The sequence below is a fragment of the Puma concolor genome, chromosome F2 (genome assembly GCF_028749965.1).
Source record: "Puma concolor isolate L17-30 chromosome F2, mPumCon1.1.hap2, whole genome shotgun sequence".
Taxonomy (NCBI): Eukaryota; Metazoa; Chordata; class Mammalia; order Carnivora; family Felidae; genus Puma; species Puma concolor.
In genome coordinates, this window is record NC_141684.1 from 2,597,740 (window position 1) to 2,735,683 (window position 137,944).

Sequence of the window (137,944 nt, forward strand, 5' to 3'; positions counted from 1 at the left end):
TGTTGTCCCCAAAGCCTGCCTGTAGCCGCTGCCACCCCAGCGAACACCATGCCCCGTGTCACAGCAGTAGGCCGCTGACACAACAACCACAGCATTCCAGCACAGACCCCCGGCTTGATTCTCAGAAGGGGGCAGTGTCTCCTGGCAAATCAGTGGGAGGAAGGTGGGGTGACACGTTGCCACCCGGATCCAGGATCTGGAACCAAAAAGGCGTTTCCTTCCAATTGACAAAAATGACTAAGAGTGTCATTCTTAGAATTTAGCCCCAGCTCCTACGACTTGAAAGCCAGCCAACTGAGGAGGACAATAAAGCCACACAGGAGAGGCACACTGACCCAGAGGATCGTGCCTAAGGACAGTTAGAGCAATCGGGCCACAAATGTGCTCTGAGCATCCCAGCAGCCAGAGCAAAAAGGGCAAGTTGAGGGCTCCATGGCTTTCCCTGTGCAATGAAAAGAGGCAGGAGAAGCTGAGTCCCCAGAGCAGCTCTCATCTAAGGGACAATGGGCAGGGCGTTGTCCTGACGTCCTCCCAACCCCCAATCCCTGAGCTCCTTGATGCAGGCAGTGTCTTCCCTCCCTGAACACTCAGCCCCAGAACTGGACCCAGCACTGAGCAGGTGCTCAAAAAACAAATTAGATTCTCAACCCTGCTTTACACTAACGGGCAAACGTTCATTTTTCTGGCCGTGCTTCTCCATGGGAGCAGCATTTCTAACCGGAAGAGAAAAGGTGTGATTTGGCAGAAAATGTCAGCCCTGGTGCTCACACCTCCTGACTGAGTGGACACGGTGGTCGTTCCCCATCTTCCCTGACATCCTCCCCCTACCTAGGCCACCACAGTGTTCGGGCCTTAATTCTTACAATCCAGCCAGGGTAACCCCACGTGCTGGCCACGGGGATTGGTTCAGGTAATGCAGGTCTGAGCCACTTAACGCATGGATCAAACCTTGAGACCTTGATCCAACCTTACCTGAAGCTCAGTTTATTTCTGGGCCCTCCAGATACATAAGCCAGTTTTGAACCTTTTGTAGTTTTTAAGCCTGTTGGAGCCAGGCCATGGTTTTAACACAGAGCTCTAATAACACATGGGCTTGTGTCCTTGGGCAAGCCCTGTCCCCTCTCTAGACCTCAGTGTCCTCATCTGTCTGCTGACCTCAAGGAAGCGCAGAGAGGATGAGGTGACACTGTGCCTGTAAAAGGGACCCGAGAACCCTGTGGCCATGTAGAGACGATGGCTCTTCGTCCGTCCCTGTGGCTCCCTTCCAGCGCACGCGGCTCTGGTCTCGCAGCCCCTTCCTGCAGCCCTTAGACCCTTGAAGCTCTTTTTTCTTGCCCAGCCTTCGCCCACACTGTTCCCTCTTCCTGGATGGCCCTTCCCCAGACTGCGCAGGCCTGGCTCCTCCCCCAGAGTCCACGTGCCTGGCTCCTCCCCCAGAGTGCGCATGAGCATGCCTGGCTCCTCCCCATTCTTCCAATCTCCGATCTCCCTTAAATGCCACCTCCTCCAGGAGGCCCTTCCTGACCACCCTGTTTTAAATACCATGTGTCCTATTCATTTTCATCCTAGTACTTCTTGAACGTTTTACTTTTTTTTCTTTTCCAACATGTTTGTTTCTTCACTAGGGGACTCATTTGGAGGTCTTTGTCCCCTAGGGCAATGCCCCTCACACCAGTGGTGGTAAAGGACCAGCGTTTTTATTCCCAATCTGTCCTTGACTAGTACTTTCATAAACTATATGGAAAGTACACTTCTAGGAGATTTTCTACTTGAAACACTAGATAGAAACCTCGCTTTCTTGTTACTACACTCTACCGTCATAAAATCTCTCTGTCGACTTGTTTCAAGAGTTTTTAAATGGTAACTCCATCTCTGCGGTTTAGGGAGAGGGGCAAGCTCACACCCCCCCCCCCAGGGCAGGCTGAACCCCCAGAGTTACCGCCCCAGGAGGCAGTGACACATCCCTGGTTTTCTTGCCCCTGGGGCGGGACAGTGCTGATGCCCCAGCGGGATCCCCAGTCGCCCAGAGTGTTAACTTGCTGGGTATCACGCCTCTTAACCGCTTCTTTCCCTTCTCTGTCACCTCCTCGCTCCCCTCCCTGTGTGTCACCTCTCAAGTAAGCTGCATGCGACCCCATGATTCGGGACAGCTTCTGGGTGAACCTAAACAATCAATACATAACATAGGAGATCCAATACCTAATGTCATAATTGCTGTCGCCCTATTGTGAGCCAAATGCATAAATATTACAAAGTAAGTGTTGTGCATCTCAATGAAATGGAAAAGACAAAATCCACAGGCGGAAGGAGGCTGGGGGGGCGGGGGGCGGCAGGGATCTAACAGAACCACCAGTGGAGGAGAGTGAAGCTGGACGCCCCTCTTCCAGAGCCCAGAGACCTCCTTCTCCTCCAGAGGTGAGCATTTCCTGGGAAGCTAAAAATAACTCCCAGATCAGAAGAAAGGAGAAAAGAACTCTGATTCCATTGCACTGGAGTAAGAACGCACCCTCCCAGCACACCTGGACTATGCCAACCCCCACAGGAAGAGACCCAGGCCGACCGTCCGTCTGGGCCCCCGTGCAGTGGCTGTGCCCAGCTAACAGCCGGCCCGCAGTAGACAGGCCTCTGCCAGGGCTTGTCACCCACACAGGGACATGCCCCTGGGATGGAGGCCTGCTCACCAGTGGTTGCTCTGGCTCCCAAGAGGCACTGGGGGACATAGTAAGAGGCACCCCCTCTGCCCAGAGCCAATAGGAGAGGACAACAGGGGTGCAGCAGTGGGGACTGTGCCCCCAACCTTCCTGTTTTGGCATCCCTCGGGCCTCTCCCCCACCCGCTCTGTACTCTCTCCACTGCTGGTGGGGTGGGGGCTTTGTCTCTGCCCTGCTAACCTGCTGCCCTTCCCCTCTCCCAGCTCCCCAGTAGCCGCTCTATCTTGGAAAACAGAAACACGGCTGAACTGGACGTCGGATATATGGGGAACAAGATCCCAGATGCTACTTGGGACAGCCAGGACCTCGGTGTCCTGATCTGTGGGATGGGCACGCGACTCCCCACCACGGGGCCGGGGCTAGGATCCCAGAGTGTAGGCGCTGTGAGTGGAGGGCCGGCCGCCAGCATCGCCATCCCAGGTCCCGTTCCTTAGCCTGCCCCGATGTCATCTCGATCTCACTCCTTCACTCACTCCCCTGGAGACGCGTGTGGCTCCCCAGCAGCATGGCTGACCAAGCCTGGCCTGGGGGCAGGGCCCAGCCCCTCGTCCTGCTCCCGGGGTCCAGCTGCGACCGTGTGTCCAGCAAAGAGCGTGGGCTGGCGAAGCAGAGAAACTCTTTATTGGCCTGGGGGCGCGGCCTAGCCCAGCCTGGGGGCGCCGCCAGGGGTGCCAGGGGTGCCGGGCTCGGGCCCCGCGGGCCCCGGGAAGGCGGCGCCAGGCCCAGGCGGGAGCAGCATCAGGCCCCGCCCGGGCGCACCCGCGCTGGCGTAGCTCAGGGCCAGGCGCTCCAGGCGCCGCTTGCGCACCGCAGCCTGGGCCGTGGCGTGCAGGGGCCGCAGCAGCGCGGGGGGCGGCGCGCCCGGGCCTCGCAGCAGGAAGTCGAAGCCCGCGCGGTCGTGCGGGTCGTAGAAGAGCGGCCCGCGGGCCGGGTCGGGCCCCGGAGGCCAGGCGAACGGGAAGGGCAGCGTGAAGTCCTCGGTGAGCACACGGATGGCGAAGTCGTCCTCCTTGCCCAGCGCGCGGTAGGCGCGCCCGATGCCGCGGAAGTGCGCCTCCCAGAGCTGAGCGTCCCCGCCGTAGATGTCCGGGAAGGGCGGCTCCGGGGCCGCAGCGGGACCTACGGGCCGCGGCCGCGGGAGTGACAGAGGGCAAGTGGCCACGTGTGCGGGCGAGGAGAGAGCGAGGGACCCCGAGAACCTGCCTGGGGGCGAGGAGGGCCTGGAGGGCAGAGGTGGGGTCCCGGGACTGACACGGGAGGCGTGAGACAAATCCCTGAGGGGACAGTGCCCAGACAGCTAGGAGGGCAGAAAGGCACCGAAGGGTGCAGATAAGAGAAGGCCACTCAATACTGCTTGGGCGGAACCTTCCAGGCAGGGAGGAGGCTGGGGAGTTTGGCAGGGCCTCCTGAACGGGCTCCGGAGGCTGGGCTGGGCTCACAGACTGCAGCGGATGGGGCAGGGGGTGATGTGGTCACTCCCAGTGCAGAGTGGACTGTGGGAGCCCAGCCTGGAGGTCAGATCTGGGCCCGGTGAGGACAAAGTAAGGACACTGCCAGCAGAAGCAGTTAGCTGGGAGGAAACAGAGGGGCAAATGCCAGACCTTGCAGATGGAGGTGGGGAGGAGCTGGGGGCGACAGCCGGTTCCCAGCCTGACACCGTGACCCTGGACCCAGGGGGACGAGCAGCCCCAGGGGATGGAGGGATCAGGTTGGAAGGTGAAATGGTTCTCTGTCTGTCGGAAAGCCTCTGCTGGGAGCACAACTTTCCTGGGCTTCAGCTTCCCCTTCTAAAAATTGGGAACAATCAAACCCGTTGTGCCACCCTCACAAATGAGATGGCATTGATGAACCTAGGGTGACACCTATGGTGTCACTGGGCAGTGACTTCCAAGCTCAGCCCCAGAGATGCCCCAGAGCCACCAGCACCGGGTGATAGTGGGAGTGGGCCTGGGCTGTGGGCGAGGCCAGAGGGGACCCAAGTGGTCAGCACCGCGGACAGCTCCCGGGCCGCCTGGTGGGGTAAGGTAAGTGAAAGGTACTGAAAGGTAAGTGTCTCAGCCCCCCAGCCGGCCTCCCGGGCAGACTTCTTGGGAGAGCCGCTGGGGTTCAGTGCCAGTGGCTGTGGGGTGTTGCTGTGAGTCGGGGTGAGAAACAGCTGCAGGGGAGGGGGGAGTTGGGACGCAGCCCCTTGGAGAGGAGCGGGGAGGGCCCTGGCACACACAGACGGATGCCACTCTCTGACTGGCACTTGGCCCGGTGAGCCTGGTTGTTGCGTGCGAACAGGTGAGGTGGTAAGGGCAGCAGCAAGGGGACCATGTGGCGGCCAGGGCAGCCATGCAGGTGAGGGGCTGTGCCCGCCCAGGGCAGTGGTGGGAAGTGCTCAGGCCGCGAATGTGGCTTGAGGAAGGAAGGGCGGGCTTTGCTGATGGAGACAGTGGGGGGGGGGGGGTGGGAGGCGAGAAAGGGAGAACACGCCGGGCCCAAGCAACCAGAGGAAAGGAGGTGAGGTGGGGTGACTAAGAGGAGCAGTTTGGGGCAAGGGGCCCCGTCTGGGGCAGCTGGTTGCCTTTGGACGGGCCAGGAAGAAGAGGAGGGGAGGACAGTTGGCTTTGAGTCTGGAGTCGGGGCAGGGGCTCCAGGCTGGAGCTAGACCCCCGGGACATGGAGCTGGGGCAGGGCGCGGGAAGGGATAAGGGCCTGGGGCCCCCTCCTGTCAGCAGGGCCAGGGAGAGGAGGAAGGGCAGGCAGTGGTGCAGGAGGAAATGCGTGGGGCTCCAGAGGGCAAGGAGGAGGGGAGCTCCTGAGCCCAGAGCTGCCGACGACAGGTCCCATCAGATGAGGCCTCAGAGCTGCCCCCGGAGTCTGGCAGCGTGGAGGTCACGGTTGACCTTGAGCAGAGCTGCTTAATGAAGGGCGGGTTCCAGTGGGCTCGTGAGGAAAGACTAGGAAGCAGCGAGCATGAGGAGTCTTGCTGTAAACAGGGATCAGAGAAATAGGGCGATAGCCGAAAGGGACGTGGGGCCAAGAGATAGGACACGACAGCAAGCTTTTGCGTTGCTGGAAAGATCTAGCAAGGAGAGAAGATGCCGCGCTACTGGAGAGGAAGGGTGGGGGTGGCCGTGAGTAGGCAGGAACGTTGGCCTTGCCGGGAGCAGGGATGGGGCGTCACAGGAGCCGACAGGGCAGACAGAGCCGTGGACACAGGTGCAGGTGGGCGGGTGCCCGTGGTGCTGGGGACCCGTAGGAGTCCTCTTCCCATGGCTTTGGGTTCTTGAAAGAGGGAGCAGGGCCAGCAGCTGAGTGTGAGGAGGAAGGGGGGAGGTGGGGGCCTGGAGCGAGGGAGACATGGACAGAGGGAGGAGTGCAATGTGAAGACCAAGGCCCCTTAGGCTCGCAGTCAGGAATTTGAAGAGCATTAGTGGTTGAGTTTATCCCCAGCTCGGCTCAGCTGTATGGGTGCAGGCGGGGCGGGGGCGGGGAGTTGGGGGTTTGCCAGGCTGGTACAATAAAACAACAGAGGGCCCAGGGAAGGGGGTGTGTGTGCGGGTGTGACAATCACGGCAGAGCTGGATGAGCAGAGGAAGGGAGGGAGGGAGGCAGGGCAGGTGGGAGGAGGAAGAATGTTCTGGAAACAGTGGACAGCGGCTCGCCCCTCAGCTCCCGAGATTCCCGGGAAGGGGGTCAGGGCCAGGCTGCAGTTTGGATGCTGGCAAGGCCAAGGGCATGACCAGGGCAAAGGTGGGTGTGGGGGAAAGGGGACAAGTGCTCGAGGGGAGTCTGGGGAACCGAGAGGCCAGGGTGAGGGAAGGAATCACCAAAGCGATGGCCACAGAGATGGAGAGAGGGTCAGGGCCGGAGTCCAGAATTCAAGGGGGCAGATGACTGCCCTCTCTAGTAGGGGTAGGAGGTGTGTACCCCTGAGGAGTGGGGGTCCAGCACTGGGGTTTTAAGAAGGTGGGGGGGGCAGAGAATGATCTGGAAGGGGCCCTGAAGAGTGAGGAGAACCCTGGCCCACCTCCAGGTTCAGGGGTCCAAGGGTGGCAGGACCCCTGGGATGGCTGCAGGGCAGTGGTCCTAGAGGAAGAAGGGGCTGTTAAGGGTGAGGTCAGTGCCCCCACTCTGGCCCTGTCCTTCTGTGTGACCTTGGCAGAGCCCCCACCCAGGAAGAGGGGGGTGGGATGGCTGCTTCCTCTCCCACGTTCTCAGAGCCCCAAATGCCAGGGACACCCCTTCTCTTCCGACCTTCCCCCCGCCATGTGACTCACCTGGAGGAGCTACAGGAGGAGGGGCCAGACCAGCAGGGCTGGGGTCCCCGGAATGAGGGGAAGCCATGCCCGCAACCTGGGGGTCAGGCTCGTTTACCTGGCTGCCCAGGACACCAGGGGAGGGGCCTTCTGAGGGGGAGAGAACCTTGCATTTAAAGGGGCCACACCTGGAAGTGGGCTGGGGCTAGGAGGGAGAAGGGTCAAGGAGGGTTGGCGGCCCCCTCCCCCTACACCCCTGCGGCTCACCCCTTCCTGCTCAGGAACAATCCGACCCCGCCCTGGCACTCAGACACCTCTCAGCCCCTCCCAACCAACCCACCCGGCTCAGGGCCCCCACGCCCCTTCTACCCCTGTTGCACAGCGCAGCCTGCCGTCCACGGCCCCCACCCTGCATGCTCACGGGGCCACAGAGGCCGTAATCCAGCCGGGACGAGCCTGGCCAGTCCGCAGGCAGCCCGCGAGTATTCCCAGGGTCCAAGGGCTTGTGGATCAGTGGCAGCTCCAGCATCCCCCCTGAAATGGGTCCAACCAGGCCCCTGGCCTCAAGGGACCTGATGAGTTCAAGTTCCCTCAAAATGGACCCAGGCACCGGTAGGGGAGTGGGGACATGAGCCATCATAGGGCAGGTAGCCCGTGGCACGTGCATGGTGTATGCCGAGGGCCTCGGGCCCGCCTCACAGCCCCCTCCCCCCCCGCTCTTGGAAGGTTCACCCTGGGGATGCGTCACCCCCAGCGCTGAGGCCCTTCTCAGGGAGACCGGAAAGCGCCAGACCCCCAGCCTCAGACTGTTACGTGAGCAGGAAATGAACTCCGTCAGCACCGAATGTTGCACGTGCCGAGGCCCGTGTGTCATAATGCTCAGCCCACTGTTGGGAGAGCACAGCGACAGGGGGAGGAAAGGGGGCCTTCTGGAAACCTGGCCCCTTGGCCACTCTCAGGTTCACTCCTGCATCTCCATACCTCCGCACCACCCTCCTCTACAATGCAAACCCATCCTTCAGGCCCTCGCTCACGCTGCCTCCTCCGGGAAGTCCTCTCTGCCTGTTCCATACGCCTCAGAGCCCCCCAAGGCCCGGCTGGCCCTCCCTCTGGAAGTCACCAGGGACTCTCCCTTCCTTGCTTAGAGACCTTGGGTCCAGCGCCACCCTCCGGCCCAGGAAGGTGCATGAGTGAGAGGTTGGGGAGGCCACGGTTGTCTCGGCGAGCGCCTGTTCCGTCTCGTCGCCTCCTGGGAGCCCCCCCCCCCCGCCAGCGGGCCTGGACACCTCCTCTGGCCCAGAGCCCTGGCGAGGTCAGCCCAGCCCCAGCGGGAGGGCCTTGAGCGCCCCTCCCCCAAATGAACTGTACCTCACTCGTTGCCACCACTCTCAGAAAAACAGCTGAGGAGGGGGCAGGGCGGGGACAGGGTTCAGGAGCGGAAGCCGGCCTCGCTCACCGCAGGCTGGGCCAACTACACTACCTCCCTGGGCCTCAGTTTCCCCATCTGTAAGACGGCTGAAACCGCCTGCCTGCACGTCAGTGAAGAGTTAGGGTGCGGCACAGGAGGGGGTGTAATGTGGCAAAGCGGGAACGCGACGGGTCACAAAGAACTGCCCCCTCCCTGAGGACCGGCTTCCTGACCGCCTCGTGACAGGATCGTGGGGTTGAAGCACCTCCAGTCTGTCAGCCGACGGGACTGAGGCTGGAACCCTCTCCAGATCTTTCCTGCAAGCCCTCGTGTGCGTGTGCCACTCACTAACGTAAAATGACAGAAGTGCCCGTACTCCAGCCGGCAGGAGTTGGAATCACGCTGTTCCGCCCCGGGGACCCTCCAGTGTGGGCCCAGAGCACAGCCGTCCCCCCCGACGGTGGCTCAGTGCCAGGACGCCCCATCGCGTGTTTCCGGGGTCTAGGCCCTGAGTGCCCCTGCGGGGTCCTGAGGAGCAGCGACCGGGTGCCCGGTCGGCCCCCACACGGCACAGTACCCTCCTGGGGGGCACACCCTGCCTCCCGCCCGCCAGCGCCTCCTGAGCCCCCCGCCAGGCCAGGCCCCGCCGGACAGGGCGGCTGAGGGCCTGGCGCTCACGGCACCCGTGGGGTAGGAGCACAGCCGGTCGTAGGCCTCCGAGTCCGCGCTGGGCGAGTGGGTGCCCGGACGTCGCTCGACAGGTCACGTTTCCCATCATCCTGTGCTCCAGCCACTGGGGCCGCTGAACGCCGGCTCTCGGGGCAGACGGTGGCTCTGGCTGGCGGCTCAGCCATCCGTCTCACGGGGTTAGTACAGGAGAAACAAATACCGTTGCTGCTGACGTTCTCGTTGTGTGGACCTTCACGGGGCGCCTCTGTGGGCCAGGACCCCACGGTGTACTAGTCAGGGTGACATGTGAGCCGTGGTAACAAAGAGCCCCCGACACAGCAGTTTCGATGAGACGGAGCGTCGTGTCCCAGGCCTGCAGACAGCTCAGCTCCACAGGGCGCCCCCCCACCCCCGCGGCTCCCCCCGGCCGTGGCTGCGCCCCCTCGGTGGTGTCCCTGGGAGGGACATCACACCCCATCGTGTCCCAGCCGGGGGAGAGGGTGAGGGGCGGTCCAGGGCTCCGGCCTCCTTGTGAGAACAGGAGGGGAAACTGCCCTCGCTTCTCTCATTCCAGGCTGAGACTTAGTCACGCGGCCCCTCTTGGCCACAGGAGAGGCTGGGAAATGTCGTCCTCACCTGAGCCATCAGGTGCCAGCATCTGGAGTGACAGCGTCCAGTTTGCCACAATAATTAAGACAAGACCGGGTGTGTCTTAGCTGGGGCTTCCCAGAAGCACCCTGTATTCCTTCCGAGGCCCATTCTAACCAGTTGCCCCCAGACAGTGTCACTGGGACGGAATCAACGTGTCCTCAGAGCCGCACTCCCTCCAAAGGCTCCAGGAGAGAATCTGTTCCTCGCCTCTCCCAGCTTTGCGGGGGGGGGGGGGGGGGGCCTCTGGCATTCCCTGTTTGTGGCCACGTCACCCCAATCTCTGCTCTGTGGCCCCGCGGCTTCCTCTTCTTTCTGTGTATCTCAACTCCCTCTGCCTCTCTCTTAGAAGGATTCGTGTGATTGCACTTAGGGACCACCCAGAAAATCTGGGATAATCTCCCCATCTGAAGATCTCTAACTGGATCACAGCCACAGAGTCCTGTTCTGCTGTATAAGATAACAATTTCCGGTTCCAGGGATTTGAGCGTTGACATCTTTGGGGAAGGGGTGGGGGGCGTTATTCAGCCTGCCACTGGACGTTAAGGCAAATGATTTGAGGACGCGAGGTCACTTGAGACGCAATCCCAGGGCACACTGGAGGGGATGGGAGGAGGCTGATCGGGCGTGTTATCAGGCAAGTGGTTCTCTCGGGGAGCCACCAAGGCTCGATCCCACCGGCTGATGACCTGGCACCTGCAGCCAGCGGCCACGGAGCCCCTCAAAGAAGATAGGCTGGGACTGACACACAGAAATAGTGAGTGCCCAGGTGCTGTGGGAGGGGAACAGTCATCTGCAGTCCCCGCCTTCAGGAAGCTTGCAGTCTAGTTGGAGAGATAGATAAAAGACACGGTAAGTCAATAAATAAAGAGAATTATCAATTATGATAAGGCTAGAGAAGGAAATTGTCAGGGAGCTGGGGCGGGGGCAGGAGGTGTGGGGACACCCTGTGTACTATTCTGTGGACAGAGAGAGTCTCTTGGGGGAAATAACATTGAAGCTGAGGGTAAGGGCAGTATAGCACGTGAAGGGAGAGGAAAGAGAGTCTGAGAAACCCTTTGCCTAGGCAAAGGCCCTGTGGCAGGAAAGACACAATGTTTGAGGAACAAGAAATAGTCCAGGAGGCCATGGGGCTGGTGAGCCGTGAGCTCACCAGAGAAGGGAGAGAACCAAGGAGACTGGCAAGACCAATAGGGACTCTCAGTCCCTTCTCCAGCTGAGAGTCACGGCCCACATGTTCCTTGCCCCACCACCTGGACCACCTCCCTTCTCAGCAGACCCCCCCCCAACTGCTGTCTCCCCATCACTAGAGATGGAGATGCCCACCTCCTTGAGGAGGGGCCGGCCAGGGGGCCAGGCAGAGAGAGCAGCACGTCGGGAGAGGCCCGGGGTGGGGAGAGCCGAGGGGGAGGGGCGAGCAGGCCTTGCTGACCTGCCCGGTGTGGCTCGAACCCCCACATAATCCCCTCCTGTCTCCGCCACTGCCTCTGAGTTATTTTTAAAATCTCATTTTCAGAAAGTGGAGGAGAAAACCCTTCTCTGTTTTTTTCTGTGGAAGATTCAGAGAGGAGTCTGGAAAGAGGAACGGACCCTGGAGGACGGTGGGGGGGGGGGGAGGGTGTCCTGGGTCGTGCACCCACAGGGACCCAGGGTGTCTGCGGACCCTGGGCCGGCTCCGTCACATGCGCCAGAGACAGGGAGCAGGACCCCTCCTGGGGCAGCCTCCACCAAGCACATTTGGCGCTTTCACCCATATAATGGGCACCTATCCCGGGCTGGAGCTCGGCAGGGACACAGGGTCCCTGGGGACCCTCCTGGGGCAGAGGGTCCAGCGAGAGACCATGGCTAGGAACCCACAGGGGGATCCCCAGGACTAGGAGGCTGGGGAGAGACACGAGCCTGTCCAGGGCCATCAGCAAAAGGCGTTGGGAGCAGTGACAGGTGATGGGGGACAGGAAGGGTCCCAGCAGGCGGAGGGCTGCATGTGTGGGCAGAGCAGAGTGGGCCTGGTGTGGTGGCAGCACCGACTGACCCCAGGGACCAGGGTCCACAGGGGCCTGTGGGCGGGTCCTCTCACTGGCACCCACAGGAGGCTCAGCGAGGGGGTAACTCCCTGATCCAAGAAATGCTGGGGCCAGAATTGGACGCACAGGGTCCAAGGCCCAGAGGAAGGGAAGCCTGGAGTCCCAGCCTGCACTTGAGGCCATTGGAGGCCGGGCTCGCTGGGCTCCGTGGGTTTAGACATCATGGGAGGAGTTCCGAGGCTCAGATGGGGCCATTATGCTCCTGGGGGAGGGTCCTCTGGAGAGAAACTTGTCTGCCTGGCACCTTCTGTCAACACCCCCGCCTCGCAGAGGGGCCCAGCATGAGCTGGCACTCCAAGAGTTGATGTTGAAGCAACCTGAGCAGGGAGGATGAATGCTATGGGAGCCCAGGGAAAGCAGGGGTGGCCTCACAGAGGAGGTGACCTGGGCTGGGGTCTCTGAGGGCAAATAGGACAGCGCAAGGAGCTTCTTTAGGAAAGCAGGTGTGTGGTGGGGAGGGATTGGGTGTTAAGGAAAAACAAATATTCATGACACTTGTTGAAGACCCTGATTTGTTCTAGGGAGCACTATCACAGCAGGTGCAGGGACCCGGGCGCTGGGGTTGCGCGTGGGAGGGGAAGACTGTCTCCATCAGAATGAAGCAGGGGCCGTGGGACGTCCAGGCACCAGCGGCTATGGGTCGGCGGATGGACAGGAGGAGACGTCCGGGGCGGAGGCGTTCAGGCCGAACCCACCTGCCAGGATCCTTGCTGAAGCCAGGCCAGGTGGTCAGACCTCCACTGGAGAGGTGGGGGTGGGGGGCAGGATGAGGAAACCGGTCAGATGTGGAGGGCGGCCAGATGTCGGCAGCGGAGGATGGGGGCTCCCTGCTGAAACTGGAGGGCGCAGGAGGGCGCAGATGGGCCCAGGAGAAGGTTCTGGAGCCTGATCAAGCAGAGAATCTTGTCAAGGGCATTCCAGGGGCCAGGGGAGGGCACTGCACAAAGCCTCAGAGGCGGACCTGGCTGCAGCTGGGAGCAGGCAGGAGGTGGGAGGAGGGGCCTGGGTAGCAGAGCAGGGGCTGGGCTGCTGGCCCCGGGTGGGCCCCAGCAGAAGTGGAGCCGGAGGGAGCCTGTGCAGGGGCGTGGGGGTGGGAGAGAGCTGGCGCTCTCCCACAGCTGCCGGGCCCCCGGTGGGTAGCACCCCTAGGTTGCCCAGCCGCCTGGAATGCCACGGTCCCCTCCCCAGACGCCTTCTGGGCTGGGAGAGCTGCGGGGACGCTGCCTGAGGCCTGCCTGGGCCCGCAGCGCCACCTGCCGGCCGCGTGGGGAGGCACAGGCGGGCGCCTCTTGGGGCCTGCTCCCTACTGTCCACAGGCCTCATCCGCACCCCCAGCTGGAGCTCCGTGGGGTGGGGGTGGGGGGGGGGGCCCGTGGTTGAACTCGGCTCCACCACTGCCTGCTGGGTGACCTCCAGCCAGGTTCTCACCCTCTCTGAGCTTCATCCCAATGCAGGGGTGTGAGCACGCCCAGCTATGAAGAGCAGGCAGCAGGCTGGGAGCCCACATCCAGCCACGGCGCTGCTCCCTAATTCCTGGCAGGTTCCAGGGGACACAGGCACGTGGCACGGCCCAGCCAGCGGCACTGGACCCCTGACATCTTGCCGTATTCACGGTGAGGGGTGAGGGGAGGCGGACAAGGGTCAGATCTCAGCAGGTGACCCTCCCTGTGTCCCCTGGGCCGAGGTCCAGCCACAGAGGCTCAACTTCTGCCATCTGCCCCGATGTGACGCTTGAATTCCCCAGACATCCAGCCTCCCCCAAACCCTGCAGAGGCGGGAGTGCGCGACCTCTGAAGCAGCTCCTTCAGCTTACCTGGGCCGGACTTGCCGGAAAGTTCTCCCTCGGAAACGAGTTTGCAGAAAACCTGCCTCAGCAGGTTGGCCGGGGGCAACTTAGTCTACAGTGTCGCAGGAACCCAAAAGGCCCACTGGGGCCTTGGGAAGGTCAAGGCCAGAACCTGCAAAGCCCCCAGGGCTCGTACCCTCCTCTGTCCCTTCCCTTCTGCCAGGACCCCTGAGCGGGGGATGGGCGGCCCTAAGGGGGCCCCACTCCCAGCCCCGAGGTCTCACTCTCGGCCCCAATTCCAAGTTCCCGAGTGGAGGGGAGACTGGTCGGGCCATCTTGCCCAATCAGCCTGGCAAATATCTAAAAAGGAGCTCTCCAAAGGGCTCTGCCCGTGGCTTCGTTGGTGTCCATGGAGAAAGTATCCCCCCACCCCGTGGCTGATGGTGGCAGTGTTCACGGAGTCGCTCAGGTGCTTGGTGGCTCACAGTAGCTAGACCCGTAGCTGTAAATCACCCCTAGGACACAGTGAGATCTGGTCCAGTGACCAGGAAGTGATGAGTTTGGGGTATTTATTACCTGTTGTTCATAAAATGCATTTAATTGTGAGCTGCTGTGGCTGTATTCAACAACCAACTCTCGAAATTGCTGCGTATTTAGGAACAGTCATGCAAGCCGTTTTGGGGGTGGCTGGGGCACATCCCCGGCCAAGGCCACCAGCCACAAAGGTGCCCGGGACACAGCCCCGGGGCCTGTGGAGGACAATTCTCCCAGACGGGGCTCTTACAAACACCCAGTCTGGCAGCTTCGCACAATCGGGCTCAGCAGGGCCCCTCGGTCACGAAGGAGTTTACGGGCCTGGTTCTCAGCGGTCCGCTTCAGGGTGCTGGAGGGGAGGAACTCGAGCTCAGGGCTCCAGGTAAACCCGGATACGTGCCGACCTTTTCCATTTCAGAGCGACCCGAGGCGCAGCTTCCTGTCTGGGCCTCGGAGGGAACCCCAGCTCCCAGCTCCTGGGCCTGCAGGAAGGTTTAAGGCTCCAGGTGACATTGTCAGAAGGGTGCCGGGGACCCGGTGAGGCCCCGATAAACATAGCACGCTCCCTCCTCACCTGGCCCCTGCCAGCCAGTTTCCTCCCTCCACCTGGTGGGGACCGAAACACCCGGCCCACAGGACCCCAGTTAGACCTGGGGATGCCGCCCCCAAAGCCCAGCCTCCGTGCCGCGGGGGCACCTGTCCCGCACCAGGCACCTCTCACGGAAAAGCAGTCTGAACGTCAGAACCAGCTGGGGGAGGGTGGGCATTGTCGCCCTGTTTGAAAGCAGTCACGGCCTCAGAGCAGTCATCCAGCCGGCAGTACCAGAGCTGGAGTTTGAACCCCAGGGGCCAGTGCTGAGGCCCCCGTGGCCTCAGGGGTGAGCCCTGGCTGGCTGTCGTCTCTGAGACTCCCCAGCAGGGCCCTGGTCCCGGGGACAGACTGTTCCCAGAAGGCAGGGGCTGAGTGCACTGTGTGGCTTCAAGGACCCCTTGAGGGAGATGGTTATGGGGGTGCAGGTCGCTGGCCCAGCAGCAGGTCCTGGCCCACAAGAGCCCCTTACCCCTGCCGCGTCCTGGCTCTTAGCCCTCCACTCACCAGCCCCACCCGCAGGGCCTCCAACAGCCGGATATGGTGACAAGGGGCCATGCTGGGTGTCCCCGGCCAGCCTTCTGGACCACGCTTGCCCTGCAGCCTTGCGACTGGACTGTGGCCCAGTGCTATGGGCGGTCACGAAGAAGCCTAATCCTGCCACGTCTCCCCAGTGCAGAGCATGGGTGACTTATCTATTGCTGTGCAACTAATGACCCCAAAACTTAGGGGCTTACAACACACATTCACTATCTCACCAGTGTCTCGGGTCAGGAATCCAGGATTAGCTGGGTCTTCGGTCTCAGGGTTCCTCACAAGCCGAGGTGTCAGCCGGGGCGGGCTCCGGGGATCTTACAGGGGACAGTTCAGGACCGGAGACAGGAGGGCTGAGCCCAGGGCCACGCCAGGAGCACAGGTGCACACACATGCGCGTGCCGTGCCCAAGCGCTGGCCCTGGGAAAGTGCCTTGAGCACTAGAGCCATTGTGACCTCAGGGGTGAGGTCAGGGCTGGCTGGGGTGGGGAGGGGGTACCCAGAGATAAGGCTGCCCCGCTGGGCATGAGGACAGAGCTGGAAGCTGGGGCCTGTGGTTTCTCCGGACCGCACCCCAACACGGACAAGCAGAATTCGGAACAGTCACGCAGCCACGCCTCAGCCGATAGGACGTCGTCGGCCGTGTCCCAGAACCCCAGGTCAGCGCAGCACCAGGCTGGGACATGTAGGAGGGGACGTGTCCCCAGAAGGGACACCCTATGTCCTGCTTCCCCACAGGCGCCCCGGCCCCTCCATCTTTCGGGACAGTGCCTCCCTGCGGGGCAGCAAGGGGCACCCTGGGGGGCATCTGGCGCCGAGCCCCAGGCCTTGAGCCAAGAAAAGAGGGGTCCCTGCAGCCAGGAGCAGCCGGGGAGAGGGTAGGATTGGGACCGAGCCCCCCCGGCAGCTCCTGACTTAGTGGAGAGGAGGATGGGAGGGGGGATATTGGATCCAAGTGCTGGCTTTGCCGTCGCCCTGCGGGGTGGTGGTTGACAGCTTGTGGGGACCAGAGGTGTGGCTGGAAGCGTGTCACTGTCCCCGTCCACACGTGCCTACTGCATGAGTGAACGCAGGGACCGACGGACTGTCCGCCTGCTTCCCTGAGCCTCGGCTTCTTACCCACACAGCGGACGGTGGTACAACGGCCAGCGTCCCAGCAAAGACAAGGCGCGTCCTAGGGAAGGCTCCTCCCGGCCTCCAGGCGGGTGCTCCGGGGCGGCTCCACCTCCCGTGCCCGGGGCCCGGCGGGCTCCCTCCCCTGCCTCCCCAGACCCCGGGGTGCCCGCCTTGGGGGCCCTGGGCGCCCAGACCATCCCTGGGCGGGTTCCCGAGCAGGAGTCCTGCGTGCGATGCCCGTGGTGGGGAGCTGTTCCAGAAGGAGCAGCTTTGTGCTTGTTTGGAACTCACTTATTTTTGTGTGCGCGCAGTCGTCTCCACGTGTGTGTTGTCAGGCCTGTCTTCTCCTCTGCCGCATCTTGGATCACTTCTAAGGCGAGAAAACGCTCCCCTCTGCAGCTGTTTGCCTGACTACACTTCTGTCGCCTTCTGTATTTAAAAATATATTCCACTTTGGCCGTCACAGGGCGAGGATGCCGTTTCAGGGCAAGATACGGGCCAAGTGCTTGTGGGTGACACCGAGCCGTCCGGGTGCGGAGGGGCGCCGGGGACTCCAGCCCTTCGTGAGACGCCCCCAGAGGTGGCACCAGCCGGCCTCGGTCTGAAAGACCGCACTTTCTGGGAGTGGCAGGGAAGCGGCTGGTTTTCTGGCCGGTGGTAGGAAGAAAGGGTCGTCCAGGAAGGTTCAAGTGTGCGCTGAGCTCTGCTGGCCACGGTCCCCAGGCTGCAGGCTTCAGGCTCGGGCTGGGTCTGAACCAGTGTCGTTCTGCAGAGGCTGCGTGTGCGGGGACAGGTCACTGAACCTCTCTGTGTCTCGGCACCTCGTGGGGTTGGCATAGGCGGACGGCACGGACGTGATGGGGGTGGGGGGGCGGAGGGGCGGAGGTGAGGTGAGGTGACCAGGTGCAGCGGGGCGGGTGGCCGTCCCCCCAGAATGTCTCACTTATCCACCACTCAGTCCTTCGGCTACCCCACACCCTTGCACCAGGCACCTGTCGGACACCTGCACCCCAGCGGTCTCCCTGTCCCCAGCCGGCACGGCACCCAGCTTCCTGTCCGCCCGTCGCCTCTCCCCCAGGACACAAGCTCTCCAAGGGAAGGGGTTTCCGTGTGTCCTGTTCAGACGAACCCCCAGGCCCTGCAGCATCTCCTGGTATGCAGTAAGCACGTAATAAATCCTCCCTGAAGGAACGAGGCCGCCCCCGGGGAGGGCTCAGGAACCGTGAAGGTGGCCAGCCACTGCAGGCCGAGGGCCTCACCCCGTCTCTGTCCCCGGCACCTCGGAAAACGCTTTCATCCTGAGGATGGGCTGGCTGCATCCCGTGTCACCCACACTCCGACATGCAGAAATGCAACATCTCTGGCAGCCCCAGGAGTGTCCCCTGCGTGGCCACCTGGCTCCCAGAGGCAGATGGCGGGGCGGGGGCATGGCTATGGGGTGGAGTGACCATGAATGCCCTCTGGGAAGGCGGCTGGAGGAGGCCGGGCTGCCGGGAACAGCCCCAGGAGGACGGGAGGAGGAGGAAGCCACTGTGTGGGGAAGGCCCTCCTGGCAGCCCACCCTCGGACTCAGCCTCTCATTCATTCGTTCAGTGGACCTTCAAGGACAGCCTTCCCTGGGACGTGCTGGGGACCCAAGAACGGCCAGCACGTCCCCAGGGACACTGGGGAAGGAGAAGGGCCAGGGGCTAGTCAGCAGTAAGGGAGGCACCCCCACCCCAGGATGCTCTCCACAAGCCAAGAAGGCTGAAGGGGGGCATCTGTGCCTTGCTCTGAAGGGGACAGGAGAGAGGAGGAGGAGGAAGGAGGCAGGAAGGACGCATGCTCCGGGCAATGGGCCCAGGGTCCTGGGGAGCTGGGGGCTGTCACAGGGCTTCTCCAGAAATCAGGATGGGCCTGACCACAAATGTTACTGAGAACCTGTTGAGGTACCAGACCCTGCTCCCACGCGTTAAGGGATAGACTTGGAGACAAGATGTAAAGATCCCTGCCCTGGTGGCTACATTCCCGTGGGGGAAACAGTCAATACACCACCCGTGTAATACAGTAAATTATATAATGTTACAAGGTTAAAAGTGACGTGGAAGAAAGTTGAGAGGGTAGGGGGTAGAGAGGGCAGGGTGAGGGGTACGTTGCAATTTTAAATAAGTTCATCAAGGAGGTAACAACTGAGCTGGGACTCAAGGGAGGTGAGAAACTGACCCAAGCAGCTAGCTACCTGGAGGAAGGATGTTCCCCAGCCTGAAGGGACGGCCAGTGTAAAGGTCCTGGGGTAGAAACGTGCCTGCTGGTTTAAGGAGCAGCGGGAGCTCACTGTGACCGGGGTGGAGTAAAGCAGAAAGAAATGAGATGGGAGAGGGGGTGAAATCATTTTTGTTCTTAGAGATCTTGCTTTCTTTTTTATTGCGCTATAATTCATGCACAGTAAGATTCACCGTCCTCAGTGGGTCGCTTTGCAAGTTTTGACAAAGTCACACAGACGTGAAACCACCACCACAAGCAAGAGAGGAAACAGCTTTGTCTCCCCAGAATCCACCAGGCCCCTTAGGCAGTCAAGCCTCCTCCAGCTTCCCATCCCCGGAAACCACTAAGCTGTTTTCTGTTTAGTTGGACCTTCTTCAGGAAGTCATAAGAAGGGGACAATACAGTGCGCAGCCCTCAGGGGCCGGTCCCTGTCACATGGCATGATACAGGCAAGAGCCACCCGTGTTGTTTCTCCGCAATGCATTCCTTTTCATGGCTGGTGAGTTTTTCCGCGGATGTAATACAGTTTCTTTAGGCACTCACCAGGCAGAGGACGTGCATTTCTTCTGGCTGGGGCTATGACAGGTAGTGCCGTGAGAAACACTCGTGTACAGCTTCTGTGGGAAAGGGAGTTGTTATTTTATCGGAGTGAATGCCTAGGAGTGGGGCAGCAGAGTGCGCGGGGAACCTCCTAAGAAAACACCAAGCCCCTCTCTCCACACGGCCGTGCAGTTTTGTGTCCTCACCAGCACTGCACGAAAGGGCCAGTTACCCCCCAACCTCACCAGCACTTGGTATTTTCAGGCCTTTCTCCCCCAATCTTAGCCATTCGAGTAGACGTGTAGCAATATTCCCCTTTGACTTGTTTCCCTCATGAGGAATGACGTCGAGCACCTGTCATGTGGATCTCCTTGGGTGGGGTGTCTATTCAGATCTTTTGTCTGTATTTCATCAGATGGCTTGCGCTGGGGTTTGAGTTTCTGTTTCGTGAGTGATGTGTATGTAGTCCGGATATGGATCTTTATCGGATACGTGATTTGCAAATATTCCCCCCAAATCCACAGCTTCCCTTTTCGGTTTTTTCTAGATGTCTTTCAAAACGCAGAAGTTCTTACTTTGGACGACATCCAATTTAACGTTCATTTTTTTTTTCTTCTATGGATGGTGCTTTTGGAGGCACATCTAAGAAATCTTTGTCTAGCCCAAGATCACAAAGCTTTTCTCCTGTATTTTCTGCTAGAAGTTTGGAACTCTGGGTTTTACTTTCAGGTCCACGATCTAGAGTTCATTTTCGTACACAGTGTGAAGTATAGGGTGGGGCCCATTTTTTGCATGTGTATGTCCAATCATTGCACACCATGTGTCGAATACACTTCTTAACTGAATTACTTTTGCGCCTTTATCAAAAATCAGTTGGCTTTGTACGCGTGAGTCTTTTTCTGGCCTCTGTTTTGCATTGACTATTTAGATAAATTTAGACAAAATTGCATCTTCACGGTATTGAGTCTGCTTTTTGGGGTTCTTTTTAATGTTTTTATTTATTTTTGAGACAGAGAGAGACAGAGCATGAGCAGGGGAGGGGCAGAGAGAGGGGGAGACACAGAATCCGGAGCGGGCTCCAGGCTCTGAGCTGTCAGCACAGAGCCCGACGCGGGGCTCAAACCCATGAACCGCGAGATCATGACCTGAGCCAAAGTCAGTCGCTGGACTGACTGACCACCCAGGCGCACCCGCCCCCCCATTGAGTCTTCTGATCCATGAAGATGGTGTATCTCTCCACTTATTAAAGTCTTCTTGATTTCTTCTATTGCTATTTTATATTTTACAGCCCATAAACCTTGCAATTATTTGTTACCTAAATATCTCATGTCTTTAATGCTACTATATATGGTAACTTTTTTTTAACTTTATTTATTTACTTAGAGAGAGAGAGATAATGAGAATGAGTGGGGGAGGGACAGAAAGAGAGTGAGAGAGAGAATTCCAAGTAGGCTCCACCCTGCCAGGGAAGAGCCCTATGAGGGGCTCGATCCCATGAACTGTGAGACCCTAACTTGAGCCAAGATCAAGAGTCAGACACTTAGCCAACTGAGCTACCTATACAGCACCTTTTTAATTTCAATTCCCAACTGCTTATTGCTAGTATAGAGAAATATGGCTGATTTTTGTACACTGACTTTATTTTTGCAAATTTCCTAAAGTCCCGGGTCAGTTTTGATAGTTTTTTTATAGAGTCTTTGGAATTTTCTAATTAGGTGATAACATCCTCTATATGTAGAGATCATTTGTTTCTTCCTCTGCAGTCTGTACACTCTTCATTTCTTTTCTTACCTGTTTGTATGGACTAAGCCCTCAGTACCCTGTCAAATAGAAGTGGTAAGAACAAACACCCTTTCCTCATTCCCAATTATGTGGGGAAAACATTCAGTCTTTCACCATTAAGTATGACATTAACTATAGGATTCGTGTAGGTATTCTTTATTGGGTTGAGGAAGTTCCTTTAATTCCTATTTTTATTGGGAATGGATGTTGAATTTTCTCAAACGCTTTCTCTGCTTCTGTTGAGATGATAATATGGTTTTCTCCCTTCGTCTACCAATATTGGGAGTTACATTGATTTTCTTTTTTTTTTTTTTTTTTTTTAATTTTTTTTTCAACGTTTATTTATTTTTGGGACAGAGAGAGACAGAGCATGAACGGGGGAGGGGCAGAGAGAGAGGGAGACACAGAATCGGAAACAGGCTCCAGGCTCCGAGCCATCAGCCCAGAGCCCGACGCGGGGCTCGAACTCACGGACCGCGAGATCGTGACCTGGCTGAAGTCGGACGCTTAACCGACTGCGCCACCCAGGCGCCCCTGATTTTCAAATGTTCAACAAGCTTTGCATGCCCAGGATAAGGCCCACTTGGTCATGGTAGACGAATGAACGTGTCCATATATTTTGGATTCTTACGTGAAGAAAGTTTGCAGGGCCTTTATTCGGTTTGGGTATCGGGATATTAAGGCTCACCTCACTGAATGAGTTAAGAAGTAGTCTCTCATCTTTCATTTTCTGAAAGAGTTTTATAGTATTGGTATCATTTCTTCCCTAAATGCTTGGTAGAGTTTAAGAGTAAAGCCATCGGACCTAAAGTTTTCCTTGTGGGAGAACGTTCAACTACAAATTCAATGTTTATAATAGATGGGCTATTTTGGTTATTTAGTTCTTCTTGATTGAGCTTTGGCATTTAGTCCTTTTATGACGAAGGAATTCATCCATTTCATCTGGGTTGTCAAATTTATTGGCATGAAGTTGTTCATAATATTCCCTCATTGTCCTTTTAATGTCTGTAGGATCTTTAATGGTGTATCTGTTCTTAATCTTGATATTAATAATTTGTGTCTTCTTTCTTTTTGCCCTAATAAAGCCTGCTGGAGGTTTATCAGATGCATTCACTCCTCTTTTCCAAGAGCCAGCTTTTGGTTTTACTGATTTTCTCTATTGCTTTTCTGTTTTCTACTTCATTGATTTCTGCTCTTTTATTATTTTCTTTCTTTGGGTTTAATCTTCCCTTTTTTTCCCTAGTTTTTTAGGTGGAAACTTAGGTCACTGATTTCAGACCCCTATTCTTCTCTAATACTATAAATTTTCATGATGTAAATTTCCCTCAAAGTACTGCTTTAGCTGCACCCCATGCATTTTTGTATGTTGTGTTTTCACTTTCATTCAGTTCAAAGTAGTTTTTACTTTGTTTCAGTTTCTTCTTGACCTAAGCAGTATTTACAATTGTTACTTGGTTTCAAAATACTTGGGAATTTCCCACACATCTTTCTGCTATTGATTTCTAATTTAATTTTATTGTGGCCAAAGAGTATGCTTTGTTTGATCTGAATCCTTCTAAACTTATTGAGACTATTTTATGGCCCAGAATATGATCTATCTTGGTAGGTGTTCCACATGCACTCGAAAAGAATACTTGTTCTTCTGCTTTTAGATGGAGAGTTTTGTAAATGCTAATTAGATCACATTAGCTAAGAGTATTGTCCAACTCTTTCATATCTTTAATGATTTTCTGTCTTCTTGCTCTATCAATTATTGACAGAGGGGTGGTGAAATCTTCAACTATGATTCTACTATCCTTCAACTATTTCTCCTTTCAGTTCTATCTCTTTTGCTTTATGTATTTTGATGTTCTGTTATTAGGTGCATGAACAATTAAAATTGCCAAGTCATCTTGATGAACAACCCCTTTGTAATTATGAACTGATTCTTTTATTTTCTTTTTTTTTATTTGAGAGAGGGAGAGAGAGAGAGTGAGAGCGAGAGCTCATGTGCATGAGCAGGGTAGGGGCAGAGGGAGAGAGAGAATGTTAAGCAAGTTCCAAGCTGAGCATCCAGCCCAATGTAGGGCTGGATCCCATGACCTTAGAATCATGACCTGAGCTAAAATCAAGAGTCGGATGCTTAACCGACAGAGCCAGCCAGGTGCCCCTGAGGTGATTCTCTTTATCCATGGCTATATTATTATATACTTTAAAATATACTGTGTCTGATATTAATATAGCCACTCCAGTTTTATTCAGATTATTATTAGTGTGGTTTCTCTTTTTCCATCCTTTATTTTTCATTGATTTGTGTCTATTATACTTCAAGTGTATTTCTTATAGGCAGCATATACTTGGGTCTTGATTTTTTATTCAACTTGACAGTCTCCACTATTTGATTTAGATATTTAAACCATTTGTATTTAATGTGATTATTGATATGATTTCATTTTAGTCTACTATCTTGCAATTTGTTTTTGCTTTGTTTCTTCTCTTCTTTGCTCTATTTTTCCTCTTCTGCCTTCATTTGCATTAACTGAGTATTTTTTATGATTCCATTCTATGTCTTTTGTTGGCTTATTACTACATATATTTTGGTTTACTCTCTCTTTGATTTTTTAGTGATTGCTTTCGTGCTTATAGTTTACAATTTTACAATATCTCAGTCTACCTTTAAGTGATAATGTGCCACTCAGCGTATAAGAATCTTACAACATTTTATTTCCATTTCCCTCTCCTGGCCTTTATGGTATTGTTGACATATATTTTACTTCTACATTTGTTATAGGCCCCACAAGGCGTTATTATTTTTACTTTGAACTTGAACAATAAGAAAGAATATTTTATACTCACTTACATATTTACCCTTTCCGCTTTTTTTTTTTTTTTTTTGGTCCATATTTCCATCTGGTATTATTTTCCTTCTGTCTGAAAGACATCCTCAAACATTTCTTATGGCACAGGTCTGCTAGTTATAAATTCTTTCAGTTTTAGTGCATATGATAAAGGCTTGGTTTTACCATCCGTTGTTAAAATGTTTTTCTCTGACTAGCTTGCCAGGTTTGTTTCTCTTAGTGTTTTGAAATGTTGTTCCATGTCTGCTGGCTTGCGTTGTTTCTGACTAGAACCACACTCTTGCTCATATCGTTGTACCTTTGCATATAATGCATCCTTTATATCTGGCTTTCTTTCTTAAGATTTCCTCTTAGCATTGGTTTTAGGCAATTATATTTCAATGCCATTTGGTATGGTTTTCTTTATGTTTGTTTCAGTTGAGGTTCGTTGTGTTTTCTGGATCTGTGGGATTTTTAGTTTTTATTAATTTGGAAACTTCAGATATTATTTCTTCAAATATTGTTTTCTGTCTCCCTTTCTTCTCCTACGAGAACTCACATTACACACACATGCCATGGCTTTTGAGGTTGTTCTACAATTCACTGAAGCTCTGTTCCATTTTTTCCAGTCTTTTTTTCTATTTCTGTTTCATTTTTAGATAGTTGCTGGTGCAGTGTCTTCAAGTTCACTACTCTTTGTTTCTACTGTGTCTAATCTGCTATTAAACTCATCCAGTGTATTCTTAACCTCAAACGTTGTATTCTTCATCTTGCTTATGTTTTCCATATCTCTCCTTAGCATGCTTATGTTTTAATCGACCATGTTGAACATGTGTAATATTGTTACGATAACATTTGATGTCCTTGTCTACTAATTCTATCATTTGTGTCATTTCTGTGTTGCTTTTGGTAAGTTAATTTTTTTCTCCTACTTAGGGGTCATACTTTCTTGCTGCCATGCATGCCTGGTAGTTTTTTATTAAATGTCAGGCATTGTGAACTTTACCTTGTTGGGTGCTGGATATTTCTGTGCTTTTCAAATGTTCCTGAGTTTTGTTCTATAACACAATTCATTTAAAAACAATTTGGTCTTTTTGAGGCTTGCTTTTAAGCTTTGTTAGGCAGCACCAAAGCATTCTTGTCTAAGGATGATTGTTTTTTCCTTCATCACCAAGATAATACCACTTGGAGTACCCTGCCCGGTGCCCTATGAATTACGAAGTTTTCCACTGTGGCTGTTAAAAAAAAAAAAAAAAGGAATTATTCTCAGCCTGGGTGAGCTCTGAGGAGCGTTTCTTCTGCTCCTGTTGGGTGGCCCTTTTCCCACATGCACTAACCAGCACTCAGAGGCGGACTTGGGGTGGGGGGGAGTCTTCAAACCTCCAGTGCTCACTTTCTCTCACTGTGCAGTTGTCTCCTAGTACTCTTCCCTGCAAACACAAGCCACTTTGGCCTCCCCAAACTTCCACCTCCATTTTCTCCACTTGAGTGGCCCACAGAGCTTCCTGGGCTCCCTCATTCTGCAAATCAGAAACTTCCAGAGAGCAAGTTGTGACAATTTGGGGGCCAACCCTGCAGATTTTCCACCTCTCTGGGATACTTATCTTGCATTTCTTGTTGCCTAATGTCTGATATTAGTGGGTTTGTATATGTTTTTCCAATTTTTGAGTTGTTCAAGGCAGGAGGGGGAATCTGGTTTCTGTTGCTCTATCTTGAAGGGAAGTACGGGTGTCGTCTTTACCATCTTCAGGACTTTGAGCTTTTTGCTGAGTGCAATGGGGAACCACAAGAGGGTTTCGAGCTACATGATCTGACATACATTTCTCACATAGTAGAATAAATTAATGGGTACATGTTAAGAGATGAACCACCTCCTAATATATCATATAATGTACCCTTTGAATTTGTTGACAGTCTGTTGTCTTGCTCACTGTTACATCCTCAGTGGGTAGAAAGAATGTGACTTGCCTGTGGTCGGTATTTGGGAACCAGGAACTGAGAGTGAAGGAGAAATGGGATCCCAGAGCAGGTGGAGCAGAGACCCACTCCTGCCATGAGGGTTCAAGAGGAAGTCGTGAGACAAACAGCTTGGGCACCACCCCCAAAATGAAGGATACCTCCTTTTTTGGCCCCTCTGGCAATGAGCACAATCTGAGGGAATCCTGTCCCCACATTTGCAAAAGGAGAGAAGGGGAAAAGGAAGGAGGAAGGAACCAGCTTCAAGGGGTCGATGTCCTTCCTTGCCCATGCCACACGTTTTTTCTCAGTATCTCTGTCATGCAAACATAATTGTTCTCAAGCACCAGGAGACGGGGAGGCGGGAAGGTCTGGAGCACAGACGGTGTTGTAGTCCAGCACACCCATCTTCATGGCTCCTGTTCCCACCTGCCCTGTAGCCCTTGGACCCCCACCAAAGACCCCCTCGGTGATATCTGGGTAGCCAGGACAGTCTTGTGTGTGACCCTGAGAAGACTGGCTCCCCCAAGTCAGTGCAAGAGCTAGAGTTGGGGATGCCATACCCTGAGCCCTCCAGGTCCTGTCAGTCACATCTGTGCCACCAGCACTTGCTGGGAAGTCAGGCCTCTCCAGACCCACAGTAAATGCTGCCTACTTAATCAGGATGTTGCCAAGCCTGATCCTGACCAACATGGCTCTCAGTGTCTGCTGGCCTTGCATTCATGAATGCACATGAGGATGCCTACATACATCCTGGACCTCTTTTCTATTTCAGAACGTCCTCCCATGTCTCCAAATCCATGAAGGAGTTGTCTTACCTGAAGGTACCTCAGGACCCTTCCTGCAAAGACAGACAGGGACACCCAACCACCATCATTCTCTGCAAGTCACAGAGTAGCCAGGTTGTCGTGGGGCCCAAGGAGCACAACATGTTCATGGAAGAAACCTACAGTGCGGGTGATCACCAGCCCTGGGACTCCAGCAGGGCAGGAGATGGGGTGGTCAGGTTCCAGCAGACCCTATCATGTTCCTGCACCAAAAATGTTAGGGATGAGAGCCAGAGGGAATCCACCCACCCGGGGACCTTGGGGATGTCAAGGATCTTGTGGACATAGTGAGACCTTCAGGAGAGAGCTCTACACACCCTCCTTGGCCTCTTCATGCCTCCTCAAGCTCCATCCTAAGCCCAAAACTTCCCTCCCTCACACCTCACCTTCCATTTTTCTCCCACACCGTTTCACAACTTAGGACCTCAGCTTAGGCCTGATCCTTTCACAAGAATGCTTCTCCCTTCATTCAAAGGGTAACATGACTTCATCATTCTAGGCAAAGTTAAATTGCCACCTCCTCCAAGTGGCCAGTCCTGAATGTCCCTCCATCTTTTTGGGGATGTATTATCCCTGCCCTCTCTGTGTGCCCAGGGCCTTTTATACAACTACAGAACCAGAGTCCACTGATATTGAGTAGGGTTCCCATGGGCTGGGGACTCCTTCAGAACTGAGCTGGGTCCTGACTCCTCTTTGAGCCCACACACACAGTCCTACGACCACACAGAGTGAACAACATTGAATGTTGAATGACAACATGGAAGGTGAGGGAGTTAAGGGATGAATAGATGGAGGGGTGGAGGGGTGGGTGGGTGGGTGGATGCGTGATGGGTGGATGGATAAACTTATGAATGGATTAGTGGGTAGACAGGTGGATAGATGAATTTGTGATCAGATGGGTGATGGATGGATAGATGGATATATTTACTAATGCATGGACTGGTAAGTTAGTGTAAAGATGGACAGACAGGTGGATGAATTGATGGACAAATAGGCATATACATGAATGTGTGGGTGGATGGACAGATGAATTGATGGACAGGTAGATGATAGATGAATGGATAAGTGGATGGATGAAAAAGTGGTTGAATCAATGAATGGATGGAAATATGCATGGGTGTTTATACAGGGTGTGAAAACCTGCCTGTCTTCCTGCTTCTTATCCTATCTCAAACTCCAGGAGGACTCTTTGGACAGTCAAGAGGCCCAGGAATTCCCAATATATTCAGTTCTTTAGTCTTCATTTTCAAGTCACTCTTTCCCATTCCCAGCCCTACCACTTCCCTGCCTATGCATCCCAGCTAGCACAGTGTAACCTCCCCACAGCCTATCCACCCTCACACCTTTTTCTATCTCCTTTAGCCATTTGCTTCAAGATGCTCCAGGACCTGAATGGTTCAGACCCTCGCAGCCTGAAGTACATCATTAAGAAGATCAAGAACATGGCTCATGAGGCCCCCAACCTGGTGCTGGAAACTATCCATGACTACTTTGTGAACAACCCAGAGGTGGGAGCTGCTTGAGCCATTGGAGGGAATGCATGGAAGCAGAGGGAGGGCTGGACCCCAAGGCAGGTTCAAATCTTGGCTCTTTGGTACAGCTGCTTGATTTGGGGCAAGTCAGTACTCCTCATATGTCTAATGGGTTAAGCAGGGAGGGAAGAAGGTGGACCATGTGTTGACCACCCTCAGAATAGTCTCATGATATAGATATTATGACCCCCAGAGATGAGGAAACAGGCTTAGGAAAGGAAAGTGATTTGCCTAAAGTCACAGAGAAATTAAGTAGCAGAGATGGATGAATGGATGGATGGATGGATGGATGGTTGGATGGATGGATGGGTGGGTGGATGGATGGGTGGGCGGATGGATGGGTGGGCGGATGGATGGGTGGATGGGTGGATGGATGGTTGGATGGATGGAAGGTTGGCTGAATGGATGGATGGATGGATGGGTGGGCGGATGGATGGGTGGATGGGTGGATGGATGGTTGGATGGATGGAAGGTTGGCTGAATGGATGGGTGGCTGTATGGATGGTTGGCTGGATGGATGGTTGGCTGGCTGTATGGGTGGACAGATGGATGGATGGATGGGTTGGTGAGTGGGTGGATGGATGGATGGATGGTTGGCTGGCTGGATGGGTGGATGGATGGATGGATGGATGGGTGGGTTTGTAGTTGGCAGATAGATGGATGGATAACTAGGGGGAAGATCTGATTGAGTTTTAACAAATGAGTGAATGAATGAATGAACTGACTTTAGAGGTGGAATGCTTTTAAAATCCCATAGCTGTTCTTGAGATAGCGAAAAACTTTTATTTGTCTGTCTCTGCAGAACCTCGTTCGAGGCCTGCCTATAGTGTGTGTTCACTAAATAGTTATTAGATGAATGGCCAAGTGCATCCACTGTGACCCTCTCCCTCTGGCCTCCTCAGCCCCCTCGGCACCCCCACACCCAGGCTTTCCCCGGTGGCCACTCCCTGTGTGACCGGACCCCACCTGTCCCTGAGCCTCTGCCCACTCTGCCCCCACAGATGTCCTGCCGGCACAAGTTCTGGCTGTTCCAGGTCCTGGAGGCAGCCATCGAAGCCAGCGACTCCCTGGAGGAGGCCTGGGAGAAGACGTTCATGAAGCTGGCCCTGGAGAACATGACTAAGTCCACGGTAAGCCTCCCATGCCAGCAGATAGGCCACTTCTGGGAATGCAAGCTGCTGCCCCCGGCCCCCAAATAATAATGGAGATGTCCCGCCCTGTGGTTGACCAAGTGATTTCTGTCCATTTTCATTTTCTTAACACCAGTCCCTTCAGAGGGACAAACTCAGGCACCCATTTTACAGTTGAGAAAAGTGAGATTCAGAGAGCTCATGGCCTGAGTCTAAGGGCCCATAAGTGGAAGAACCAAATGTCAGCTGCCCCTTAACACCCCTTCCTGACAGCCCCCGCCCTGGGGTGGGTTCTGGGACCACCCCTCCACCACCGGTTTCATGATTCCCATGGCTGCCCCCCCACCAACCTCTGGGAGGCCTCCTGCAAGGAGGCCTACCCATACTCCGGGTGTAACACAGCCTCCACGACCACCTCCTGAGTCCTGCCTGGCGGACACTTCCAGGTTTGGTTCTGAACTGCGCCTACCCCAGGATGTTGCCCAGGGACCTGGCCCAGACCTGCCCACCGCCTCGGCTGGCTTCGACTCCAGAGACTTGTGGGCCGGTGGCTCTCAGACAGACCAGCCCAGGGTTGCCCACAGTGGACTAGTCAGCAAATTAGTGACTAGTCACCAAGGCCCATCACCACGTTCCAAGCCTCGGCACTCCACGGGGCGGGAAAAGGTATAATTGAACACTCCCACCAGGTATTTATGACCCCCGTTTACGGAAGGAGGGACCGAGGCTCAGGCGGTAATATAAGAGATGCTAAATGGCCATCTCCATGCTCCCAACAAAGAAGTCTTCCTTCCTGGTGTGGGTAGCAGACAGAGGCAGGGAACGAAGTCCAAAGCCACTGTATTCTCTTCCCAAAAGAATTTTAATTCTAAATTCGGACTCTAAATTCTTTATTAAATTTTTTCAACGTTTATTCATTTTTGAGAGAGAGACAGAGACAGAGAGACAGAGTGCAAGCGGGGGAGGGGCAGAGAGCGAGGGAGACACAGAATCCGAAACAGGTCCAGGCTCCGAGCTGTCAGCACAGAGCCCCACGCGGGGCTCGAACTCACGAACCGCGAGATCATGACCTGAGCCGAAGCCGGACGCTTAACCCACTGAGCCCAGGGGTCCCTGTGATTTCTTTTTAACCTGAGTCATCATGTGAAATGTCTCACCTGTGTATAGTTTACAAACCAGTAATAATAGAGCGGGGGAGGGCAGCGGTGACCCAGGCTGCTGCAGGCTTTGGGACACACAGGGCCCACCAGTGTCTGGGTGGTGGCCTGACCCAGCCTCCCTGGGGGTGGACAAGAGCACCTCTGAGGCAGGTCCGCGGCAGGGCCCTTCGGCACTTCCTGCTTCTACACACACCGCGGCCCACCGCCAGCTCTCCAGCGCGGGCCAGTGCGGGCCCCCCTGTAGGTGCCAGGATGTGGTCCAGGACTCACAGAGGAGCACAGGCACATCATCCCCCGGGTCCCAGCCGGCCGAGCGCGTCTGGGCGTCCAAAGCCCGGTCTGGGACCCCCGCAGCCCATCCCCACCGGGGACGGTGTCTCCGGTCCCCCAAGCCTTCCTCCTTCCTGGCTTGATCTCTTGCTTTGGAGACACACATCCACCGGCAGCTTCTTGAGAAAGTGTGCGTTTGGGAAGTGCAGTGTTGAGACCACGTGTTTCTGGAAATCTCTCCCTTCTGTTTCGCCCCGGACTCTGCATTGGAGACCGTGGACAGAAACATCTGAAACGAAGTCAGGAAGGCCAGGGTGGAGACAGTGGCCACCAGGGAGGTTGGTCTGACGCACGTGCTCACCTGGATCGGCTTGGACTTCAGGCCGCATTGACCACAAACGGCCACACCGTGTTGCGTTTTTCCCAGAATGAGGCTGATGCTGCTGAGCTCCGACCTGGCGACCGGCACAGCGACCTATCCTGTGTAGACCAACGTTATTTTTCCTACACCAATCACACTTCTTTCAAAACAGCTTCTGCGGGGTTTTCCTACACCAATCATACTTCTTCCAAAACCCCTGCGGGGTTTGGCCTCGTAAGCTCTTTCTTCCAGCTCCAGGCACATCTCGGTTTCCTCCTGAATCTGTGTCTCCCGGATTGGAATTCCTAAAGGCCCCAAATAAACTGCTGGTTTGCTCTGCCGCTCAGTTCCTTCCTGCTCGACAAGGTCATTGTCATGCTGGCAGTGGTGCCCTGTGGTCCCCCCACTGCCTCTGGTGCAACCGTAGAGACTCCAAAGTCATTGCGGACATGAGACCTTTACCCGCACGCAGCCTTCTGCAGAGTCCCCCGTGCGTCTGCCCGCCCCGCGGTTCCCCAAGGTGCGCCTGGCTCTGGGTCTCTCCGTGGCCACTGTGCCCTCTGGCCCCTCCCCCCACGGTCTGGCTGGCTGTTTGGGACCTTTGTTTCTGGAAAAGTTCTCACTTATTTCACTGACAGTATCGTCCGTCCCCCGCGTTGCTCTGCCCAAGGCTTCAGGGACGCACAGGTGCGGGGTGTTCAGTCCTCCCTGATACTTTCATCTGGTGTCTCTTCCACCAGCTCTCTGTCCTCCGTTCGGCTCTCTGAGGACGCGCTGTCTTCCAGACCTTCTGCGGAGTCCCCAGCTCTGCCCCGTGGCTTCGACTGTCCCACGATCTTGATTTGGGGCCCAGAATGTTCACTTTCATATCATGCTGTTTTATTGTGGATACAATACCTGCTTTGATTTCTCGGGACATTAAAGAGACAGCTTTGCTGGAAGTTTTCATCTCTCCGTTTGGCCTGTGTTTCCTCCCGGTAGCAGTTTTCCGGGTTTTGTCGGGTGTGTGGGGATGGTAATCATCTCCAGCGTGGCTGTCTGCCCATGGTTAGCGGTGATAGGAAGCTCTGAAGGCACCGGCGGGTGCCAGGATTTGGGGTCCACTGTAGAGTCAGCAGGGAGCCCACGGCTGCCCACCACCCGTGCCAGAACCTCTGTGGCTTTCGTCCTGGGCTGCCCAGATTTCCCAGAGAACACTCCAGCACCGTGCCCGGCCGGGAGGTGTGAGGCCCAGGGGCAGCGCTGTGGAGGGCCCTGGCCTCCCATCCCAGACCCGTGCCTGCCCCCTCTGGAGACCGAGCCACCCGAGACAAACTCCTCTGGGTGTTTGGGCACAGCATCTGGGCGCCTGACTCCTTCTTGAATCGCTGCACCCTCCCCCGGCACCCTGGTCGCAGAGGTCTGGTACACGTGCCCTGCGGAGTCCCCCCCACCTGTGGGCAGACCTGGCCAGGTGGCACTGGGCTTGCCCGATGCTGCCTACTCCTCACTGATTACTGTCATTCATTTGCTCTCCAGCTTCCAGAACGTGGCTGCTGTTGAGCTTCTTAGAACATCTCCTTGGGGGAGGGTAGGGGTGCCTGGGTGTCTCAACTGGTTAAGCGTCCAACTCTAGATTTCGGCTCAAGTCACGAGCTCATAGTTCATGGGCTCGAGCCCCGCGTGGGGCACTGGGCTGACGGCCTAGAGCCTGCTTGGGATTCTGTGTCTCTGCCCCTCCCCCACTCGACCTCATGCACTCTGTCTCTCTCAAAACAAATAAGTAAACTTTAAAAACAGCTCCTAAATGTGGCTTAGTCGAGGTGTTTTTTTGAAAGGGCAAAAGCAGTTTCAATCCACCCTCTTGATGAGAAGCCCTCATACCCACACTTTGAGTAAATTATAAACGACTGAATGATCTCACATGATGATGGAAACAGCATCGCAGGGCACACAGGGAGGGACCCGAGACCTCCTCGCTTTCAGACGCCACCAGACGCAGGGCAGACCCCTGGCCCCCACCCGGCAGTGGTGCTGTGACAGCACCTCCCGTCTCACACCGGCAGCCGCGGACAGCACCTGATGGTTCCCACTAAACCTCGGAGAAAAGAGGAACCCAGATTAGAGCAGCATCAAAAGACATAACAAAATTTTGTTGAGAAGAGCCCCAGGTGTGGCGACACAGAGCGGGCTCCCCTGTGCCCGAGGCCACCGCCCCACTAGCCGGGGGTAGGTAGGCAGGACCGCCAGCTGGGCCTCTTCCCGAGCGGCTGACCCCGAGCCCTCAGGCCCGAGAGGCAGAAACCGTGGCTCGGAATTCACCTGGATGGGTCATCAAAGGAGGTGACATTGTCTGGAGGAGACAGTTGACTGGAGCCTGCAGGACCCATGTCCCACGTGGGTGCCTCGGGGCCCGCTCTAAAACGGACTAGATCTGGATGGACAAGGTGGGCGGGAGCGGTGCTCCAGGCTCAGAAGCAGGAAGCACAGCGGGCTTCTGGAACTATCCCAGGACCAGGGGTGCTGAGGGTCCCGGGAAGCTCAGCCCCGGGACAGAAGCTCAGCTGGCGTATGCTGGGCCACCTTGGTCTGTTTTCTATCCAAAATGTGGGCTGACCACAGCGGCCCTGCCGACCAAACCAGACCTCATGCATGAAAAGCCAAAGCTTTGTCCAAGTGCCCACTCCTCCTTCTTGCCCCCCGCCCTCCAGGAGCTGGAAGAGGTGTACCAGGACGCGGCCAGCAACGTGCTACTGGCCATCTGTAGGCACTCGTGGCAGGTGGTGGCCCAGCACCTGGAGACCGAGGTCCTGACAGGCGTCTTCCCGCACCGCAGCCTGCTCTACGTGATGGGCATCCTGACCTCTAATGGTATGTCCTGCCCTAGAGGCCTGAGGCACCCCCCAGCCTCACCCTGGCCACCTTCTGCCCCCAGGCCCCGAGAGTGGCGTCATAGAGAAGGATCCAGAAGGGAACACGGTTGACCTACGGGGCACACGTAGGGCCAGGCATCGGCTGCACAACGTGTCTGTGCCAGAGGAACAGCATGTGGCCCCAGCCCCCCCCACAGCCCCCTCCCCATGGCCAGCCAGGGCCGCATCAAGGCCCCCAGGAAAGGAGACCACCAGCCCGCCAGCTGGTCCCCATTGGCCCGTGGTCCTGCTGTCAGCATTTCTACAATGGCCTGGACAGAAGCAGGACAGGGCAAGGAGGCTCCAGGAGGTGGCCCAGGATGGGCGTGAGGCCAGCACTGCCATAGGGTCCTGGTCCTCTGTCACCACAATAGGCGGGTGCCCCTGCTCACTAGCAGAAGAGGAACCAAGCTCACAGAGGCAGTGTGGTGGGCCTGAAGGCCCCAAACAGCATGTTACAGGCCTGTGATGTCCAGGTCCCAGGGCTTCAACAGCAGCCACTGGCTCTGAGTTGTGGGAAGGGTCCCCCTGGACAGTGGGGTCTCTGAGGACCCTGGGGGAGGCCCTATAGGGAAGGGTCTTGCCAGGAGAGAGTTTAGCATAATGCAAAGCAACCAACTGAGCACCTGCCCTGTGCCAGGCTCCCTGCCCTCAGGAGCTCACAGCCCCCGGAGGGAGGCAAACACCAGCTGTCACTTAGGCACGCTCATCCACTCACAGTGTGAGCAGAGTATGCTGCTGCCCTGAGACCCCCAGGCCACCCCCAAGGCAGCCCTCCCTCCGAGGTTGAGTTTCCAAAGTTCCATAAAAGCTTTCCGTTCTCACAACGCACCCCTCTCCGGGCTTTATTTTCCCACCCCTGAGGGGATTCTGGCACATTCCAAATGGCCACGCCTGGAGGGAACCCTCCATTCACCATTGGTGAGCCGGGGGCCCCAAGAGGCAACACGGCCGACCTGAGGACACAAGGCCAGGGTGGCAGGGCCACAAGTCCAGCCCAGCTCTCCAGACCCTGCACCCAGTTCACTGCCCTCCACGAAGCCAGGACAAGCAGAGGCAGGACAATGTCACCCTGGCTCAGTCCAGTATCTGAGGGATGGGGGAGAAGGAGCCCGAGATCCAGCCCTGGTGTGGACGTCAGACGTGGCCTCCAGCGACGCGGCCCTTCTCTCCCGCAGAGTCAATCTTCCAGAAGGGAGAGAAGGCATGCTGGGAAAAGCAGCTGGCCCAGGTAGGGGGGAGCCCGGCCGCCGGGGCCTTCCAAGGGACGCTGGGGGCAGCAGGGGAGCAGGGCATCTGCTCTCCCTGGGAGATGGGTGGGGGTAGGGAGGAGCCCCACTGTCACAGATGAGCAAACAGGCTTAGAGGGGACTACAGGATGTAACGCACAGTGCCCGGTACGCGGGCCGCCCTTGTTCAGTGTAGTTAATAGTTTCCGTTAGTGGTAACAGTAGCAGCTAATGATTAATAGAGAAGTAAGACAGAAAATCACTAAGGATAGAGAAGCCTTGAACGACATAATTAACCAAATTGATCTAATTGACATTTCTTTCAAACATAAATAGAACATTCACCAAGATAGCGCGTTCGCTGGGCCCTATATCAAGTTTCGATAAATTTAAAAGGACTGAAATGAAACAGAGTACATTCTCTGACCAGAATGTAAATCAGACATCAATAGCAAAGATGTATCTGGAAAAAAAATCCCAAATATTTGGAAAGGAGACAACACATTTCTAAGGAACCCATGGGTCAGAGAAGTCACGAGAGAAAGTAGAAAAGATTTTGAACGCAGTGATCATAAAACACAACGTATGAAAATTTGTGGGGTTCAACAGAAAGCAACCTCAGAAGGAAATTCATGTTTTTAATGCCTATGTAAGAAAAGAAAGGTATAAAGTCTATTATCTAAAAAGCTATCGGGGTGCCTGGGTGGCTCAGTAGTTTAGGCGTCCGACTCTTGATTTCTGCTCACATCATGATCTCGCCGTTTGTGAAATCAAGCCCCATCGTAGGGCTTTGCGCTGATGACGTGGAGCCTGCTTGGGATTCCCTCTCTCCCTCTCTCCCTCTCTCTCTCTCTGCCCCTCTCCAGCTGTGTGCACTCTCTCTCTCTCAAAATAAGTACACTGAAAAAAATTAATGAATGAAAATGAAAATGAAAACTAAAAAGCTATCCAAAAAAAGGACCAATGAGATCTAAAGTAAGGAGAAGGAAAGAAATAATAAAATCTAGAGTACAAGTCAAAGAAATTTCTTAAAGGGACGCAAAGAAAACCCATTTGTTTGCACAACATCCCCATACATGGACGACCCTGTAGGCGCACCGGCTGCGAGCATGAGAATTACCAGTTTGTCCTTCTGGTAATTGGCCCACTCAGATGATGGCCCAGGGTGGGTGGATTTAGCTTGGGGGAGGCTCCCCCTCCTGAGCAGCTCACCGGCCAGGAACAGCATTTCCAGCTTGAAAATGGCCTTTTCTGACAAATGGATACAGAAGCTGCGGTTCATATACACAACGGAATACTACTTGGCCATGAGAAAGAAGGAAATCCTGCCATTTGCAGCAACGTGGATGGACCTGGAAGGTATTATGCTGAGTGAAATAAGTCAGGCAGGGAAAGACAGATACCATAGGTTTTCACTCATTTGTGGAACTTGAGAAACTGAACAGAAGACCATGGGGGAGGGGAAGGGAAAAAAGAAAGTTACAGAAAGGGAGGGAGGCAAACCATAAGAGCCTCTGGGATACTGAGAACAAACTGAGGGTTGATGGGGGGGGGGGATGGGAAAGTGGGGGATGGGCAGGGAGGAGGGCACCTGTTGGGATGAGCACTGGGTGTTGTATGTAAGTGGTGAATCATGGGAATCTACCCCCAAAACCAACTGTACACACCGCATGTTAGCCAACTTGACAATAAATTATATTTTTTTTTTAAAAAGAGGGGCGCCTGGGTGGCTCAGTCGGTTCAGCGTCTGACTTTGGCTCAGGTCATGATCTCGCGGTTTGTGGGTTCGAGCCCCGCGTCGGGTTCTGTGCTGACGGCTTAGAGCCTGGAGCCTGCTTCGGATTCTGTGTCTCCCTCTCTCTCTGCCTCTCTCTCTGTCAGAAATAAATAAACATTTAAAAAAATTTTTTTAAAGAAAGAAAACATCCCGCAACATGGCGGGATGAACAGCGGTCTGCAAATAAGCGTCATGTCCTGGCATTCGATCTGCTCAGGCTTCTACTCACTTGCCCCAGCGAGAGGCTGTGGGCCGTCGGGGCGGCAAGGGAGCCTGAACCAGGCTGTAAGCAACAGGCCGGTGTTCCCCACCACGTTGTGTGTGAGCATCCCCAGGACTTGGTTGTCTCTTTCTGGCACAAACCGGGGAAAGGTTTGAATAGTTCTATGGGCCTGAGGCGGGTCATTCCTGGGGGGGTCCTGTTTAAGTTCTCTAAAGCCTGCTCGTGTTTACCACCCCCCCCCCCCAAGGAATGGGTCCAGGGACTGGAATTTTAGTAAGTTCAGAGAGTGGGAAAGCTGATGGAGAAACATTAGGAGCCCGCGGTCTGCGACAGGCAGCCAGGCCTCGACAAACACAAGGCTGTGGCTTCATCCTGTGCCTGCAGGAAATGCTCTGATCAGTTTCATCCTTTCTGGGGACAGCTGGGTTCCGTCAGCGCTTGGATCATGACCTAGGTCAGGAGCTGCGTCTAGAGAGCGTTGCGATTTCTCTCTAGGGGCTTTATGTCCCTCAAGCAAATACATGGAATCCTTCACGAACATCTGGTTGGGAGCTGAGCACGGCAAGGCGTTCTCTCCTCATTGTAGAGGCTCCATCTCCCGGGCACCTGGGGTGAATCACTCTCCACGGGGCCCTCGGGAGAAATAAGAAGGGGCCTCACGGAACTGTCCAGGTATGTTGTTGACTGACATCGGCTGCCGGGGTCCACAGCGATGCTGGAGAAGCTGAGCCAAATCCACCATTTTGAATAGCGAACCCCTGTGAGTCCGCTGTCCGGGTTTGGAACAACTGGGAAACGGGGAACTGTCTCATCAGCGGCCCTCAATCCTGGACAAATCACCACTGTGTCCATTAGGTTTCTGGGCGGGCGGGCAAGATCTCCTGTCCCAGGGCTGGGGCGGGACGATCAGCCCCTGGACGACCAGGGGTCCCTGCCGTCAGTGCGAGGCCTTGTACAGCCTCAGGTTTCATGGGGGTTGAGGCAATTTGGGAAGAAGTGTAGTTATGTCTGTTGGAATCTTTTTTTTTTTTTAACATTTATGTGTTTTTTGAGAGACAGAGAAAGAGCAGGAGCAGGGGAGGGGCAGAGAGGGAGGGAGACACAGAACCCGAAGCGGGCTCCAGGCTCCGAGCCGTCAGCACAGAGCCCTACGCGGGGCTCGAACCCACAGACCACGAGATCATGACCTGAGCCGAAGCCGGACGCCCAGTTGGATGCCTAACCGACTGAGCCACCCAGGCGCCCCATGTCTGTTTGGATCTTGACAGACTCTGTCCTTTTTCACTCTCCCAGTGTCAGTCTGAGAGGCGGCCCACAGGCTTGCAGGCACCTCAGTTAAATTAAGGGACTTTTGTTGCAGTTTGTCCTCTTGTATGTCAAGGACAGACTGTAAAGAACATAAAAGGTTCGGGTGGGTCGGGAAATTCCAAGGCGAAGTCTCCAGCGGAGGCAAAACGTGTGAGCTGGCCCTTTGCATTTAGAAAGGACGTCTCGGTGGACAGGTTGTCAGGGCCTGGGTCACACAACAAAAGAGAGCGTTTTCCAGGGAAAGGCCCCTGGCTGAGACAGAAACTCCCTCTAAACTGGATCAGATGCCCTCACTATGGAAACCTTCCTCCGAGGGATTTGCTGTCCTGGGGGAGCGGGGTTTAAGGAGAGACTGTAGCTCTCGCACGTCCCCGAATTTGGCAAGGCTTCCCACTAATTTAATTCTAGGCTCTCTCTCAGCTGCTGGAGGGGGTTGCTGAGATCAGAGAACCCTGCCATCCCCGTCGGCCCTGGGAGGCCCACGGGGGGCCCCGGCCCGGGGGTGGGCACGGGGACCCGAGAGGTGGTGTGGGCGAGTCCCGTGGGGCCTGCGGGGACAGTGGAGACGTCAATCCCTGGGGCAGCGCCTCGGGGTGCCCGGGAGGCCCAGGTGCCGCCCCAGGCACCTGACCTTGAGGCCACTGCAGCCCTCAGGCCAACAGCTTGGCGGACCTTTGTTTATGGTAAAGTCCCCAGCTCTGGTCATGAGTTCAGTCAGGCAGGGGGCCTCCCGTCCGATTTTCTGCCTTTTTATCAACGATCTAATCTCAGGAGATAATCCACCTACAAGTGGAAAAGCTGGAACACGCTGGGTGCCCTCCGTTATTGTCTGGAACCCAGGATGCTGTAGGAAGATCCCTTCCAGACAGACTTCAGAGTCTGCCACAGATCGGTCTTTCGTGTGCACGTTTGAGTAACAGACCAGTGAGTGCGGCCAGGCGGGCTCTGGGCACCGCTTGGGAGCGGTCGTCGCTTCTTTTGTGGCCCATGAGGGGACCATGTCGAAGACTGAGGCTCTGAAATAGCATCCTCGGATGACACCCTCCTGCCTCTGTTTCTGCTTCTGGGCCCCCCAGGCCCACCAGCAGGTGCACACGCTGACGTGGACCTGGCAGCCTGGGTCATAGCCCGTGGTAAGGACTCTAAATTCTTCAGAAAGCTTCTGGGGACCCTCTCTGGGCTTAGAAGTCTCTTTAACTATTGCCCTTAGTTTGGCCTTTGACCAAAGAGGAAAAGACTCTGAGAGAGACTCCTGGACCTCCAGCGGGTTTATTTCAAAAGGTAACTGTGTCTGCAGGGTCCACAAAGCATGAGGACTCGGGTCAGGGAGGAAGGAGCCAGCAGGAGGGGTCGCGTCAGGCTCCCTGCCTTTTGTTTTGGGCACCTGTCTTTCATTTGTCATCAGCTTTCGGTAATGAACCTTTGAATGGAGCTTTTCTGGAATCGTGAAGCCTTTCGGAAGCTTCTGCATCATAATTAAACTAAGTATTCCATTCTGTTCATGTCATCTTGGGCAACCTTGTTTCCAAATCCACTTCTGAAATAAACAATCCTAATTTGAACATCCTCCGTAATGGCCATTGGAATTTTAGGTTGTTTTTACTAAGATTTTGCCGTTTTTGGAGATATTTATAGCTCTGGGACCGTAGTTCTTAGACGTAAAATAAGCAGGTATGACAGAAGATAGCACACTTGAGTTTTCGGGGCTTAAGGAGCTTTTTTTTTTTTTTTAGCTAAGCCTTTGGGGTTCCTCAGAGCCAAGTAATACCCAAGAGGGATGTGCTGCTAGGTTGGGGACTGTGCATGTTTTACAGCACAGCTCATTGTACGGAAATTTTCTTGAGGTTGGCAGGTGACCTAGAGTCAACCTAACCCGTTCTGTGACCAACTTGTCCTAACACCGTGACGGGCGCTCTACCAGTTTTTAAGGATCCGACCAGACCCACCAATTTTTGTGGCTCTTTGGGTCCCAAGTCCCCATTAGCAATAGCCTTTATCTATAAAACAAGACACACAACAGGGCACCTAGGGGGCTCAGCTGGTTAAGCCTCTGACTTCGGTTCAGGCCATGATCTCGCCGTTCGTGAGTTCCAGCCCCACGTCGGGCTCTGTGCTGACAGCTCAGAGCCTGGAGCCTGCTTCGGATTCTGTGTCTCCCTCTCTCTCTGCCCTTCTCCCACTCGCACTCTGTCTGTCCGTCTCTCTCTCTCTCTCAAAATAAACACTGAAAAAATTTTTAAAAAATAAAAAAGCAGGGGCGCCTGGGTGGCGCAGTCGGTTAAGCGTCCGACTTCAGCCAGGTCACGATCTCGCGGTCCGTGAGTTCGAGCCCCGCGTCAGGCTCTGGGCTGATGGCGCAGAGCCTGGAGCCTGTTTCCGATTCTGTGTCTCCCTCTCTCTCTGCCCCTCCCCCGTTCATGCTCTGTCTCTCTCTGTCCCAAAAATAAATAAACGTTGAAAAAAAAAATAAAAATAAAAAATAAAAATAAAAAATAAAAAAGCAAGACACACAGCACGTGCAGATTAACACAACAGCAGATTCCCAACCCGGAACGGGGGACGAGGGAACGCACTGATCCAGCAGACCCCAAAAGTGAGGTCAGGGGACAGGACTGGGCTTTCAGACGAAAGGGAAGTGTAGCTAGGACGTCAGTGAGACCGGAGCTCGCCGCAGAGGGCAGAGCTCAGGGCCCGTGTGGACCGGCCCACGACCCTCAAGATCCTCTACCCCAAACAGCTGCAGACCGGAGACAGCAGTGCTCTGCGCCAGGCAGAGCAGGACCCCCAGCAAAGACCTAAAGTCCGTAGGTAAGCGTCCCCCTGAAGAGCAAGTGAAAGACACCACAGAGGAGAAACAGAAGATAGAAACACGGCGGAGAGGAGCGAACTTCTGACACGTGAGGCAGACACGTGCTGAGAACACCAGATGCACAGAAGTACGAGGTACGCATTGTGCGATTCCCATCCTATGAAACTCCAGAAGAGGCAAAAACAATCTACGGTGATAGAAATCAAAGCAGTTTTGTAGTGATGGAGATTGACTAGGAAGGACCGTGAGCGAGCTCGCCGGGGGGGCGGAATGTGTTCTCGCTCTTGGTGGGCTGACAGGAGCACGGGTCGGCACATCTGTCAGAGTTCATTGTGCCGCTCGGGAAAGATCTATGCCTCACGCTGTGAGTTAAGCCCCCCTCAGTAGACATACTTACAACCCAGACTTATCGATGGCCAACAGACACGTGAAAAGATGCTCGACATCACGCATCGTCAGGGAAATACCAATCGAAGCCGCAATGAGATACCGCCTCACACCTGTCAGAATGGCCAGACTCAAAAAAACCAGAAATATCACATGCTGGCGAGGACGCGGAGCCGAGGGGGTCCTCGCCCACTGTTGGTGGAAAGGCAAACTGGCACGGCCGCTGTGGAAAGCAGCCCGGAGGGTCCTCAAAAAAAACAAAGCTGGAAGCACCAGATGATCCAGTGTTTATCCAAAGGAAAAAAGACACTAACCTGAAAATACCTGCACGGCTACATTCGCTGCAGCGTTATTTACAACAGGCAAGATACGAAAGCAGCCCCAGTGCTCATCCACAGAAGAATGGATAAAGAAGGGGTCTCTATACCCGGCGGAGTACTACTCAGCCATGAAAAAGAATGAGGTCCTGCCATTGACAACAGCACGGAGGGACCTAGAGAGTACTGTGCTGCGTGAACGAAGTCAGACAGAGAAAGACAAATACCCTATGATTTCACTCCTATGTGGCACCTAAGAAAACAAACCAAGTGAACAAAGAAACAACAACCAAACCAGACTCCTAAATGCACACAACTACCAAGAGGTCTGCTGGTGGCCGGAGGAGGGGGGGTGGGGGGCGGGGAAAATAGCCAAAGGGGTTGTAGAGGTGCAAACCTCCAGTTACAAAATGAGTAAGGCACGGGGATGAGAAGTACAGCAGAGGGAATACAGTCCGTAATATTGTACCAACGCTGTATGGCGACAGGTGGTGACCACGCACGCCGTGGTGAGTGCCGTGCGCTGTATGGAAGCGTCGAATCTCTTCGCTACACACCTGAAACTTACAGGACACCGTGTGTTAATTAAACTTCAATAAAAAAAACCTTTAAGCCTTGGGGCGCCTGGGTGGCTCAGTCGGTTGAGTGTCCGTCCAACCTCAGGTCAGGTCATGATCTTGCGTTCGTGAGTTCGAGCCCTGTGTCGGGCTCTGTGCTGACAGCTCAGAGCCTGGAGCCTGAATCAGATTCTGTCTCCCTCTCTCTCTGCCCCTCCCCCACTCATGCTCTCTCTCTCAAAAATAAATGGACCTCAAAAAAAATTTTTTTATTCTTTAAAACTTGACTAATTTTTAACTTTGGAAACAGGTTTGTTCCCCAAACTCAGATATTCCTTTTTTTTTTTTTTAAAGTAATGTAGTGCCCACCCTATATATTCTACGAACACCCTTAGCAGGGTCTGGGGCAGATGTGGAATCAAATACATTAATATCTCTGCTGCAGACACATACAAAATTCACACTAATTCCCATAAATAGTGTCACATCGGTTTGGATCAGCTTTTACCACCAAATGAGGTTGCTGCAAAGCCATGAAAAAGCGTTTAATTTTCTGGGGGTTTGAATGTGAATCTCGGATGAGGAGCTGTAGCACCGGCACAGGCAGCACTTGAAGGAAACATGACAATAGGCGAGAACCCAGGGCTTCCGGGTGGCCTGGGGCCCCCGGTGTTCGGCAGACATCTGTCCTGGGGGCAGGGAGGGTGGGGAGCCAGTAGGTCCCGTTACAAACAGGCCAGACTCGGGGCAAAATCCGGGCAGACGAGAGCGGGGAGCAATGTCCATTTCAGGCCATTTCAGGGCCCCCCGCCCCGCCTCGCCCCACCCTGCCCTACCCTAAGCTACCCAACCCTCCCCAGCATCGCCGGAGAGGGCGCTAAAGGTCCCACCTGCAGGGGGCGCTCTCGGCGGGCTTGCATCCAGCCCCGCGGCAGAATGGATACCCTTGTGCTCCAACCAAGGCACCTATGAGTGCTCCTCTAGGATAAATTCCTAGAAAGGGAGTCCCTTGGGGAAATGTACACACGTTTTAAATTTTAATTGATGCCTGCCAAAGGCTTCACCAAAAAAAATAGAGAGAGAGAGAGATCCCTCACCTTCCCACCGAAGGACACTTCCTTGCTGACATCCAGCAAGTTTATTTTTTGCTGGTCTCATAGCATCTTAATTTCCGTTCCTCAGATATTAGCAAGGCTGAGGTGATAGCCTGTCACGTGTGTGTGCTTTCACTATTTCTAAGCGGACGGTTGCCTTTTTCTTACTAGCTTATGAAGTGCTCGTTATCATCGATATTAACCCTTGGCAGGAGGTTGTAGGAAACAAAAACACAAGCCAACACAATTTACTGCATCTTTCAACCGAATTTATGGTGGTTTTGCTGAACAAACTTCGGAAAACGTTTACCTTCACACCCATCAGTCGTTTTTTCTATAAAGATCTGGAGGCTTGGGATCATATCTAGAAGGGGTACCCCCGCCCCAAAGGACCTGGGGATCAAAATCTCGGACTTGAACTGTGGGATCTGGGAACAACGAAATAAAGAAATCTTGTAGTCGTCATATGTTAGAGCAAAACTTCTAGGACTTTATATTTAGAAGCCACACTCCTTCGTTTCTCTGATCCCACATTCATTCAAAACCATTTTACTGGAGCATCGACTACATGCCAGGCACAGTTCCAGGTGCCGGGAGACGGCCTGGCACCCACACTCGGGCCGGGCCGCCTTCACCTGACGCTCACTGAGCATCTGTGACGTCTGGGCCCCTGCCCGGTGCCGGGGACATGGGCAGGCTCCTGGTTTCAGCCTCTCCTTGAACACCTCCAGGGAAGGGAATCTCAGGGAAATCAGAGGGCGGGCCCTGGAGACTCAGGAAGAAAGGCAAGAGAATGACGGAGTCAGGGCTCTGAGTGACCAGGGTGGGCCGGGGCTGGTGGAGGCCTCAGCCCCAGCCCGCGGGGTGGAGGGAGTGACCACTCCGGCCCTGCCCACTCCTATCTGCTCACAGATGGCGGGAAAGTCCGTCCAGTTCCTGAACATGGACAAGTGGTCCAAGGAGCTGTTGTCGGCACTCACCAAGCCTGACCAGACGCATCAGGAACAGCCCCCGGAGAAGGTGGATCACCCCCTATGTCCCCCGCCCCCCCCAGGCAGCCCCAGGGACTCTGTCCATAGGATGCCACCTAAGCAAGGCCGAGGCCCCAGAAGGACACTGAGACCCGAAAGAAACAAAGGGCCAGGGGCCTGTGCAGCCGGATTTGATGTGGCACCGTTAAAACCCGTCAAAACTAGGCAGGGGCATGAGGGTCCTAGAGCAGGGGTGTGAGGACGGTTACAGGAGCCCAGGGAGGCCATCGGGGTGGACAGAGGTGGGTCAGACCCAGGACAAGAAGCCAAACCTCCCCCCAGACCTTTCTGTTCATCTACTACGGGCTGATCCTTCAAAACGAGGACAATGCCACCACTGTCAGGACACACCTGAGAACCCTCCTGGACACGTCCCACCAGTGGCCCAAGCAGCGGGAGGTGAGGACCCGGCCCCCAGCCTAGCCCACAGCCGCCTGACCCTGACCGCAAGCTTAGCCTGATCCCTGCTCGTACCCTGAGCCCTGGTCAGGCCAGACAAAGACACCTGATCCTTTTCACACCCTGAGTCCTGACCCTGGTCACACCCTGAGCCTACCATAACTTGGTAGGTCCTCTCCTCTGTCAAACATCTATTTCCTGGACCCTCCTTCCCTCCTCTGGCCCAGGCTCAGAGCTAGTGGGGGCAGGGGGAGTTTACAGACCTCCAGAGAATCACTGCTCCCCCCTGCCTCCCACACCACCCACCCACCCCCATAAAAGATGCCCTCACAGGGTTGGGCCAGAGCTGCATGTCCTGAAGAGCGGCGGGGAGGGTGGGGGGGGTGGGGAGGGGGTCCCCGTGACCTTGGACGAGTCCCCTCCCTTTCTGGGCCTCAATTTCCACACCCCCAGGCAAGAGTCCAGGCGTGGTCCTGTGACCGGCACCGGTGACCCTGCTCCCCCGCACCTGTAGGGTATCGCGCTCACCGTCGGGCTGGCCGCGACCCGCCACCTGGACCACGTCTGGGCCGTCCTAGAGCAGTTTGGCCGGAGCACACCTGTTAAATGGAGCCTCCACAGCTTCTGCCTGAAGGTTCTGGCTCTGGGGCGGTTGGGGGCCTCAACAAGGGGCTGGGCATCAGGACCCCCACCCTCTACACGGGTCTGGGCGTCCGAGAGGGTCTCTGGGGATAGTTAGGGGCACAGGCTCTGGACCAAGCCTCCTGGCCTCCAGTGCCACCTGCAGCGTGACCCACGTGCCTCAGTTTCTCCTCTTGAATAACAATTCCTCCCTTCCCAGCCATTGGGATGGAAACGTGGCTTTGAAATGTCTGGCACACAGCAGGTGCCCCGGTGACATCTCGCAGTGGCTGTGCTGGCCGCTGTGTTTATTAATGGCCTTTTGACACGTGCCCTGCCTGTAACATGAGACGAGGGCCAGAGGGCGACCTTGTGCCCCTGCTGATGGGCGGCATGCCCCCCCCCCACCATCCTCGCTGCACCCCTGGTCACTCCTGCGGGCAGAATCAGTGTCTGGGGCTGCATGAGGGAGCTCAGGACAGATGGGGGAAGAGTCACAGGTAGCACAGACAGCCCAGCGGGGGCCGGCCACCTCCTCGGGCCCCACAGCCGGCAGGTGGCAGAGCAGGGACTAGAACCCATATCTCCAGCCCTCAGAGGGGGCCTAGTCATTGACAGGGAATGGAGGCAAGTGGTCCTCAGGTGACATCGGAAGGGTGTCTCAGATGCCCCCCCCCCCCACTCTCTGGGCCTCCCTCGGGTCCGAAGGTCCAGAGCCCCATTACCATCTCCCTAGGTTGAGGCATGGCCTGCCGGGCCCCCAGCAGCCCAAAGGGGAAGTGGGCCCCCGGCTCCGGGGGAGGGGGCTACGCCAAGGCAGGCAGCGTGAGGGGCTAGGACCCTGGCCAGTTCTGGGAGAGCCGAGTGCCTCGCACACACCTCGGGTGACCCCACAGTCCCGTTCCAACCCCCCGGAGAGACGATTCCACTCTCCCTATTTTCCTCTCACGGTAAACTGAGACTCGCAACCCCTCAGAACCCTTGCCCGCGGTACCCGTTAGGGTGCAGAGTACTTCCTGTCGCCGCTCCCCCGGGGGCGGGCCAGGGGGACCCTGACGCCCTTTGTCTGTCCCCACCAGGGTCAGAAATCAGAGGACCCAAAGTGGAGGTGGGCCAGCAGCACCATGCTCCTCGCCTACGGTCAGATGGCGGTCAAGGCCAAGGCGCACATCCTCCCGTGGGTGGACAACATCTTGTCACGGATGGTCTTCTACTTCCACTACAGCTCCTGGGTATGGCTCCCCGGGGCCACCCCTCTGGAGCCCAGCCTTGACACAGCCCAGGCCCCACCAGAACCTGGGTCAGAGAATGCTAGGACCTTCCAGGGCCTTGGGGCACTCCTCCCCACCCTTATCCGACTCTGAAATCAGGAGGAGCCAGGCCTGGCCTCCTCGTTGTCCCACCTACTCACCCCATCGTCCCACCCAAAGCTTCGAGGGCTTCCGTGGTGGCCCCACCCCCACGTTCTCCTTGGCTTTCACTCTGGGGCGTTGGAAGGCCCGGTGATGCCCCATCCCCCTCCCCAGGACGACGGCCTGCTGACTCTGTACTCTGCACCCAGGGCGTCCACCCCAGGGGGCTAAGAGGACCAGGCAGCCCGGTCAGGCCATCGCATCCCTCAGATCTTTGGGCTCTGGGTTGCCACACATCGAGTGAGGCCAGACATTGGCTTCTTACTCCTGACCTTGACATGTTGTCAACATATTCACATTTTTAAACAAAACCACACAGCTCCCCCCTCAAAGTCCTACCTATGTGGCCCAGCTGCAGATCTCTACCATACTCCCTCAGCAATGCCCTGCAGCCACATGTGATGGTGGCGCGCTCTCCTGCCTGTCCTGTGCCCCCTCTATCCCCCGCTCCATGGCCTGACCCCCATGCCCCCATGCCAGGACGAGACCTTGAAGCAGAGCTTCCTCACCGCCATCTTCATGCTGGTGGGGGCCATCAGCCGCGATGAGGGGGCCCACAGCTACGAGTTCTCCCAGATCTCAGAGCTTCTCGAGTGTCTGATGGTGAGTCAGGGTCCTGGGGCAGAGGAAGGGGACCCATGAGAAGGAGGAGACTCCTCCCTCGGGCCAGCAGCATCCACAAGAAGCAGGTGTTGGAAAGGGGCAAAGAAGTTGGATTTCTAGGGTGTGTCCAAGCCCCTCATAGGCTCTGGCACCTGGGAGCACTCCATGCCCCCCACTTCTCTTGGTTCTTCAGTGACCCTGAGCCGGCCAGTTGTGTCCACCTCCCAGCTGATGTGGCTGAGGCCCAGAAAGGCCAGCACCATCCACTCTGCTAGCACCATCCCAGTTCAGACCACTGCTCACTAGAGATTTCAGGCTTACAGAACCCCAGGGTAGTGGAGGAAACACACAACTGCTGGACAATTACAACTGTAATAATAAAATAACAGTTTACTGAGCTCCCATTCACTGAGCTCCTGCTGTGACTCAGACACTGTGCTTTGCACACCTTGCTTCACACCTGACACGTGTGCAACAACACTCTGTTATTTAAGTAACAGAGTAAGCAAAGCTTGGGGCAGTGTGGAGACTTGCTCAAGGTCGTGCAGCCAGTATGTGGCGGTCAGGGTGCAGACGTGACCTGTCTCACTCTAAAGGCTGTGCTCTAGTTCTCTAAGTGCAGCCAGGCCACAGAGGCCCCCGTGGGTGGGTGGGAAGCTGGACCATGATCCCGTGGGCCATGGGGTGCCAGGCACTGGGTTCTTCAGCCAGGGATGAGACTTGGTGTCAGAAGTGTGATAAGCCCAGGCCTGAGTCACTCAGCCTTCACCTGTGGATCTACAGGTCTTGATGGAGAAGGAACCCCAGGACACACTGTGCACGTCAACTCGCCAGCAGACCATTCACATCATCTCCAGCCTCTGGTACGTTCCCCAGCCCCACCCAGGATCAGGCCCCAGTTCAGGCCTGTAAGAGGCTCTCAATAAACAGTATAGCTATTGTGATTAATTCACACCTCAAAGAATGAAAGTTTAGCATCATTTTCCCAAACAGAGCCACTGAAGGTCCCAGGGGTGTAGCCAGGGCTGGGATGAGACCAGTCTGTCCAGTAAAGGGGAGCCTGAGGTACAGGGCTTATGAAGCATCTGCTCCCAACCAGGCCATGCTAGTCCCTTACAAAGCCTCCTGGAATTCAACCTGCCCAGGAGGCCCTGCAGGCCAGCAAGGCAGAAGTGCACATTTGAGTCTCTGGTCAAGGACAGAACTGGGTGAGGGGCTGCTGCTCGGGGCTTGTCAAATCTGGTCTATTCTGGCTGGGGGCCCCTTTGCAATCACCGGCCCCCACACCCCTCCCTCACTGCCCTCTACCTCTAAATAGTAAACTGAGGCCGCCCCTGGACTTGAAGAGGAAATCACGGCTTCTGTCCGTCTGCCTCCGCAGTGTGTTCGCCCTGCCACTGATGGACGTCCTGAAGAAACACACCTGCCTCTTCCTGGAGCCACCCAACATACAGGTGTGAAGCTGGCTCATGTACCCCTCCAATGAGAGGGGCCCTTTGGGCAGGCATCCGGCTCTGCCTGCTGTTCGTGGCTTTGGAGGGGGTGCAGGCTAGATGGCAGAGCCTTTGACCCCCCCCCATAGGATAGGGCTGGGGACCCTGAGCATGTTTCTTAACTTCTCTGAGCCTCCATTTGCCCAACTGTGACATGGGGGTGATAAGTGTGGAGCTAACAGTACTTAATTCTCCAGATAAAAGGGGACACTGGTGTCCCATGTCTGGTGCACAGGGTGCTCTACAAATAGGAGTATAAGTGACCTCTCTCCCTGCCCGCCCAGAGAGCAGCCCTGGGCTGTCTCACTACTTAACTGGTCTCGCCCCACCCAGGCCCCAGCAGGCCCATCCTTTACTGGGCCGGATGTCCCCCTCCGCACCTCATGGGCTCTGCAGAGGGCATAAACCCATCCCCCTGGGGCACCACCAACACCTGCTGCCCGAGTGTTTACCCTAAAGGGCAGGGAACTGGTGTTAACCGAGCACCTGCTTTGTGCCAGGCCCTGTGTGTATGTTAGCTCACCTTCCCAGCAGCACTTGTCCACAGGGTGAGGAAACCAGCTCAGAGAAATGGAAGTGTCTGGTGTGGGAGTCGGGGTAGAACCCCACTCCTGCCCTCTGGCCGGGTCCAGACTGGACTGGGACAGATAGGCACTCTGGATGGGGAGAGTGCAAGGGGTGCCCTGGGCCCAGGACAACACCACAGCAGCAGCCCTCCAGAAGGCCAGGGCCTGTCCCCACTCCAACCTTGCAGGAGCCTAAAGTGCCCCCATTACCAGATGACAGTGTCATGGCTGGCTCACCTAGGGAGCTTAGCCGGGTCCCAGAAGGTAGGCTGGGGGCTCCTGCTCCTTCCCATTCAATGTGCATCAGCACCCAGCAGGTGGGGCTGACCTCACAACCAGTTCTCACGTGACCAAGGTGGGCTCAGAGAGCTGAAGTGAGTTCTCCAGGGCTCCCAGGGAGTGGACAGCCCGCGCCCAGGGCTCTGCTCTGACAGGAGGCGGGCTGGGCACTTTCTCTGGCTGGCTCCCTCCATGAGCACGCCCGGTGAGCCGAGCAGCAAACATTGGGGGTCTCGTGTGAGACCCAGGAGGCAGGACAAGCTGCGTAATTTGCCCCAACTAATGCAAAATGAAAATGCGGGCCCTTGTTTGAAGCTTAGGAAGAATTTCAAGATGGGACCGCAAAGCGGGAAACCAAGCACTCGAGGATCCTTCTGGGTGCCAGGTCTCGCGCAGGTTGCTTGCCCGAGAAGCCAGCCCTGCTGCAAAGGAACTTACCTTGGCCACAGAGAAACCTGTGACCTTGGGCAGGTCTGACCCAGACTGCCCCCGCCCAATCTCCCAGCTGCCCAAATGGGGCTTGTGCCGGGGCCCTTCCTGGGTGTGGTGTGAACGCACGTGGTGTGCAGCCTGGCCACGGGGGTGTGCAGGAAGGGGCACCACTACCATGCAGAGGCCAATGCACTGGGGCCCTGCAGGAGGCCTTGGCCCGCAATTGCAGCCGGGGCCTGGCGGCTGCCCTGACCTGCTCCACCCCCCTGCACAGACCCTCTACAACAAGACCTTGGAGGCCCTGGACCAGATGCTGCAGAGCCTCATCATGCAGAACCCTACGGCCGACGAGCTGCACTTCCTGCTGTCGGTGAGGGGCGGTGGCTGGCACAGTGCAGGGGCGGGGCCGGCACAGGCCGGGCGGAGGATAGACGAGGGAAGGTGCCCGGAGGAGGCAGGGTCTGAACTCCAGGTGGCAAGTGGCCCATGAACTTGGAGGCTTGAGGGCTGTCCATTTTCAGGGATCACAGCGGCTTGGGAGAACCGAAGGGCAGGATGGCAGGTGCACCTGGTGGGAAGTGGGCCTTGAGTGCCACACTTGAGGGGGGCTGCTGAGGAAGCAGGCTGGGACCTGACCTCCCTCCCCTGAGACCTCGTTCTGCAGCCATGTCTCCAGCTGTGAGGAGGGCTCTCACAAGCCCAGCACCCCCACCCTCTCACCTTGACCGGAGTGAGACCAGTCAACAGGCAGGGACAGTCCAGGGGCAGGGGAGGAACCAGAGATAGGACACTGGCTCAGCTGGGAGGGTTGGAAGTCAGGGCCAGTGGACTTCACCTGAATGAGGACCAAGGAAGTCATGGGCTAGAGAAGGGAAGGGAAGGGCCCAGCAGGCAGAGGGCCCCGCCGAGGGCTGAGCAGCCTGTGCGAGCCCAGGATCAGGACAGACAGAGATTCTGCACGGCTGCAGCGTGGGGAGGGCGCTAAGGTGGCGGCTGGGGGTGAGGAGGGGGGTTAGGGTTAGGTTAGGTCCAGCCTGGAGGCCTTGTGGGGGCGAGGGGAGCCACAGAAGCAGGGGCCCCCAAGCTGGGTGCACCGATGGAAGTCAGGTGCGTGCCTGGCGGGGGTGGGGGAAATGTCTGCATTTTCACTCACCCCCTTCCCCCCCCCACCGGGAAAGTAGTGTGTCCCCTCCCCCTGGCAATGTTGGCGACAAACCACAGCAGTGCCGGGAGTGGCTGTGTTTGCCACCGATGGAAGTCACAGATGTGGTCATAGGACATTGCTGGGTCACAGAATCTCCAAATACCGTTTCCTGCATCCGACGTCAGAATCACTGACTATAAGCATCCGTCGCTTTAACAAAGAGGCTCAGATTTGGCTTAAAACTGTTCAGTGTAACTGTTTCAATATGTGTTTGCATCCCTTTGTGACTCCGTGCAATTATGTTGCGCACAGAAAAGCACTGTTCTGTAAAGGGGTGCGTGTCGCCAAAGGGGTTCAAACCCAGGGGCCTCCAGGGGCTTTGAGCAGGAAACGACCTCTCCTCTCTGGCAGAGCTGTCTGGAGCAGAGGGGTCAGGAGAGGCTGAGCAGAGGGACAGGGGAGGGCAAGACCTGGGGAGCGGTGGAGGCGGAAGGGGCGGAGCCATGGACCAGGGTGGGCGAGGCCTGAGTCGGGGGTGGGCAGGGCCCTGCTGAGGAGGCGGGCCTGAGGTGAGGGGCGTGGCTGGACCGGGCGTGGTCTCGGCCAGGGTGGGTGTGGCCTGGGTCCCGGGCAGGGCGGAGCCTTGCTGGCCAGCTAACCGATTGGGGGGCGGGGCCTGAGCCGAGAGGTGAGCCCAGGGCTGAGCAGGGGGTGGCCCCCGCGGAGCCGGGGGACGCGGGGGTGCGCGGATGCAGCACCCCCTCTCTGCCCCTGCCCACCCGCAGCACATGTACACCTGGCTGGCGTCGGAGAAGACACACGAGCGGCAGCGGGCTGTGCACAGCTGCGTGGCCCTCCTCGGATTCCTGAGCCACGACCTCTACCTGGATGTGAGTATCCAGCTCGCAGGCCCCGTGCCCCACGGCCCCTCTGCGGCCCCAACCAGGCCACCCTCCTCGGGCTCGTGGGGTTCCAGGCCCCCTGGACCTCTGCCACCAGGACAGCGCGGATCCCTAAGCGCCCTACAACACGGCCATGCAATCCCCCTTTCCACGCACACCAGGGAACAGGCTGGGGGCGGAGATTGGGGCCCCCTGCTCAGGTCCTCCCAGCTGGGCTCTGAACCCAGATGCCTGGACCCCTGACCCAGCAGGCTGGGCTCCTGTCAACGCGCCTTGAAGCCTCGGGCAGGTTCCTCTACGCCCTGAGCCTCAGTGTCTCACCCATGAAATGGGAGGAAATGAGTCCTCAGAGGGGTGCGGCCCTGCCCCAGTCCAGGTCAGTGGTGACTGCGGCAACAGTCGCCATCCACCGCGACCCCCAGCGGGTCATGCCTCACAGTCTAACCGCCATCTGTCGCTGGAGCCCTTGGGCTGAATGAAGTCGGCACCGTCAGGGAATGAGTGCTTCTGCGTTTATCAGCCAAAATCAGCACTAATTCCTTAGGTAGATTCGTGGGACGTTGAGAAAATTAGTTTCTCTGCACGTTGCCCGGCCGGCGTGTGTTTCTAATGAAGGCGGAGAGGTGGGCATGGGGGGCAGGGGGGACGGGAGGGAGCGCTCCCTGCACAGATGCCTCCTTCATTCTCAGGGTGAGGGCGACCCCTCTAGAGGGGCTCAAGGGGCCTGCAGTTCATTCAAAATCGATTTCTGCAACCCAGGACCCGGACTGCGGCCGGGGCAAGTGAGGCGCTGACCTGGGGTGCAAAATTTACCCGGACACCAAAACACCCCCACAATCAAGATAAATAAGGTGGTGTTTTAAAGCAATCTACTCAGCAAATGGCGGCAGCTGTGGGCTGGCTGCCTGTTGTTATAAATAAAGTTTTATTGAAACCAGGGTGGGGGTTAGGGCCAGGAGAGTGAAGCCCCATGAGGTAAGGTGGTGGTAATGCAGGGCCAGGCCGTCTCTAGGTACAGTTTTGAAACTGTGTGCATCAGGAATTGTTACATTCATTTTGACTTTTCGAAATATTGCATCAAAGTATTCTTTCTCTTCGTTTCTGAGTTTGGGGTCAGCCCCTTAAGTTGTGCCCTGAGCTGTTGACTATAGCGGCCTGACTGGGTGGGCAGAGCCTGGGCCTGGGGTCCCGAGAGCTGAGTCCCGGCCCTGCCACATGGTTGGAGGGGATGCATTCTGATGCTGGCCGAGCTGGGGTGAGTGCACAGCAGAGGGGAGACCCCACTGTAGGGTCTGCATTCTGTGGTTCCCATACTTTCGCTGCAGACAAAAGAGGACTTCAGGAGGACTGGGCAGCTGGTGGGCGTGCTGGGGATTTTGTGCCAGGACCCTGACAAGGCCACCCGGCACTCCAGCCTGGAAGGGGTGGGCCACCTCTACCAGCTCCTGATGCGCCAGAGAGGTGAGCCTCTGAGGGCCACCACGGTGGACCCACGGCCACCCTGACCACAGCCTCAGCTGAGACCACACCCACACTGCTGAACACAGCCCATCCCAGATCTGCCCCCAAACCCACCTCTAACCCCAGCCACGGCCCTGGAATGCCCCCCGCCCCCAGGCCCACTCACACTCCCGACCCCATAAGGGCACAGGCCTGACCCTGGCTACACGCGACCCCACCCTAACTCTTGCCTGTCCCAACATAGACCCCAGCCCACCTCTGCCCCGCCCTCACCCTCGCCCAATCCCGCCCCTGGCCAGCGAGGGAACTTCCAAACGTGGAGGCGCCCAAGCAGCTCTCCCAGGCCAGCGAGGATGGGGCCCCCATCTGGAGGAGCGGAGACCAGCAGACAGCTCCCCCCACCCCCCGTGAGATGGCATTCCCGAAGGACCACATCTTCCAGCTTGGCAGCTCCCAAGTCATCAAGGTGAAAGCCCTTAGAATGGTGGATAGGTCCGGGTGGGGGGAGGCCTGGCCGTGCTCTGCTCCGACCCCCCACCACAGGGCTTTCAGCTGTTGGGGTGGCCCTACTGCACCCCTGGGGGGGGGGGCGGTCAGACCCCGAGCCAGGTGTAAGTATTAAAACCAAGGCCGGGATCTCACCTGTGTCTCTGGTGGTTAACTGAGAGTGTTTGGAGAAGTCCGTGGCCCCTGGCCTGGGACCTGGGAGTTGGGGGAGGGGGGACTGGAGGGAGAGACCAGGGACAGACCCTGGGGTCAGCAGCCCAGGCCTGAGTCCCAGCTCTGTCCCCCACGGCTGTGCAGCCTAGACAAGCCCTCTCCCCTCTCTGAGCTCCCAGCTTTCTCCATAAAATGAGCAGGCTGGCATTGTAAAGTCCTGGCCACCATGAGCACCCGGTAAATGGTGGTGTCGGGACAGCTCCCAGGTGTTCTCTGAGGCACCAGATGGCACCCTTCCCTGTAAGTCTGGCTTTTGCGGGATGAGAATTCTGCAGAAATATCCCTGAATTCCTCATTTTCCCGGGGGCCTCTCAACCCTCTGAAAGCCAGACCCTCTTCCCATGAAGGCAGAGCACGTCTCTTCTTGCACAGTCACCTCGTCTACCTCAGTCAGCCTCTCGGTCAGCAGCCTGGGGGAGCCCAGCAGTTCCCCCAAGGCCCTTCTCATCACCCCAGGGAGGTCCCGTAACTTCATGACATCCTCTGCCTGATCTGTGTTCTCTTCTGAACGTGAGCGAGTCTGAGGCACTGAGTGTGGGCCGGGTGCTGGTGTTAACTCGACAAGCCATGTTTCCTGGAGCCTCATGTTCTGGGTGGGCAGTCCGTGATGTCTCCACGCGGTGACTTTCCTCGTCCCTTCCTGGTGCTGAGCCCATGACTGACAAAGACCCCTGTCCTTGGCATACCGATCGGTCTCCCCCTGTTAGACCTTGAGCACTCCAGGCCAGAGGCAGGGTCTTGCCGGGGCTCAGTGCGAGGCCTGGTGGTAGAGCCAGCCTTTGACAGATACCCATCAAGTTGAACCAAATGAAGAAGCGTTTGCACGCAGCTGGTAAGGGCTACAAATATTCCATTAAAATTATTAAAATTATTTTAACCTTCTAACCAGCAGCTAATCCTAATATTCTCACAGACATTTTACCAAAACTTTAGAATAATGATTCTAATAAATATTCTAACATCTGTTATTTAACACTTATTTTTATATCCAATAAAAATACAAACATCCTAACGGACTTTCAGACATTTCACCAAATAGGCTAGCATGCAAAGAAACATGTTACCTCCTTCAACATCCTTTCAGACTTCAAACCTTTCTGTCAGCCCCTGTCACCAGCATTCTATCTTCCTCTATCAGACGCTCCAGTCGCAGCCTTCCAGTAGAACTTTCCAAAAGGGTACAAGTGTCTCTGTCCACACTGTCCAACGTACCCAGTACTGAGCACTGGAAATGTGGCTAGTGCTGCTGAGGAACTGAGGTTTTCAATGTTAATTAAGTTTCAGTTTAAATAGGTACGTGTGGCTGGTGGCCACCATATTGAGCAATAATGCTCGAAGTCTTTCTGGAAGGTTCCACCTGGGCCAGCCTCAGGCTGTCAGAGACTATAGTCTGAGGCTATGGAACAGGGGTCCCACCCACCACCTTGCATTTCCTCCAGAGCCTCTTTATCACCCCAAGCGGCTCACGGTCTGGACTTAGAGTCACTCTTGGGAGAACACGGGCAGAGGCCAGTTGGGCCCTTGGGGAGGCCCTAGCACAGGACGGGAGCCCTGGGCTCTGGAGCCAGCCTGTGCTGTGGTAAGGGCATCCACGCAACTCTCTGGGCCCAGGGGGTGACCCAGGCGACCTTGAAGACCCTTCACAACTCTGAAGTTCAAGTGCTCTTTGTTAAAATCATGGAAGGAGGGCTGGGGCTTGGCCTGGGGAGCAAGCACCCAGCGGGACGGAGGCTGGCAGCTGAGGAGGCCCACGAGGCGAGGACAGGGCAGAGGAGGGGAGGAAAGGAGGCTGGCGGGGCCGTGCAGGTCCCAGGACAAGCACTGGGTCTGAGTGAGGAAGGGAGCCCTGCCTCTGCCCTACCGTGGGCATCACTCTCTCCCTTCCTGCCCCCGGGCCGTGGCTGGCTCAGAGACATGTGCAGGTGATCACGTGTGGTCCCGGAGGAGAGGGGCTCAGAATTACGGGGTGCTCAGAAACCCGAGTGGCCTGAAGCAAAGGAAAAGGGAAAGCAAAGGCAGGAGCGGGCACCTGGGCACGCGTGACCCACAGTGACGGCTGCCCGCGCTCCTGCCGGTACAGGAGGTCATGAAGCATCTCACGGTGGCAGAGCTGACCGACCTCGTCTGGACAGCCATCGATGGACTGGGATCCCCCAGCTCCTTCCGCGTGCAGGCGGCCGCCGACATGCTGCTCCTCGCCATCCAGGAGCACGGGGCCGAGCTGGAGACGGTGAGAGGGCCGGGGCACCCGCTGAGGGTGGGCCGGGACGGGTCTGGGGGCAGAGGGACGCCCGGCAGCCAGCACCTGAAGCCAGCGTCTCTGGGCCAAGGCAGCGTCCCCGAGCTCAGCCCCGATGGGGGAGCCACAGACCCCACCCTGACAAGTTCCACTGAATGAATGAGTGAGTGAATGAATGAACGAACGAACAAACGGCCCAAGCAGGTGTCCTGGGGCCCTGAGTGGTGTTTGCAGGCTCGAGAGGCACACGTGCGCTGATAGAACAACCGCTCCAGGCTCTGGCGCAGCACATGGGGGAGGAGAAGGCACAGACCTTTCCAGAAGTTCCCGGTCCAATGGGCGGGGCAGACACGGACAGATAAGGACTGAACAACAGAGGAAGTGCACCCAGTGGGGTGGGGGTGGCCCCCGGGAAAAGGACGATTGATGACGCGTCCTGCAGATGGGGAAGCCCCAGGCGGGTGAGCAAGGGCACCGGAAGTGGAAGGCGAGGGGCGTTCCAGGCTCACGGAACAGCGTGTGCCCAAGTGGCCTGCTGGGGAGGTGACGAGGCCGGTGTGTCTGAGCCTTCCGGTGACTGGGCAATGTTTGGACAGAGTTGGAGGGCCTCTTGTGTCAGGGGGAAAGGTGGTGGGACCTCTCTCCCCGCAGCCTGGGACTCCCCTTCTGACCAGGCATCCGGGGCGGGGACGTGCCTCCCCTCAGACTTCCCTGGGCAGGGCCTGGCCTCCCCCCTCAGACCAGCTCTTCCGCCTATATCCTCTGCCTCCCTGCACAGGTTGCCAAGCTGGGCCGAGCCATTCACTTGCAGCTCTGCTCTGTCCACATCCCCCAAGCCAAGGAAGTCGCCCTGCACGCCATCACCCTGCTAGCCCGGAACCACACCTCGGAGCTGGTGGCCACCTTCCTGGACCCCTCCATACCCTTGGACAGGTGCCCGGCCCCACCCTCCATCCTCCCCCGGGCGGGGAACAGGGCCCCACCCCCAGCTCTTCCCTCCTGCCTGCCCCCTCACGGCGCACAGGGACCCCCACAGGCCTGGGTGCAGGGAGGGAGCCTGTTTGCTCCCTCCCTGTTTGCTTCCTGAACGCCTCCTGAGGCCGGCTCCGGGGGGGCCACTGCCCACCATCCCGTGCCACATAGGACACCCCGGCCCAGCCTCTGTCACCTGTCGCCTCGTGGACCCCAGGCGCGCCTGAAAGAGCCCAGCCAACACCTCCTCTCCCTCCCCCACCCCGGTGGTCACCGCAGCCCTTTTGGGTGGGGCTGGCTTTCTCTCGAAGCCCTCAGACCCCCGCCCCCCCCCCCCCGAGTCTGGAGGCGGGCCAGCCACACTCGGCTGCCCTCAACCCTGCACTCCACCTTCACACCTGCCCGTGAGGGAAAAGCACTCACTTTTCATTCCCGGCCACCCTCCTGCAGCTCTCCACCCCCCCCCAGCCCCCCCCCCCCCGCACCTCTGACACCGCACTCAGCGGCCAGCCTTGCTTCCACTCCGCTGAGGAGTCAGAAGGCACTAGAAGAGAGCTCCCTCCAGCTCCCAGCACCCGAGACTTGTTTCCAGAAAGATTTCTGCTTTCCACACTGTTGTTCGTAATTTCAAGGGTTCTGGAGGGTCTGTTTTGTTTTGCTTTGTTTTTTGTGTGTGTTTGTTTGCATTGGGAACAGAGAAGGTCACCTGCAGTGCTTCTGCTCGATGGAATTTGCGGATCTTTTGGACAGCTGTTGTGAATGTGGTCCGGGCCCCCGAGAAGAAGGTGTCTTTTCCATCGTCAGGCGCAGAGCTTGAAGCGTATCCTCAGAGTTGCCTTATTGACTGTGTTGTATATTTATTTAACCGTTAACCGATGTCCATTTGGATCTGTCTCGTTCTGAGCACAGCACACTGAAGTCATTTCTAATGCACTTCTATCCACGGACCCCTCCGTCTCCCGCAATTTCTACCTCGTAAAGGTGGTTGTCATGGGATCTGTGCAGACACACAGCTTCCTGAGCAGCCGTGACTTTGGGCATGATCGAGTGCACTGCCCTGTCACATGTAGTGCTCCGAGGGCCCGCAGCCCACTGTGTCTGTTCTCAGGACAACAGGTGCACCTGTGCTCGCCTACGTTTCCGCGTCGGCCCCGCGTGTGTCTGTCGTCCCACAGACAGCGTGGAGCCCGGTTTCGATTTGTGATCCAAATTGGAAGTCTGTTTCTTTTAACCAGGGAAGTTAAGTCCTTCCTTCACACGGATCGATACGACTGGCTTGTGGAGTCTCTACCCCACCCTCATATCCCGTACTGGTGTGTGTTTTACTTTATTTGCTCTATTTCTGTTTCTGCGGGAGGTGTGGTCTTTGATCCTTAATCCTTTTTTCCATTTATGGGTTCACCCTTCGTAGTCTGCTTTATCCATCTTCTACGGGCACCTGCTACCTCCCGGCCACCTGCCCATAAAACCAGCAGCGAGACTGATGTCCTCTGTACTACCCCTGTTCTTCTCCTGTGTTTTCAGCTGCACATTTTCACTTGGCCGAAGTCTGCACTCTGCTCGGCTCTGGCCCCCACACGCGCCCCCTCGCCTCCCCTGGAGAGCCCTAGTCCTGTCCTAAGTGGACGAGCCCGTCTCTGACAGGCTGGGGGGGGCCCCAGCTCCAGCTTGCCCTGGGCACCTGCGTGTCACAAGTCGTGTGCCTTGAAGGACAGCTTGGCTGGTCATAAAATCCTTAGTTCACACTTTCTTCTATTAAGTCTAATGACGGTAATCTTTTTGCCTTTGTAAATATGTGTGCCTTTGCAAGAGGTCTTTTTTGTTTAATGTTTACTTATTTTTGAGAGACAGAGACAGAGCACAAGCAGGGGAGGGGCAGAGAGACAGGGAGACACAGAATCCAAAGCAGGCTCCAGGCTCCGAGCTGTCAGCACAGAGCCCGACGCGGGGCTCAAACCCACGAACCGCGAGATCATGACCTGGGCCGAAGTCGGAAGCTCAACCTCCTGAGCCCTCCAGGCACCCCTGCAAGAGGTCCTTCTGCCTGGACACCTTGGAGCGTGTTTCTTTACCTTCGAAATTTAACTGTTGTATTAAGAAATGTCTCAGAGTTGATCGCTCTGTGTTAATTCTCGCAGGGACCTGGTAGACTCTTTGACTATGTAGGTTTAGGCCTTCTGCCGTTGCTGTTACTGTTTCTGGAAAGTTCTCTAGGTCATCGCTTTAAATATCAGTTCCGATCCCCTGCTGCATTTCTCCTTCCAGACTGGGAATCGGAGTGCCGTCCGTCCCTGGCCCGCCCCCCGTCGGTCGGCAGTATTTTCTCCTCTTTGCTCCTTCCCTGGCCATCTTTCTGCTTTTCCTCAATGCCCCTCAGCTTCCGTCTTAGCCCTCCGGGCGTCTTGCGTTTTTTCCACCTGTGAGATGATGTCGTCTCTCCCACCTCTTCCCGGAACTCCGTCCACTCCCTTTTCCTTTCTTCGCTGAGGTTTTTCTTTTTCTTTTTTGAAGCGACAATTCGAGGTGGCTTTTCCTATCTGTCGGTGCCGGCTGGAGTCTGCGGGGCTGCAGGGGCCGTGTGGCCTCACGGCCTTGTCTGCACCAGGCTGCTCTTTAGGGAGGGGTTTCCTCTCGTTGTGAACTGACCGTCTTTCTCGGTTTGGTTGTTGTTGTTGTTGTTGTTGCAATACCTCTGTGGACCTGTTCATTTTGTTCCCGTTCCTATAAAACACTAGTAGCGTGTTCTGTAGGATTCCAAGTTCAATGGCACCCTCTTCTGTTTAGTGTAGCAAAGTTCTGATAATTTAGGAGATGCTGTGTCTTCGTGGCAGTGAAAGGGGCCTGTGTCCTCCAGTTGGGGTTTTTCGAGTGTTTGGGGGGGGGGGTGGGTTCTTTTTTCTCTTGTAGGGCCTTAACTTTTTCTCTTTCGCATTGTCCCTTTTGTCACCCAGTTTCTCTAGCCAAAGCTCTCAGGGTCCCCTTGACTCTCCTCTCTACACCCAGACCCATCCTCAAGGATCCCAGCAGCACACCCTCCCCCTCACCCCTGTGTCCCCAGCCCTGTCACCACCCTAGTCAGGACATCGCTGGCTCCCACGGAGTCCCTGGCCATGTCCACCCCTCCCTCCCAGCAGCCAGAACAGGGCTTCACTAGTAAGTCAGACCCCCTCACTCCTGTGCTGCAAGCCCTCCGGTGGCCCCATCTCACTCAAAGTCAAAGCCAAAACCTTGACAGTGGCCAACAAGGTCGTGAGCTGGCCCACTCTCTCCACCCCGACCATGCTTGGCCCACATACCAACAACGGCTCTGAGTCGGGGCCAGAAGGTTCTGCCCACCCCCAGGGCCACATGGCTCCCCCCTTACGTCCTCGGGTCTTTGTTTGCGTCCTGTCCTGGGGACGGCTTCCCCACTGCCCCACTAGAAACCGAGCACAGCAGATGCGCCCTCCCGCTGTCTCCTGTGGCCCCCTCCCCTCCCCTGCTCTGTGCTCTTGGTCTGACATGCCCTTGCTTGCTGGCTGAGCCGCGCTGTAGGGGTCGCTCCCACACGGGCAGGGATTTTATCCATTCTGTCACTGCTCCGTCCCCGAGTTCACTGCCCACACGTGACCGTGCTGAGCACACACGTGCCGACAGAGCAAAGCAGAAACCGTGGCCTCTGGGTGCCCTCGCTCCTGAAGAAGCCTGTCACCTAAGTCCCTCCAGGCAGGCTCTGCCCCCAGAGACTTGCCCTCGGTCACACGGCCGTGAGGGCACAGACCAGGGACTTGGGCCCACGTCCTTCTGACAGCAAAGGCCGCACTCTTTCTAGGCCCCACCCTATGCTTCAGAGTCTCAGAAGCCTCGGAGCTGTCGTGCCCGCCCAGCCCAGGGCTGTCTGAACGCTGGGGTGGGGGCTCATCCAGGCCCCCGCTCTGGCCTCCGGACCCCACCCCCGCCCCTCCAGGCGCTTCTACCCAGCACGCAGGCCCACAGACCCCGTAGCACAGAAAACAGAGGGCCGTCAGGGTCACCGACCTCTCGGGAGCCCCAACACCCTGCCTCCCCAGGTGTCACGGGCCGGTGCCTCGGACCAAGTGGAAAGGTCACAGGACCGGGCAGGCCTGGCCCCCAGCCCCAGCTGCTCCATCACAAGGCAGGGCCCCGATCAGGGCAGTCCTCTCTCTCTCTCTCTCCAGTCCTCAGTGTCCCCACCTGCAAAATGAGCACAAGTTAGCATAAAGCTCTGATGGCCCCCACTCGACCCAGGTCAGGCCTGGGGAGCTGGACCCCAGCAAACCCAGGCCAGGAGGAGCCAGCTGGGACAGGCCTCCAGGCAGAAGTGCCAACGGCTGAGCGGGTGCAGGCCGGGCGGGGGAGGAGTGCTCGCAGCACATGTGGAGGCCCGGAGCGGCAGAGGTCGGAGGGCAGGGGTCAGCTGGACTTTGGGGCCACTGAGGGCAACAGACTCAGAGTCTGTAGCTGGGGTGCGAGGAGCCTGGAGGACAGACCCCGAAAGTGAGACCCAGGAGCACGGACCAGGGGCGGCTGGCTCGCTGTCCATGGCACATCCCCCAGGCCGCAAACACACACACACACACACACACACACACACACACACACACACACACATGCCCGTCCACGCCGCCTTTTGTGGTGAAGGCGGCCACCCTGAGATGCTCTCCTCCACTCCCCAGGCCCCCGGATCCAGCCCAGCCTCCTCCCTCCCCCTCCCCCACTACTCCAGGCGCCTGAGACCCCGCTCACCGTGGCCCGTGCTGTGGCCGAGCACAAGCAGGGCTGGCCTCACGGCCCCTCTTTGCCCACAGCCACGCCTTCCAGTTGTGGAGGGCCCTGGGGGCCGAGCGCCCCGTGAGCCGCCTGGTGGTGGCCACGCTGCTGGCCCGGCTGCAGGAGCGGCCGCTGCCCCCCGGGGCCAGAGACGGAAGCCCCCCGCCCGAGGATAAGACCTACCTGCACTCGTTCACCGTGAGTCTCTGCAGCCACTGCCTCGACGCGGCCCCCAGCCGCCACCGGGCCGACCAGCTTCCCGCGTGCAAAGGCCGGTGGCATCCAGGGCACCCGCTGTGCGCCAGGCTGGGGGAGGGGGAGCCCCGTCTCCGGGCCGGGGAAGGGGCACGGCCAAGGGCTGAGCACGTCCCGGCGCGGGGCTACGGAGCCCGCTTCTGCCCCGTGAAGCAGGACGGCGGTGGTCCTGCACGGCTGCTGAGGACCCTGGGTCACATGGCGTGTCCCCAGGATGCCGGACGCGCTGTGTGGGTGGCCTCACAGCCCGGGGGCTCCAGGAGACTGGTTCCGGCCGAGGAAGAGCGGGGGCGATGGAGAACCCCTCCGTCCGCACTTGGGCTCTGGGGCTGTAGATCTTGGAGGAACCTTTGAGGCCGCCTCCTGCAGCCCCCGCCCTCCTGTAGGAATCCCCCCTGCCCAGCTTTCCTCCTTACACAGCCGCAGGAGCGGGGAGCTCACTTCCTAGCACAGCCACACCTGTCCTCCGTGGCTGGACTCTGACGAGGCAGCCGCCGTGGCCGACCCTGTTGTCTCCCCGGCTGAGACACCCCCCCCCCACCCCCAAAGCCCCCTGAGCAGCAGCCCGGAGCCCGCAGGTGCCCCTCCCCACCCGGAGCCCCCAAGCCAGCGGCCGCCTGAACTCGATTCCGTCTGAACGTGGCCGCAGAGGGGGGGTCCACCCCGTGCCCGTGCGGCCCCCCGCCCTTCCCGTTAACGCCCTTCCCGCCCGAAACCACACAGCAGCACGGGGTCAGCAGGGGGGTCTTGTCTGTGTCCCTCCACACCCCGAGCCCCGGCCTCCCTCTGTCCTGACTGCTCACCTGTCCCCCCCACCCTGAGGAATTCCCGGATCGAATGCTCCGGTGGGCACAGGGAAGCCTCGGGCCGCCGTCCCCGGGCTCGGGAGCTACAGCGTGTCCCCTGCCCCCTGCCAGGCCATGAGATTGCTTCACGAGCTGCAGTTTGCCCGGGAGTTCGAGAAGGCGGTGCAGGAGGCCTACCCAGAGCTCCTCCTGGCCCTCCTCACCCAGATGCACTACATCTCGGAGCTGAACCTGCCCGAGGAGCCCCAGCCCGGCCAGGAGGCCCAGCCGCTGGCCACGCCCAGTCCGCAGAGGTAGGGGGGCGTTCAGGCTCCGCCTGCAGGGATGAGGCAAGGACACTGACTTCCCAGGGCTGAGAAAGCAGGGGCGCGCCCCACGGCACCAGGCACCTATTGTCCCAGTTCTGGAGGCCAGGGTCCGAGTTCAAGGTGTCGGCAGGGCCGTGCTGCCTCTGAAGCCTGCCGGGGAGGACGCTTTCTGCCTCTCCCTCTCCTGGCTCTGCGGGCAGTCTCCGTGTCCCTGGCCTGTGGACGCGTTGCTCCCGCCTCTGCTTCCCTTGTCACCTGGTGTCCTCGGCCATGTGTCTCTGGCTCAGTTTCCCTCTTCTTATAAGGACACCAGTCATGACAGATTAGGGCCACGCTAAGGGCCTCATCTTAACTCGATTCCATCTGCAAAGACCCTGTTTCCAAATAAGACCACACTCACAGGTATGGGGTTTAGGACTTGGACATAGCTCTGGGGTGGGCGGGGGGGAGTCAACCCCCGAACACCGTCATGGCCAGCGCCGCAGTCACACGGAGGGACTCAGGGCAGGCATGTGGCTGGTTTACTTGCTCCCCGAGGGTCGCTGGGCAGCAGACATCCTCGGTGACAGGACACAGCCCCTAACATCTGCCCACACCAGGGCACCGGGTCTTTCCTGAATGTGGTCCTTGTGGGGGTTCAGCGAGATGTTTCTCGTCCTCCCCATTGTACAGATGAGGAAACCGAGGCTCAGAGAGGGTCAGAGGCTTTCCCAGAGACACACAGAATGCCCTCGAGTTGCTGAGCTAGTGCCCGTGGGATGGCAGGGGTGTCCCCCTGGCCTCCGCTGAGCCCGTGAGGGCAGACACCCCTCCAGGTCGCCTTGAGCATTGCTCTGAGCCCCGTACACTTTTGCACCGACGTGGGCGGGTGCGGCCTGAGCGGCGTGCACGGGGCCTGCGTCGGAGGGTCCACGCCCCCGTGGCGCTCGGCCACGGGTTGGGCCGGCTGCCGCGCCCTCCATCCACGCCAGGTTGTGTCTTGAGAAACCCAACAAGCAAATCTTTAAAAACCACGGGGACCGACTCTTTTCATTTGTTTGTATTATGATGTGTTTCACGTAATTTGTCAGTTTTAACAGCTCTCCCCAAGGCGCGTCACTGAGAAAAAAATGCCACTTCTTCTCATATTGCTTCTGAATTCGAATGTGCATAAAGTTCTTTTTTTATTCACATCAACCGTGCAAAATGCATGAATCTTCCCTAATAAGCTAATAAAACGTTCTCCTCCCAGAACGTATGTAGGAGGGCCAGGAGGGGGCTGCAATGAACCAACTCCCTCCGTCTGCTACCCCCCCTCCCAGCCCTGCCCCTGCCCACCCGGGGCCAGCCTCCTAGCTCCCCCTGCCCCACCTCCCACCTCCCCACCCCCCGTCCTGCCCTCCAGGCCACAGCCCAGATCCCAGGCAAAACACATCCAAGGCCTCATGACCCCCAGCCTCTCCCCACTTAATTCAGAAAAACCCAGATCCTCGCGGTGCCCCCGAGGCCCCTCTCCCTCTGGCTCCCTGTTGCCGCCTCCGGGACCTCATTTCTTGTCACACGCCCCTCACTCACACCCTCTGCTCCAGCCTCTGAGGTCTCCCCACTGTTCCTTAGACCCCGCGTGTGACTTCCTCGGGGCTCTCACTCCCTGCTCCCGCTCCCCCCGATACCCTCACTTCCTGCCGGGGTCTCCGACCACCTTCTCTAAAACGGTGGTCCTACTTCTACCCTGCCGCTCCCCCTCCCAGGGCCACTGCCTGACAACTGTTATCTGTGCCCCGTAGACCGGAAGCCCCCAGGGAGCCGGGGTGTCTGTCTGTCTCCCCCAAGGAGCCAGGGTGTCTGTCTGTCTGACTTGGGGTTCCCCCAAGGGGCATATCTGTCTGTCTCCCCCAGGGAGGGGGTGTCTGTCCATCTCCCCGGGGCACCTGTCAGCTTCTTACCCAGGCCAGCCGGCTGGAGATGCTCAGGCAGCCCTGGCATCTCCCTCCCGGACCTCAGCCCCGAGGCTTCTCTCTGGGCAAGTCCTCTCCAGGGAGGAGGGAGGTGGCCCAAGCAACTGAGGGACAGGCTGTCCGACCCCCCTGCCTGGCATAGTCCACCGGCTCTGATTGGCCGGTCTTGGATCACATGCTCACCCGTGAGCCAATCGCCTCGGCCACAGGGGCACATGGGGCTCTGACCGGGTGGGGCTCCCACACCCTCCCTGGGGCTGGGACAGAACCTGAGCCCCCCTTGCCCGGAGGAAAACCCGAAGAGCCCGAAGGAAGGGCAGGCCAACCAGCAGCAGGGCCAGCAAATAGTCCGGATGGTGGGGACACGGGCAGCCACTGTTACCCAGAGACCGCTGCGGTCCAGGGTCTGACGCCTGGCAGATGTGGCACCATGAAGGGGGACACAGGCCAAGGAGGGGATCGGGGCACCCGCTGCTGAGAGGCCTCCTGTCTGTGGTGCCCCCAGCAGCATGGGGGTGGCACCAGATACCAGGGGGCACCCCAGTGAGGCAGGATCAAGCCTCTGAAGTCCCTGACACCCTGCTAAGCTGGGCCAGCCTCTGGGACCAGCAAGTGGGGGGTGGGCATGGCACCCCTTCCCCAGCAGGGCTGCAAAGACACCACCGCCCTCCCTGTGGGTCCCTTTCCTTTGTATCTCTGACAAACAAAGCCTCTTTCTTTAGAGACTTAACTGCTTTGGTCAGTTCTCGGCTGGGTTCTCCTCCGGGACCCGTCTTGCCCCATGAAGGACTTCTCATCCCTTTAGTTTCTCCATCACGGACCAACTCTCTTATTCTCATGGGGCATCTGATTTCTCTTTATTTCAAAGACACTCTCTTGGACCACTTCTGAGTACAGCCAACATATTTTCCTTTTTGCCCTGGCTGCCAGGAAGCTCATATGTAAAGTTAACATTTGGAACCTCCCTATAGTACTTGGTGCTTCCTTTTTGTTTCTCACCTCCTTCCAATTAGTTGTCTTTTAAACGTAAAGGTTTCAAGGTAAAGCTCTTTATTTAAAACACTGTTCACAGTCCTGGTTTTTGGCAGTTGACAAGGAGCAAACGAGCAATTCATAACGATATGCTCTTCGGTCCCGGATCTGAGATCGAAGACCTCATCCTAACCTCCCCTGTGAGCACTCGGCCCTGGACGAGTGGTCAACACTCCGGGCCTCGGTCAAGGCAAAGGTGAAGGGTTCGATGGCATGACCCCAGCCCCAGCATCTTCTTGTCCGTTTGCCCGGCGGGCAGGGGCCCTGGGATCTGCAGGGAGATGTGACTCCCAGGGATTGAGCAGGGAGGGGCCGACAGAAGGCACAGGACTCGGTCCCGCCTGTCCTCTCCTTACCACCCCAGGGCCCCCACAGCCCTGCCCAGACCCACCTCCATTCCTGGCCAAGCCCGGCCCCTGGCCCCTGGCCCCTGGCCCGGCGGTGCCCCTGCCTCCCCCTCCATGCTCCCTGCGGCTCTTGGAGGAGAAGAGAGGCAGAAGGGCTACCTTGTCAGCACTTGCTGGGGGACCACTGTGTGCCCCACTGTCAGCACTTAAATATCGACGGGTGCTTGCTGTGTCCCAGACCACGCTCATCACCAGAGGCGGGACCCTCTGCTAGGGAGCTCACAGCCCCATGGAAACGCACGTGGGGGTCAGGTGACAGCCCGGTGACAGTTGGGTGCTTGACACACTGTGCAGAGTGCCCTGAGAGTCATCACCTCCACAGAGGATGACCACCTATCGTGTAGTCCCTGAGGACCCAGAACCTGGGCTGAGACCTCACTGATGGTTGAGGTCCCTGGGTGGGGGCTGGGAGGGCACAGAGCCTTGGGGGGAGGGGACAAGCGGGGCGGGAACAGGAAGGAGGCCTTGAAAGCAGCCTCCACACCGACCGGTGGGGAGCCACGGAGGGCTCTATGCAGAGGGAGTGGCAGGGTCCAACTGGCACTGGGGATGGGTGGTCAGAGTGGGCAATGTCCAGGTGAGGGAGACCCAGCGCTGCCCTCCTGCAGCTAACATGTGACCAGGGGACTCCCGAGAGGGCGTCTGGACTCCAGGTGGGAAAGAGGAGGCCGGGCCTCATTTCCGCGTCGTGTTACTGGGAACAGCAGCAGTCGGGGCCTGAGGCATCGTCAGGTCAGACACACGAATCCAGCCCAGTGTCCAGGGCAGGCTTCACCCCTGCACCCTCCCTGCTGGCCTCGGCCCATCTGCACGCACGGCCAAGGCGGCAGAGGCCGGCGACACAGGCCACCTCGAGAAAACAACCGCCGTGGCGGGAACGTACAGGGGTGCAGCCGCTCAGAAAACTGTGGCACTTCCTGAAAACACGGAATCAAACAGGGTCCCCGTGGGCTCCAGCAGGCCTGCTTCCGGGGTTTGGGTTGGGGCCCCTGGAAATTCCATCCCGGGACACTCGGTTTGGCAAATCTGCTCGGAATCGTGCTTGGTCCTCGCTGATAGCCTCATTCCGGGAGCCGGCTCACACATCCAGGCCGATGCGACCTGTCGCGTGGGGCCAGGACGGACGTGACGAGGCGCAGGGTGGTGGGGTGGGGGGAGCCGGGACTGCCCTCCCGGGCCCGCGCCCTGTGTCCTGCCTGCAGTGCCTGGACAGCCCTAGGCCCGTGACCGAGCTGTCGCAGTGCAGCTGTGGAGCCAGGGGCCTCGCTGCTCTCCTCTGCTGCCCCCGGCCAGGCGTGTGACCGGGACAGACAGGGCACTGGATCTCGAGCTCGCCATCCCGCCCTGCCGTGTGTCCGGCAAACTTTCTTGAGTTCCCATGCGCATGCGGCCAGCAGAACCTGGCTTCTCTGCGTCCTCTGAAGGCAGAGGGGTGTCAGGAGTGCCGAACGGACACTTGTCTGGGCTTCCGTGACGCCACACCCCCCAGCTCTCCTCCTCCCTCCCTGCAGCGCCCTCTTTGTATTCTTGGCCCCACATTCAAAGGGCACCATCCCTTCAAGGCTCAGCCAGGACCCTCTGTACCTGTGACTTGGGAGACCGCCGATCTCCGAAGCACCCTCCAGCCCTGCCCCGCCGAGCTGCAGCCTTGGAGAGCCAGCCACGGACGCGATGCGTGTCCTCTGAGGCTCTGCAAGCACACCTCACCCTGCTGTGCACCAAACCCATCTCAGACCCTCCCTCCTAGAGGGGGCACCCTCCGGGCCCTGGCCCCGGCAACTGACCATAGAGCACAGGCCCGGGCCCGAGTGTCCTCACGCTGCCCCCTCCCCCAGCACAGCTCACCCCCAGGGAGGCCTCCAGGCCACTGGGGCCCTGAGCCCAGACAGGAGCCGGAATGTCCCTTTCCATCCAGGGCGGCCGGGCACCCTCGCCGGGGGCAGGGCTGGCTCGGTGACCCCCTCTGCTCCCCGGCAGGACGTCGCTGGAGGCCCTGAAGGGTCTGCTGTCCACCACGGGGCACTGGCAGGACTTCGCCCACCTGGAGCTGCGGGGCGCCTGGGAGCTCTTTGCCACCACCCGCACCTACCCGCAGGGCGTGGGTCTCCTCGCCAGGTACGAGCGGGGCCAGGGCAGGGGCCAGGGCCTGAGCCGGGCCACTGCTTGTCCAGGAAGCTGGGTGTATCGACCACAGTGACGCCTCGGGTCCGCCTGTGAGCACGGCCCCACGAACTCACACGTGCGCGCGCTCGGCCCTCTGGCACTGAAGTCGGTGCCCCGGTGCCTGGCCACGTGCATGCCCACCGGGGGCCTGTGGACACGGGTGTCTTCTCCCAGCCCCACCCCTGCGGAGGCCGCCTAGGGGCCCGCTCCTCGTGTCCCATAGGCCCAGTCCGGGCCTGGAACCCAGTGCGCGGCCAGCGGGTACAGAGGGACATAAGGGAATGGGGGCCCACCCACCCGCAGGGACAGCTCTGGCCGCTCAGCCCCAGCTGGGTCAGGTGATGGTGGGAGGGTGGACGCCAGGTCGAGCCTGCCACGCTGCCCTCCCCCTGCCCTCCCCCTGCCCTCCTCCCTTCGCCCCAGGGCCATGGTTCAGAACCGCTGTGGGCAGATCAAGGCAGTGACCAGCCAGCTGCTGTCCAGCCTGCAGAGCGAGGAGAAACGGGAGCGGAAGACGGCCATCCTCATCCTCGTCGAGGTAGCGGCCTGGACAGGGGGAGGGGGAGCCCCTCAGACCCAGCCCCCTCCTCCAGCCACCTCGGTGCCCCATCAGGGCCTTTCGTGGGCGGAGGCCCCGCCAGATGGACCCCTCACACCCGCTCCTTCCCTCTCCCGTCCCCAGGGCGGTCCACGGTCTGGGGCTGGGTCCCCCACTTAGCAGCTCCCCCGTCAGTGGCCCGGGCAAACCCATCGCTCCACCTGTCCCGCCCTGCCCCCACCCCTACAGAGCTGGTCGGTCAGGCAGAGCGGGGCTCAGGTCGCCCTGAGCCAAGAGGGCACAGGTTAGAGCAAGACAGGAGCTGGGCGTGGCAGACTTTGCAACTGAGGCAGGGGCCACGGCAGGGCTTGGGCGGGGGGCAGGGGGGTTGCCGTGTGGCATGTCCCTAACTGACCTCAGTGGGGAGAAACCCAAGTCAAAGCCTGGTGCCACTCACCACCCCACCCGCCACCAGCAGGGATGTCCAAGCCACACTCCCCGGGGCTCTGTCCCCACAGGTGTCCCGTGAGCCAGGCCATTGGCCCCAGTCTTGCCGTGTGACATTAGGCAAGACCCCTTCCCCCTCTGGGCCTCAGTGTCCCCAGCGAGACATCACAGAGTTGACCCAGCTGGGAAGGAGGATTCAAGTACTTGTTAACCAAGATACCCCCGGGGGTGCTGGTGGCTGCCCTCCCCAACACCCCTGCCAGACCCCGGGCCTGGAGCCCTGCTCCCGGACACACGCGGAGGCTCCCTACGAGAGCCTGACCCTCCCGCCCTCGGGGACTGCCCCAGTTCCTCTACAGCCCCACGCTGCTGGAGGTGCTCCCCAGACAGGCCGTCCTGACTGTGCTGGCCCGAAGCCTCAGGGATCCCAGCCCCGAGGTCCGCGCGTTGAGCCTACAGGGCCTCGGAAACGTCCTTTTCCACCCGGAGAAGGTAAGGGCCCGAGGGGCCTCAGAGCTGGCACGCACCCACACGTGCCCACCAGGCCTACCGGGTTGGAATCCTGGCTCCGTCCCTCACGGCAGTGTGGCTGGGGACACATGACTTTACCTCTCTGAGCCTCGGTGTCCTTATCGGTGGACTGCAGTTGGGGATGGTTCCTTGGCAGGGTTGGGGAAGGGGTACAGTGGCTGCTCCCTGGGGACGTTGTATCGTCCACACCCGCAGAGGGACAGTGCTATTGCCGACGACAGGTGCCTAGGGGGAGCCCACAGGTGGCACCCAGGCCAGTCCACAGAGGGGAACGCCCCCGAGAATCTCAGAGACGGGTCCTCCCACCCACTGCTCACCTGTCTTCTCCATCCCCTTCTGACCCCCCCCCACCACCCACCATCACTGGAACAGCCCACTCCCATAGTGAATGGTGGGGGGCATCATCAAAGAGGCAAAAATCGTTCTGGCCCTGGATGCCCAACGTTGCCCCCACGGTGGGTTCCCAGGGTCCCGTGCAGTGGTTAAGCGCCCAGGTGATACACCAGGAGGCCAGGGCCATCCTGTCCTCCAGCACTTGCTAGCTGGCGAGTTTCTTCAGCTCTCTGGGCCTGGGTCAGTGTCCACATCTGTGAAACGGGAGGGGTAAGAGTGTCTGCCCATGAGTGCCGGGCTGAGAACACACATCTGGGCACAGGGTTCCCCTCCGGCCATTCGCCGTCACAATGCCTTTTTATCCCCGGCACTCTGTGTGGGACCCGCTGGTGGCCGCTGGTGGAGGGCAGAATTGTCAGGTTAGAGAAACATGCTGTCTCACCCGATCAGGAAGCACATGGCCTTCGCCTCCCCCAGCCACCCCAGGGCTGCGTGAACACACCAGACGGCAAGATGTCCAGACCCCATCTCCACTGCTGAACATACGTATCTTCAGGGCTTGTGGGAGAAAGTGTCTGCTGCTAGGGGACAACATCAGAGCCAGGTTCCAAACAGATTCCGCAACCTTCTGTCTGCCAGCCCACCTCGATCTCATTTTGTTCACCTTGCATGTCAACACAGTTAAGAGATCTCCAGTGGGGTGGCAAAGCCCTTTGCACTGCACATGACACATCATAGGTACTTGATAAGGGAGACCGGCACTTCTTCCCTGATCTCTCTATCCCCTCATCCATCCCCCCATCCACCCACCATCCCCCCATCCACCATCCACCCATCCACCATTGACCACCCATCCACCCACCATCTGTCCATCCATCCACCCACCCATCCACCATCGACCCACCTGTCCACCCACCATCCATCCATCCATCCATCCACCTATCCATCCATCTATCCATCCACCCATCCATCCACCCATCCATCCACCCACCCATCCACCATCGACCCACCTGTCCACCCACCATCCATCCATCCATCCATCCACCTATCCATCCATCTATCCATCCACCCATCCATCCACCCACCCATCCATCCACCCACCCATCCATCCATCTATCCATCCATCCATCCACCCGTCCATCCACCCATCCCCCCATCCACCATCCACCCACCCACCATCTATCCATCCACCCACCCACCCATCCATCCATCCATCCATCTATCCATCCACCCACCATCCAGCCACACATCCACCCACCTGCCCATCCACGCATCCATTTGCTCCTTGGGCCCTTCATCTATGACTCATTATTTCATTATTTCTTTTGTTCACTCTTTATATGTTATTCACTTACTCCATTATTCCCATTTGCTCTATCATTCATTCATTCTCTCTGTCAGTCGGTCAGTGGATCAGTGGGTCAGTGGTCCGTCATCCACACACCCGTCTCCAGCCGTTCCTGCAGGCCCGTCATAGGACGCTTCCGTGTGCCTCCTCTATGCCCCACACCAGGTGGGACCCGTGGGGAGTGGACAAGACAGGAGGAGGGCTGCCAGACCAGGACAGCCAGGGCCAGGGAGGGGGCATGGTTCCCGAGTGGGGTGGGAGCCGGTGGCCACAGCGGGGCTGGGGGAACGAGGCAGATCCAGAGCACTGCCAGCCAAGGAGGCCTGCTGGTGTGGGGACGGCACAGGCTGAACCGGGCGGGGATGGGGCAGGGCCCAGGGCTGAGGGTCTTCAGCGGTCACTGCCCCCACACCAGAGGAGCGCCCTCTGCAGGACCCACAGGACCACTCCCACTCACCGGTGCGCGCCTTCGTGGCCACCTCCGCCTACCGCCAAACACAAACTGCACTGGCAAGGTAGCACATGTACTAGGAGGCCAGAATGTAGCACGTGCCCAAGACCCACGGGAGCTGCGGCGTAAACAGGGTGGACGTGCGTTTCTCTCCAGGGGCGCGGCCGTCCTGATCCGCTCCTCCTCGTTCGCTGTGCACCCCTGCCCCTGGGCGCTGCCCTCCTGGGAGGGTCTGCGCGGCCACCACCTTACTCCAGCCGGCAGGCACACCCCACCCTTTGAGGGCACGACCCACAGGTGCTCCGGTCCGACTGGCCACGCGGTCGCCCCGGGCTGCAAGGAGGCACAGAGACACCACGTGGCCAGCTGTGGCAGGAGGCCCTCCTGGCAGCAGCCCTTTGGTGCTCGTTGGAGGTTGTGTGACGATGCCACGAACATAATGCTTAATGAAATATTCGCCTGCCGTGGAGTAAAGCAGGGAGCCCTCCAGGCAGCGTCCCCCACCCCCACTGCCAGCCTGCGAGCACTCTCGTGCAGGTGCCCTGTGACCTCCCGCCCGGGGGACCCCTTATCGGGCCCCTCAGCACACAGACCGTGTGACTTTTCCATCCCCTTGGCCCGGGACACCTCGCTCGCTTGGTTTCCCTCCCACATCCTGGGCGGCCTCTTCCTTGGTCTCTCCTGTCCCTGGCCGGGAACCGGATGGCGCCCCGGGACTCCTGTCCATTCCTCCTCCCCGTCTTTGCCGCTCCCTTGCTGGCCTTCTCCGATCTTTAAGTGCCATCTACTGGCCCACTGCCCACCAGATCCACATCCCAACCCCAGACCTGAACGCCAGCCTTGACTCACTGCTCAGATCCTAGCTGGCATCTCCAACTCAGCACATCCACAGCAAACTCTGTCACCCCCACAAATAGGCACCTCCTGCAACCTTCATCTCGGCCGATGGGGACCCCAAACCTGGGGGCCGTCCAGGCGATCAAGAAATCCCAGGCAAACCCAGAATCCGACTGTTCTCCCACTCCGCTGCTGCCCTCACTGAAGTCACCAGCATCTGCCCCAGACCACTGCACCCCCCCCCCCCGGTCCCAATGGCTGCCCCTTCTCCTTTCCAGTGTAGACTCACCCAGCAGCCAGCAGCCTCCTGTGAGGATGTGAATCAGTCTCTCCTCTGCTCACAAACAGGGTAGTCATGCTCCTGCCTCAGGACCTTCGCACATGCTGCTCCCTTTGCTGGACTGCCTTTCCAGCACATCTGTAAGAACTTCCTCAGTCGTCACCTTCTCAGTGGCACCTTCTCTGATCCTACTTAAATTTTGTAACAACCCCAGCCTCCACCACGGCCTCCACCACGGCTCACTCTATCCCCTGCTTTATCTTCTCTCACACTGCTCGTCACCCTCTGACACCCATTGTGTTATGCGTGCTTTGTTTGTTTTCTGGTCCTTCCCATTAGAGTCCCATTCTGCCCATTCACTGCCAGGACCCGAGTCCCATCCCAGCACCCTGGCTGTACCCTGTAGGTGTGCAGAAAGTGTTTGTTACGGTGAAATGAGTCGTTTGCTGCAAAGTTAATATTGTAAAACCCCACAGAGCTCAGGAAGCCAATGAGGTGGCTGAAGACTTGTTTTAAAGCTGTAAAAATCACCCTGGTTTACCACACTATCACTGATAAGGGGCCCAACGGCAGGAAACATCCTTTTGCCGACAGGCTGCTCTCCAACCGTTCATCTGGACAATTCACGAGCACCAGGCCAACAAGAGGCACAGACAGAACTGGCTGAGAATGAACTCAGTCTTGTTTAAAGTAGCGTGCAAGTGGACAGTGGTCGTTGTAACGTAGGAGGTCCGGAACCATCTCCTGTGCACCCGAGTGCCCTGTGACTAGGGAACCAGTGACCTCAGTCTGTGCACAGCTGACCAACCCTGTCTCGTCCTGTCCCCGGGCCCTCCCTGGCTGGCCCACTGGGAGGCCGGGGACAGGGGTGAAGGCAGGGTGAGGCGGAGGAAGGGGAAGAGTGGTCTCCAGGACTTGGTGGGGGGCCTTCTCACCAGCATGGGGCCTGGAAAAAGACGGAGCTGCGAGCCACCTAACACAGGGCTAATATCCCTTAACCCCAGGAGGACCCCCTCAGAGAGGAAAGCCCTGTCCATGACCACACAGCTTCTGGGGGGCAGACCAGGGCAGGAGCACAGCTGCCCTGTGCGCAGAGCTGGGGCGGGATCCCAGCGGAGTTAGGGGGACTATGCCGGGCAGACACCCAGGCCGGGACGGGGGCTGGGGAGGGGCATCGGAGGGAGGGCGTGAGATTGTTCCGGGTCCAACCCACAGGGCCGGGGTAGGGCGCAGGAGCCCCCACTCCTGGCACGCTCGGCCCACCGGCGCCCCTGCCCCCCAGGGAAGCCTGCTCCAAAGACAGATGCCGGCCTTTCTCAACGGCTTCTTCCAGAACAGCGAGCAGGTGGTTGTGCGGGTCATGGGCACCGTGTCGGACGTGCTGCACCGCCTGGGCGCCAACGGCGCAGCCGCGCAAAGCCTCCAGGTGGCCATCAACGCCCGCTCCTTTTTTGACGACGTGAGTGTGCCCCGGCGGAGGCGGGCACGTGCCCTGCTTATGCCCCCCTCCTGTGCCTACCCCAGGTCCTCAAAGGCAGAGGGACCCCCCCCCCAACTCCCCTTCTGCCCGCTGGCCTGGGGGCTGGAGAGAGGAGCCCCAAAGGCGGATACACCTGGATGTGCACCCGGCGCACCTGGGCCGCACTGGGCCCACTGGCCGCCAGGTGGCGCTCGGCCCCGTCTCCACGAGGCTGGAAGAGCATCGCCCTTCAGGCCCTCCAGCCCCACCCTCTGCACCTTCCCGAAGCGCCCCGCAAGCTGGCGGTGACTGTCTCCCTTCACTGGGGAACTAGGGGGGATACGCCCCGCCCCCCCACACACCACTTTCGTGACACTTGGGTGGTCGGGGTGAGATTGCGAGGGAGAGAGAAGTGATTTCAGGTCCTGGTGGAGGGTCTGGGACCCGCGAAGGGCCCTGAGAGGGAGGCACGGCCCTGCCCAGGGGCCCCAGACCTGGTGAGAGGGCTCTGCTGAGGGACCTGAGCCCCATCCCCTCCACAGGGTGGGGGCCCCAGGCAAGTTTGGCTGTGGCTCTGAGCCCCCGTCTTGCAGGAGCGGGACGGGATCCGGGCGGCGGCCATGGCGTTGTTCGGGGACCTGGTGGCAGCAGCAGCAGGCAGGGAGCTGATCGGCCTGCGAACCCAGGTGCACCAGAGCCTGGTGCCCCTGCTCCTGCACCTGAAGGACCGCTGTCCGGCCGTCGTCACGGTGAGTGCCCGCTGCCGGGCTTTCCCCCTGGCGGGGCTGAAGGTGTGCAGATGGCGGCAGGGAGCAGCCTTGCTCTCGGGCAGCAGGTGTGGCCACCGGCATTGGTGTCCGTGACTGAGGTTCGCCCCGTGCGCGTGCACGCGCACGCACACACGTGCATGCGAGCGCTTACGCACGTGCACGCGTGCCGCCGCGCCCTCTGTGTGGGCAGGACCCGGCCTGTTCCAGTCTCTGCCGTGTCCGCAGCACCTGCCACGTGGCGGGGGCTCGGGTTGCTCGCTGAACTTGGTGCAATGGTCAGGCTTTCCCATGTGCCAGCCGTGCCCCGTGCTGAGGCCAATGAGACACGGCGCGGCCGAAGAGAGGCATCGAGCGGCAGCTTCCAAAATGAATGGGAGACTTGCCTTGGGAGCAGCCGGGAGCCAGGCACTGAGGCCGGAGCCGGGGCTGCCCCAGAGGCCGAGGGTGGGCTGAGAGTACAGCGGGGGAGGACGGCATCGGGCCCGAGACCCACCTGAAGCTCGTGGTCTGAGGGGGGCGGGGGGGACACACCTCCAGCCCGGACAGCCCGGGCGGCAGGTGACCCCTCCCGCGGCTGTCCCCGCAGCAAGCCAAGTTCGCCCTGTACCGCTGCGCGGTGCTGCTCCGCTGGCGGCTTCGGCACACCCTCTTCTGCACGCTGGCCTGGGAGAGGGGCCTCAGCGCCCGCCACTTCCTCTGGACCTGCCTGGTGAGGAGGGGCCTGGGGCGCGCGGGACCGGCCCCTGGGAGGGAGGCGGGGACTGGGGCGGGGGCGGAGCCTGGAGGCGGAGCCGGGACGGGGCCTGGGAGAGTTCTGGGGCGGAGCCTGGGGGGGAGGCGGGGCTGAGGCGGGGCCCCGGCGAGGGCGGGAGGCGGGAGGCGGGGCCTGCCTGATAGGGCCTGGGGCGGGGGCGAGAGGCGGGGCCGGGGCGGGGCCGGGAGGCGGGGCCAGGAGCGAGGCTCCAGGCTTGGCGCGCCGCTGTGTCCCTCACCGCACCCGCAGCCCCCCGGGGCTGGCAGGGGCGGGGCTGGGCTGGGGCTCTGGACTAGTCCCTGCTCCAGCAAGCAGGGCACGCTGTCCTCCGGCCAGATGACCCACAGCCAGGAGGAGTTCAGCATCCACTTGGCGCAGGCCCTCAGCTACCTGCACAGCCGCCACCACCACATCAAGACCTGGGCTGCGCTCTTCATAGGTGAGCAGGGGCGGCCGGGCCCCGGGACCCTCCTGCCTGCCCTGCCTGAGCATCCTGACCCTCCCCTGCCCTGGTCCGGCCCGCCAGCACCTGCCAGGCTACTGCAAGCGCAGCTCGGGGTCTGCTGGCAGGAGAGGAGAGGTGGTGGGTGAGGGGCCCCGGAAGGCCTGGAGAGGGTCTGACGCTCACCCGCCAGCGAGCCCTCTTCCACTGGCGGGCTCCTCTATCTGTCCCGCAGGGTACAACATCTGCTACCACCCCCAGGCCGTGTCCCAGGTGGTGAACAGCATGGACACAAACCTGTTGCTCTGCAGTAAGCAGCCCCGTGTCCCCCGGCGCAGGACCCCCAGCCCACACCTCCCACCCCACCTCTGGAGGTTCCCCCCGCCCTGGACCCCCAGCCCACGCCTCCAGAGGTAGAGATGGGCACCTGTGGGATGGGGCTCACACCCACTAACTCCACCTGAGGCTCCAATAAAGTAAGGCTGTGGGTGGGCACCCAAAAGTGAGGGGCGAGGAATAGGTGGGGTTGGGGAGGCAGAGGAGGTGGGGTCCAGGTGTGGCCCTGCCACGCCCCCACCCCTGCTGGAAGGAGGGGCTGCTCTCCGGGAGCATGGGCCCTCGGACTCCCTCCACCAGGGTGGGGCTGCGGGCAGACGGGACCCCGGGGCACCTCTGACTTGTCTCTCCTCCCCTGGAGCTTTTGAAGATCTCGAAAAAGACCCAGAGCCCGGCATCCGGGAATTTGCCAGCAGGCAGCTGTCTTTCCTTCAGGAGATGGCCGCCAGACCGCAGTGACCTCCAGCCGTCCTTCCTCACCCTCCTCCTCCCCTGTGCCCACCGAATTGGTCAACCCTGCCCCGTCCACACGGAGCTTGGATGCATAAGATGTTTCCATTTGAAAAAAAGATGTAGATTCAAAGAACCTTCACACCTGCCAGCTCCCTGCCCGCCATCTCGTGACCCCAGAGGACCGAGGCAAGCCCACGGGACCCCGGCAGGACTAGGGAACAGGGACAGGCCTAGAGTAGAGGGGGCAGACCAGGTATCCCAGAGGCAAACTGTGAAGTCTGTGCAGGGTCCTGCAAATGACAGCTAGTGGAAGTCAGGTGGAGCCATGGTCCGCCAGGGTCTGAGTACTGAGGAGGTTGTCCAAGGGCAGCCACCGTGGAATGGAGCCGTTTACCAAGGCCCCCCCCCCCCACCCCCACCCCTGAGTCTTCAGTTTGTCTCTGGTTTGGAGCTTAATAGTCACTGGGGAGCGGGCCGTGGGGAAACGGTCCTTTGGCTGGTCTCCCTCAGTCCGGGTGACTCAAGGTCTCCCTCCACCATGACCCCTTGCCTCCGGAGTCCAGTCAGGGCTGGGCCAGAGCCAGACCTTCCCAGCGGGGCCTGGGTGAGCTGTGTATGGCCCGAAGCAAGGGTCTCAGCTCTCTGAGCCTCAGCTATTCCATCTGTAAAATGGGTAGAAAGACCTTCCTCCCCGGACCCCTCACAGGACTGAGTCCAAAGACGGTCCTTCTGGCAAGCACCCCCACCTCCCATGCAGCCACCTGGAAACCAGCCTGACCTTCAGCCAGGTCCTCCCTTCTCAGCCTTGGTTTTCCCACATGTGAAATGGGCAGATGGGCCTTTCCCCGGTCTGTCGAAGTTCCTCCTAGGGCCTGAGTCCCAGGCAGTCTCTCAGGACCCCCCACTCGACCAGCCGGCCACCCACCTACCCTGTCTCTCAAGTGCGCACACAGCCCCTCCACACCTTTGCTCAGGAAGCTCCTTCCATCCGGAGCACCTCCCCCACTCCCCCCCCCAAGGGCCTCCACACTGCCCCATTCTTCAAGGACCAGGCTGCATGTCCCCCCCAGAGGGAGCCCCCTTCTCAGCCCTTCCTCAGCCCACCTTGAGCCTGAGCCGCCCCCCCCAACCCTTGCACCAAACTCCCAGGCTGTCTCACCCCGCCCCCCCCCCAGACTGTGGGCGCCCTGGGGCAGGGATGTGGTTGCACAGGGCTGGCACAGAGGGGGCCCCAAAACTTGGATGATGCGTCAAAAAAATACAGCGACCTTCCTGGAGCACGCATTTACTAGCCTTCTCAGGTGTGTTCCATTTCATAGAGCTGGGGGCCCCCTCCACCCAGGAGCCTAGAGAGGGCTGGGGTCTGCGGCCCCCATCCTACCCGTCTGTCCATCTCCGAATAAAGCCCCCTGAGGAGCGACTTTGGGGTGGTTCTCCCTTTCACAACTCCCATCCTGTGCACGGATCTCCCTGGGTGCTCCAACCCCCTAGCTGGGCATGGGGGATGTGCTCCTCAAGGACCACGGAGCAGGTTACAGGGTCCCCTAGTTCCAGCCTGGTGGGTGTGGTCTCTGGGCACGGGTACGATCTCCCCTAAAAGGGGGACCTTCCCTGGGTTCACCCACCCGCTTCACCACCTGGCCCCTGCACACCCTCCTCCGGGAAGTCTGCTTCAGGGAAAGAAAGCTTGGAGCTGGGTGGGCCTGGACCCGGTGGGTTCCTGGAGCCAACAGTGCCAGGCAAGCCTTGAGTCTGGGACCGGGGAGGGTCCCAACTCCTACTAGCAGGGCAGCTGGGCTCTACAGAGCCGGGCACACAGGCGGTGCCCTATTAATGACACCAGTGTCAACCGTTCACTGCCAGGCCAGTGGGGAGACTGAGGGACTGGGCCTGTGTCCCTGCTGGCCACACCCCCGGTCCCCGAGAAGGGAGCAGCCCCCAGAGACCGCCCCCCTCGCCGGGGCCTGTTGTTCGAGTACTAGCGGGATGGCCCCTAGCAGGGGACGCCTGCCTCCAAGGACACGAATCTGTGCCAAGGCCCTGACGTTGCCCTTCCTGGGTGTGCCTCCAACCTGGGAAGGAGACAAGGGGTGACATCCGGACAGCTAGGTAAGCCCTCCCCCACGGACCCATCCCAGAGTGGGATGGAGGGAGTCTCAGGCCAGGCACACGCAAGGACGGGGTGGCCTGGACGCCAGGCCCGGTGCTGTGACCCCTAAGATGGGCACTGGGTCCCAGTGCCCACTGGGAGAAATGCCATCCGTGAAGGCCTCTGGGTGGTATCCACAGGTGGCTCCCAGCACCTGCCGGGCACAGACCACCCCCAGACGCTCCACACCAGCCAGCCAGGCCAGCCCTGGGCCCCTCCTCTGGCCGTGCCCCTTTCCTCAGCCAGGCAGGGGCCCCCAGCTCTGGGAGACCTGAGCATGGCAGTCCCAGGCAGGCCCCGGCCCCGGCCTCTTGTACACTCAGACTCACTCACCCCGTGTCCCTGTGGCCTCCTCTCCCCACCCTGCGCTGATGGCATGGGGCGTCCCTCCACCTCAGCCAAGTGGCCACCACCGCCTGCACCCTTCTCCCGGCCTCTGAGGCTGAAACGAGGGCACCTGGTGGGGGCAGGAGCAGCCGCCCCACTGGACACGAGGCCCTGAGGAATTACCGAGTGAGTCCCCGTCTGTCCTGCAGAGGAGCAGTCCTGGTGACCCGGCCTTGCCACCCCCCCCAAAATGGCAAGGCAACTGGGCAGGGCCCCACACAGGCCACATCAGAGAGGTGCTCACTCTGCTGGATCAGGGATGCGTCCCGGGCCCCTAATCCAGGGAGTGCAGGGACCCAGCACAGACACCAGGGGGAGCCCCAGTGCCGCCAGCAGGAAGGCCTCGGGGTCAGGGGGTGGGCAGTGGCCTCCCGGGGCCCCACCCAGTCTCCCAAGGCGCCCCCCCCCCCCCCCGCCCCCGTCCACCCCGCCCGGCCCGCACCCCACTCTCCACGCACACACAGCCACAGAGTCCCATTTTATTGCCTTTGGTGTCCAGGACATCTGACAGTCTCCAGACCCAGTAACTGAAAGTGCCAAGAACAGGTCAGGATGGAGGAGGGGTCAGGCCCAGTGGCTAAAAAATACACCTGCCCCCTAACAAATGAGCCTGAGAGGAAAGCTGCCCAGGGGACAGTGTGGGAGGGCCGGGCCGGGGCGCCCCAGCTAAGCCTCAGACAGAGAGAGAGCTGCAGGCACAGAGCCAGGAAGAGCGAGACATCAGACTCGGGGAGAGGCAGAGACACCCAGAGACGCAGAGAGAGACGGGGCTCCGGGGCCCAGACGCAGAGACGCAGGGCATAGAGACAAAGGGAAGGGCAGGTCCGCAAAGTGGTGGACACGGGCAGACGGAGACACAGGGATGACCAGACGGGACGAGACGGCAGAGGGCACGCAGGGCGAGCTGGGCCCAGGGGACACAGGGGTGCCGAGGTGCCGGGAGAGGAGGCGAGGCGGCAGCGGGCGCGGAGCCCCTGCTCGGAGGCCCTGGGCTACATGACACAGCACTTGGTCTTGTGTGCGTGTGGTTCTTTGAACCGCAGTCTCTGCTTTGGCCGGTATTTTTCCAAGTAGGTGAGCTGCTTGCTGTTGATGGCTCCACGCCGCTTTCTGGGGAGACAGGACAGGGGTGGGGTCAGTGGTGGTGGGGGGGGGACACTCAGCACCTGCCCAGCCAGCCGCGGGGGTCAGGGGGCACGCTCAGCACCTGCCCAGCCCCGGCGAGCTCCAGGCAGAGCTCGCCTCACCTCCAGGCCCTTCCCGGGCCCTTCCCAGTGCTGATGTCACCCTTCCCGTATCTGCCGTCGCTGCTACCAGTATTCACCCGGCCTGGGGTCACCTCCTGCCGGCTAGCTCCCGAGCCCTGTCCCCCCATGGTACCCGCCCTCCTCCTTTACCTGGCACCACCCCACCCCCAGGCCACGGGCCCCTACAGGGTCCCAGGGTGACGCCCGGGCAGCCCTGCAGCCAGGGAGGGAGTGAGGGCCTCAGATGACAGGACATGGGGAACCCCTAAGGCTGCCCACCAAGCACTTCAGGAAGTCAACCGTCCCCACCCACCCACGACCTCAGGCGTCACCACGCGCTTGCTGGGGCCCACAAAATGGGAGTGCAGGAGACTCTGCAGGCAAAGCTTCCAGAGCCCCTCCGGCCCCGAGACTGGCATCGCTGGAGAAGGGCTGCCCCCCCTGGGGGCCCAGGCTCCCTGAGCAGAGCCCCCTGTAACCACGTCCAAGGGCCATATGCGTGAAGGATGAGTCTAAGCTGTGCTGAGTCCCTGTGCTTTGGACCTGCCGGGTGCCGCAGCCTGTCCGCGTTCACACCGCCGTGGACCACAGGGCCTGGGGCCCCTCCTCACCCCACACTCCCAGCTCCAGGGGCCGCACACAGGGACCGGTCCCCGCTGGGGCACGCGGCCTGGCTGCAGGGCACTCACAAACGCGTCAATACTGCAGAATGAGGCTGTGTGGGACTGGGGGCATCTCGGAGGTCACCCTGTGGCCAGGGGCCAGGAGTGCCTGCCGGCAAGGGTGGGGAGTCCAGGATAAGGACCCCCTAAACCCAGACCCCCAAATGCCTGCACCCCGACCCCCACCCCCGGCCACTCACTGTCGGATGAACTGGATGGCGTCTTCGTACTTCATTCCGCTCTCGATGAGAGCCAGTGCCACGAGGACCGGAGCCCTGGGGACAGACCCGGGGCTGGGTCAAGCCTCGGCACCCCACCCCTCCCCCGACGGGCCGCCTGCCGAGGGCGCAGGGCGATGCCTTCACCCTCACATCCGCCGAAAAGCTGTCCAGCACCTCCCCTCTGTGGAGGGCACAGGCAGCAGCTCAGCCCCACCACCTGCTGTGCAGCCCCAGGTGGGCCGGGCACCCTCTCTGAGCCTCAGGCTCCCCACGTGTAAACGCGCAGGAGAGCCAGGGGGCGAGCAGGGCGTGCGTCTGGCCTGGGATGAGGGCTTGACACTTGCCATCAACCCCGCTTGCCAGCCCTCGCCCTGAAACCGGGGGGCCACTGCCCAGGTCACTACGGTCATACGTGGCTGTTGGGGGGATGGGTTTTTGGGTCAGGGAGGGGGGTGGGTGGCAGCTCCTTCCGGCTCGAGCACACGGACAAAGTTGCAACCCAGCAGCAGGGAGGGGGATCAGACTCGGGGAGGGACTCCCACCCCGTGGTCATGTGTGACGTGGGCCCAGCGCCCACGTCCGAGATCAAGGTGGACCTCGGGATTCCCACGTCCCCGTGAGCCCCACCCTGCCCCTGCCGGCTCACCGTCCCAGGCCGGCTACGCAGTGAACGGCCACACAGCTGCCAGGGTCATCGCAGAACTTGGCCTTCAGTAGGCTCAGCCAGTCCTCCACCACTTTGCCAGGTGGGGGCGCCCCGTCGTCAAACGGCCAGTCCTGCAGAGGGCGGCAGCCAGTGAGGCTAGAGGCCCCCGGGGCCAGCCAGCCTGTGGCTCAGACAAGGTCGTCTCTCTGAGAAGCACAGAGGGACCCCACGAAGGGGAGGGACAGCAGGCCCCAAAGGGCAGGAAGCCGGCCAGGCAGGCAGTCCCCACGGGGGGTTCCTCATCCTCTCTGCTCCAAGAAGATGTCTCCTTCTCCAGGAAGCCTTCCCTGAACACCCCATCCTTCCCTTTCCCAAGCACGGTGACTATGTCCCCTCCCTGTCAGCCCACGCTCTCATTTCAGGGTCACAGCCTGAGCGACTCTGGGTGGGCAGGCCCAAGGGGCGTAGACTACAAATGTGCCTGACAGGTGCCTCTTTGTGTCCCCAGCTCCCAGCCCGGCCGCACAAAGCAGGCCCGGCCCAGCTACCGGGAAGGAGTGAAGAGAGGGCAGAGGGGTGAGACCCATTGTTCCGGGAGCTGGATTCCAGAACAGTGACAGCTGGGCCCTCTCCAGATGTTCAGGGATTAATTTGGTTTCGAAAAATTAGCTGTGCTGCCCACCTCCCCGAGCGCTCTGGAAGAGGTGGGGAGCCTCCGGAGTAAGGGCCCAGCCCAGGGCACTGCCGTGAAGACAGAGATACTTAGGTCCCAGTGAAGGAGATTCACGCGGGGCAGAGGGGAACCGCTCCTCGGACACCAAAGGTGAGTCGAGTGGGCCCCCCGAGGTGGACCGGGAGGCGGCTCGCTGAGGGGAAGCTAGTAACTAAGGGGTCCTCTGGCGCTGAACAGGCCGAGGCCACCGGACCCAGAGCTGCCCCCACCCCGCCACCCCGTGCCTTGGGCAGCCCTGCGCTAGGGGATGCGCCATACACACGTGGCCTGACCCACAGGCGTGTGGCAGCACAGTCGTCCCTTCCTGCGCCTGGACTCGGGTCCCCGGGGCCAAGGGACCAAAGAAACAGCCCCAAGGCTCCCTCCCCTGGGCCTCTGTGGATGGCTTCCCCAGGGGCCACGAAGGACTGCCTGCCCCACCCTCCTCACCATACGGTTCCCACACCGACAAGCCTGAGATGAGCCCCCAGGCGGCCCGGACACGGAGGAGCCGGCACGGAGCCCGTGGGACCCCCGGTTGTCCCACCCTGCTCGAACCCCTGCACAGTGAGGTCTCGTTCCCGCCCGCCCGCCACCTGATGGGGGTGGGGTGCTATCCTGAAGGTGCCCCCCCCCCACGTGGTCCCAGCTCTGGCACCTAGTGGCTGTGCCTCAGATGGTGACTGACCCGAGCCTCAGTTTCTCCATGACAGAGCCCCACGTGGGGGCTGCCGTGCAGTGACGGGGGGGGGCGGGGGGGGGGGTGCCCGGCAGCCCAGGCAGACCCAGGAGGGTCTGGCAACACGAGCTATGCCTGTGGACGTGCACAGGGCGCGTGCTCCTGCCTCAAGGGCCCCACTGGCCAGGGCCTCTCTGGACATGTGCCCAAACGCCACGTGGCCCAGGCGCCAGCATGCCCGGCGGGGGGGGGGGGGGGGGCAGGTGGCCCTAGCGAGGCCCCGCAGGCCCGCCTCATGGCAAGCTCACAGTGCAGGCCGGCCCCGTCCACCCACCTCCCCCCAGGGCAGCAGCAGCACCACCGGGGCCCCAAGACCCTCACCACCACGGTGATGCCGTCCTTCTCCAGAGGGGCCTTGTCATAGGTCACTTCGCACACCCGCACCACGGTGGTGGCCCCGTACTTCTTCAGGTCCTGGCAGGGAGGGAGGACGAAGGCAGGCCGGGCTGGGGCTGAGGGGTCCGGGGTGGGTACCCCCTGTCTGGGGCCCCCAGGGCAGGGCCGCGGCCCCCCCACAACAAAACAGAAAGGCCGATGCCAAGAGTAACCACTAGGGTGGCCTTTCAGGCCCAACGACTTGCTGTGGGTAGAAGAGGCTTTCCTGATGCTTCTGGGCGAGGGTCCCTGAGCCCACCCGGTGAGGGCAGGGTGTCCCCGCCCACCCTCGTTGCAATCGCAGCTAACCAGCCATGAGCCTGGCCTCCCAGCACATCTCTGCCATCATCCTGGGTGCTCGGGAACCCCCCTCGCCCCCGCCCCGTACCAGCATTTTCCAGACAAAGCTCCTGGGTCCCCAAGCAGGGACAGGACACTGTGGTCCGCACGTGGCCCTGCATGGTCCCCACTCTGAGTTGCCCTCCTGGCCAGGCTCTCGTGGACGGGTCCAGTTGAGGGCACAGCCGGACCCCACACGAGGGCCTTCAGACTCTTGAGGGGCAGGCCTCAGCGGGCAGGGGACCTCACGGTGCACAGGGCTGGCACCTGCTCGGATGGCGGCCGGGAGGCAAGACCCCGGGCACCAGCGGTGGGGAAGCCCCAGGCTACCAGAGGAAAGGTCAAGGCAGTTCACAGCCAGGCTGTTTATATTTATCCTCTACGCGGGGGGTCTGCTCCACGGGGGCCACGAGCAGGGGCTACCCCCACCACACCTGCTCCAGAGCTATTCTGGGAGCAGTGACGAGTCATCCATCTGCTAGACCTTGCTCATCGTGCGGTAGGGACACTGGACACAATGAGGCAAGACAGCGATTCTGAGAATGGGGGGGCACAGGAAGGCGGACAGGGCCCGGAGGCCATAGGGCCACCTCCGAATTCCTCTGTGCGTGTGGCAAAGGGGCTGCCACACAGCCCAGGGTTGAGCCCTGACCCTCACCACAGACGACCTTGCCCCGGTCACACTCTGGGCCCTGACCCCGGTCACACACAGACCCTGACCCCAGGCTGGGTCCTGTGCCGAGTCCTGGGCTGAGTCTTTCCCCACGTCCTGCTATTACCTCAAGGGTGTTAGCTGTGAAGAGGGGCAGCCCTCGTCTGCAGGGCCCCTGGCAGTGTCCAGGCCCTAATGGCAGGGCACCCACTGCCTCCCTCTATACAGTGTTTCGGGTCCTCTCCCGCCCAGGCCCCTGTTTCATTATGACAAGCACCATGGGGACGGCTCTCACCTTACAGAGGGAAGGGAGGAGGGTCTGAGACCCATGCACAGCTCTACAAACACCTCTGGTCACGCCAACGGTGGCCACTCCTCCTGTGGCCAGCTCAGACGCTTACCCAGCCCCTTCCCCCACAGATCTTCACCCTGAAGCCTCCGGCCCCACCGGTCCTAACCCAAGGGCTCCCTAAGAGCCAGCAGGCTTCCTGCAGCCTGGGCTGGCCATGGAACTTCACTCCACCTGCCGCCGTGGGCCTCTCTGCCTGCCTAGAGCTGTTTTCACAGCCACTTCCCACCTCGGGACCCCTCCCTCGTCCTTCCCGTGCAGCCTCTGCTCCAGTGCAGGCGATGTCCTGAGGGCCTGATGCCCGCTTCTCCTACCTCTGAGCCTGCCTCAATTTACACAGCATGGAGCACCTACCCCCTGCCCTACACCGTCCTGCCCTGCAGGCCCCCAGGGAGCTGCTGACCCCACGACTGCCCTCCCACCGAGCTCCCCAGGACAGTCCGGGCTCCCGCCTTGGGGTCCTATAACCGGGGCCACAGTTTTGCTCCCAAAGGCAGTGTGTGGGTTGACGGCTCGAAGTCCACCGCTCCCCACCCCCGCCAGCTCTCGGGAGGCGTCCGGACACCCCTCCGGGCCCCACCTACCTCAATGAAGGTGCTGAGCGTGGCGTTGGTGGGGTTGTGCGTGATCAGGAAGCGCATCCTCTTGTAACTCACCTCCACGGGGGCCGGCCGGTTCATCCGGGCCATGCTCCTCCGAGGACCGGGCGGGGCCCAGGGAGGGGCCGCACGGGGCTGGGGGCCGCAGTGGAGAAGCCCCCACCTGCCCCCCCCCCCACAGCCCGAGGAGACTGAGATCCCTGGGCTTGATCGAGACACAGAAAACCCCTTGCAAACCCGCCCCAGCCGCACAGATGCTTTGCAAACACCTCGGAGGCGGAAGGGCTGAGTAGCAGAGTCCAGCTCCTTACAAAGCAAAGGAAAGACACGGGCCCCAGAGAAGCAAAAGTAAAAATAAGGGCAACCAAAAACCCAGCGAGGCAAACTTTAAAAAGCCCGGAGCGAATGGGCCGCCGTGGCTCCGTCCAGCACTGCCTGCCTCTGGGGACGCCCCCTCTGCATCGGTGGACAGGCAAGCGGCCCCCTGCGCTCAAAGGCGGGCCCCAGACCCTCAAGGGCCGAAGGAAAACCGAACTTGAACTGGACCAGCGGTGGGGGTGGGCGGCGGCCGCGGGGGCGGGCGGCTCTGACACACAGGGCCTCTGTCACGTTACCCCATCGGGGTACTGCGAGTCCTGGAGGGCGCCCGGGGGCTCAGGCGGCACAGCCGGCCCTGGGCCGGACAGCAGGGAACATCGGCGGGCGAGGGCAATGGTGAGGGCCAGAGGCGCGCAGGCCCCCTCGGCAGCAGGCGTCGCGGCGATGTTGGGCCCGGGCAGAATTCAGAGCTGCCCCCCCGAGGTCCTCTCCATAAATCCCAGGCCGCTCAGCAGCAGGCTAACGTCTGCAGGAGAGGAAACGAACAGAAAAGGGCGTCACCGGCAGCCCCCGTCTCCTGTGAGAAGTGCAAGTCTGCCCACCCCGGCGAGGGAGTCAATGCTTCCCTGGGGCCCTGCCGCAGGACCGTGCTGAGCGAGTGACCCTCCTCCGCCCTCAGTTTCCCCCACCTGGGAGCACAAGGACGGACAGCTCCCGCCAGGTCTGGCTCACAGCCCCGACCGCCACCGGCGTAGAGTGAAAAGGGACGGAGGGAGGGATCCCAGGGACACACGCCGCACGAGTGGGCTCTAACCCAGTGTGCAGATTTCAGGGCCGTCTGCATAGCAACAGAGGCTGCCCCCCCTCCAGCCTGGGTCCCCCTCTGCTGACCAGCAGACACCCCACCCCCACCCCAGCCACACTGCTCTGTGGAATCCCGGGCCTCTGTGGAATTTCTGAGCCCAGATCATTCCGGGGCGGCCAGTCCTCAGGGAAAGGGGCTCAAGCGTGGGTGCCAAAGTGACCGGGGAAAACAGCGGGGAGAGAGGACTGCGGCCCGGCTCATAGCTGCAAACCACCTTAAACATGTCTCACGGGTGCCCCATGGGAACCTCCACCCCTCCGCTGTCTCCACCGCTCACCCACAGGGCCGGCCGGGCGCGGGAGTAAACAAACCGGGCTCTGCCCGCGGGGAGCTGGAAAAGCAGAGGCAGACCACAGCGGCCAAAGGGCCAGCTGGCTACGAGACGCTTGCCAAGGTGTGACCGCGCAGGTGGCCAGGAGTGGGTCACACTGCGATGGCCGCAGGGAGGGAAGCGGCCGGGCCACAGAGACCACCATCGAGCACCACCACACACCCCTCTCTCCCTCCCTGGGCCCCAAAGTTCCTGGGCTGGGGTCCCAGCAGGAGCACCCAACCCCACCCCCACCCCTACCCCCCCCACACACGGGCTGGGACACCGCGGGCACACCAATGACCTCAGTTTCCCCATCTGCACAATGAGGGGTTATACAAGATGCCCCCGAAGCCCCTCAGGCTGTGACCCAGTGGTCATCGGACCCCTCCGGCCACTGGGAGTGGCCCCAGCCCCACCGGCCGCACCCTATCTGCTCACTTGGGCAGGCCCTCCGTTCCCCAACCCAGCACCCCTTACCTTTGCCCCCGTCCCAGCACCCCCTTCTCCAGCCGTCCGCCAGGCAAGCTGAGCCCATGGGGGCTCGGCCTAGGTGCGGCAAGGGCCCAAGGCCTGGGCCGCCGGACAGGAAAGGTGTCCCCAGGCTTAGGGCAGGTGCCACACCTCACACTCGGTCCTGTGCCATGGCCCTAGGAGGGCCGAATGGGAAGTGTCCCCGGAGGGGGAGAAAGGCAGAGGGAAGGAAGCCGCGGCCCCAAACCTGAGCTGTCCCAGCACAAGCCTCCGCTTGGAGTGCAGGTGACGAAGGAGAGAGCCTAGGGCGCCCTGAACACACAAACACCTGTTCCTCCTGGGGCAGCAGGATGTTCCCGAGTGTGTGTGCGTGTGTGTGTGTGTTTACCAGAAAGAAAGAAGAAAAAAGGCCCGAAGAACCACAGGGTTACAAGCCTCTCCCTGAGGGGCTGACCTGCCCCCTCACTGCCCCCAGCCTCTGGGCACCCGGGGAGACCCCAGCATAGGGCCCAGCCCTGCTGCCTAGGATCCCCGAACAGGTCCTCAGGGCTGAAGGCTGCTGGGCAGGCTTCACCATCCACCTGAGCCTGAAGTTGTCCCCGACTGGCAGAGCTGAGGGGTTAGACTGGCTGGGAACAGGGAGCAGCATATAGGCTACAATGGGGTCACGGGTCTGGGCTGAGGTCGGACAAAGATCACTGCCCAGGCTGGGGTGGGGTCTGTGCAGAGTCTGGGTCCCCCACTCCCAGCGGGGAGCAGGCAGCGATGCCTCACCCCTGCTGCCCCAGGAGCTCCCACAAAGCTCAACCAGGCCTGTGGCCATCCCCCCAGGAAGAGGCCCTTCCTCCCAGCCACACCCCCTCAGTGAGGCCCCAGGGCCCCTAGCTGGTAGCTGGGTGTCTCCCCATGGGCCTTCCTGCCAGTGGCCCCACACCCGAGCTCGTGGGACCCAGCCGGCCTCCCCCCACCTGCCGGCACTGAACCCTCTGAGCGTTCACAGCGGTCGTCCACTGGAGACCAGTTAGGGGACCATGTGGTCGTCCCTGTTTGCAGATGAGTAACCGGGCCAGGGAGAGAAGGCAGGATGGTCTCTGGGCCCTGACCAGACAGGCTCTGTGGGTTTTCTCAGTCCGTCTAGGAGGCAAGAACCAACCTCCACCCCGGTTTCTAAGAGATTCAGGGAGGCTACAACCCTCATTCCTGGTCACAGCCTGCCCAGTTTGCATCCTCTTCGGTGAGGGCCAGCCCCTCTGGACCCAGGCCCCTGCCCGATGTGGGGCGATTCGAGAGGATTAGAGCTCAGCCGAGGTCCCAGAAGTAAAGCAGAAGCGTGGGAGCAGGGCTGGGACCCGGCAGATCCCGTAGGGTCTTGGGTGGGGGCCACCACGTCCGGTGCTGCGTGAGCCCCGAGGCGCGGGGGGAGGGGAGAGCTGGTTCCAGGGGTGCGGGCCCCCTCCCCGGGGTGCCGCTGAGGTCCTCCCGGCACGCCCCCCGCCAGCACCGGCTCACCCCGGCTCAAGCGCGCGCGCGCAGGCGTCCCGCCGCCGCCTCCATCCGTGCGCGGGCCAGGCAGGGCGCCCCGGAGCTGGGAGCTCGGAGCTCGGGGCGCGTCGGCCTCCCCGGGATGCTGGGCGCCCCGCGGCCCGGAGCTATTTATAGCTCCCGGGCATCACGTGGGCGCGACGGCTGGTGCCCAGGAGGGCCACCCGACTTGTTGTGGCTCCCACACCTGCCGCCTAAATATAACGGTGGGCCGGCCAGCGTGCCCGGGGCGAACAAAGGGGCTGCGGAGGGCCGAGCAGGGGAGAGGAAGCGGCAGGAGGAAGGGGAAATGCAAGCAGAGGGGAGGGCGGCTGACCATTGCGAGGCGGGGCCCCTGCCGAGACGCCTGCCTTCTGCCGAGCCGAAGCCCGTCACCTCCCCGCCGGCCCTCTGCGGCACCCTCTGGGGCTCCCCAGGGCCCCATCTCGCGGGAGGGATTCCCACGGCGGAAGGGGACTACACGGGCTGGCGCCGGAGGGGACCTGGGCACCGGCCAAGGCCTGCAGGTGGGGCACTCCGTGGGGCAGGGACGCCCACAAGGTGAGGGCCGAGCCCCTCGCCTGACCTGCTCAGACCCCTGCCCAGCCCCTGGACTGCACCCCGAGGGCTTTCCCACTTCCTGAGTGCCTGGCTGTGTGCGGGACACTGCTGTTCCTCCCTGAGTCCTCACCACTGCTGGGGGGAGGGGGGGGGCTGTCATCCAGCCCACCCCCTTGGTGTGTGCAGGTGAGGAAACTGAGGCACGGGGGCTGGGAGCCCACGCAGGGTCACACGGGGAGCTGTCTCCACGTCCCCCTCATCCTCCAACGCTCAGTGCAGACCTCCCCTCAGGAGAGCCCCTCTGTGACGCTCCCAGGTGAGACCGTCCGGGTGTTCAGGCCTACCCCCACCAGCAGGGTCCTGGCTTCGCCTCCTGGGAGCACCACGTAAGGAAGGCAAGTTCTCCCCAGACCTCGAGCCTCAAGAGTGGAGGCTGGCCTCACATCAAGGCCGTACCTGCCCCAGCCAGCACAGAGGCCCCCATAAGAGACGGGCGGCCCTGGCACACCAGGTCCCAGGAGGCCTCGCCTCACTGGGAACCCAGCTGAGCAGCCAGCCTGGCCCCTGCAGGCAGCAGTCAGAGCCTCGGGGCCGGGCAGGGGCCGGGGGTGGGGGTGGGGTGCCCAGAACACAGCCCCACCCCCACCCTGGCAGGCTGTCCCCACACTGGGGACAAGAGCACCAGCCATGCCCGTGACCCTGGCCTCCTCACACCCCTGAGCCAGGCGAGCAGGCAGGAAGACTGTGTACTGGGTGCAAAGGCCCCACAGGAGCCCCCACACACAGGTACACCCCCCGCCGAGCCCGGGGCCCGCCCATCAGCTCGAGGACCCCAGGCCAAGGGCTCCTGTCCTCCTGCCTCCGTCCGGCACCAACATGCTTGAGCACCTCACTTCCAGCAGCACCTTCCAGGAGGCCATCTCTGGGCACCCAGTGACACCCCCACCACCCCAGTATCCCGGTATCCCAACTTGGCCACTTCCGGAAGGTCTGCTCCCTCCGATGCTGTGCCGGACGCTGCACCCCATGGGCAAGACGCGTGGGCCTCGCTGTACTGATCCAACACAGCAGGTCAGAGAGGTTGAGTAACTCGCCAAGTCACACAGCCAGCAAGCGGAAGAACCATGGTTGGGGCCGCGTTTTGCTGAGCCGCAAAGACCCTGCTCACGCCGACTCTGGCCCTCGGGCAGAAAGGCCCCCCCACCCCCACCCCCCCCCCCAGCAGGCTGTTTCTACCACCCTCGTCTGCTTCCTTGTCCTTACAAGTTCCCATCGAGCTCTCGATACTGCACCCGAGACACAGAGAGCCCCGTGCCGCGCGGGCGGCAAACCCGGGCCCAGCAGCACGGTTCCCCCTTGTCTGGGGCACCCGCTCTTGCCAGGCCGGGGGGCGGGGGGGGGGGCACCTGCGGCAGCTGGCACAACACCAAGCCCTTCGGAGAAGTCTATTTTTATCAGAGCAGGAGCCGTTCCTGGAAGGCTCCCAGAGCGAGCCCAAGTCCACATGCCGCTGGGGGGCCAGCAGGGGGGTCCCGAGAGGCCAAGCCCACCCTGATCCCCCAGGAAACCTTCCCCGAGCCCTCCCGCCCCTGCACCCAACAGCACGGAGGGGCCAGCCGCCCTCACTGACCAAGCACTGCTACCCTCTTCCCCCTCCCCCGCCGTCCCTGTCCGGCCCACTCTCCCTTCGGCCACATGCCCTTCAGAGCAGAGTGTCCCAGGCCCAGCCTGCCTCCCGCACGGCGTCTGGCACCAAGAGGGCTCCCCACTTGTTTACGGAAGGAGCAAATGACCCAGCGTTCTGGGCGGAGGTCCAGATGTGAGAAATGTCCAGAACCCATCATGGGATCTCAGCCCCCTGAGGTCCAGAGGAAACTCAAAGGTCACCCACACCACCTAATGCCCAGCTTGCACACCTCCAGCGACAGGGAGCTTACTCCTCCCTGGCAGTGCCTCTTTGCCTTCAGGCAGCAACCCCAACAACCGGGTCCTGCCTCCAGTGCCTGCCGAGTGCCCACAGCCGGGATGGGGACCAACAGGAGGAGAGCTTCTGAGCAGAGTAAGCCAGCACAGTGAGCCTTGCCGAGGGCAGAGCCGGAGGCTCAGGTGACCGGGGGAAGGCTTTCCTGGAGCAGCCGGCCAGCGGCAGGGGCACCGGCACGCTCCTGACGCCTGGAGCCTCATCAGGGCTTGACCCGCTGCCCTGACCACCCGCCCCTTGCGACCCGGAGCCAGGGCCTGCCCTCCGTGGGGCGCGCGGCCTCCTCTACAAACGGAGACACTGCCAGGGAGGAAAGCCACCTTCCGAGCTGGCGCCAGCTCCAGGCCGGTCACCGCAGAGCACCCAGGCGACGACCTGGAGGCAGAGCCCTGGAGAGCAGGCTTCGGTTTCCACGGGGGCGGCCACCTGTCCCACCCGCCAGGATCGCGAGGTGGAGGAGAGCCCAGCAAGAAGGTTCCCCGGAGCTGGCCCGCTGCCCCTCGGCCTCGCTGGGTCCCCCTCATCACACCAGAGGCTTTGATGGTGCCCCGGGGGGTGTGGTGCTGGCTCAGCAAACCAAGCGGCTGGCCCCAAGGCCGCCCTCGAGGACCGTCGGCCACCAGCACTGGGTGGGCAGGCCGCAGCTCCACCGGGGACCCACGTGCAGGCAGGTGGGCACCCCGAGAGCTCGGGTGAGCCTGCTGGGCTCCACCCCAGCTGTCAGGAACGGCGGGCACAGGGTGGCTGGGTGGGCAGGCAGCCGGGTGAGCCAGACTGGGCATCCTGGGACTCCTCGACCCTGTGGCCATCCGGAGCCTGGCAGGCCCACCGTAGGCCTCCGTAGGCCTAGACGGGACTCACCCAGCAGGTGCCACAAGAACCTCCCTGGTAATGGCCAGCCCGGTCCACGCCCCCGCCCCTGGGCATTCCCAGCTGGGGACAAGGATGGGGGAGTTCTGTGGCTTGGAAGGTGTGGCCACCGCTGACGGGCTGCCTGTGACATCACACGGCGCCACACCGGCCACCGTGTATCCAGCACGTGAGGGACTGCCCACTTCTGTCTGGAGCCCCACCCCCCACCCCCACTGCCCATCCCCCACCTCAGCGCGGGGTCTGAGCGTGTTCAGCCACCTGCATGCCCCTGAGGCTCCCCTGCTCTGACTCCAGACCTCAGGACTCACTGAGGGGGAAGGGACACGGTCATACATTCATTCATTCATCCCATGTACAAATATTTATTGAGCGTCTCCCAGAGCCAGGCACAGGGCTGATCGGAAATACAGGGGAAGCACCCACCGGAACAGGCAGCCTGCCCACCCTCTCCCGCCCCCCACATGGGGCTGCCGGCCACCCCTCCGTCCCCCTGTCCTGAGAAGCCTGACCCCATGGGCACCCCGCATGCAGGCAGCACTTCTGAGCCAGGGGTCACCCCATTCCTGGAGCTAAGCCCCTTGGGTTCCTCGCAGAGACCTCCCTCCATCCTGTGCCTCAGTTTCCTAAGCTGTCGCACACGGGGTTCAGATGTGGCATTTCCCAGCACCGCCCGTCACTGAGCTGCCTGAGTCATACCTGGCCCACCCGCAAAGCTGGCTACTGGGGTTCCGGGGACCTCAACCTGCCCAGCCTCCCCTCCCCTGGCTCCTGCCTTGGGGCTCCGGCCTGATCCTCACAGATCGGGGGCCGCCCGAGGGACCCTCCTACCCCCATGCCTTGACCGAGCCTTGACTGCCTGCCCCTGTACCCACAGCAGCCCAGCTGCTCAGCGAGATTGCTACTGACCAGGTGACCACGGGCACTTATTCTCTGTGCCTGTCCCCTCATCTGCAAGGAGGAAGGACCACAGAAGCTGCCTTACAAGGACACTGTCAGGAATCGTGAACTCAGTCACAAAAAGCGCACAGGACAGGGCCGGGGGCAGCCACGGCCCCAGCTGTCAGTGCCAACGGGATCCCACGCAGCCGGGCACAGTCCCTCCACAGTTTCAGGCCTGGCTGTCCCCCGAGGTCCCTGACCCCGTCCCCATGCAGGCCTGAGAGGCAGGCCCAGGCCACTAGCCGCTGCGACCCCAGCACCGCCTAGGACCCACCTGAGACACAGACTCAGGGACACCCACGCGCCCTGCTCCCCCATCCGAGGACGGAGACCTTGAGGGTCTCCAGACCCTAATCCCCCTCTCTCTTTCCTCCAACCAGCCAGCCCCCTCTCCCACCAGGATGGGCATGACACGCCGTCGCTTTTCAGAGGGCAGCTCAGTGTGGGTTTCAATGAAGACAACACCACCTCCAGCCCCAGATTCAACCTGGGATCAAGGGCCCATGTCACCCACCCACCCAAGTGCCCCAGCCTGCTACAGTGAGACCAGCAGATAGAATGGCGGCCCCCTGCTGCTGCTGCTGCTGCTGCTGCTGCTGATCACACACTATCTGTGGCTCCCTATGGCCCCAAGCCAAGTTCTGACTTTCCAGCCTGACCCACTGGCCCCTGTCCCTCCCATGCTCAGCTCACAGGTAGGAGGAGGTAGAGAGGGCCTGTAGGATTCGTGCCTCCAGTCACCCTTTCTCTCTGTCCAGAATGCCCCCAGATACTCCTCACCCTCCAGACCAGGTGAGGGCCTTCTCCTCCTTCCCCCCTCCTCCTCCAGGATGCCTTCACTGCTGGGGTTTTCCCCACTGAGTTTTCATTCCTACGTGCACACACCCAGCACCCTCTCTGTTCCAGGCCCTATGCTGAGAGCACAGGGGCAGGGAGTGGAAATCAGGGGTGAATGAACCTCCATGACCCCACCCTCTGGGGGTCTACTGTCTGGGGTTGAGATCAGTGGGGGTGATGAGGGAGCATGGGGCAGGCAGAGGGAAAAATACAGGCTGGCACCCCCTAGGTGGGATATTCCTCAGACACTCCTAGCTGCCCAAGAACAAAGGAAAGGGGCTTAAGTGCTTGCCATGGAGATGTGGGAAACTAAGGCAAATGAAAAACTAAGTTCCCTTACTGCCTACGACCCATTGACAAGTCCTTGAAACAGGCAGGGTGACCTCCCTCTGGGAGCTCAGTTGCCTCGATGATGACACTCTGCTCGGGACAAAGGGGAACCTTGGCTTAACATTGTCCTGACCTCGAGGACCTTGTAAGTCAACTTCCTTTATCTCAACTGCCCCAAGATGTATGCTGGCAATCATACTCCAGGTTTATGGCCCCCGATATGCATCTGAAGGGTCTCATGACTGAGGTTTTATTAAACGGTAATAAACGGCATTGTCCTAGACCCTCAAGGTCCTGGAAACCTTGCTTCCAAAATTCTTTAGAGACTTACCCTATCCCCGACCCCTCCCAACCTGAGGGTATATAATGAGTCACCTGTCACAACCCCAGGGCAACTCTTCCTGCCCACAGGTCCTGTCGCATGCTTTCGTAAAACCACCTTTTTGCACCAAAGACGTCTCAAGAGTTCTTTCTTGGCCGTCAGCCCTGAACCCCCCCCATCACCCTAAAACCCCATCAGGGGGACACACAATAAGCAGGCGATGGACGGCATCAGACAGAAACAAGACTGGGGGGAGGCTCTCCGAAAAGGTGAGCAGAGCCGAGCACCTCTGGGAGAAATGCAGGACCACCCCATGCGCATCGCAGCAGCCCCCTTCCAGGAGCCCCGGAGAAGAGTGCCCACCGCCACTGTTGCCGGCTCTGGAACCCATTTTACGCCCCAAGTCTCCACCACCCCCACCTCTCCACACACACACACACACACACACACACACACACACACACACTCCCACCTGAGGCCAAAGACCGTGGGCCCCATTGTACACGGAGGCCAAGCGGAGGAGGAGCAGAGCAACCTGGAACCGGGTTCCTTCTTCCCTCCCCCGGGATGAATCCTGCAAACTTCACCTGTGCCGAGCGGGGCCCAGGGTACTGGGTACACGAGGCCTTCAGAGCAGCCAAAGAAGATGCCAGGAGGCCCAGCCACCAAAATCGCCACCGTGCCCCAGAAGAGCCACCAGGTCCTCAACTTAGGGCCCAGAGACTCGTGCTTTGCTCACAATTACGACCAACCTGGAAAGCTCTGGATGCTTCCAAAACCCTCGAGGCGAGGCGGTCACTCAAACCCAAGGTAACAACCAGTGACCATCCAAGCTGCCGCTTACCGACAACGAATGGTAAGACGGCAGTTACCGCTGGCGGGAGCCTGCTTTCTGACGGAGCCCAGGGACTCTCAGGGCCGAATAGGCCGTAAACTCCTCCGTTTAGTCGCTGGGGAGGGGTTCCTGCATCCCTGAAGCTCCACGGACCCCTTCTGTACAAGGGCGTTTAAAATGGCCCCACAAGTCGCTGGAAGGGTCAAAGGAGAACGTGGCGTGCAGGTCCGCACCTGCTGGAGACGGTCTGGTCAGATCAGCCTCTCAGTTAGGGCCGAACCAACCACAGGTCCCACCTGCTGGCTGGAGGGCCCGGCGGGCCGGCCCCACAGCACCTCCTTTCACTGCCCTGCTAACAATAAATGATCACCAATGATGTGGCCCCTACCTCTAACAAGAGAGGACACGGGCACAGAGAGGCTCGGCATATCCCCACCCCACGGGCAGAAGAGCCAGGCTGGACCCCACCGCCCATCAACAGTGCAGCTGGCCAGGAGGGTAGGCCACCCTCCCCTGTGCCACTGGCCGGGGGTCACTGAACTATCAAAGAGCTTGGAAGGACAGTGTCCATTCCGTCACGGTCTGGAAGGAGAAGGTTCCATCACCAGGGCCACCCCGGCCCCATTTGTTGGAGGAAACCACTGAGGCTCAGGCGAGCTGAGCAAGCAAAGGCCCGGGAACCCCTGGCCACCCGACCCCCCCCCCCCCCCCGCCCCCGCACCCTCTCTGAGGTGTGTCCCAAGGGCAGCCACACCCAGGCCTCCCGCCAGCCCCACCTTCCACGCCTCCCACCCCCACGAGACCCAGAGCCAGGGAGCGCACGGACACTCACCCGCCTTCCTGGTCCTGGAGTCCCGGGGCGCCGGGCCCCCGCCCAGCTTTATCCCCGCCTGGCTGCCCGCCCTCCCGCGTCAAAGGCCCCAGATCATGGGCCGGTAAACTGTGTTGGGAGGCGGGGGCAGGCCGGGGCAGCCCCAGAAGGATCCCAGCCTTTGGCCCCTGCTATACTTCCTCCCGCCTCCCAGGGCTGCCGGGCAGCAGGGGAGTGGGGCTGGGACGAGGGTCTGAGGTTGAGGCGAGAACCCTGGTCCCGGGAAGCGGGCAGGAGGGCCCCCCTCCCCCGCTGAGCCTGACTCTGGGGCCTGCAGGAGGCAGGACGGTCCCCAGGGCCTTGTATCCAAAGGCAGCCAGAACAGGGAGGGGGCAGGAGGGGTAGGCGCAGAGCCAGCTGAGAGGAGAGTCCCAGGCCGGGCAGCTGGCGGAGTGAAGGGTCAGAGGGACAGCCTGGGGCTTCCCAGGTCTCTGGCCTGTCTCCCCCACTGCCTGCTGCAGGCTGGGAAGGGGGTTCCAGGTCGCTTCCCTTGCCTGACGGGGTGCTCACTGTACCCCTGCCACCCCAGCACCCCCCCACGGAAACGGCCTGGCCCTCTACGGGCTGCCCCCAACCTAAGCAGCCCCCCAGTGCCCTCCCCAGATTGCTCTGGGGCTCCAGAAAGCTGCCCCAGCTTACCCAGAGCCCCCGTGAGCCCCCCGCCCCCCCACGAGCGCAGTGCCCAGTTCTTCCTGTTGTCCTAGTCTCCTCCACGAGGAAGTGAGGAAGCCGGTGGGTTAGCTCATCCCGCCCAGGCCTGCCCCCACCCCCCAGGCCCTGCACGAGCCCTGAGGAAACAGGAATCCCACCAGAGAGGGAGGGGCTGTCCCCGCCCCTGACAGCCAGAGGCACTTGTCCCTGCTCCCACCAGGGCTCTGCCCCCTCTCCCCAGACCCTGGATGGGGTGGGAGGGGCATCTCAGGCTAACTCCTGTTCCCTGCCAGGTGAGCGGCGGGGGTAATTCCTGGCTGTCGGAGGGGCTGCTACCCCCGGCCACCCCGATGGCCCGCAGCCATCACCACCCCCTGCCCAGGCATCCCCCCATCCACATGCCCCGAATTCCCACCAGGCACCTGCCCAGCAGTCATCCCACCCCAGATGGAGGCCCTCTCCAGGCTCCGTCAGACCCATCGAGGTTCCCCAGGGCCTTGGCCAGGCCCCAAAGCCCGCCGTAGCCTCCCAGCCCGTCGGCCTCTACTGCCCCTCACTGTGCCTCCTGCAGCCTCGGCCAGGTGCTGTGACTCACACGCCCGACACCCGGCCTGCGTCCTTTGCCCCTCCACCTGGCTGCCCTTCTCCCTCTGGCCTCTCCCAACCTCACTGCACCAACCTCCCCTGCACCCACAGCCCTTTCTCCACCTCCCGGCCCCTCCCCTCTGTCTGGACCAGTCCCACAGGCCAGGTCCCAGCACTCCGGGCCCCCGGAGGGCAGGGCCACGACTGGTCCCCTTCGGACCTGCCCAAGGTGGGGTACGAGCCCAAGGATCAGTGCACACAAGTGGGCCATGCGGCCCGCCAAGCGGACAGGACAGCGGACAGGACTGCTCGAACTCGCCTCCCTCCGCCCAGTGTAACAGAGAGCCCGGCGGCAGCTCTGTCCACGTGGACACTCGCTTGTGCCACGAGGGGCCCCGTCGCCCTGTGCCACTATGCCCCCCCCACCCCACCCCGTGGCCCTCCACACCCTCCATGCTCTCTGGTCCACGCTCCATCCTCCTCTGGGCCTCAGAGGACTCTGCCCAGGCTGGAAGTCAGACCACAAGGGTCTCCCTGCCCGGGGCCTCCACACAGAGGTAGGGGGTCCACCCTCCTGAGACCCGGTGTCCCACCTTTGTACTCGCAGGGCTGGAGCCCCCACCGTGGGCCCTGGGCCATCACTGCCCCTCCCCAGGTCCCAGCCCACCTGTCCTGGAACGGACACGGCTGGACTCATCCGTGTTTCCAAAATTTCCGGGCTCCGCCTCCCCCTCCGGGGCCCCGCCGTCTGCATCAGCACACGAGGCCGGGCTGACCCCGGGTGGCTGGAAGCAGTGTGTGCGGGCCCGGCTGCACCCCCTGCCCCCAGCACCCCTGCCCTCGGTCCCAGAGGCCTGGTTGCCCGCCAGCCCACGGCCCACGGTTCTGGAGCACAGGGTGTCCGCTTGGGAATTCCTAAGCCTCAGGATTCTAACAGGAGGAAAAGCTCGGAAAGCCCGCCCTAGCTGCACCCACAGTCCCCAGTGCCTTCCCCCTGGGCTGGCACTGACTCCCGGCACCATGCCACCAAGTCCCCAAGGTCCCCAAGGGCCGGTGCCCAGAACGGGGATGGCGTCCCAGAGGGGCATGGTGCTTCATGGGTCCACTAGGAGCCAATGGCCCCTGAGACGCCCCTGCACCCTCCAGGCCCCAGGTCAAGCCCCTGCCAGGAATGCGGAGGTCCCCAACCCTGCCGTCCTGAGAGCTCAGGGCCTCCCCAGTCCACCAGGTAGACCCCAGCTCCTCCCGTGCCACACACACACACAGGACGCTCGACAGGCAAAAGGGAGCTGGGGTCCTCTGAGAACTGGGGTGGGTGTCGTGGCCCTCGAGGTCAATGTGACCTCACACAGGAGGCTGCTGGGCAAGTCCCCAGCTGGAGGTCCCCCGGGGGTCCTCAGCTGGTAGGAGGCTAAGACGCCCCTGGCAACTGAGGAATCCCTCCCTGTGGCTGCTGTGTGCCCCTGGGCCCATCTCCTCCCCTCTCTGGGCCTTTTGAGTCATCAGCACAAAGTGGAAATAGCAGACCTTCACAAGGTAGGGGAACAAGGACTGCCCCCTGAGGGGCCCACCCTCCGGGTGCCATCCCCCCGGGTGCCCGTGGAGTTGTCACACGGCCTGGAGGGCAGGGCCCGGGGCTGCCCGCCTGAATCAAGCAGGGCCACGGGCCCTGGCCCCTCTCCACGGAGGAGCCGCGCTGGGTTCCCCTCGGGCCCAGGACCGACGGTGCGAGGACAGGGCCCCCGAGGGTGGTGAGCAGACCGGGGGAGGGGCCCCTCAGCATACGCAGACGGTGCGCCCCTCTCTGCTGCACCCGGCGCACCCCAATCCCAACTGGGAAGCAGGATCAGACGCCAGCCCAGCACCCGCAGGGGAGGGGCTCTGCCCACAGAGCAGCCGATCCCCCGTGCCCATCCAGCACCGTGTACCCGTGGCAGGACACTGTCTGCAGTGGTGACCCGGCGTGACCGGACCTCGGGGCAGCACGGTGTGGTGGCCATTTCTCACCACCGCACACAGCAGCCTGGCCAGAAGCAGCCATCACACTCGGCCCGTGTCACAGAAGAGGAGACTGTGGCCCAGCTGGAACCCAGGTCCGCGGGCCATCGCCACTCCTGGCACATCCCAGGGATAAGCCCAGTATCCGCCAGGGCAACATGGGGAAGGCCCGGGGACTCTGCCATGTCATAGCCTCACACGACGCTCTCAGCGCGGGCCCTGGCCCACATTCATCCTCAGAGCAGTCCTGGAGGCACCCATCACCCCGTTTTACGGATAAGTGCATTGAGGCCCCATTTTATGGATAAGTACGCTGGCCACGCAGTCAGTGACTTGCCTGAAGCCACACAACTATGAGGGGGCTGAGCCAGGATTCAGAGCCAGCCCTGGGTGGACACTTTCTATGTATTTTCTCCTTAAAACAACCCCTGATGGGGAAACCGAGGCCCAGCCCTCCAACTGAGGCCAGGGCTCCAGGAAGCCTCGTCACCCAGCGTCTGCTTCATCCCTGGGATCCCCGCCCTGCCCCCACCCAGCACCCGGGGTCGCTGGGGGTCAGGCGGGCAGGAAGGGGGCGCCAGATCTTGGAGGTAGCCAGGGCTGCCGGCCAAGGCCCTGGTTGACGCGCGTCAGAGGGGCCTTCGGGAGCCACGGGAAAGAGCTCTGACCTGGCCTCGGGAGGCCACGTCCAAAATAACCGGCCCCACCGCCCTGTGAGGACTCAGCCGGGCGCACGTAGGCCCCTCGGCCCCAGGCGTTGCCAAGCTGGGTGCGGAAGGTCACGGCTATTTCTGGGCCGGCCTGGCAGTGAGACACGGGCCACCCCCCACCGCTGGCGCCCCCCAAGGACCAGAGAGGGGCGGGCCGCTGCACCCAGGACACACAGCAGAGGGACCCACGGGTCCCCCCTGAGCTGCCACCTTCCCTCTCTGAGCCCCCTCTCCCTTTCCAGAAGCCCGTCCGGCGTCATTAGCATGTCAGTTGGCTCCATTGGCATTTCCAGGCCATCACGGCCACCCCAAGCCCCGGGCTGGACAAAGAACCGTGTCCCATCTCTGAAACAGCAGGAGGGGCACTGCTTCCTGCCCTTCAGCGGCTGGAACCCCACGCGGTGCAGCCTACACCCCAGAGACGCCAGCACTACGCCCGCCACGCACGGCCTCCAACCCGAGACTCCGTCTACCCTCTACAGGTCACGGCCTTGCGGGTGCCAGTGACCATCCAACCACCGGGAACCTGAGGCCCAGAGAGGCCGTGAGACTCTGAAGTGGAGCTCCCCCTCAAACCCAGGCCAGGCAGGGCCTCCAGGGGCCCAGGGGAGGGGACAGCTCCCTCCCATCAGCCCGACCCAGGTGAGGTTCTGCCCACGTTCTTGTTCAGGCTGTGACCACTATTCCCAGGGTGTGAACGGCTTGGGAGTCTGGCCTGGTTCCCATCCTGGCTCCCCCATCGCAAGCTGTGTGACCCTGAGCACATCCCTCAACCTCTCTGTGCTTCCATTTGATCATCTGTAAAATGGGTTCGCTGCAGCTGCAAATGGCTGTCCTCCTGGGGTCTGGAAGGACACCTCCCTTCCAAGCAGCCTCGTCTGGATCCCTTGAATGTTTCTGCTGTGCCAGATACCCCCACGGGCTCTGACGGGACTCTGAGCCCCGCAGGAGAACCCGCGTTCAAGATGGCGATGCTGGGGACACCGAGGGCTTCTTCCCCGCAGAATGTCCCGGAGCCCGTATTCCTCTAGAGACGTAGTGATCTGGAGGGGCACAGCCAGTGGCACGCTTCCAGAACATTTCTGACACCACGCACTAGCAGCGAGAGCACCTCATACAACCCCACCTCGGCCCAGGCCCAGGCTCCAGCCTCCCAGCCGCGAAGGTAGGAGAGCCTCCTGGCCCGGCCTCCCTGCCTCCTGCTCATCTTATGTGGCTTGGACCATCTCTAGCCCGGCTGGTTGTCAGTGGAAGGACCACCACGCAGGGACGGAGGCAGAGCCCGGGCCGGGCCACACCGGCCACCACCCCCCAGTCTCCTGCCCCGGCGTCCCCGTGTTGGTCATGCGTGGCGACCTGAGGGTGGCGGGATCGGCTCCTGCCCGCAGACATCGGCCGCCGTGAGGGCAGCAAGGCGGGATGCCCAGCCTGAGAGGGCAGCGAGGAGGTGCCGGCCACAGGAGGGGAGGCACCCTACAGGCACCCACTAGGCACTCAGCCATGCCGCCCCCACTGCTGCCCCTGTCGCCCCCCGCCCCCCCCGCAGCCCCACCCACGCCATCCGAGCTGCCTTCCCAGAGAGAAGGCACGTCCCAGGGCGCTGGGCATCAGGACCCGGTCACCTGCACTGTCCAGCTCCCAGAGGACACAGTGGGGAACCGTCACAGCAGAATGACCCAAGGGAAACCCCTCTTCTCTGGGGCCTCGAGGGCCCCCCATGGGGAGCCAGAAGCCCCACACCCCCCCAGCAATGAATGAGAGGCTGATGCAACTTCCGGCCCAGCATCCTCACCAGACCCTGGCTCCCTTGGGCAGCTCTGGTCACCGCTGTGGGCACAGCAGGGGCAGCAGGAGGTCGGGCCGCATCACCAGGCCAGCAGGCAGACCCGTACTTGGCACGGCACTGCCGGCTCCCCCCCCTCCACCGCCGCCCCCCGCTTTCCCCAGGGCTGCCCCTTCTTCACATCAGGCGGGAGTGCCCAGAGGCGGCTGAGTGAACAGGCACGGCAGCCCCTTCCTCGCTGGACCCAGCCAAGCGTACAGGGACAGAAGGGGGCAAGGGACGCACTTCTGAGGGCACAAAGCCCGTGCCCACTCGGCTTCGCCTGACCCCTCAGCAGCTCTGTGAGCCCCCCTACAGGGCACGGGCCCGAGGTGCTGGGCCGGCTGGCCCCGCAGCCCCACCCCCCTGTGCACGGCCGCCCCGGGGTTTTGCGGACCCGCAGTGGTAGGAGACGGAGGAGGGAGGGCAGGAGACCCCACGACAACACAGACCTGTCTGCGAGCCGCCTACTTCGCGCTCTCAGCCAGACTCACCGATGCCGGGCACCGTGCTCAGGCAGGAGGAGGGCGGCTCGACCCTGCTTCCCCAAACTCGTTGAGTCCCGCCACGGCCCAGCACCCGCGGGCGTCCCGTCGTCACTCTCCCCTCCAAGCGCTAATGAAGTCCCTGCGCGCTGGCCGCCCTGGGGCCGAGCCGGGCTAATCCTATTTTGCAGACTTTAGCTGAGAACCCGCTCAGGCCAGACTCTGCGGGGCAGGGAGCTGGTTACATTTGTTTCCCGAGATAAAATTCACGGAACGCCACACGTGCCGTTTCGCTACTTGTCTACTCGGCGTCTTCTAACATGTCCATGGTGCTGCGTAGCCACCACGGCCGCCTGACTCCAGGGCATTTCCGTCACCCCAACAGGTGGCCCCACACCCGTCGCAGCCCGGCCCCAATCTCCTGCCGCCCGCCCCTGGCAGCCAGTCCGGTGCCCGGGATCGCACGCCCGCGGATTTGCCCGGGCGCACGTTTCACATAAGCGGCATCAGGCACCGCGTGGCCTCCGGCCTCTGGCCCCGTTCGCTCAGCACGATGCTTTCTAGGGGCGTGCGTGCTGTCATCGGGTCAGGACTTCACCCTCATCGTGGCTGAGAATCTCTACGCCATGTGGAGACCACGCTCTGCTTTTCTGTGCTCAGCGGACCGGCATCCGGGTCACCTCCAGTTCTGTTCTCATTTCGCCCGCAGGGACGGCGCACAGCAGGAGCAGTGCGGGACACGACCCGGGGGCCGGTCGACAAACACCCACAGGCGTCCATTCTTCCGAGATCCCACACTGGAGCGGGAGTGTGGGCGTCGCCACACGGGGTGGGAGCACCTGGTCAGCCCCTTCCCGGGCTCCTCGGGTGCACCAGGCTGCCGAGGGCACCGGGCAGGCCAGGGAGGGACGGAGGTCCCGGCAGCCGGGCAGGTAAGCGAGGGGCCTCCAGGGTTCTAGGCCGGGCGGGGCTGGCCTTCAAGGATGGGAAAGAGGGGCGCCTGGGTGGCTCACTCAGTCGAGCCTCCGACTCTTGATTTCAGCTCGGGTCACGATCTCACAGCTCGTGAGGTTGAGCCCCAAGTCAGGTTCCATGCGCTGACAGCACGGAGCCTGCTTGGGATTCTGTCTCTCTCTCTCTCTCTCTCTCTGCCCCTCCCCTGTCTGCTTGCACGCCCTGTCTCTCCTTCAAAAATAAATAATCTTTAAAACAAATAAAATAAAAAGGACAGTTGTCAAAGCAACTTTAGAAGTTCCAAACACAACCAGCACACGTAGAGTGAGCACAGGTCAAGGATTCATTCGTTTGCCAGGGAGCCGGCAGGGGGCAAAGCCGGTTCCGAGGAGGGTCCGGGGCCCCGAGTGCTCCCAGCCCGTGGTGACGGAGCACCGGTAGAGGGCAGGAGAGCAAGACGAGTGATGCTGTAAGGGGTGACACCACAGGGGCCACCTTCTCTGTCAGACACAAATCTGCACGTGCACCTGTGACTGCCCAGAGTCCAGGCCACATGCGGGCACCAGCAGCAGGTGCAGGCATCCCTGGAGAACCGGACCAGGTGGCCTGCGGGACACGGAAGGACACACTGTCCCTCTTTCGTCTCAAGAGATCCCCCTGAGAAGGGCAAAGGGCGGGGTGTCCAGGCACAGCTTGAGTAAAGGCCAGGAGGCAGGAAAAGGCAGGGGGCAGAAAGGTGAGCCAGGCTTCAGGGGACACCGCAGGGAACTGCTCCCCAGGGAAGGCAGGCTCGGGGGACCCCGGTTCTCAGAATCGCTGCAGGGCACGGGCAGGTCTCTGCAAGCCCAGATCGAGGTGTGTCACAGAATCAAGCACCGGGTGAGGAAACAGAAAGTCCCCAGAATCCCCAATGTGGAGCAGGAGAGTCCCCATGGATGGTGACAGGTGAGACAGCAGTGCCCGGGCCACCTGAGGTCACTGAGAGTTTGGGGAGTGTGTGCCCAGAGCTAGTCCCCACCCTGGCGTCGTGGGTACCCCCGCCCCACCCCCCACCCCCTACCTGGCGTCCTGGGTACCCCCGCCCCCCCCCCCCACCCCCTACCTGGCGTCCTGGGTACCCCCGCCCCACCCCCCACCCCTACCTGGCGTCCTGGGTACCCCCGCCCCACCCCCCACCCCTACCTGGCGTCCTGGGTACCCCCGCCCCACCCCCCCACCCCCTACCTGGCGTCCTGGGTACCCCCGCCCCCCCCCCCACCCCCTACCTGGCATCCTGGGTACCCCCGCCCCACCCCCCACCCCTACCTGGCGTCCTGGGTACCCCCGCCCCACCCCCCACCCCCTACCTGGCGTCCTGGGTACCCCCGCCCCACCCCCCACCCCCTACCTGGCAGCACCCAGGCTGACCCCATCCTCCAGGGCGGAAGCCCTCAGTGGCAGGCACACCACTGGGAAGGAAAAAGCCAAGCCTCCCCGCCCTGAAGGCCCTACCGCTGGGCTGCCCTCCCCCACTCTCCTCCCCCTCCGCTCCAGCCCCACCTGCCTTCCTGCCCTTCTGGAGACACACAGCCTCCATGCGTGGTCCTGCTTCCGGCCCTTTGCCCTCACTGTGCCCCGTGCCGGGAGCACTCTTTGCCCCCACACCACCCCATGCTGTCTCTCCAGGCCTTTGCCAGCTACCTAGGACTCCTCCCTGGTTCCATCTGTCCAAACCCCCCTCCTTGGAGGCCCACTCACCAGCTCATGGACCCTTAGGAGCACCTAGCAGATGCCATGGCTGGGCTCTGGGTCCAGGGGCACTCATGGGGAGAAGAGCTCGATCCCCGGCATGACAGTAAAGTTGGCCACAGCGACCAGGCGGTGACCCCGGGGGCGGGGAGCCCACCAGTCACGGCCCCAGCAACAGCAAGAGAGGAAGGGGGCTCTCAGCTGCCAAGGAGCCGCTGCCCAACCGGACCCCCCAACACACTGAGAATCTCCTCTCCTCCATCCAGCCGCCACGCAGACCCCCTCGCCGCAGCGGAGGCGGGTGGAGGGCCCCGCCTTGTCCCGCACCATCTACAGAGCGCGCTGCACCCAGGAGAAAGCAGAGTGGGGAGCTGAGGCTAGCCACTGTCCCGAGACCAGCCTCCCCAGGCTCTGGATTCCTGGCCCAGAGCCCCCGGCGCCCCTCCAGGCTTCTGCCACCATCTCAGCCTCTCAAGGAGGCCCAGGGAACCAGCCACCGCCTCCCTCACACCTGCTCACGCACGCGGCAACCATCTTTTACAGACAGCACCCTTCCTCCCTTCCCGTCCTGATGATCTTGGTGTCTCGTGACAAGGCAGGGGGCAAGGCCACCGCCGCTCAGACCTGGGGTCGGCCCAGGCTCTGCAAACGGGGTACCCACACCTCAGGGGCAGCTGTGTGCCGGGTTACAGACGAGTCGGCCTGGCACGCAGCGGGCACTCGGCAGCAGCCAGTGACCCTCCTGGGACAGGCCCACGGCTGCCCGTCCTCAGCCCAGGGACGCCTCTGGAACATCCAGTCTCACCCAGGACTGGCTGGTGGACACACACCCCCCCCCGCCCCCCGGCAGCGTGCTCCCCGGTCCCGGATCCCGCCCAAAGCCCTGGTTCTCACGCTCGCTTCCGCACGGGAAGGGTGGGGGAGACACTCACCCTGCCCCCAAAACCCCAGCACACTCTCGGGGAGGGCTCTGCCCATAAGGACCCTGCGACAGAGCCTTCCAAAGTGGGGGAGGCGGGGACAGGGCAGGGAAAGCAGTGAGAACTCGGAGGGAGGGGAGGAGAAAGTGGAGGGAGGACAGGAAGAAGCCAGGCGGGGGTGCTCCTTGGCTCCCCACGGCTGGCCAGGCAGGGCCGTCTGACCCCCGGGCCCACCAGGCTCCTTCTGAAGGCGGGAGGCCGGGCAGGCACAAAGCAGCCAAGGCCCTGCTGGGGTCAGCGTCCTTCCTCGGGTCGGGCGAGCCCAGCTGGCAATGTCCGTGGGAACTGTCTCCAGGCCCAGCCAGCCACGCTCAGGCCAGTCGGTGGGCATCGGGGCTGCAAATGCCAGGGCAGCTGGGCACGTCCCGAGGGGCAGAGGCCCAGGCCCTGACCCTGCTGCAGGGTGAGCTGAGGGTGGTGTAGGGGAGGGGGGTGGAGGGACGAGGGTCTCTGGGCCACGACCACCCCTCGTCACTATCCGTGCCCCCAGGCCCCGCCTACCTCTCTACGTCACCCCAACGCCCTCGCCCTCAGCAGCCCCGTCAGAGGCCACAGCCTCCACCTGCACCGTCTCCCGGCCCCCTTCCCCTACACACCTCCTCCCGGACCCTCAGCTGCCTCGAGGGCTCGCCTCTGGCCCCTGCCCCCTGCGTTAGGGGCCCCTCCTCCGGCTCCCTGGACCCCACCCCTCCCGGACCATCACGCAGGCCACCCGGGGCTGAGGCTGTGACTTCACGGGCCACAGCCACGCCAGGGAAGGGGTAGCCACCAGGCTAGACGTACAGATGCACACACTCGATGAACATCTCCATCCACACTCCAGCCCACGCGCCACAGGGGGCCCTGGAGCACCCAGCTCCGCCCCGTCAGTCCTCTGTGCCCCGCTGGGGACCCCCGGCCACCGGCTGTCCTCACAGGCCTGGGGGCCCCTCGGGACAGCCCTTCCGGTGACTTCCTGCCAGGGCGGCCGGGGGAGGGTAAACAAGGCCTCCAGATGGCTTCCTGTGGCTGCCCGGCCGTGGGAACGTCCCAGTCGCCGAGGTCACGGAAGAGCCGGTGGGGGATCCGCATCACCCATCGGCGGGGCACACGCTACGCGGCTCAGGCTGCCCGCACCCACTGCCCCTCTTTCGCTTCCCGACATCTCCACAAAAGTGCTTCCCGCCCCCATTTACAGAGGGGGAAGCTGAGGCACAGAAGGACGAGTCAGGCCAAAGGCCAGAAGCAAGACCTCCTCTCTGCTCACTGGATGCCCTTTCTTTATCAGGCTCCCCCCCCAACGGCTGGGGCAGGTCATTCAGCCCCACTCCAGAGACGGGGAAAACTGAGACCAGAGAGGGGAGGGCGTGCCAGGCAGGACGGGCTGATGGCTGTGCTGCGATGGGGTCCGCTCCCCCCTCCCCACGCACACCTGTAAAGGAGGGGCCGACAGTCCTGGCTCCAGGCCACTCGGCGAGGACCACACAAGCCCGGCCGACGGAGCGCTGGGCACGACGCACCTGCCTTCCATCCCTGCCCGTTCCCCGACCCACCGCCCCGAGCGGGCTGACCCAGGAGCTGCCGCAGTGACACTGTTAACTCGGGCCCTAAGCCTCGGGAGCCCCTCCCTCTACTGTGGTGCCCACAACCCTCAAGCCCAGGCCAGGCGCCTCCTCCTCCCAGAAGGCCGCCCTGACTTCCTCAAAGTCTGAGGGCCACACACTCTGGGAAAGAGATTGCCGTCTCCTAGGGGTCTTGCCCACCCCTGGTCTCTCCCTCTCCGCACCACCTCTCTCTAACTCCCCCCAACCCCCGGCAGGGGCCAGTGCAGGCCTGGCGGCCCCTTGAGAGGCACGGGGAGGCAGAGGCCGGGCCAAGCCAGTAAGCTGCGCTGCCCATCCGACTACCCAGCAGCCAAGATGGAGATCATGGGGCGGGTACTGAATAATCAACAGGGGTCCGTCCACACCCAGGGGCCAGGGTCCACGGCTGCCTCCGGAGAGATCCACGGTCGACAGTAAGGGAAATTTCCAGTGAAATGCGGAATGCATGCGGGCAGCCTGTTCCCGGGAAGCCAGCACACCCAGCGCCCACAGTGGTTATAATTGCCTGGGCTGTTTGAAGTTTTCTAAGAACCACCACTAAATCTGGATTAAACCGTAACGACCTACGAGAGCACCGTTTGAGAGCCGCCCTCCCGCCCCCCACCCAGCAACGTGAGCCCCTGGGGCAGTAGATGCCGCCTCTGCCCCCCAAGGCCCAAGAGCACCACAGGACACATAAAGAAGCCAAGTCACCTGGGCTTCGCCTCCCGAGGTCACGGGCCCCCGGCGAGGGTAGACGAGAGCCTGGTGACACGGAGCAGACGCAGGGCTGGAGGCGGCAGCCTGGCCTGCCGGCCGAAGCTTCACCACCGAGGCTGCCGTCTCTGGCCTGACCTCCCACCCAGTCTGCCGCGAGGTCCATGGTGCGTCCCCATTCTCCAGACAAGAAAACTGAGGCCCAGGAAGCACAGGGGCAGGCCCAGGGTGAGCCAGAGAGACCTGACAGAGCCGGGACCATGGCTCTGGGCTCCCGAGGGCCATGCGGAAGGGACAGTGAGGTTACTGTGGGGAACCCCAGGCACCCCCTGAATCCCACATGGCAATTCCCAGGCCCCGGTCCAGGCAGGAGAGTGAGGGGGGGCCAGTGTGCCCACACCAGCAGGTGAGGGGGGAGGGGCGCCAGCAGAAAGGAGCACCCTCTGGGGGAGGGAGGAACGTAGACCAGGTGGAGCCCACCGCCTGCAGCCACGGGGGCGGTGACGGGACAGGCGGGGCTGGCAGGCAGGAGCCCCGGGTGGGGTGGCGGGGAATCCTCCGTGCGCTCCCGCGCCTCTTCCAGGAAGCCTGAGTCACAAGAGGGGCCCCAGGGCCAGGAGAGTGGCTGGAGCACCAGTCCCATGGGAAGCGGACGGGGCAGGGCCGCCTGCCTGTCCACCCGCCCCCACTGACCGGGCCGGCCCTGGCTTCGGGGTCTCTGTGACCAGGGAGGCCGTGGGAACGAACGACTGCAGCTCCCAGGGGGGGGGCTGTGGGGACAGAGGAGCTGGAGACGGCAGGTCAGAGCCCCCCGTCTGCAGAGGGGGAAACCGAGACCCCAAAGGAGAAGAGTTGGCCCAGAGCCATGCAGCCAATGACCTGTCCTCGTCTGTGCCCTGGCAGCCACGCCTGGAGGCTGGGAGACCCTCTATCCTTGGCTCGGAGCCCCGTTCCAGCACATCGGCCCCCAGCCGTGCACCCAAGCCCCCCAGGCTCCCTACAGTTGGAGCCGTCCCCCTGAGGCTCCCCCTTCTAGGACCATACCTCAGGGAAGCCACACCCCTGCAGGCTCTGCTCCACCCCTTCATTGATCTGGTCCAGCCTTCATTTGCTGGTCGAGAACAGAGACTCTGGCAATGACGCCCACCCCCAGGGTCACCCAGCAGGAGAGCGAGACCTTGAAGCCACCTTCCAGGCGCGGCCCCTCACCAGCAGACAGGTCCTGAGCACAGGACACAGGGCCCTCCTCCCTGATGGCCTGCAAGAGTCTCCAGGGTCCTGCACACTGAGTTCATCCCACGTAGGACACAGCCGAGCTCGGGCTGGGCACATGAGAGGAGCACAGTGCCGGTGGCAGCCGGGAGGCCCAGGACGCACAGGGGTCAGTGTCTCTGGAGGCCCGAGAACCCACGGCTGTAGGGCGAGCGTGAGGGCACAGCGCTGACGGCTGATAAGCTGCAGAGCAACTCCAGCCGTCCCCACGGACGGTGGCCTCAGAGAGGAGAGGCTCCAGCCGCCTCCGTGCCCACTGAGCCCCCATATCCAAGAGGACCCACCACACCTGCCTGGGTCGAGACGTGCACTCAGCTTCTCGCCTTCCCGTTTCCTGGGCGGCCGGCTGAGGCCTGGGCAGAGGCGGGGATGGGCCCCAGGCCAGGGCAGGACAGCCAGGTAGCAGAGAGGTCACTGCGGCGGGAGCTGGGCCTGGCCGGGCACCGCCCACCAACCCTGACCTGGGCCGGCCCTCCAGCCCCCCCACAGGAACACCTCCCAGCCCACCGAGGGTCTGGGGTCACCAGGCTAGACGCAGGGTCAGACAGAGGGGCCTCCCTCCTTCAGCCACCGCCACCCGAAGGCCACGTGACCTCAGAAAGCGAGGAGCCTTGCTGAGCCTCGGCCTTTTGCTGTAGGACAGGTGGACACTGCTTCCCATAGCCACGGGTGTAGATCAGGACGGGGTCCTGGCACACAGCAGGCACCCAGCATGCCCCGGCAACTGCCTTCTCTGAGCCTCGGTTTCCCCACCTATCAGCTGGGCTGTTACGCCTGCCTCCCACAGTGGCGGTAGAGGAAGACACTCTGGTCCGTGGGGACGTGGACAGAGCCACGTTCTGCACAAAGGAATCTGTGCTCACTCCCTCTGGCCTTCGGAGTCCCCCTAGGCCCAGCTTCCTGGTCGGGAAAACAGCAGGTGGAGAGGCTGAGCCGTGGGCCCCCAGCGGGCCCCGCAGCCCTCCCCCCCCCACCCACCTGAACACCCGACGCTGAGGGCGGGGGCCGCCAGAGCAGGGCCGCCTCTGTTCCAAGCCCCGCCCTCGGTACCTGGCAGAGTAGCTCCTGGACACACGTCTGGCAGCACCCACAGCCCCATCGGCTACGCCGCATCGCCGTCCCAAGCGAGGAAGTGTATGACGAGGCCCAGCACAGCCACACCAGCCCAGCCTGGGCCGCCCTCCCCGCCACCTGCTAGCCCCCAACCCTATCCCGTTTCTCCCCAGCGCGTTTGTCACCAGAAGTGATCTGCACCCAGCGTGTGTGCGAGCTCTTGGTGCGTCTCCCTCCTCCCGACTCACTGCTGGCCCTAGGGCAGTCGCAGCACAGCTCACCAGGGCCTGGCACACAGTAGGCTCTCAAGTTTGCTGGCACAGTGAGAAAGGAATGCCTGACTGGCTGCTTGGAGCCAGATTCCAAACCACCTTACGACCCGGAAGGTGCCGGCCCCACTGAGGACCACCGCCCACATGCTAGGAACCCTCCCTGCCCCCAACAAGGAGCCACAGTGCCACGGCGACAGCCCAGGCTGGAAGGAGGGAAGTTGCGTTTTCTGCACACCTTCCGAGCACCAGGGCAGCGTCCGCCCATGTGACTGACCTCACACCTCGCTGTTCCCATTTTACAGGCGCAGAAACTGAGGGGTGAGGCATTAGGTATCTGGCGAGAAACTCGAAATCTCGCCAGAACTTCCTGACTGAGGAAAGGCCCCGGGGGCGGCAAGGGGCGCCGGGGACTAAACAGAGCGGGCGACGGCGAGGGGGTCCAGGTGGAGGTGGGACAGCCAGGCAGCTGGTGGGGAGGCTGTCCCGTCCCGGATGGAGGGCACAGGGCAGGGCCGGCCAGAGGTGAGAAACCCCAGCGCATCACCTGCTTACAGCCTACCGTGAGGTTTGGAGCCTCTGGGTCACAAAGGCAGGGCAAGGTCTTGGGGGACATGCCCACCGGTCCCTGGCCACCACAGCCCTGCCAGCTCCAGCCAAATGTTGCCTGGAGAGGCCAGTGCCCTTTCTGCTTGCCCCCCTCTTTTGCTAGGGTCTGCCAGCCGGCGAGGCAGCAGGGGCCCCATCTGGATGTGAGCCCCCAGGAAGATCGCTAGCACAGACGCTGTGTGTCTGCGGACCCCCACCCACCCCAGTGGGGGGCAGGGTGGGCTCACACCAGCTCGGAGCCGACAGTGTCCTCCTCTTCCCAACAAGGGCATGAAGTCAAGCTGGCTAATGCTTCAAGGCAGCGCTTTGATGAGCACTTCCCAGCACACCCCGCCCGGCGCCCTGAGGTCATCCTGAGGCCCCCCCACCCGTGGCACCTCCAGGACCCCCTCGCCTTCCAAACCATCCGCTTGTCTAAGAAAGGGGCCCGCCCACCCGGCTTTCCTGCTGTCCACCATGCCCACGCTGCGGACGACATCGGCCGCCCCCCCCCCCCCCCCCCGCCAGGGCCTAAGCTGGCACTGAGGAGACAGGGGTGACTAGCTGGGGCCCCAGCCTCATCCTGGCGGTCAGGGAAGGTGTCCTGGAGGCGAGCAAGGGCAAGGAGGAGCCAGTAAGCCTAGGAGACGGCCTGGGGGTCCCACCTGACCACCATCGGCATCTTCTCCCACCACACTGGCCACCTGGGGCAAGGGGGAGGCCCACGACCCGCCCAACCCCCCACGACCCCATCACCCGCCTCTGATTCCAGCAGGGGGCCCGGCACAGGGGAAGCGCTTGGCAGACGCTGTGGGGAGCGCTGAGGGCTGACCAGCTCCGCACAGGGGCCTTTGAGGAGCAGCCTGGGACCGCCACGTGGTCAGGGCAGCCTCCGTCCCTGAAGAGCTGCAGCGGGGGTGGCCTGGGGAGCAGCGGAGAGACCCCCGTGCCTGCCTCAGGTTAGGCCCTGGGCTCAGGGCCTCTCCCATTTACTCCTCACGGCAGCCTGCAGGGTGAGCCACACGGCACCCACTTCACAGACGGGAAAACCAAGGCTCCGTTTAGATCTACGGGTGAGGTGGGCCCGACTCCACCTCGCTGGGCCTCAGCCTCCCCATCTGAGAAATGGGGTGAAGAACCTCCCTCACAGGAGGGTTTGAGGTCAGTGAAGCGCGGGGCAAGCACAGAGCTTTGAAGAGGCCTCTGGGCAAGACCGCAGGCATCCTCCATTGACCGCGTCTGGTCCGCACCCCCACGCTGCTGCGCAGGTGCCGGACCCCCTGGAGCCCACACCCCACGCTGACGCCCAGAACCCACAGAGCGCTTGGGCCAGGGCAGGAGGGGCAGCGCATGCCTAACCGCCAGGGTCGGGGTGCCCATGTGGGCTGTGACCTGCTGGTCTGGACCCCACGCCGCCCTCGGACCTGCTAGCACGGCCCAGATGGGCAGCCTCACCTCAGCCGCCAGGCGCCAGCCGCAGAGGTCACCGGACCACACAGCGGAAGCGCTCTGACGGCTTGGAGCTGAGCGTGTGCCACCCATCCCAACCGCCAGCTGTCCAGCAGAGCCCAGGGGCCACGTGGAGAGCCACCTGTTTAATCCCTGTGGCACCTGGGATAAGGCGGCCGACCTGGTTCTGCAGCTGGACCGCCGCCGGGAGAGGGAGGCGCCGCCAGGCTACCAGCCCCCGTAAGGGTCTGAGCGGGGCCGCAGACCGGGTATCGGGCCCCGGAGCTCAACCTCCCGCGACATCCGCTGCCATCCCGGTCCTACCCGAGGACAGGGAGGCCCATGGGGTTCTGGTGACAAGAGCGTTAGAGACCAAGTGCCCCCAGACTATGCAGATGAAGAAACTGGGCAGAGAGTGGGGCAGAACCAGATCCTGGGCCGGAACTTGGGGGAGGATGAACTCGGAACAGGGGTCACCCGCCCCCCAGAGACGGGAGCGAGGTCAACGCTTCCAGCCAGGCCGGGGGCGCCCCGGGAGCCCCTGCACGTGGCCGCGCCCAGGCCCGCGTTCCCGCCGCAGCAGCCGCCAGGCCAGGCTGAGGGGCCCCAGGACGCGGCCGGCGCAGGAGGCGGCCGCCCTCCGCCTGCGCGCCCACGGCCCCACGCGCCCGCGCCGCGCGCCCCCGCCCGAGCGCGCGCCGAGGAGACTGACCTGGCGGTCCCGGCGCCGGCTCGACGGGCGGAGGGAGGGGCGCGCGCGCGTGCACGCGGGACCGGCGCGCGCAGGCGCGGCCCCGGCTCCGGGCGCGCGGGCCGGGGCGTCAGGTCACGTGCTTGGCACGGCCCAATGAGAGCGCTCCCCAAGCCTCGGCCGCGCGCGCGCGCGCGCGCCCCGCAGCCCCGCCCGGATGGGAAGGGGCGTGGCCATGGGGAGCGAGCGGGTGGGTGGGGCGGGGTCTGACCTTGGCTGCTGGCAGGGCCCGCCCGCTGAGGCAAGGACTGCCTGGCCGCTTGGAGTGGTCACGGTCCGTTGGATCCCGAGTGAGGATGGAGAGGGCGAGGTGCGCGGGGGCCGAGAAGGGGTCTGGAGGCCAAGGGTTTTACGAAACTTCCGGATGCCTCGACGTCTCCATTTGTCCATAGGTGCCGAGCACCAGACGCGCGGGCGGGGTTGATGGGAGGATGGGGCCTAGATAGCAGTCACCCAGCGGCGGCATTGGGGTCAGACCGGGGGGGCCCTGAAGGTGGGCTCCTGGAGGGAGTCATCAGGCCCCCCGGGACCTCGCGCCCCGAGGGCAGGCCCACACGCAGAGCTGCTCAGAAAGCGGCAGCTGCCTCTGTAAGGGCTGGTGGAGGCCCGACCCTCCTCCGTTTCTCTGTGCCCCGTGGGCCGGCCAGGTGCCTGTGCCATTTCGGCCACCAGCCAGCCTCCGGGGAGATTTGTAAGGTGCCCCCCTGGGGACTGGTGAGGGAGTCCCCTTCCGGATCAGCACTAACTAGGGAGCTCATGGCCAGGCCAGTGGTGGCACGGGGAGAGGGCCCAGGACAGAGGGCACCAGAGAGGTAGATGTGGAAACGCCAGGGTCCCCTGATGCCGGTCCATGCACCAGCCCCACCCTCAGCCCAGCCTCTCCTCCCAGGTTGGAGGCTGGCTCTGGTACTATCTCCGCGTCCTGGGGAGGATGCCCCTCCGACCACCCACCCCAGCAGCCACAGTGACCCCTGGAAGGCGCAAGAGTGAGAGCCCTCCCCTCTCCATGCAGAATCCTTCATGGTGGCACCTTGATCCCAAGGCCATCCGACTAGGCCAGGGCTTGCTCCTCTAGGCTCCCTCCACTCGCCACGAAGCTGCCACAGCATGGAACACCTGCATGCTGTTCCTCCCAACAGTCAGGGTCCATCCCACCCCAGGGCCTTTGTACTTGCTACTCCTGCTGCATGGAAACTCTTGCCCCAGGCCACCCCTGTGGTGCTGCCCTTCACATCTTGTCCCTTTCAGCTGTCATCTCCTCTGAGAGCTCAGTCTCCACTGGCCGTCCCCTCACTCAGCTCTGCCAGAGATTCCCCCCCCCCCCCCCCCACCAAGCAGTTACACACAACACCGATCATGGTCTGGGTGAGGACCTCACCTGTGTCCCCAGCTGTGTCCCCAAGATTCACACCAGCGTCCGGCACAGATGTGTGCGCATTCATAGATGGGGTGATCAGACGGTGCCCAGAGGCCCCCAATGCCTCCTTAAGAGTCAGAAGGAGGACAAAGGACGGAGCCTTGCAGACCTGAGTTCGAATCTCAGTTCACCAGCTTATCCCCGCACAGCCCCACAAGGTAGGGACCGTTGTTCCCCTATTTTGTGGATGAGGCACAGAGGGGTTAAGCAACTTCCAAAGATCACACAGCAAGTCAGAAGTAGACTTAGTCCAGACCTCCCCTTGTTTAACCACAAAGCTGGGGTTCCCTGTCCTCAGTGCCTTCACGCAGAGAACAATGGGAAACAGCTAGGGTCGCTCCAGGTTTGAGGTCCTGGGAAAAAGGAACCGTCCACGGGCGAGAGGGAGAGTGGGGAAGAATCCTGACTTCACAGCGGGGAAGGTGCTCAGAACTGACCTCCTCTCATGCAGGAGAACACGCGGCCCGAAGAGGTGATGACCATGCACGGGAAAGGCAGGGGCAGACCCCAGGCCTGAACGCCACCAGCCGCCAGAATCCTCCCGGGGATTGAGGAGTGGTGCCCGGAACAGATCCCATCCGCACCAGCTCCTGGTCACTGGACCTGCCACCACCCTCCCCCCAAGCAGAGCAGAGAAGACCCCCCCTCCCCCGGCCAGGGAGGGGGCGGGCAGAGGAGAAGGTATTAGGAACATCCAGACAGTGCAGGGGCCGCTGGGGGCGGGCAGGATTAGCAGATTAGCTCCGAGGAGGACAGAGATGAGGTCAGTGCTAAGTGGATTTCCCGAAAGCGGCCTCCAGTCCAACAGCCCCGGCCCCAGAAGCAGCAGGGCCACGAGGAGGGGCCGAGAGCCAGTCACGGGGGCAACAGGTGCGCCACTGGCCGCGGCCTCCACTTCTGAGCCTCTGCCAGCGGGCTGTGTGCTTTAACCCCTCCTCGCCTCAGTTTCCTCATCCAGAGAGTGGGGCCATGGTGATCGTGTCGACCTCAGAGGATAAGAGTGCTCGTTAGTGCCAGGTTCGTGCGTCCGGCACCGAGCAGGTGCTCAGTGAACATTCTTAGGACTGTCCTCTAAAGGTCATCCTCAAGCCCCAGGGTCAAACGCGAGCAAAGAAAGAACTTGTTGGTCAATGTGAAGTCAGACAAAAGCAGGAGTTCCATGCAGGAGCACGGTGTACGTACAGAAGAAGCGTGCCCCCCGCCGCCGACGCCCTGGTGGCCACGTCACGCCCCCGACCCCCGCCGTTTCGGCCACAGTGGCACACGTGGCCCCTCCCCACCCTGACGGTGCCCGAGCCCGGTGTGCACCGAGCCCCGAAGGCGTTAACGCCCCAGGACGGGCCTCACCAGCGGGCACACGCCCCAGCCTCCTGTCTGCAGACAAACCGTCGTGGGGGCATCCAGAAGCACGAGAGCCCCTGTGTGTTGGCTCCCCCGTGCCGCCCCCTCACCTGGCGTCACCCCGAATACGCCTCCCGTGCCCCAGGCCATGCCACCGGGGCAAGCAGACAAGCACCACGTTCCAAACAGGAAGCGGAGCGGACTCTGAGAAGCACAGGTGTGGGAAGAAGCAGTGACGGTGGCGTTTCGTTTCTGTCCCTCCCGAACGTCCAGGAATACAATCGTGTGACTCAAATGATGACGACTTTTGTAGCGTATTAGCCGTGCGCCGGTCAACGACGCTGTGGAACAAGTCGTCCCGGACTCGGCAGCCCGAAATGCCAATCATCGCCGGGCCTTTCTCGGTGTCGGTGGGGCAGGAGCTCTGAGTGGCCGGGCCGGGCCGTCCGGTGAGCCGCGGTCACAGCTGGGCTGCATGGTGGGAGGCCCGCCCGAGGTGAGGCGACCTGCATCCAGGCTGGCTCACCCGCCGTGCGGCCCATGGGTGTGGCTCCTGTCCCTCACTGTGCGGGGCGGTGCTCCCGACACAGTGGCTGGCTCCCCCAGGTCGAGGGATCCCAGGGGGCAAGGTGGTGGCTTATAATCGAGGCACTTATAATCGAGCCTCAGGAGCCACACGTGGCCATCGCCCATGGGTCACAGGGGCCTGCCCCGAGTCAGTGTGGGAAGGACGGGGCTGCCGACCAGGGGCCTCAGGTCCCTGCGGGGGAGGCAGGTGGTCCCCCCTCCCAGTGCCAGGGTGGAGCGGGGTGTGGGAGCTCTGGGGGGCGTGTGACCTGGAGCCCCTGCTTGGGGGAGGAGGGTCCCCAGCTAAGCCCGGGGTTCCAGCCATTGTGCCCTTCGCTGGCTTGAGACCCTGGCTCTGACAAGCACTGTTGAGTGCTCGCTCCAGGCTGCCCTGGGGGCTGCAGAGGGGGGGCCGGGAGCCCACCCGGACAGCCCTCCAGTCACAGCAGTCAGGAGCGCCCGGGGAGGCCCTTCAGGTCCGGGAATCAGGACGCGTTGCTGGGGAGGCTGCACAGCAAGCCAATGTTAGAGGAGTGCTCCAATGCATGCAGAGTCCTCCCTGAGGACAGCCACAGCCAGGTATGTCCCCCACCCAACCCCGCGGCCTGGGCCCGCCTGCACCTGCTGCTGGGCCAGCTCCCCACCTAGAGCCCCCCGCACGCCAGCCCAAAACCACCTCCTGGACTTTGCACAAGCCGTGCCCTCCAGAGGCTGGAGGACCCCCTGGGCGCGGCTCCCACCAGCAAACAGGCCCAGACACCCACAATGCCCGCGTTCGCAAGACCCCCCACACCCACCGCAATAGCCGGAGCTGTAAGGCGGGGGGGGGGGGGGGGGACACTTCTGGGATCCAGCGCGCCTCGCCGACGCCCTCTCGTGGTGTCTGTGGGAAGAGCGGGGCCCCGCGGTGTCTGTGGGAAGAGCGGGGCCCCGCGATCTGAGACCTGGGCGGTCGTTAACAACACTTCCCGGAAACAGTGGGTCCAGGCCAGGGAACCCTGACGGAACCGGGGGTCCCGGACCCCCCGCATCCACGGGACAGGGCCCGCCCGAGCCCGGGGACTGTGAGAGGCCCCCACCAGGCCTCCCCGAGCCTGAAGACGCCCATCCTCCACATTTGTGTGTCTGTTTGTCTGTCTTCTCCACGCGGCCCGCGACGCACTCCCTGCCCGGAGCCCCTGCATCGCTGGCGGGGACGGGAGCAGAGTGACTGAGCCGCAGACGCAGAGACCGGGAGAGCTTCGGCATCTGCAGGTGGCGGCCACCAGGGGGCAGCATGGCCTGCCAGAGCACGAGCTCGCGGTGGCCCCTTGGCAGAAGTGGGGACCCCGGGCTCCTCACACTCAGGATCTCACACCGCCTTGGGTTGCTGACCCCCCTCTCCGCGGTAGAGTTTGTAGGGAGGCTGAGCCCTCATTCCCAGGAAGCTTCCATGACTTAAAATACGGCCTCACAGTGTAGTGAGTTCCCTGTCACAGGAAGGGTGCCCACCCACTGCCGGACACACACCCCGAGTGGCCCCAGGCCCCCCAGTCACCATCTGTAGGCTCTGGAGGTGATGGCAGGGCCCCAGGGGAGGCCGACACTCGGGGTCCGGGTAACAAGGTGGGCAGGGCAGCCCAGACAGGGGATTAACACCGGCACAGGTCCAGCGGTGCAGGAATACGTGACACTCCCAGGACCGGGGCGTGCTGTGAGGTGCTGGGTGTCCTTCGAGGGCTCAGGTTGGGGCTTTTAGGTGCGGTGACGGAGTTGTAGCCGGCATCTACTGAGTACTCAGCCAGGCCCTGAACTGAGCACATTTCCTGCTTCATCTTCCTTCTTCCCGTCCCCATTCAACAGAGGAGAAAACTGAGCCTCAGAAGGCAGAACGCGTCCAAAGTGAGCAGCAAAGAAACGGGGGACCCAGTGCAAACCCAAAACCCCCCAGCACCGATGCTTTAGCCACGCCTGCCTGGGTGTTGAAGACACGTTCAGGGGGCACCCCACGAGAGGGGGGGTCAGTCCGGGGCAATGGCCCAAGGTAATGAAGAACTGAGTGAGTTCAGAATGGGATGGGCGTGGGGGGTTCCCACGCTTCCCTGGAGCTCAGAGGAGGAAGTCAAAAGTGGAGCCCACTCTTGGCAAGGTGGTGAGCACCCTGTTCTCGGAGGTAAGCGAGCCCTGCTGGGGGCTTTTCCAGCTTCAATGGCGGGGAGATGCCCCCGCCAGAGAGGAGGCCAGCCAACCACCCCGGGCACCGCAGCATCGAAACTCCTCTTGGGGCATTTTCTTCAGAGTCGGTTTACATTATCGCTCCGACTTTATTCGTGATTCAGTGAGCTTCAGTTGAGCACCTGCTGTGTGCCAGGCCTGTACCTGTCCCGTCCTCCGGCTGCGTCAGGGAGGAGACGGGGACACAGGGCCGCCAGGGAGCTCGATGGACACGAGCGTCTGTCCCTCCGTGCAAAACACACTTCATCCTCTGACACAGCCTGTCTACACCCTCGGTTCTCTGGTGGGAAACAGCACAGCAGGAACAACTGGCTGCAGAGGAAAACCAGTGTACGGGACCCCCCCCCAAGTCAGTGCACAGGAGCCCCCCCAATCAGAGTACAGGAGCCCCCCTAAATCACTGCATAGGAACCACCCACTGTACGGGAGCCCCCTCAAATTAAACTTCCTCATAAGTACGGACACACAGGGAAAAACTTGGTGTGTACGGGGCTCCGTACTACCCACGAGTTCAGGCATCCCCTGGGAGCCCCGGCCAGATTTACAACCAGGCACAGGAAGAGACTGGGCCCCCAAGTGAGAAGAAAAGGCAGCGACAAGAAGTATACCGTCGTGGAAGTCGCGAGAACCTGCGCTCTCTCTAAAGCGTCCTGCCTGCCCCGGCCCTTCTTCTCGTGAGCGGGTGAGATGCCGGAGCGGCCACGTGGCCCGAGGGAGCGAGGCGAGGGGGAGGACCATCCGCCCCGGGGCCGCGGCCCACACGGGTGACGGCGGGTGGCGGGGAGTCGCCTAGGTGTAGGCGCGTGCCCCAAGGCCTGAAAACGGGACGCCCACCAAACCTGCCCAGGCATGTGCCAGGGAGCCCTGCTCCCGCCCACCCAAGGTGGGCGCGACCCCGGCGTCCATCACGGAAGGAAAGAGGCGTGACCGCCACCTGTCCCTCCAGGGCAGAAGGAGCCAGGCGTGGACGCTGGTCTGGCACGGGCGAGCCTTGCACACACGGGCGAGCCTTGCACACACGGGCAGAGCACACAGGACGGCTGCTGTAGGGCTCCATTGGTGTGCACGACAGGTAAATCCATGGACACAGTGAGCGGCACGCTCGCCAGGGCTGGGGGGCAGCGTTTCCTTTTGGGGTGATGGAAATGCTCTGCAATTCAGCAGAGGTGACGGCCTCACCACACTGGGAATGCACCCAATACCCTGCTTGTACACTTGAAAATAGCTAATCTGACGTTTTGTAAGCTTTTCCTGCACAACCAAAAAGGCGATGGTGTGGACGGGGTGGCAGCTGCTAATAGGACCCGAGGGCCCGGGAGCCCCGCGGCAGGTGCCACCGTGTGTGAAGCCTCCCTCCCAGGCTTGGGGTCACCGTCCCACCGCCTGACGTCAGGCGTGCCCATGCCGTGGACTTCGAGAGACAGGGCACTCCCAGCCCAAAGCACTGAAGGGCCGGCAGGTGATGTCCCGCTTCCTCCCCCACGGCACAGGACGCCGAACCTCTCGTTGAGGCAGCTCCGTGTGCTGGTGCGGCCTGTCACTTGGGGGGCGGGGAGGGACAACGGGGAGCGAGAGCCTCACCCCTTCTCCCCTCACCTGCAGTGGGTGTGTGGCATGAGCGAGAAACACGTCTTCACCGTTCAGGCCACTGAGAGTCACGGCCGTGTGGATGCGATGTAACCCAGGCTGTCCTCACCGCTCACCACGCTGAGCGGGGCCCTCGAGGAGGCTGCGGGCAAGACCGTTCAGCCTGAGCGTCCCTGGCTAAGGGAGCAGCGGGAGCAAAGACGCTGAGGCAGATGTGTGCCCAGTGTGCTTAGGCACAGTCAAGGGGCCAGCGTGGGTGGACCCAAGGCCACAGCGGGAGACCCCAGCCCGTGGGGCCTTTCGGACCTCCAGGAAGCACGGGCTGTCCTTGTAAAGGGTGCGAGTCCCGAGCGGCTTCAAGCAGGGACTGGCACAGCTGGACTTGAGCTCTAGGAGATGCTCTAGGCCCTGTGGGTAATGGACGCTTCGAGGAACAAGGGGAAGAAAGCAGGACCACCCGGGCTTCCCGGGGAAGGAAGCTTCCATCGCACACATCAGGAAGCACAAAGAGAGGGTGGACTCCAGGCACAGGACGATCAGGGCTCAGGCTGTGCTTCTCTGGGATTCTTCCCCACCCTCATTCTTGGGGGGCTTCCCTCGTGGTTGCAAAAAGGCTGCCTGGTCGTGGAGGGACAGGAGAGAGCACGGAAGCCACAAGGGTGCCTCTGGGAGCCTCTCCCCGGCCTAAATCAGGCTAGACCTGCCCACCCTAGAACCAACCCGGGCTGGGAGGTAGGGTGGGTGATCGCTGCATCAGCAGCAGCCAAGAGCTGGGCAGTGCTGACTGAGGAGGGGTGTGGCCAGAGTGTGGCAGGCAGGGTGGGAGGGGCGGGAGGTTCTGGGCAGGGTGGGGTCCCAACTCGAGTATGGCTCCCACCTGTGCTCCTAGATTGCTTCCTCTTTCCGATGGCCAGGTTTCCTGGTTCTCAGCGCCCAGGCCTTTCCTGCACAGCTGGGTCTACGCCACCTGCCGGTTAACTCCTCAGTCTGCCCAGGTAACCAGTGCAGATGTCACCTCCTCCCAGAAGCCTTCCTGGTCTCCTCCTCTGAGGAGGCAGGGGCCTGGAAGCCTGGGGCCACGTCTCAGGTCTGTCTCTGGCCTGTGGGGTGGCCCCTGAGCCTCAGAGGAAATAATTTGAGGGCTCACCTGTGGAATGCAGGCAGCGACAGCGCTGGGGACAGGCTGCCTGAGACCCCGTGTGGAAGTGTGTCCTGAAACCCCCACAGTCCCCACCGTCTCTCTGAGCAGAATAAACTCCGAGCCCCCCCCCCCCCGCCACACGCCTGGCGTTTCCGCCGACAGCCCCACTGCAAACACAGGGACCAGGCAGAAATGTCAGCCAGCCGTAAACAAACCTGCTCGCCGGAGACGAGGTGCAGGCCCCGAGGGGAGGGGGGGGTTCACTCTGGCGGGAAGGATGGAAGTGGGATTTAAACAGGATTTGATTTACAGAGGAGAAAATAATTATCGGTGGGGCCTCAGACAAAGTAAAGTCCATGTGTTTTGAAGGGAGGAGAGGGATGGAGGGGGGAGGGATGGAGGAGGGGGGAAGGAGGACAGAGGATGGAGGATGGGGGAGGGAGGATGGAGGGTGGGGGAGGGAGGAGGGAGAATGGGGAAGGAGGATGAGGGAGGAAGGATGGAGGACGGGGGAGGGAGGACGGAGGATGGGGGAGGGAGGAGGGAGGAGGGAGGACGGAGAGGGAGGACAGAGGAGGGAAGATGGAGGATGGAGGATGGGAGAGGGAGGATAGAGGAGGGAGGACGGGGAGGGAGGAGGGAGGATGGGGGAGGGAGGAGGGAGGACAGAGGAGGGAAGATGGAGGATGGGGGAGGGAGGACGAAGAGGGAAGATGGAGGATGGGGGAGGGAGGAGGGAGGATGGAGGAGGGAGGATGGAGAAGGGAGGACAGAGCAGGGAAGATGGAGGATGGGGAGGGAGGACAAAGGATGGAGGATGGGGGAGGGAGGAGGGAGGATGGAGGACGGAGGAGGGAGGATGGGGGAGGGAGGACAGAGCAGGGAAGATGGAGGATGGGGGAGGGAGGAGGGAGGATGGAGGAGGGAGGATGGGGGAGGGAGGAGGGAAGATGGGGAGGGAGGAGGGAGGTGGGGGAGGGAGGACAGCGGAGGGAAGATGGAGGATGGAGGATGGGGGAGGGAGAACAGAGGAGGGAAGATGGAGGATGGGGGAGGGAGGATGGAGGAGGGAGGATGGAGGAGGGAAGATGGAGGATGGGGGAGGGAGGACGGAGGAGGGAGGATGGGGTAGGGAGGAGGGAGGACAGGGGAGGGAGGACAGAGGAGGGAAGATGGAGGATGAGGGAGGGAGGAGGGAGGATGCAGGGACAGGAGGACGGAGGAGAAGAGTTGACACCCACCTGAGACCAACGTCAACAGCAACTAGGTGGTCGGCGGGTTCTCAGTGGGAAAGGAGTCTCCAAGCAGCTGATGACCTAGTGTCTGCTCTGAGCAGCGTCTCAGTGTGCTGGCAGGATCCAAGGTCAGCCAGTGACAGCCACCTCAGCCTACAGCATCACCGGAGAGGCTGCACTTAAATGCTGATTCCCCGACTCCTGCACAGACCACTCAAAGCTGCCTCTCCAAGGCCTCGGCGTTTGTAGTTGATCGAAGCTCCCGGGTGATTCTGATGCACACCTATGCATCCGACCCCACACGGCCACGAGCTGGACCCCAAACGCACCTGTTGTCTCATTTACTCCTCACTGCCGCACCAAGCATTGCTGTCCTCGTCATACAGGTGCGGGGAACTGAGGCCCAGGGAGGCTTAGTCACTCGCATCAGATAGGAGGCAGCAGGGCCAGGATTTGAATCGGAACCTTTCTTCCCACATGTCCCCATCTCCTCATCTGAGGCCCCATCCCAGTCTCTCCAGCCTCCTAGGGACCAGGCTAGAAAGAGAAATTGGCCCCACAAGGAGGGTCCTGGTCCATGGGGACAGAGAGGCCCTCTGGAGCAGCAGTCTGTGTGACGGCGGGGGCTGCCAGCCCGTCTGCAGGGAGGGGACAGGACCCCACCATGCTTCTGACCGATATGGGGCCTCAGACCCTTGACGGCCCTGGCAGACCCTCACAGCTGCCCCCTCACTGTGGGGGCGACGAGGGGTCAGTCCCACCACCGGAGCCCTGGAGTGGCAGGTCTCCAAGCGCCTGCCTTCTGGAGCCTGCAGTCTTAAATCTGCCTAGAAGTCCGGACGCCTGGGTGGCTCAATCAGTTAAGCATCTGACTCTTGATTTCAGCTCAGGTCTTGATCTCAGGGTCGTGAGTTCAAGCACCGCACTGGGTTCCACACTGGGCTTGGAGCCTACTTTAAAAAAAAAAAAAAAAAAATCCAGCATCTGAGCCTAGAAGAGCTGTTCCCAGCCCCACCCTGCCCTGCGGTGACTGTCACTTCCCCACACTCCTTTCAGCCACCCCCGGGGCTTCCTTTGTTTGTAGCACACACATTCCGAACCTCCAGGACTGACACCGCCATGTCTACTCGTGTCCCTGCATCCGATGACGGATTTCCCGGCCAGGCCCACACCCACCTCCCCCCAAAAAAGGGCCTGGCGTACAGGGCCCAGGATGGGCGCCACTGAGACAGAAGGCACGGCTCTTTTCCGGAGGGTGGACGGAGGCGGGGGCCGGAGCCCAAGTCTGCTCCACGCAGCCCAACCCTCATTCCCTCCACCGACACGCCCGAATCACCCAGGTGGGGAGGGGAACCAGGTTGCTGGCCGTGAACAGGCACTCTTGACCGTGGGCAGCTGTCAGCCAGCCTGCAAACAGGACCTGGCCCCTTGGCCCCACGCTGTCTCTCACGCCTGCCCCAGGCTTCAACCTACTCCCGCCCACCTGCCCACCGGGCCCGGGCCGGGCTCTGTCTTCCCGAGCCCCCCACAGGCCGATCCCAGGCACTGCCAGCCAGCTCCGTGGAGAGAAGAAAGCAGACAGCCGGGGAAGGGCCTCACGTGGGACCGCTGGACCTCCCCGCTCCTCCTCGCCAGAAGGAGGAGCCTCCCTGGGGCAGGAGCAGAGCAGGGAGGGCACAGAGGTCACAGGGCCACCCGTGATGTGTGAGGTCCTTTCTTTTTCTTTTTTAAATGTTTGTTTGTTTATTTTGAGAGAGAGGGCCAGAGAGGGGGAGGGAGAGAATCCCAAGCAGGCTCCACACACCACAAAGCCAACTGTGAGATCGTCACCTGAGCTGAAATCAAGAGTCGGACACTTAACTGACTGAGTCACCCAGGCGCCCACTGTGAGATCCTTTCTTAAGAGGTGTCAGAGTCAGATGGTAGACTGTCACATGCCCAGGCTGGGTACCCTGCCTGCTGACTCCCATCAGAGAATGAGCCCTGGGCACATACTGAGCCTTGATCCTGGTCTCACACTGAGCTTTGGTCCTGGTCTCACACTGAGTCTTGATCCTGGCCACACACTGAGCCTTGATCCTGGCCACACACTGAGCCTTGATCCTGGTCTCACACTGAGCCTTGATCCTGGCCACACACTGAGCCTTGATCCTGGCCACACACTGAGCCTTGATCCTGGTCACACACTGAGCCTTGATCCTGGCCACACACTGAGCCTTGATCCTGGTCTCACACTGAGCCTTGATCCTGGTCTCACACTGAGCCTTGATCCTGGCCACACACTGAGCCTTGATCCTGGTCTCACACTGAGCCTTGATCCTGGTCTCACACTGAGCCTTGGTCCTGGTCTCACACTGAGCCCTGATCCTGGCCACACCCTCAGCCTTGATCCTGGCCACACACTGAGCCTTGATCCTGGTCTCACACTGAGCCCTGGTCCTGGCCGCACACTGAGCCTTGATCCTGGTCGCACACTGAGCCTTGATCCTGGTCACACACTGAGCCTTGATCCTGGTCTCACACTGAGACTTGATCCTGGCCACACACTGAGCCTTGATCCTGGTCTCACACTGAGCTTTGATCCTGGGCACACACTGAGCCTTGATCCTTGGCACATGCTGAAACCTGATCCTCTGCACAGACTGACTATTATCCTGGTCCAAGCCCTGCCGCTGGCCATCACCTAGCCTTGACCCTGGCCCCACTCTTAGCCCTGCCCCTGCCCCTGCCCCACACGTGACCTTCACACACACACATGGCCCATGACTTTGGCAGGACTGAGGGATCATCGTTCCCCATGCCAGGTGAGCAAGCTGAGGCCCTGAGGCCACGAAGCCCAAGCCCTGACTCCCATGGCCGATCAGTTGCCAAAGTGGGACCTGGGTCCAGGTCTCAGACTCCAGGACTGGCACTGGCCCCCTCTCACCAAAGCTTCTGAGGACCTTGCCAGGGCTCTGGAGAGGCCACATGAGAGAGAGGGCAGGTGCCCTGGGGCCGGGGGGAGAGAGGGCCCGTCCCCACCACTGACAGAGGGCGATGCCTGGCCAACCTCTCCAGGGGGCCTCTGGGAAAACAGCTCAACAGAACAGAATGATCTCGGCGGGGCAGGCACTTCCTTAGTGGTGAACGACCCCATACTGCACCCCGTCAGCAAGGCTGTGGCTTCTGGCCTGGTGGGGAGCATCCCAACCCCAGGGTAGACCCCACCAACTCCAGGCTACCTCTCTATAAATGCAGCTGCTTCTGTGACACTTCTGGGGCTGCACACGTTTCTGGTTCAGATTTCCCAAAGACGGTAAAAGCATATGCCGTGTGTTACCAGACACCCCCCATGTGGGCTGGGGCAGCCCCCCTTCCGTCAAACACGCTGAGCATTCTGCAGTGAGAAGCATCCAGATCACACGGAGTGGGAGTCCGCAAACATCCTCAGGCTGGCTGCAGTCGGCTGAGGCGGCTGCCGGATCCGCACGCTTTCCCATCTCACCGCGGTTTCCATTTCAGAATCCCGGGGAGGGGTGCCCACTGGCCGGTGCCCACTGCCCGCTGCCTGCCCACCAGCCCGGAGAATTGGCATCAGCTCTCCGGAAAGCCACCGTCTTGGCCAACAGAAATAGCATCCCTGCCCATTCCCACCGGCTGCCTGCCCCTCAGGGCCCGGGGCAGTGTGGAGGAGGCAGGGGTCCATGCAGGCTCCTGCCACCCACCCCCCCACCCGCCTCACCAGCTGCAGGAGGGGCTCTGTGCAGAGAAATGGAAGATCACATCCCTCAGTGCCTGGTTCACATCCAGGCTCCACCTCCCATTAGTTGGGTGGCCTCAGGCCCCTGCCCTCTCTGAGCCTTACTTTGCTAACTTTTAACAGGAGGGCAACGTGGACAGGGCCCCCCATGCCCTTCAGCAGCCAGGAGGATTGCCTGGCCCTTCGGAAGAGAGGGTAGGATGAGCAGCCCTAAAACCCAGCAAGATGAGACAAAGCTGCAGCAGGAGAGAATGAGGTTGGACACTAGGAAGAACTTCCTGTTCATAAGAGAGGCACAGACACCCTGGAAGGCTCTCTAGGGAATACTGTAAAGGCAAGAGAGAGGTCCAAGTGCCTGCGAGGGGCCATGGTAACCTGGAGCCCGGCACTACCTGCCCATTTCTAAAATAAGGGGGCATTTGCATGTACTGAGCTCCCACTGTACAGGCACAAATGCTGAGCATCGGAGAGGGAGAAACAAGTCAAATTCTGGCCCTGCCTGGGAGGAGCCAAATGTCCAGTTTGAAACAGACTTGGCAAACGAGGCAGGGCCCAAACTGCCCTCAGAGCCCTGGCTGAGAGGAGTCAGTGGGCGGTCTTCAGGGAAGAGGCGGCCTTGAAGCAAGGGTGGAGGTGGGTCTAGAAAGACACGGGAGGGCATTCAAGGTGACAAGAAGAGTCGGGGGAAATGGGTGCAGGTCAGGAGGGACGTGGCTCCCCAGGCACTGAGGAAAGGCCGCAGGGTCAGATTTTCTGTCTCTGGAGGAGAGTGGGGCCAGGGGCCGGGGCCCGTGGGAGGCCTGTCCTGGAGCCTGGAACCCAGGCCCCTAGAAGGGACCACATCCTAGGAGTTTGGAATCACAGAACCTTAGAAACAGTGACATTTAGAGCCTGGGGTCTCTGTGTCCCACGCCTCGGAGGCCGTGAGCCCTCCAGCCCACCCAGTGCCAGGGCCCGGGCAGCAGCTCCGGGCCCTGCCCGTCCGGGCTCTGTTTGGCCACTTGCAGCCACAGGGAGCTCACCGCCTCCTGCCAGGGAAGGGGGACAGGGTTGTCGGACAACGGCCCCTGCTGCCACCGCATCCCTGCATGGACACAACTCCCTCGCCGTCCCCGCCCCCCCGCCAGGGTCAGCAAGGCAGCTAAAGTCAGAGGAGCCTGGGTGTCCCGGGGCCGCCCCTCTGAGGCCTGCTGAACAGACAGACACAGACAGATACGGCAATTCCGGTCCCACGGGGCCGTCCAAAGGCCAGGAAGGGCTGAAATAGAAAGCAGGTCCTGAGGCCCTGCAGGGGATGCGGCTGCCTCCTGGCCTGGGTGGGCCAGTCTGGTTGTGCCCAGGGAGCCTCGGCCCCACCCAGCCCTGGGCAGCTGGGGTGCCTGGCCCTGGGCCTCCAGAACATGAGTGTCCAGCTGCCCGAGGCCAGGGGCCTGGACCTGGAAGAGACCTCAAACCCAGCACTGCCTGCCCTGGGCGTGGGGTCCTCTCCACCTTGCCTGGGATGGGTTCCAGAAGCTTCTGAGCGAAGGCTCCGCAGGCCTGGCCCGGCTCCACCCGCTCCTAGCAGCGTGACCTCGGGCAGGTGACTCCGCCAGTCCCTTCTGTCAAACAAAGATGGTAACAAGGGCGCTCCCCAGTGAGGGCTCTTTCGTGGACGCCTGAAGTGCTTCAGGACAACGCATGCCGGGCACAGAGCCGCTGCTCAATAAACAGCGGTGTCACTCTCGCGCCTCTGTCACCATTGCTTGCTGACTGACGGACCCCTGGACCACTATTTCCAAACCGCAGGTCATGACCCAGCGGTGGGTCAATTTAGTGGGGTCACAGCGGGCACTGTTTTGTATCATGGTGCCCAGGGCCCACCGGGGCATGAGCAGGGCCCTCCCACCATGTCCCCAGACCTCAGGAGGCTGTGGGGAGGGACGGGGGCTGAGGACCCAGAAAGGACTGCAGTCACTGCTCCCTGGTGACCACGTGGCCCCAGCAGCCCCCGCATCGGACGGACCCAAAGTTTCCGCCCCTTCTCAGTCCCAGGTGTAGAGGGTCCCAAGGCGGTGGGGGCACCCACATCGGGCCCCAGGGCTCCTAGTCCCCATCCTGAGTCCTCGGGAGCCCTGTGAGAGCCCAGGGGAGGCCAGGGGCTCAGCCCATTCCCCTGCAGGGACAGGGCCGATGAAACAAACTGGTCCTGGTGCAGGCCTGGACTGGGGCACACGGGAAGCCCCCCGGGCAAACTGGCAGGTGTATCCTCATTGAGGGGAACCCCGCCATTCTCCCAGCATCCCCTGAGCTGGTCCTGGATGGGCTCTGCGGGCCCAGGGACCATCCATATGCACCCCTGCCCCAACTGGCTAGGGTGGGGGGGGGGGCCAACCTCAGGCAGGCCAGGTCGGGACACAGGGGAGATGCCATGCCACCTGAGCCGTCGCCTCCTCCCCCCAAAGGCACAGCCCAGCTGGATGCACGGGAGAGGACTTGATGTTAAGGCTGGAGGGCCACATGCACGTGCACCTGTGTGTGCACATCTATGCGTCATGCAGGTGCGTGTGTGCACGAGCAGGTGCGTGCACACAGGGGCCGCCGCAGGGCCCGGCAGGGGTGGGGTGAGGCTTGGACGCGTGCACTTCGGGGCTGAGATTGGACAGAATATGCGGTGGCCCTGAATTAGCCAGCTGCTCTCTGGCTGGGGGACCGGTCAGTGACCTGGTTCTGGGACCCAGTTGCCACACCAGCAACATGGAATCATAATCGCACCCGCCTTTCAAGGCTGTTGTAGGAACGTGGCAGTGGTTTCACTGAACCCACGAGGAAGGTTCTCACGGTCCCAGACACTGAGTTTAATGGGAGGTCGAACAGTCCTGCCCTGGTCACTCCGGCCGCCTACGGGCCCCCGAGTCAGGGATGCCACACGGCAGCCGAGGGCTGCCTGGAAGCCCAGGCCCAGTTCCCACCGGCATCTGCCATGACCCATTCGCCGGGTGGTTTGGGGCAGGTGTCTATCCCTCTCTGGACTTCTATTTCTCCACCTGTAAAAATCAAAGGTGGGACAAGATGAGCTCCTGGGTGATGGGAGAGTGGTCCAGGGAACTGGGGGATAAGTCCCAGGGACGGTGGTCCCGGGAGTCACCTCCGGGATGGCCCCAAAGCTTCAGAGCACACCCTCGAGATAACTAGGCGCTGGGCCCTTGCTAAGTGCCCCCGTTTCTCCACAAAGTGGGTGGATTCTAGGTGCGTGGCCCAGACTAGCCCCAGGGCCCAGGGTGAGGGAGGGAGTCATCTCCCAGCCCGCGTCCTCCTCGATCCGGAAACTCTGCCCCACGCGGGCCTCATCCCTGTTCAAAGGGCCTGCCCTCTAGACACTGAGGGCCAGAGCACACGAGCGAGCGGCCCAACCAGGCTTGAACCAGGCCCGCCCAGGGGCCCCGCCATTCCCAGCCTCCCAACACCCCACCTCGGACACTCGAGGTCACCTTTCCCAGAGAAAGAGAAAGGCCCCCCTCACCCTGCGCTCCCCACGGGTGACTGGCCCCTGCCAGGGGCTCCAGAGCACAGAAGGGGACACGTGGCCATTGACCCCTTAGGAGGGCCCTGAGGGGCCTTTTCACCAGCTCCCGATGGCCCCAGGGCTGGGGGCTCCCCACACTGCTTCCAGCGGGGACAGTCCCCCTGCAGAACCGGGCTGTGTCCCCCACCCCCGCAGCCTCACTCCGGCACTGTTTACGTCCTCGAGTGGCAACAAGACAGGGCCACTCGGGAGGACAAATGAGGTCTGCAGCTGCAGGCACCAGGACAGTGACAGGACATGCTTGGCTGTCACCAAGTATCCCCTGCCTCCCCCGCAGCCCCCACCCGACTGCCCGGCTGCTATTTGTGGCTGAGTCCCTCAGGATGGCGGGCTCTAGGAGGGGCAAGACGAGCTGGGCATCGAGAGGGCCACCGTGTGGACAGCTTTACAGAATTCCACAGCACCAGCTGAGAGCGGGAGGGGCTTCTGTGGGCTCAGGGAGGGCTCTCCACCAGGCTGGGCCCTAGGAGGGACGGCCCTATCCTGACCCAGCCACTGTCTGACCTCTGACCCCAGCCACAGGCAGCCTGGCCTGACCCAGCCTGTCGAGGGCTATGGGAGGGTCCCCTTGAGCCTCCCGGCCTCCAGCACTTTCCCCCACCGCCCCCCCAGGACCGCTGGGTCCCACAGAAAGGAGCTTCCCTGGGGTGAGGGGTCCTGGAAGCCGACCCAGGCTGCCACCCTGCTCCCCCAGGCAGTCTGCTGGCATTTGTTTTGTTCCGGAGGATCTCCCCAAGATTTCTCTGGGAACCAGCCTGTGTGTGCCCGGCCGGCCCTGCCCGTGACTCAGCGGCAGTCTCCAGCTCGTAAAATGTGAGTCTGCACTGGCTCAGCCCTCGGGCCCCCACCCACATCCTGGCCGCCTCCAGGCTGCCCTGTTCAGAAACAACACTGAATCTACACTCCCTTGGCAAGATCCTGGGTGCCCTCCCTTGCCTGCCTGGGGCGGGCCAGAGACACCGTCACCTTCCTGGGTCTCTGTTTCCCCATCTGAGACGCATAGGACAGTAGTCTCAGGAGATGATCAGCGGTAGCCTGTGAGCTCACCCCTATATTAGCAGGGAGCCTGGACCTGGGAGCAGGGAAGCTGCTCTGGGGACCACCCTCCCACCAAATCTTCAATGGCTCCCCACTGCCCTCAGGGTCAAGTCCACCACTCTGGTTCCCACAGGGCAACTAAGACCCAGTGTGGAGGGGCTCTGATCACTCCCAGCTTCGCTGCTTTTCCCCACCCGCCCCCCACTCCTGGGGACCCTGACACGCAGTTTCCCCTGCCCACAGGGCCTCCCCTCCCCTCCCCTCCTTCCTGTACTGCCCCCCCAGGAGCCCTCCCGACCACACTCCTCCCCACTGGCTGCTGGTTGCAAGTGTCCCTCACCAGACTGAGATCTCAGGGGCCAGGGTCCTCATCTGTCAGGCAGCATCCAGCATCCCTTGACCCCAGGGCCCGGCATGGGCCGGCTCAGTAGGTGCTGGGTGGAGGGTGCTGGGTGGTCCCACTGCATGAGCAAGGAGCAGCCCAGCGACAGGAGACTAGAGAGGCCACTCTGGCAGAGGAGACACAGCAAAGACCTGACCCTGAGCCCTCCCTGGCCCCAGTCGCAGCCACCCTCGGACCCTGAGACCCGGGCTCACCCACAAGCCACCACCCTGGTCAGGGTGTCTGTCTGGGGAGGGATGTCTGTCCCCGCCACCACTCCCAGATCAGGCCTGGCTACCTAGATTTACGACCCACTGCCCCATCCCACTGGCCCTCGTCACATCCGGGTCTTTCCCACGCACCCGACCCCACACGTCCCCACAGAGGTTACACTAGGTCACGAGGTCACGAACGGGCCCCGGGCTGGTGCTGACCCCACAAACACACTCAGGCGTGCGTGTGCCCCTGCAAGGCCACATCCGCCCCAGGGACACAGGACACACAGGAGGGGGCACAAGCGGGGAGGCCCGGATACCGAGTGTGCAGGTCCCCGGTCACGGGCACACACAGGCACACCCAGGCTCAGAACATGCAAAACAGAAAACCCAGACCGTACCCCGGGAACCCGGAGAACCACCAGGAGCGGAGGTAGCCAGGAAGCATCTGTGGCTCCCGGAGAGAAAACTGAGATTGCAGCGTGGTGTTCCCACCGCCCATGGTGCCAGCCACGCTCTTGGGGGCCCAGCAGCCTCCCCAGACAAGGTGCTGGGGGGACAGAGAGCCAGGGCTGGCGTCACCCTCCCTTTTCCACTGCTCCCCTGCCCCCCACCCCGCACCCCTCCCCCCACCCCCCCACCCCCCCACCCCACCTGGGTGGTGCAGCTTTGGCTCCACCCCCTCTGCCTCAGTTTCCTCCTCTATCTGGCCGGGGCTGGGCTGCAAAGTCAGCTCCCCTAGGCTCCCTCCCCCAGGGCCCTGGAACCAGCCACGCTCCTCCAGGGGGCCGGCCTGGCGGGGGAAGGAGCCCGCCCCGCCCCCACCCCGCCCCCACCCCTCTGCCTTTGCCCAAAAGGAGCCCCAGCGCTGGCCTGACGTCAGGCCCCAGGAAGGCTGTCGGCTGCAGGCTGCCGGACAGAGTGGCCCACAGAGCCGCCCAGGGAGGTCGTCCAGGCTTACTCTGTGCCAGCTCTGCCTCAAGCCGCCAGCATAGGCCAAGGTGCGGTGAGTCCCCCCAAGAGCCGGACTGGGCCTCCCCCAGCTGGCGTGTCCTCGCTGCCCGGCCAGGCAGGCAGCGGAGGGGGTGAGGGGCCGACAAACTGCCCCCAGACCTGGGCAGGGGAGAGTTCAGAGCCTGAAAGGGGCTCTGAGGTCTCACCCTGTAGGGGGCCATTGTACAGATGGGAAAACTGAGACCCAGAGGGGGAGGGGCAAGTAGGTGGTCACAGCGGGACAGGCTGGGTGAAGAGCCCGGAAGGAAGGGCTCCCAGGGGCTTGTGGGAGCATCCCTCCTGACCCCAGAGCCCCACCTGTGCTGCTGGCTCCCCACTTGCCTGGATTTCATTCATTCATTCATTCATTCACTCATTCAGCACCCTCACTGATCATCTGCAGGGCGCCCAAAACTGTGTCTCGATTTTCCCACCTGTCAAGGCACTAGGGTGGCCCCAGAGGCCAGGCTAGGGAAGAGACTGGGTGCTTGAGCCGCTTTGAGACCATGGCCACCACTGTCCCCCAGGCTGGGGCAGGGTTGGGGGCTGAGGGGTTCGTGCAGACAGACTCCTAGCCGCACCAGCCCACAGCTCGGACCCTGTGCTCCAGCCCTGGCCCTTCCCCCACGCTTTTGGGGGAGGGGGAAACTGAGGCCCAGGGCGGCTGGCCCACCCAGCCCCCCGCCACGTGAACCTCAGAGCAGGCACTGCCCCCGTCCGGCTCTGGCTGGCGGTAACTGCCCTGTGAGAAGGGCAGCAGAGACAGGGTCCCGAGGGGGGCGGACAGGGTGGGAACTGGCCTGTGGCCAGGGTGCCGGGCGGGACAGACAAGGAGCAGCTGTGCAATCTCAGGCAGGACGGAGGGAAGGAAGGGACAGAAGGGACAGTGGTGGCGGCTCACAGCCCTCAGGCAGACAGGCCGCTAGCCCTGCCCTCTGGCCCCCATAGTCTCCTGCCAACGTTTCGTCACTCCCAGCCAGGGGGTCACCCAGGGTGCCACCCCCTCCCCTCCAGGGGCCGCGCAGCTGTGTGGCCATGGGCACGTCACTGCCCCTCGCTGAGCCTCGGCAACAGCAAGGGCTCCTGCTTCTAGAGCGCGTATGGGGAAGGGGATTGGGGTTTTCTGAGCACCTGCACAGTGGCGCATCTGGCCTCACTTTGTCCTGGGACACCTGATGTGGGGCGGGGGGGGGCGGCTCAACATTGCCCACTTCACAGACCAGGAGACTAAGGCTCAAAGGGGCCGGAGTGGACCCTTTAACAATCATTCATTTGGTCATTCAGCTGCAGTCCTGAAGGCCAGGCCCTGCCCTCATGAGTCCGCCAGTCCGGGAGGGAAAGACAAGAAACAGGCAAGCAAATCACCAAAAAAAAAAAAAAACCAAACAAAAAAAAAAAACAAAAAAACAAGCTACATGAAAAGAAAAGGTAGAGCAGGGATCTGGGTGACCTGGGAGGGCCTCCCTGAGGAGGTGTGCTGGCTCAACAGACGCTCAGCAGACCCGACCCTGGGAGTTGCCCCACAGCAAGTCAAGCCAGAGCCATCCCATCTGTCACGGAGGCCGCCCTACAGGCCTCTCCAGGGTCCTGAGCCCAGAGCTCCCACCTCAGGGCGGGCCTTGGCTCTGCTCCTCCTACCGCCTGGAACACCTGTTCCCCCAGAGTCCCCCCCCCAGTCCCGTTGCCCCCCCCAGCCACTTTCTTGCCCCCACCCCCACCGGTGATCCAGACACCGCACTCAATCATCCTGTACCTCGTGTCCTCACAGGCAACATAGGGCCAGCAACATGGATTAGGAGCAGCCGGGAGGAGTCCATGGGAACCTAGGAGGGGTCATCTCAAAGACAACCCATGAACTGTGGGACTACAGCTCTCCCTCGGTGGAGGGGGGTGTCCAGGGGCTGAGGGAGGGCCACGTAGGCTGGAGACCAGGGTGCAACCAGGTGACAAGGGCAGAGACGGCATGCCAGGCAGAGGCAACAGCATCTGCCAGGGCCAAGAGGACCAGGCTGAGGACCTACGGGCTGCCCTGTGCCGTGTGGTGCTGGCTGCCCCTGGAGAGGCTGTGGGGGAGGGTGTCAGGTGCCACGAGCACGCAGGGACAGGAACCCCTGCAGGAACGCCCCCCCGCAGCCGTGCCTGGAGCTGTCCCCGCCCCCCCCCCCCCCCCCCCCCGGGGGAAACCTGCATTTCCCCAGAGCCAAGGGCTCTCCGATGGTGGACTATGAACAGGACCAGGCACGACGGAGCCCAGCTGCCCTTCTCGACCCACACCCTCCATGACCCCTCTCCCCGAGCTGGGTGCAGGGAGCCAGGCCAGGATGGGGACGGAGGTTCCGACTGGCCCCACCTAGGACC

General features: G+C 61.1%; 4 protein-coding genes and 1 long non-coding RNA gene across 14 annotated transcripts in view; 2 read left to right on the top strand and 3 right to left on the bottom strand.

The window, feature by feature from the left end:
* Nucleotides 1-3,310: 3,310 nt before the first annotated feature.
* Nucleotides 3,311-7,062, bottom strand: CF2H8orf90 (chromosome F2 C8orf90 homolog). The gene is made up of 2 exons (XM_086695799.1): nt 6,977-7,062; nt 3,311-3,830 (listed from the first exon to the last, which is right to left on the bottom strand). Exons 1-2 carry the CDS (start codon nt 7,041-7,043, stop codon nt 3,352-3,354), a joined length of 546 nt encoding a protein of 181 aa, XP_086551925.1. The 5' UTR covers nt 7,044-7,062; the 3' UTR covers nt 3,311-3,351.
* Nucleotides 7,063-14,127: 7,065 nt separating this feature from the next.
* LOC147571793 (uncharacterized) lies at nt 14,128-15,634 on the bottom strand. The gene is made up of 2 exons (XR_015246885.1): nt 15,432-15,634; nt 14,128-14,566 (listed from the first exon to the last, which is right to left on the bottom strand). It is a non-coding gene; the product is annotated as an uncharacterized LOC147571793 (long non-coding RNA).
* Nucleotides 15,635-15,711: 77 nt separating this feature from the next.
* On the top strand, nt 15,712-79,885 carry LOC112859706 (maestro heat-like repeat family member 5). Of its 6 annotated transcripts, none has more exons than XM_086695655.1 (30): nt 15,712-15,866; nt 26,437-26,618; nt 27,851-27,996; nt 29,022-29,150; nt 33,632-33,791; nt 35,011-35,063; nt 44,446-44,553; nt 44,847-44,963; nt 45,478-45,597; nt 46,664-46,816; nt 47,477-47,599; nt 48,383-48,462; nt 48,918-49,053; nt 50,644-50,739; nt 52,299-52,403; nt 53,741-53,876; nt 54,176-54,342; nt 56,677-56,826; nt 57,614-57,768; nt 62,616-62,775; nt 63,750-63,931; nt 69,300-69,437; nt 69,909-70,023; nt 70,819-70,962; nt 75,533-75,709; nt 76,303-76,458; nt 77,066-77,188; nt 77,581-77,672; nt 77,911-77,985; nt 78,447-79,885. In XM_086695655.1, the coding sequence occupies exons 1-30, from the start codon at nt 15,733-15,735 to the stop codon at nt 78,769-78,771; spliced, it is 4,137 nt and encodes a 1,378-aa protein (XP_086551781.1). In that variant the 5' UTR covers nt 15,712-15,732; the 3' UTR covers nt 78,772-79,885. The 6 variants fall into 6 exon arrangements, with proteins under 6 accessions (XP_086551781.1, XP_086551782.1, XP_086551785.1 ...); XM_086695656.1 differs by having other exon boundaries at nt 48,981-49,053; XM_086695659.1 differs by having other exon boundaries at nt 77,570-77,672; nt 78,373-78,593.
* A 1,580-nt stretch (nt 79,886-81,465) lies between these two features.
* On the bottom strand, nt 81,466-118,126 carry PTP4A3 (protein tyrosine phosphatase 4A3). 5 transcript variants are annotated; one of them, XM_086695662.1, is made up of 6 exons: nt 118,007-118,126; nt 87,527-88,385; nt 85,549-85,641; nt 83,777-83,907; nt 83,110-83,184; nt 81,466-82,110 (listed from the first exon to the last, which is right to left on the bottom strand). In XM_086695662.1, the coding sequence occupies exons 2-6, from the start codon at nt 87,629-87,631 to the stop codon at nt 81,993-81,995; spliced, it is 522 nt and encodes a 173-aa protein (XP_086551788.1). In that variant the 5' UTR covers nt 87,632-88,385; nt 118,007-118,126; the 3' UTR covers nt 81,466-81,992. The 5 variants fall into 5 exon arrangements, 4 of the variants coding, with proteins under 4 accessions (XP_086551788.1, XP_086551789.1, XP_086551790.1 ...); XM_086695663.1 differs by lacking the exon at nt 118,007-118,126 and adding an exon at nt 116,114-116,227; XM_086695664.1 differs by lacking the exon at nt 118,007-118,126 and adding an exon at nt 98,540-98,799.
* A 17,362-nt stretch (nt 118,127-135,488) lies between these two features.
* Nucleotides 135,489-137,944, top strand: part of GPR20 (G protein-coupled receptor 20) — a 12,397-nt gene continuing 9,941 nt past the window's right edge. The window contains exon 1 of the mRNA XM_086695203.1: nt 135,489-135,594. The gene's annotated coding sequence lies outside the window, so the exon portion shown is untranslated. The remainder of the gene's footprint in view (nt 135,595-137,944) is intronic.

Bases quoted from the DNA above. Each gene is read 5' to 3' on its own strand.
- CF2H8orf90 (XM_086695799.1), bottom strand. From the start codon at position 7,043: ATGGCTTCCCCTCATTCCGGGGACCCCAGCCCTGCTGGTCTGGCCCCT. The intron at 3,831-6,976 runs GTGAGTCACATG...CGCGGCCCGTAG, and splicing joins TCCTCCTGTAGCTCCTCCAG to GTCCCGCTGCGGCCCCGGAG.
- LOC112859706 (XM_086695655.1), top strand. From the start codon at position 15,733: ATGAGGACAGAGCTGGAAGCTGGGGCCTGTGGTTTCTCCGGACCGCAC. The intron at 27,997-29,021 runs GTGGGAGCTGCT...CTGCCCCCACAG, and splicing joins ACTTTGTGAACAACCCAGAG to ATGTCCTGCCGGCACAAGTT. The intron at 44,554-44,846 runs GTGGATCACCCC...ACCTCCCCCCAG, and splicing joins AGGAACAGCCCCCGGAGAAG to ACCTTTCTGTTCATCTACTA.
- PTP4A3 (XM_086695662.1), bottom strand. From the start codon at position 87,631: ATGGCCCGGATGAACCGGCCGGCCCCCGTGGAGGTGAGTTACAAGAGG. The intron at 85,642-87,526 runs GTAGGTGGGGCC...CCTCCCTGCCAG, and splicing joins CGCTCAGCACCTTCATTGAG to GACCTGAAGAAGTACGGGGC. The intron at 83,908-85,548 runs GTGAGGGTCTTG...CGCCCTCTGCAG, and splicing joins AGGACGGCATCACCGTGGTG to GACTGGCCGTTTGACGACGG.